General features: G+C 41.7%; 1 protein-coding gene across 4 annotated transcripts; it reads right to left on the bottom strand.

The window, feature by feature from the left end:
- Positions 1–41,138: 41,138 nt before the first annotated feature.
- On the bottom strand, positions 41,139–115,343 carry ETV1 (ETS variant transcription factor 1). Of its 4 annotated transcripts, none has more exons than XM_039526372.1 (13): positions 115,217–115,343; positions 114,648–114,782; positions 113,732–113,819; positions 111,555–111,602; positions 101,900–101,953; positions 76,998–77,127; positions 75,205–75,393; positions 70,384–70,631; positions 54,996–55,064; positions 53,931–53,999; positions 49,845–50,014; positions 47,287–47,388; positions 41,139–43,350 (listed from the first exon to the last, which is right to left on the bottom strand). In XM_039526372.1, exons 2-13 carry the CDS (start codon positions 114,690–114,692, stop codon positions 43,129–43,131), a joined length of 1,434 nt encoding a protein of 477 aa, XP_039382306.1. In that variant the 5' UTR covers positions 114,693–114,782; positions 115,217–115,343; the 3' UTR covers positions 41,139–43,128. The 4 variants fall into 4 exon arrangements, with proteins under 4 accessions (XP_039382306.1, XP_039382307.1, XP_039382308.1 ...); XM_039526373.1 differs by lacking the exon at positions 115,217–115,343 and adding an exon at positions 114,999–115,096; XM_039526374.1 differs by lacking the exon at positions 115,217–115,343 and adding an exon at positions 114,907–114,973.
- Positions 115,344–144,179: the final 28,836 nt, after the last annotated feature.

Genomic DNA, 144,179 nt, shown 5'->3' on the forward strand with positions numbered 1-144,179 from the left:
CATTTATTACTTACTTCTGGTGTCTTGGCAATGACTTAGTTTGACTCCAGTAACTGAAGATGATATCTCATGAGAGAGGTCACTCTAGGTCCAGGGTTGAGCATTCCAGTTGTTGCGCAGAGAAAATGTTACAAAATCTCTTAAGGTTAAAAAAATAAGAAGACTAACAAACCAAGGAAGGTTGTGGGCCAAGAGCCCAAAGGGATGCAAAGAACTAAGTAAGAGCCTGATTGTCACCTTTATTCATGTTGTTCCTACCTTACTGTACAAGTAGCCCCATGGTAATAAAGGGGAGTACTCATATAGTAAGGTACTACTCTATATGGCCACAGGTGCTTAAAACATGCTTAACTTAGACCACATGGGACTATCCATGTGCTTAAGGTTAAGCACCCGTTTAAGTACCTCACTGACTCAGCACCAATATGGGCAAGGAGTGCAGAATCAGGCCTTAAATGAAGAAGCATCCCTGCCTCCATCCAGCCCCCAAAGGAATAATAATGGAGGGACTCTATCAAAAAGACTTTGCAGAAATTGCCCCTCTACTTACCCCTCCAGAAAATCAGGCCCTGCTTTACCACTATCCTACTTCTCCTATCAATTCTAATTACTCCAAAGCTGTTGGGTCCAGCCGATGCGGAGGGCCTGTCTCTATTGTTTGCCACTATACTGATTGTAGGGAGAAGGAATTGGGTCTTGATTTTCACATATCAAAATGAGAATAATATTTACTGTATCTTCCATTTAAGTGTTCCTATTCTCATCCATCTTTCCCTAGTAGATGGCACTCAGCATTCATAATGCATGTATTTTCATGCCAAAGGTGCCAGTTCTCAGTGCGTCCTTGCTCAGGTAAGTGTGGACCTCTGTCACATTGGTATGGATAATAGAAAATAGGGGGAACACCTTGACCAACTCAAATTTCAAAATGATGCTTTTTCAGCACATATTGGTCATAGCACCTTGTTCAGTTCTGGCCATATATCTGTTCAGAGCTCTGGGAAGGACTTATGAATCAGTACGTACTCTTTTACCAATCTATATTTAAAACCTAAGGATATTAAAGGACACTGATAATTTACAGGTTGATTCACAGCTCCTGAACTGTGTTCCTGGAAACAACAGATTTTACAAAACTACCACGTAAGCCTGGACTGCTCAATCACTAACCTCAACTTTCAAGTAGAAATTCATTTACATTCTCCAGTTCTGACCAGGAATATATTTATTACCACTGCAAAGCAATTTGCACATATCAGCTTTAAAGTGAGTACAGAGAGGACTGGACTTGCCAGAAAGCAGTTGGGCAATTGTCACTGGCAGGGATAGTTATTCAATCCTAGGGGGGGTCTGTGTGGTTTGTTTTTTTGTTTTTTGGGGGTTTTTTTAAATCCCTATTGTGGTCTATAAAGATGAAGCTTAAGTGGTAATAGGACCTTGATTTCCTCTAAACTAAGCTGTGTATGCAAAGGATAAGAGGATTATAAAACAATAGGCTATCATGTAGCCTACTTGACCCAGGTATATATCAGGCGCATCCTCTAACTGTGGTACCAGGGGATTGACTTCGTATTAGTTTACACAATTATTTCTGAAGGGACTGCTGTGTAGAGTGGCTAAAGTGGGAGCCTGTTAGGCTGATGCTGGATTGACAGTGACAGTTCTTGAAGAATGGAGTTGGAACTAAAGAATTTTTGGCTATGGAGCTATCTCTGTTTCCTTCTTCCTGAAGTGTGTTACAGGTATGTGCTATAGAGAAAGGCCTTCAGGAAGAGCAGGGATGCCACACTTCCTGTGCATTCTTGATGTAGTCTTTGGTTTCCTGGGATAGTGCCTGCTGGGGCAGATGCAAAGCATCCCACGACAGGGCACCATAGACTGCAGCTACATAAAGTATTAGTAGGTTAATTACCTCACTTCTGTACCTAGTTCCAGTTCCTAATAAAGGGTTTAACTTGACACCGCTCTGCTTGTCAATAAAACATTAGCGTGTGTGTATAGTGCTGCACCAAAAAACCCTCTACAATGATACTGAAGAATAAAGAGAGCAAACACAGACACTGCATATTCCACAGAGTTTTGCAAGCAACTGTAGTCTCTTTTGTCATTGGGCAATCAGCAGATTGACTCCACATTGTTTTGCACTAGGAGAGGAGCACTGTGGAAGAGACCTCCATCTCTTTTCTCACATTATTGGCAGACACTTTGTTTACCTGACCATCCCATCAGCCCTAATGCCATCCTCCTACCCACACCCTATCTCATCCAGGATCCCTTTGACCCTAACACCACTCTTCATCTTCCTCTCCCCATGATAGCTTCCCCCTGGCAGCCTGTCTATCCTCTCTAGAACTTTGCATTATCTGACTCCTCTGTGCCCTACCGCAGACCCACTCCTGGCTTGGACATAGCTGGCTCCAAAGATTTATCACCCATCCTCTGCCCTCTCTTCAGACCCTGCACCTCAGGTCTAGTTTTCTCCTCCAACTATTTGCCATTCTCCCCATCTTGTAGTGCAGAACCAGTTTCCTTCTCTAGGATCTGAGCACCTGTCCTCTGTTGCTCCCTGGTCCCCTGCCCTGATCCAGACCCTCACACCTGCTACATACCACTACCCACACCCACCGCCCAGATTGACTCACCAACTCAGGGTCCCAACCTTTTTTCCGCTACACACCCCACCCTTGTAATAGACCCAGTCCGCTCTTCCCAGGCATTAGCATTTGCCTGTACCATTTCACACTCAACCCCACAGCTCAAGCCAAGCCATATCTCAGGGCTGGTCTAAGTATGTCTCAGCTGGTCTCCGCCCCAAAGGGTAGTTACATCAGCTGGATGTTTCCAGGGCAAAGAGGCACTCCAGTTGTATCTCTGAAAATTCCTCTACAATGAGGGCTATACCAGCTCTGTGTCAATCCAGGAGTTTCTCATGTGGTTGGAATATTCAGCTACCTAGTTAGGGCAGCTTTATGTCCTCTTTGCACTGTTGGAGAAGTGCAAAGGCAGGATCTGGCTCAATTTCTCGTACTCGTGTTACTATTGATGCAACAGCTATTGTTTTAAAGCCAAACTAAAGCCTCCTTTTTCATATATGCTGACCTTGGAAAAGAGATGTCCAGTGGGGTGCAATTGTAATGCCAAATTCTAGGATCACTGACATCCACATAGGTCACAGCCCACAGGTTTTTTAGGACTAGGTCCATGTGAGAAGCATTCTAAGGTGAGGCATGGAGCACTGGGAGAATGGGCTGTGCATTTTGGTTTGAATTCTTGTTGACCTTCCTGCCCTGTTTCTCATGCAGCTTACTTTTCCCCTGTCAGGAAGAAACTGCATTGATTGAAGATGGAGGAGGGAAGACTCATGCCAGCAACAAACAGGCCGGGAGCCATTGGAGTAAAGCTAATGTAGCCACACTTGTGTGGATCCAGAAATCATAAGCTTCACATAGGGAGTGTGTGGTTGTGAGGTTGGGAGCGTGGTGGTGAATTTTATCCATAGAGAATTCATTCCTGGGTATGTAATGACAGCAGTCAACCGGATGTCTAAAGCATGGCTTCACACAGTGTTGTATAAGCTAAGGGTATAAATATCCTGATCCTTTTTAGGAGTAAGGGCTTTTCAGACTATACCGCCAGAAACTAAGATATATGTTCTACTTTTCTCTCCTTTTGTTATATCAGTGCTCTTTGCAAGGTTGCGGTATTCAAGAATAAAATTGTTCCAGGAGAAGCTTCTGCTTCCATGATCTCCAAGACATGACACTACTGTCAGCAGGCCTTGTATTCAGACTTCAGTCACTTTGTCTGAGCTACAGAGAATAGCTACTGTAACCAAAGTTTATCAGTTATGACAACGTTTTTCTTGGGGATTTTCCCCCCAATTTCTTTCATCCTTTCCTTGCAAAGATTTGAAATGAAAATACCTACCATCTCTTATTCTGAAAGCCCCTGTCCTCTTGAGATTGCAGTTTAAACCTTGACTTTGCTAGTTATGTTGTCACTGTATTCTCAGAGTTGAGTGGAGACTTGCCAATTTTGTTTCTTGAGGCGTAATGAAGGAAAGCAGCTGAACATCAAAAACAGAGCTCATGATGAGATGGCCATTTTAGCTTACCAGCAGGGCCCCTGAACTTGTTAATCATTACCACTGTTGAATCTACTGCATGTGCTTCAGAAGGCTGTTGGGAATATAGCTAAAAAGGCATAATAAAAATGATGATGATGTTGGGGTTTTATTTTTTTTTTCAAAAGGTCAGTGTGTTTCTTTGATAAATGGTGTTGGCCTACTAAAAGCACTATGTGCCACTATGCTGGAATCCAACCTTTTCCCACAGAAAAATATAGTTTTTTGAGCCTACTACAAGTTTAGAAACTCATTGAGAACACTTGGCCCTTTAACCACCCAGGAAGAGTTCCAGTTATGTGCTTGGGATTTGGCTGCATGACTGTTAATGAGAGCTGGTCTCGCCTCTGAAAATATAGGCCTACCTTTGTATTGAAGTAATTTCCTCTGCCATTGGTTTGAATGCTTCGTGCAAATTTCTGTCCTCAGTTAAGTACATAAAAACAATGGCTATTTGGCTTTGGATCAATTTTTTTAATGAGCCCATGTCTGCAGACAAACAAAGTTCAAAGATAAACCAGCAGAACTGGGACTAGTACCTTGATCTTTTTTTTTTTTTTTTTTTGCTCCTAACACACACGTCTGTACCACTAGAAATCTCTATATTCTCTAAGTGAACCACTAGAGGAGGACATCACACACACACACACGCAGCATGTTAGGAATCTGAGAAATAATTTTGCTGACAAAAAGGAAGTGACAAATATGGGGACTGCCAGATGACAGCACAGCAGCAGTCTGTAAGATCCAATATTCTGGCTCTGGTCCTCAGGTGTGGCTGAGCATCAACATTTCCACCCCATGGGAAATTCTGATGTTTCCACTTGTTTTCATTTAAATTCAGGATGAAAATTTGAAATAATTTTTCACAGTTCAAAATATTCTGAAAAATTTAATTCAGAAATGTCAAAAGGAAACATTTTGACATTCCTGAAATCAAAATATTTCACTTCCATTTGTTTAGCTGACCCAAAATGTTCAATTTCAAGTCCGTTCAGCATTAAACTGCATTTCCGTATGGTGCTGAATTACATCATGGGAATTCCAGTTCAGGAGACTTTTGTCCCATTTTCCATTATTGGATAGGGCCCCTGCCTGAACTACATCTTCCATGATGTACCACACAGCTTAGTCAGGGAGAATCTGCATTCCAAAAAAGGAGATGGGATCCTCAGCCCGCAGAAGAGAATGGGGACATGAGATGCCCAAACTACAATTCCCATGAGGCAATGCATTTCAATAAAGAAATGTAGTTTAATGTTGAACTGACTTGAAATTGAACCTTTTGGGTCAGTTAGGCAAAATGAAATATTCTGATTTGGGATGAACTGACTGGAAATGAAATATTTAATTTTGGTTTTCCTGCAGAAAATGTTGACTCGGCCAAAACTGCATTTGCCTTCAGAAAATTATTCCAGTGGAAAATTTCCATTCAACTCTAGTTGAGGTGCACTAAGGGCTTGAATATACCTGGTGCTGAGCTGGCTCCAATCCAGCAAGCACTTGACCTTATGTTTAACTTTAAGCATACGAGTAGTCTATTGACGTCAAATGAGTTGATCCATCATGGAATTAATAAAAAAAAGTGCTGGGTTTTGAGTTTGACAAGTATCTGCACAATAGCTCAAACTTTGTGGAAAATTTCATAGATATGTGTCCGTTTTTTACCAGAGGAAGTAGTCAGGAAGATGATTTTGGCAATAGTGTTGGGAATGGATATAGAGGCGGGTTGGGGGTTTCAAGATGGCATTTGCAAAGGCCAGAAAGAAGAAGGTTGCAACAGTCAACATCTATCATGATGTGGGCCTGGGAAAGAGTTATAGTTTATAAATGGAAAAGGAAGGCTAGATCTGAGCGATGCTGTACAGGAAGATACAGCAAGAGTTAGCCAGGGCCTGGATATGTGGGTCTAGAGGTAGGCAACAGTTAAAGATGATGCCCAGGGCCTGAGTGACCCAATCTTTATTTATTTGTATTTTATCATATAGGAGCCCCAGTCATGGACCAGGAGCCTGTTGTACTAGGTGTTGTACAAACATAGCCCCAAAAGACACTTCCTGCTCCAAAGAACTTGCCATCTAGTAGTGGGGTCCACTGTGAACGAAGGGGGAATCCTACCATTTAATGTTGCTCAGTGAATTTTTTAGGTGGGAGAACAGTGATACTAAACTTGTCAAATGGGGAAGCTGCATTCTGCCACTTTCTTAGCTAAAACGTGAAAATCCAAGCCAAACAGGGTGTATGCCTGGCAGCAGAGGGACCATAATGTCCAGAGGAGGATGGTGCCTTGTACCTACTGATAAAAGATGAGATCTTTGGTCTCTAGTCTTTTTAAAGTATGTTATTTATTATTTTCTTTCATGTCAGTCCTCTTATCTCATCAGGTTTCACATGAATTATTCACAGAAGCTCTGGCTATATGATCTGATTGCTTTTCTGGAATGTATGTTGAATATAGTTGCTCTGCACTTCTCTTAGTAAAGCCTTTATTACTGAAACTCCCTGGCTAGAGAGATACAGCCCTCTGCCCTTCTTTTACACAATGCCACTATGTCGGTGCCAGAGAGACCTTTCACTTTATAATGAAACTGCTTTTTTTTTTAATCCAGACTTCTGCATCCCTGACTGATTTTATTTCTTGAAATGTGCTCCATTAAAGGGTATTTCTTGCAGGATGATAGCTGCTTTCCTGGCATTAGGCGTGGATGTTGAGGCTAAATTATGCACTAACACTATTGCTAGCATCTTTAATGCCATCCTCATAACCCTGACCTCCAGGTTGAATTGAAAAGCATGTTGTAGATTATTCTTCTGGCCTTTTTGAATACATGCTCCTTTGTCGCTGTTGATTGTATTGTGTTAGATAACTGAGCTGAATGCTGTTACTCAGAAATGTCACAACTTTGCATGCAGTGGCTTGCTGTCTTCCTATTATTTTAAGATGTTCTTTCTAAAGGTGAAACACAAAGACTATGCGGAAGGGCCTAGTCTACTGATTGAGCATCCTACACTGCCAAAGTAACAAGTTAGAAAGACAAGGTGTGTGAGGTAATATCTTTTATTGGACCAACTTCTGCTGGAGAGAGAGACAAGCTTTCAAGCTACACACAGTTCTTCCTCAGGACTGGGAAAGATACTCAGAGGCCTGGGCTACACTAGTGGGGGAGTTGGAACTAAGATACGCAACTTCAGCTACGCTATTCGCGTAGCTGAAGTTGAAGTATCTTAGTTCGACTTATCTGGCCATCCTCACGGCAGCAAGTTGACTGCCGTGGCGCCCCCGTTGACTGCACTTACTCCTCCTGCCAAGGATTAGTAGATCAATTTATCACATCCAGACGAGATGCGATAAATCAATCCCCGATACATCGATCACTACCCGCCAATCCTGCGGGTACTATAGACGTACCCAAAGTGTCCCAGCTGAATACAAGATCAAACAAATAGTTTAGCATCAATAGTTAGCACATATTCCAAGGGACCAATCAAGGTGAAGTGGCCCATTAACACCCCTGTACCTATAAGACAAAAGGGGGGGGTAGTGGGTTACAAGATTGTGATAAAAGCCATAAATTCAGTGTCTTTAACACCATGATTTTGTGTCAAGCAAAGTTATGAATTTAAGCTCCCAGGCTCATCTTTTGAAAGTGTTGTGCAGGTTTCCTTTGAGGATGGGAAATGACAGGTCAAGTATAGAGTGATCACTTTGTGAAAAGTGTTCACCCACAGGTGATGTGGTGTTTTGTCTTTTATCATTTTCCTGTGTGAGTTCTTTTGAGAGCATCATGATTGACTGGTTTTACCCACAAAGTTTTTTATTGGGGCTTTTCTTTCCTGAACCCCCTCTTCTGGCCCTAAAACAACCCCCCCCACACACACACACCTCTCCAAGCTCATCATCAGAAGGAAGCTCCCCACAGACCAGGACACACCAATTCAAAGCAGCACCAGACCCTGCCAGAACACCAAGTGCAAAACCTGCAGACATGTCTCCACTACAATGATCAACATCCCCACCCCACAGCACACCTCTCATGATCCATGGGTCCTAACACATGCTTATCATAACTGTGGTGTGCCTCATCCAGTGCACTAAATGTCCCAATAAAAATGATGTGGGTGAAACCAGACAATCACTGTGCTCTAGTCTGCAATGAACTCGCACAGGAAAATGACAAAAGACAAAAACACCACATCACCTGTAGCATCTTCATTAAGCGCTACAGTGGTGCAGCTGCATCCGTACAGCTGTGCCACTGCAGCACTGTTTATGGAGATAAGCCCTTTGACAGGAGCAATACTACACACAAGTTTAGGCCAGGAAGTGGTGATGAATGACATATCCAAATGAAATTGCAGAGGGAATTCAGGTAGGCAGAATGTAATCCACCACTGGAATTTGAATGGCTGATCAAATGATTAGTCATCAACCTAGCACTATCTATTGGGGTTAGGTCGGTATAATTGCATTGAATGGATTTTCCACACCTCTGAGTGATGTAGTTATACCAACATAAGCCTGTAGTGTAGATCAAGCCACAGAGAGAGAATCCTCTCAGAGACTTGGCGGGGGGGAGGGGGAGCAGCTGTGTGTGTTGGATTTATTTTCTTAAATAAAAGAAAAATTATTATGTACTGAAAGAACATTTTGCTCTTTGATAAAAGGTAACAATTTACTGTGAAAGCCACAAGTAGCATATCACTTGTAATTAATTACATAAGCCTGTAACTTTATGAGCAGTGCTTGGAATACTGTATGTTGCAAGGCTGTTTGCAAGACCTCCAGATATCACTACCTATGTAGCATAATTAAAATGAATTATTACAGATTATAACAAAACTGTTTAGCATACTGACACATTTGGGTTTTGAATGCTCACCCTGACAAAGTATAGCATTATGAAGAAGTAGATAATGCCCATCAAAAATGCCACCTGCAACTTTCTTTAGTTTAAATTATTTAATACAACTTTCTTTTGTTTATAATTCCAGTTAGAAATCATGAACATCTACAACCCCAAGCATCAATGCTCTTCAATATCTAATTTCACAGTTTTCTTAACACATATCTCATGTTATTTATTATAGTCAGTGTCATCCCAACACCTTTGTCTATTCCTGCTACATTTTAAATGGTTTAGCTGGCAAACCATCAATCATAAATCATGAAACATATTTTAACTTCAAGTAAGATCAGTTTAGAAAGAAAACAAGTCCTGTATGGTCTAATTGGATACATTACTCACATCTATAAGTGATAAATGCCTGTTCTGAGAGAGAATTTTTTTTCCAGATTCTTAGTGTAATATGGACAGAATTAAAAATCTCCAGTTCCCTTGTAACCTGGAGCTACCAAGATATTGATAAAGCCAATGCTTTTAAGGGGAGAAAGGATCTTCAGAATTGAGTCTCAAAGTTCAGCAGTATATTCAGTGTTTCACCAATAAAATAAAAATATTTTTGTCCCACTACATTTTAGTCACTAAGTAAACTGAGAAAGAACTTGTGCACATTTTTCCAGAAATCTGTAATATTAGTGGGTATATAATATAATTATCTATAGTGGATCTATATAGTTTTCTTCTCTCTTGGTGTAAAAGGGCAAGAATGAGTTTTGTGGGGGTGGGCGGTTATGCTTATTTAGCATATGTTAAATCTCCTCCCGAAAGTTTTCATATCTAGAATATTTCTTCAGTTGGATTTGGACTACATTTATTTCTCATACTTGACAAAGTCTATTGAATACTATTATTTAAATAAGAACCCATAGGTGCATTAATCATGTGGTTTTTTTCTGCATGCTATTAAATAACAACAACAATATTACATTAATAATAAAGTCACAGCAGAAACTTGTTTTAAAAAAGCAACCAATTAAATCACACACAAAAGAAGGAACCAGAAAGTCTGCACTTAGCAAAGATGTAAATCATTTCTTTAATGTCATTTTAATTCAAAAGAAAATAGATAATTTCACATATTCCATGAGGTCAATTGCACTAACCACATTAACCAGGTGATGTTCATTTCACTTTACAGGTAATTTATTGTAGCTGCAACACTGACTCTGAGATGGTTCACACAAATAATTTACCTTAAGTAAACACCATTTGCCACTAATGATAGGGCAAAACAAACGTAAGGAGCATTTATGAAGAGTAACGTCTCTCTCTTTCAGTTCCCATTTGCAAACTGATCTCTGTTGTTTGCAGATGAATTAACCATGGCTTGAAAAATCATTAAAGCCATCTGCTATGATGAGAAAAAGAACTGCTGTGATCATTTTATTGTACTCACAGAGGCTAGGGACCATTTTACAATATTTTTAGCATCATTTACCCTAAATTTGACATGCTGTATAAAAAATGAACAGTATTATCAGTTCTCATTGTGCTTATTTAGAAATACATTTACAGAGAAACCAGCTTATGCAGGTATCTTGAGGTAATTGTTTTATTGGTCTCTAACAGATGGATGATTCTGTTTTTCAGCCATTAAAATCTGTAGTTTATGGTTTTCAAGGAAAGCTTACTCTCCCACTGAAATATGGTCTAATAAACATAAAAATATCATCAGTGTTTCACTTTCAAATTAGTTTCTATGGTCCACTTAAATAAAAACTCAGTCCTTTTTCAGAAAGTCTTACAGTAAATAAAATGTAACAAACCATTTGGTTAATACTATTATTTGTTACTTTTAAAAGGCTACATACTGGACTCCTTTGACCAGAGACATCTCACTTCAGAAGCTGTAAGTCTTATTAACTTTCTGAATCATATATGTTCCCTTTGGCCCACGGTTTTCTCTTGCTTTTAAATCTCATTTGATCTTTGTTTCTTTTCTGTAATTTTTATTCAAATATACAATTGAGCCTTTTAGCAATATTTCAGGTACTGATCTCATCTTGAATGGCTCAAATGCACAATTGCACCATAGATATAATACAGCATTTCTCCCCCATAAATAATATATCATTATACCAAGTACTGAGCTTCATCTTAAAACTTCTCCACATACTGTACATAAAAGCAGCTACAGGATCTTGTCCATGCTTCTGTTAAGTGGGACAGAGATTTAAAATATAGCTACTGTGTTTCTGATAATACACAAAAATTGATCAAAAGCATTGCTTAGAAATTATCTATCATTTAATGTGTGCCACAGGCAAGCATTGCGGGCTACTTCTTTGGCACAGTGGGTTGTAAAATTGCTCTAACTGGGCCATTGAGGAACCCCCTTGTCATAGGGAATCCCCTATTATTTGCTGTATATGTGTATGGAACATGTCATGGATAAACCAGAGCCAGGAAGGAGAATAGCAACTGTAATAGCCTTTAGGACTGTAACCACTGGTACAAATTAGAGCAGCCCTAGGCCTACTGTGACTTGCGTAGAGGGAACCATTCCAGGCATAGGGGGAGCATGAAGGTGACATATAACCAACATTTCTACCCCTTGGGTTCTTCCTAGAGTGTGGCTCAGCTAGACTCCAAGTCTGGGGTCTGTTTATTGTCATGACTTTGTCATAGCAGGAGCCACCTATTGGTAACAGTATCAAGATGGCTAGTCTTGCCATTGACTAGAGTCACTATTCAATGAAGAGCGACAAGTATCACAGTAGTGCACTCTTCCAGTTGGAAGTTTTGGAAGAGCTGTTTAATCACAAAGTATTTCCTTGGGAAGATAAATTAGAAGACTTTAGAGGACAATACTGAATTTACAACAAAGCCAGATAATCCTTTGATTGGTTTAACACATACCTTGTAGTTTGTATTTTAAAATATAGGAATGGAAACTGAATAGTCAACAACAAAAAAGTTGATCTTTAGAAAGAGCACATTATTTAATAAAAAAAATCTTGTCATCCCCCCATTAAAAAATTCAGGCCTGTTGACTCTTATTGGATACTGAGATTGAGAAATCCCATATTTTACACTACTCTGAAGTTTAATAATTCCATGTTGCAGATAACCACTCCCAACACAGACAAATGTAGAAAGTGTCCATTTGCCATAAAGAAATATCTCCTTCATTTTGTGGGTGAGGAAACTGAGGCCCAGAGAGATTAATGACTAGCCCCCCTCAAGTCACAAACTAGGAAATCAAATCTACATACCTGACTTTCAGTCCTGTGGGTTATTCACTGGACCATGCTGTTATTTTTCCAAAAATCTCTTACATCCTTATGGGAAGTATTTTATAGTACTTTTAAAATTTATTTTCTCCTTATAAACATAAAATAAGTTACCCATGCACATCAACACACATGCAGGTGAAAATATATCTTTCAGAGCTCACCTCCAGTCTCCGGTATAAAAACACATACTGCATCTCAGAACCATGAGCGTTAAATTGACAAGGAACCCAATAAATCATCCAGACCCATTTATGTTTCTGCAATAAGAACTGACCCCTCAGTCTCATTCGCTCTAATCCTTTATCAGGTGTTTGACCTATAATTGGCATCATTCTGTCTTCCAGTCAGGAGAAAAACATCTGCTGACGCACTCACACACAATGTTTCTTGCAAGGTTTTATAACCTTTTAGCCATATCTTTATGTTTACAGAAGACAAGAAAGAGATCACTAGGGATGTTTTTGGTTCTGTAACAGATCACATGAAATGGCTGATGACTACGTGGCAGAGGATTTGACATTTATCCAAAAAATGATTGTAAATAGTTGTTGAATTCTAGGCAGCACCAACTATATTACCACAATGATTTCGCCACAATATTTACTACATACTCTGTACTACTTCTAAGCACTAGATACCATCCTCTGTATAATATTCTCACTTGATCACTCACCATAATTTTAAAAAGGCCAGATGTTAAAGGATTGCCTTTTACATTGATGTATTTTTTGCACTGATTCTCTTCTTACATGCATATACTTTACGCTTGTCTAGCACAGACATCTGTGACTAAAATAGTCTTCTCTGAATATCCTTTGACTGAGGAACAGTCTCACAAGAGAAATGATGGGAACACCATTCTTGGGACACTCAGAACAATACCTTGCAAAGCAGTAGAAATTGTACTGAAGGGAACACCCCAGCAGTGGGAGATGGTTAAATGACCATCTCTGGTTTTCCATCTCTGATTATATATGTTTCTATGACCATGCTTTCATCCAGGCTGGCTTGCGTAAAAAATGTGTTTGTTCCCCAAAGATCTTAACCTAGCTGTAAAGCTCTAACAACTATAATAATTAGGTGAACTACTTTGGACCTAATTGCCCCTATCCCACAGCAAGCACTGAGAGGGAGATAGTCTCACTCTTCTCTAACCTCTCAGCCTGTCTGCACTATTGTCCCATAGAGGAGGTAGTCCTTGCAAAACCTGGGTCTCAAAATCTTTGCAGACATCAGGAGCTCTACAAAAAGCCAGGGCTGTGTATACATAAGTCCTGTATGTCTGCACTACCCTGAAACATTGTTCCACGAGCAGTGGCTTGTGGGGGAGATGCAAAAGTTAATCTGTTTCTCTCAATATTAACTGTGCTTCAGAACCCCTTAGGAGTTTATAAGGGGAAAATGTACCTACCACCACCACCCCCTTTTGCTCCTCAACCAGTCTCTTCCTCATGAACAGATCCCACCATCCTAAGGAAGACCTGCTTCTGGGAATGGGGAAACTATGCTGCAGAGGCAACAGTCCCATCTTCTTCAGTCCCAGGCGAGGATCCATAGGCTTTTGCCCCATTGGTCCAGGAGGCTTTTGGCCTTTATTATGATTTATTTTTTCTTCATTAACTAAGCAGTTAATATGGCTGTTTCCTCATTCATCCATCCAGCATTATATACAGCTTCTCTCTCAAAGTTTATGTTCAAAGCCAAATTTTCTGGTCAGTAAAGCGTTTAAGACGTACTGCCAACACTTGCTGATTCACAAAGTGATTTTAGCCTCTGCTTCTTATTTTTGTCCTTTTCATTTCCATCAGCATTCTGTCCAGAAGCAATGGCCTTTCGCTATCCTTGCATACTTGATCTGAGAAAATGTTGCTGATGCTTTTGATAGCGAATGGAGGTTGATTTGTCTTGAAATATTTATTTAATCTTTGTTTCAGTTACAATAATTGTATTCTGTTTACTTCTTTTTCCGCATCCTGATTCTCTCCTAGGTACCCCTCAGCAACATGCAACCACATGAATGCAAGTTGGGCTGACTTTTGGGAAGGATATGCCTTAAATTTCCAAGAAGTGATGTAGCTTTTTCCATCTCCTACTCAATTACTTCAGTCATTGTTTTCATGAGAGGGATTTATGACTATTGTGAATGGAGAGCAAATGTTTATGCTACTGCTGTCATGGGCTTTGGAACCCATGAACATTTAGTGGGGCTAGCATAAAAGAGAGCAATATAACTTTTATGAGTTCATGCAATTGTGTGAGAAACGACAATGAATAGAGCTCTGTGAACAGTAGGGAAAAAACTGTCCATAAATATTTAATCCTAGTGGAAAGTGAGCTCTGTGAACAGCAGGGAAATACTGTCCACAAATATTAATTCCTCTTGGAAAGTGAATGTTCCTTCACTTGTATTTGTGAACCTTTCCTATTCGCTTTTCACAAACATTTGTGCAATCAAGTTTTAGTGGTGTAAATACTTGTGAAAAGTTTCAAAGCCTGACTATTCTGTCATCACCAAAAGCTCATTTTGAATTGTAGATTCAATTTTAAAATGAGCAGTTTGCAATTCACGGCATGGTGGTGGTTGTGTTAATTTTATTACAGTAGCACCACCAAGATTAGGGCACCCCTGTGCTAAGTGCTGTGTGCTGCAATGTAACAGGCAGTCCCTGCATCAGAAGTTTTACAGTTTGAACAGAACAGGGCAGTTCCAGCTCTTATGAAAGTCAATGGAAAGATTCCCATTGATTTCCATGGGTGTTGGATTGGGTACTATACACTGGAATTACAATGGCCACTGCTAAACTGCAGCCATATCTTGAGTGAAACAATGGTTCTGTTAGCAACACTAAGGCCTGGTCTACACTAGGACTTTAATTCGAATTTAGCAGCGTTAATTCAAATTAACCGCACACCCGTCCACACCATGAAGCCATTTAATTCGACATAGAGGGCTCTTTAGTTCGAATTCTGTACTTCTCCCCGACAAGGGGAGTAGCGCTAAATTCGACATGGCTATGTCGAATTAGGCTAGGTGTGGATGCAAATCGAACTTAGTAGCTCCGGGAGCTATCCCACAGTGCACCACTCTGTTGACGCTCTGGACAGCAGTCCAAGCTTGGATGCTCTGACCAGCCACAAAGGAAACGACCCGGGAAAATTTGAATTCCTTTTCCTGTCTGGGCACTTTGAATCTCATGTCCTGGTTGGACATCAGGGCGAGCTCAGCAGCACCGGCAACGATGCAGAGCTCTCCGGCAGAGGAGTCCAGGCAATCCCAGAATAGAAAGAGGTCCCCAGCATGGACTGACCGGGAAGTCTTGGATGTGATCGGTGTGTGGGGCGATGAGTCTGTGCTTTCGGAGCTGCGCTCCAAAAAACGGAATGCGAAGACCTACGAGAAGGTCTCCAAAGCCATGACAGACAGAGGATACAGCCAGGATGCAATGCAGTGCCGCGTGAAAGTCAAGGAGCTGAGACAAGGCTACCATAAAATCAAAGCGGCAAACGGATGCTCCGGAGCCCAGCCCCAGACATGCCGCTTATACGAGGCACTGCATGCCGTTCTCGGTGGGTCTGCCACCACTGCCCCACCAGTGTGCGTGGACTCTGACGAAGGGATAGTGTCAATGGCCAGTTCCTCGTCGATGTTCACAGATGGGGAAGATGAGGAAGGAGATGAGGAGGGGGAGGCAGTCAACAGCGCTTCCAACGCTGATTTCCCCGACAGCCAGGATCTCTTCATCACCCTCACTGAGATCCCCTACCAACCCTCCGCAGCCGTTACCATGGACCCTGAATCAAGAGAAGGATCAGTGGGTAAGTGCTTTAAACATGTTAACATTTATTTCTTAAAAGAACAGGAAAATAGACTAGGCGAACAGAAGGTCTATATACAGGGGAATGGAACAGGCATCTTCCACGGAGATCTCCAGGAAGCTCTCCTGGAGGTAGTCGAAAAGCCTATGGAGGAGGTTCCTGGGGAGAGCTGGCTTATTGGGTGCTCCGAGGTAGCACACTTTTCCGCGCCACGCTCTCAGCTGGTACTCCGGGACCAGTGCCTTGACGAGCATCACAGCATAGGGCCCTGGCTTGTGCTGGCTTTCATTCAGCATGCGCAGCGGGGAGTGCGGGGACTGTGGGATAGCTTCCCACAGTGCACCGCTTCCAAAGTCGATGCTTGCCCCGTTAATGTGGGCTCACAAAGTCGAATTAGTGTCCTTAGTGTGGATACACAAATTTGACTTTGTAAGGTCGATTCCACAAATTCGACTTAAGTTGATTCGAAATAGTCTTGTAGTGTAGACATACCCTAAGACAACGAGACAGATATTGAACAATATTAATCCAACTGAATTCCCAGTGGGAATTTAGGAGGGAAGAATGAAATTTCCTGTGCTGGAATCTGTCAGAGGTACTGGAGTTTAAACTTCCTTGTTTATGAACTGTACCATGGACTAGTTAATGGCTACAAGTGGTCCGAACCTTGGTTTCATGTGTCATCTGACATATGGAAGCTGCAGCATTACAGCACCCTTTGCGCTTTGGTGCTGACTCTGAGACAAGAACACCTCCTATTGAATCACCAAACACCACTTAATGCAGCACCTGCAGTGTGTGAGATCCGATGAGCTCCAAGATTGCGTCTCTATTAAGATTGATGGATTCTAAGTCTATTACTGCCTTCATGATGATCAGTGAGTCTTGGGATTAGGAACAAAGGAATATCCCATTCTTGACTCTTATGGAAAAGAACTTCATAGAAGTTTGAGAACCGTCCTATGGAATTCAATACAGAATTATATTCCTATTATAGGACTGTAAATTGTTTAAAAAAGCTAGAGCCAGGATTTCTTTCTTTATTACATTCTAACATTTGTATATTATATTAAGATCTCTAGAACTCTAATGGTTTCATCCTGGTTAAATTCTATAAGGCTTTTGAATAAAGAAAAATGTTATCAAATTTGTCTTTGAGAAACATTTAAGATTATTACAGTAGTTTGCATGTGGCCACATAACTAATGCATGAAGATGTGGAATGTGGTTAGTGCTTTTTCTACCTAAATTTCAAAAGGTAACTCTCTAGTCAGTAATTTCCCTGATTTCCCTTCCCCCTGCCTCTCCCACCCCCAGTTAAATGGTAGAGGTGTGAAATTTCTGAACTAAAAGCTATAACTAATTCTAGTCAAGTAATTATTTTATTACAATTAAGAAAATATGTAATTTCAAGTTCTCAAGTGACTATGGGTTAAATATTTTGTGCATCTTGGTTTGAACTAAATGTTGCACCTAAATACACCTCTGCAGTTGAGCTGATTTAATCAGCAGGTGACTTCACTGGGGCTTGCATGACTAAAGGAGAGCAGAATTTGGCCTTGCAACTTACAGAAACCACCTTCTGAGTAACTGTATTGGATGTGTTTAGATATAGTATGAATGGATGTGTATTGAAGACTGAGGGCCTGATCATGTAAAGTTTTGTATCAGACATGTCTGGCTTGTGGGGTTTTGCAACATGACAGCAACCACAAAGATTGTCCCTTCGTAACACACACATTCACATACACACAACTCAAACCTTCTGCACAAAGAGGTGCCCTCAAGAACAATCAATACACACTTGTACAGCAGCACATATGATGTGTGAGCTACTTTAAACCTTGTTCTGTAAAATTCACAAAGTGCTGTTGCCTTTCATTTTTGCTGGATTGTGCCAAATGAAGATGTATTTTTGAACAAATTGCCAGGACAAACAATGCCATCAGTTACTCCTGTGCAAATTTTACATTCAGTGAGGTTATATAGGAGAGAATTTGACTCAGACATTGTTGAAGAAGGTGGATTTTGTTTCGTGTGTTGAGACTTTTGTGGTAGTTTTATTATAGATCTCTGGATATTCTTGTGTTGTATTTTGATTCTAGTACCCAATCCAGAGAGAGCCTGGTGTACTACAATAATCAGCACAATGAATTCTAGTAGGACCTTTCATCTGTCTCTGTATTATTAATTACCAGCATTAACTCTAGCTACCTTTTGACTAGTAAATCCAAACTTTTCCCACTATTAGGGCTGTTTGGATCAGGCTCACCTTCTATCTTAGGTTTTCTATAGTGCCCATCACCATACTTTCAATACACATGTATTGTGCAAGAAGTTCTGCAATAATTTTCTGTTGGGTCATCAATAAATCGGTAATTGTCCCCAGTTCACTGACACTCTAGGAATTTGAGAAGTGGACCAGTCCAGCTCCTAGTTTCATCCAGCTACTCTTCATCTGCTTTATGGCAGTTCTTTCTTCTGTTTAGTATCCCTTGAAAACAGTCCACATGAAATCTATAAGGATACAAAGCACTGTATATACCTAAGTGGGCATCTGTGGCAGTCACTAGTAATAAGAAACAGAGACTAAGCCAAATGCTCCACTAGACCAAAAGGACATAACATACCTGCGCATATGTTTAATACAAAATGCCATTTGATAGGATGTTTTAGTGAAAATTTAAATAGTGTTCTCTCATTCTTGTGCTACCTTTCTTTATGCAATAGACATCAAACACTGTGACTGAAACAGAATCCAACAAATCCTCATCCAAACAAGCCCAGGCAAATCAAAATCCCTTTCATGGAAATCAACCTTCCAACCAAATAGGCAGCTGCATGACACTGTAAGTGAGTGCATTAGCCTATCAACCTGAGGAGTGGAGGTTTAATTCCTGGCATTACATAGAAAGGCAAACAAATGTTGAGGTCTTCTCCAAGTCCATATTTGTGCACACAACCAAAACACACCATACATTTGATCATTAATGTTCAAGGGAGGGCCAGGTCTGGAACAGCAGGCTTGATGCAAGTAAGGACCGAAGTGCATTGACAGAGCTCTGTGGGGCAGTTTGCACAATGCCTACAGGCATGCCTGTCTCACATCAATGTTCGTTAGTCCCTGATTTTGGTGAACACTAAATTCATTCACTCATTGATTTAAAATAAGTTAAAATCAAAGGACCAGATTATGCTCTTCATTTGTGAAGGAGGAGGAGTCAGCAGATCCTGGTCTAGGAGTCACTGAAGGTGTGCATACCACCTTGTGCAGTACCATTCTGCCCTTCCTTTGCCTCTACAGAAGATCTACAGAGGGCTTTAAATGGGGGTTACAGGCCACTGGCATTGGTGCTGGAATTAGGGGGGCTGCCGCACCCCCGGGCTTGAAGTGATTTCCATTAAATACAGGGTTTACAGTTTGCTTCAATGGCTCTCAGCACTCCCACTATACAAATTGTTCCAGCACCCCTGTCCACTGGTGGAGAAGGAGTGCAGAAATGACATGCAGGCAGTATTGTCTCCCACATGAAATCCACGGGACTTCTCTAAATAAGTTTACGTTGATCCTGACAGCATTAACTTGACCACGCTTCTCTGGGACCACAATTTAGGAATAAATTTTGAGGACTGTGACCGACAGCCTCAGGGGACAACCTGTCAACACAGCCCTTGCAGAAACCATGCTGGCAGATCACCATAGAGGGGTTAGGATCCAGTGACAGGCCCTAGCTCTCTGCATGAATGATCTGTACTTCAACAGATTCCCTGAGATATGCATGGGTTTTGCCTGAAAAATGCACTGGAGACTTTCTGAGGAGAAGTTAGGAAGGATGGCCTACTGAATAATGCACTAAACTGGACTCGAAACCTGGATTCAACTCTTGGCTCAACCACAGACTTCCTGAGTGATCAGGATTAAGTTATTTAAACTTCCCAGTGCCTTAGTTCCCTCACTATAAAATAGGGGAAATTATTTCCAATCCCATGGGTGAGGTGCACACATACTACAGTGATCAGGGCCATATATTCTGTGATAGGTAGAGAACCTCATAGAGTTTCTTCTCTTGAATGAGAGTAGCTTTCACAGTACCTTTACATTTACCACTGCAAATCTAAGATTCCTGCTACTGTTCACAGCTATTATAGTTAGCCTACACTTACTAATTCCTCTTTTCCCATAACTCTTCGGAAAATATCATTTTCTTTGCTTTTAAAGACACACAGATAGTTGGAAAAAATGTCCTATTACTCTTCAAAATCTTGGAGCAAATAAGTGGATTGTCTCACTGCGGTAACAGGAAACTTTTAAATTATCTTCACTTTAAATGTGTTTCTCTATCCTTTTCTAATTTCCAATACCATTTTTTACCATTGGACAAAGGATGAAGGAAAACGTTGGATATTACTGTGAATACATTATACATTTTACTTGTGCAGTAGTTGATCTATTCTGTTCCTGGAAAATTGATTTTTATTAGCTTATTTGAAGTTTACCTTGATCCAGTTCCAGATCTTACATACCTACCTCACCACCAGATTAGCTTCTGATACTTTTTGACACTGAGGTTTTATTCTTCTTTTAACTGCTCCTGAAATATGAATTATGAACAGGATTGATTTCATTTTGTCTTTTTGTCTCTTTTTGTCTGACCTTAATAAATGTCTTATTTTGAACAGATGAAGTTGTACCTTACCACCCTGTGAAATTACATGACTGAAATTATTAGTTACATACATTAATAGAAGCACTTTTATGTATGTGTAGCAATGTATAATATATAATGCACGTGTTTATATAAATTTGCTATTACATCTGGGAGTGTGTATCACACAGTTCTGTGATTTATCACATGGACATCACCTCCCTATAGGTAGTGTGTGTGTGTGTGTGTGTGTGTGTGTGTGTGTGTGTGTGTGTGTGTCAGGGCCAGCTTCAGGGTTTTTGCCACCCCAAGCAGCAAAAAAAAAAAAAGTCATGATCAGCTCTACTGCCGCTGCTCCAGTCTTGGGCGGCAATTTGGCAGCTGGTCCTTCCATCCGACAGGGAGTGAGGGATCCGCCGCTGAATTGCTGCTAAAGAGCCGGACGTGCCGCCCCTCTCTGTTGACCGCCCCAAGCAGCTGCTTGCTGGGCTGGTGCCTGGAGCTGGCCCTGGTGTGTGTGTGTGTGTGTGTGTATATATACACATTTTACCTATAAGAAGGTGATGTCCATGTGATAAATCATAGAGCTATGTGATAAAAATATTTATCATACATCTTTGACCTTCTCTCTCCCACTCCACTGGAACATCTCACATTCCAAAACACTGGACAGTGACAACCTGCACAGACAACCAAGTCACTGCTCTGCAGATCTCCTGAATAAGGAGCTGGGCCAAGAACACTGCTGAAGAAGTTTGTGCCCTTGTGGAATAGGCAGTCAGGATAGCTGGTGGGGGAATATCTGCCTGTTCGTAACATGTGCAAATGCACAATGTGATCCAGGAGGAAATCCTCTGAGCTGAGCTGGGAAGGAATTTAATCCCATGCTGTACTATGTACGTGCATGCGGTCATATAACCTAAAAGTCTGAGGCAGAAACAGGCTGTCGTAGCGGGGTGGTTCCTGACATGCGCTATTAGCGACACCATTGTCTGAAATTGGCCCTCTGGGAAGAAGGCCCTGGCCTGTGTGGAGTCAAGCACCACTCCAATTATTTCTATTCTTTGCACTAGAGTGAAAATAAACTTCTGATTGTTTATTAACAGGCCCAGAGCTTGGAAGGTAGACTGTATGAGGTGAATTTTGGATTCTACCTGGGCCATGGACTGGCCTTTGACCAACCAGTTGTTCAGATCCCATCTTCTCAGGAAGGCTGCCACTACCGCCAGGTACTTTGTAAAGACCTGCGGGGCCACCAATAGGCTGAACAGAAGAACCACGAACTGGCAGTGGACTCTGTTCATGACAAACCTGAGAAACTTCCTGTAGCCTTTGAAAATTGAGATATGGAAATAAACATCTTTTAAGTCGAGGGCAGCATACCAGTCCACAGGATCCAGGAAGGGGATGGAAGCCAGGGGGACCAGGCAGAACTTTAGGCTCCTGAAGTAGCTGTTGAGAAAGCACAGGTCTAGAATAGGTTGGAGACCACCCTTGGCTTTTGGGATTAGGAAATAGCGGGAGTAAAAACCTTTCCCTCTTAGGTCCTGTAGAACCTTTTCCACGGCCCCCACTCACAGGAGGGCTTGCACCTCCTGGACTAGAAGTTGCTTATGCAAAAGGTCCTTGAAGAGGGCATAGAAATGAACTGGAGCATGTAACCCGCCTGCACCATATTCAGCACCCAGCAGTCCATGGTGATGAGAGACCACATCAAGCTGAAATGGGACAGGCAGTCTGAAAATAAAGGGGACACCGGATCCGGTAATGCAGGAACTGGTATAATGTTCTCGGGTGTACCATCAAAAGGGGTGTTTCGGGCCCCCTGAGTGCCTGGGAGGGCCTGATGAGAACACTGAGGTGGGCAGGGATGGCTGCCTATGTCTAAAACCCCAGTTGCATTTCTTATGCAGGTGTTGGTGGGACAGCAGGGCCAAAAAATGGCCAGGCTGCTGAGAACTATAATACTTCCTCAAAGTTGACAGAGTATAAGCCCCAGGGACTCAGAGGTGCTCACTTTCTAATGTCACCCCTGACTCCGCCCCAGGCCTCAGCCCCATTCCACCCCTTCCCCCAAGACCCCACCCCCTGCCCCTGCCTCTTCCTGCCCTGTTCCGCCCCCACCCCTGAGCATGCCCTGCTCTTGCTCTTCCCCCCCCCCTCCCAGCACCTCCTGCATGCCGTGGTACAGCTGATCACTGGCATGTGGGAGGCTCGGGGGGGCGGGGGGGGGAGGCTGATCGGGGGGATGCCAGTGGGTGCTGAGCACCCACCATTTTTTTCCGTCAGCGCCTATACAGGGACTTCAGGGTAGCTCTGGAGTCCTTCAGCCCATGGAGCTTTGTGTCCATCTGCTCCAAAAAGAATGATGTCCCTTCAAAGGAGAGGTCCTGAAGAGATTGCTGGACCTCAGTTGGGAGACCAGACTGTAGCCACAAACTCCTACCAGTGCTTCACATCCCTCCTAGTGAAATAGTGTTTCCTAATATCCAACCTAGACCTCCCCCATTGCAACTTGAGAGCACTGCTCCTTGTTCTGTTATCTGCCACCACTGAGAACAACCAAGCTCCATCCTCTTTGGAACCTCCCCCTTCAGGTAGTTGAAGGCTGCTATCAAATTCCCCCCTCACTCTTCTCTTCTGCAGACTAAACAAGCCCCGTTCCCTCAGCCTTTCCTCATAAGTCATGTGACCCAGCCCCCGATCATTTTCATTGCCCTCCGCTGGACTTGCTCCAATTTGTCCACATCCTTTCTGTAGTGGGGGGCCCAAAACTGGATGCAATACTTCAGATGTGGCCTCCCCAGTGCTGAATAGAGGGGAATAATCACTTCCCTTGATCTGCAGGCAGGGCCGGCTCCAGACCCCAGCGCACCAAGTGCGCGCTTGGGGCGGCATTTTGCCGGGAGGGCGGCAGGCGGCTCGGGCAGACCTCCCGCAGGCATGACTGCGGAGGGTCCGCTGGTCCCGTGGCTCCGGAGGAGCATCCGCAGGCGTGCCTGCGGGAGGTCCACCAGAGCCGCGGGACCAGCGGACCCTCCACAAGCACGTCTGCAGGAGGTCCCCTGGAGCCGCGGGACCGGCGACCGCCAGAGTGCCCCCCCGCAGCGCGCCACTCTGCTTGGGGCAGCGGAATTCCTAGAGCGGCCCCTGTCTGCAGGCACCACTCCTACTAATGTAGTCCAATATTCCGTTAGCCTTCTTCACAACAAGGGCACACTGTTGATTCATATCCAGCTTTTTGTATACTGTCATCCCCAGGTCCTTTTCTGCAGAACTGCTGCTTAGCCAGTCGGTCCCCAGCCTGTAGCAGTGCATGGGATTCTTCCGTTTTAAGTGCAGGACTCTGCATTTGTCCTTGATGAACCTCATCAGATTTCTTTTGGCCCAATCTTCCAATTTTTCTAGATCACTACAAACCCTAAACCTACGCTTCAGCCTATCTACTTCTCCCCCCAGCTTAGTGTCTTCTGCAAACTTGCTGAGGGCGCAATCCATCCCATCATTCAGATCACTAATGAAGATGTTGAACAAAACCAGCCACAGGACCAACCCCTTTGGCACTCCGCATGATACCGGCTGCCAACTAGACATCGAGCTGCTAATCACTACCCATTGACCCGATGATCTAGCCAGCTTTCTATCCACCTTATAGTCCATCATCCAATCCATACTTCTTTAACTTGCTGGCAAGATACTGTGGGAGACCACATCAAAAGCTTTGTTAAAGTCAAGATATATCACAACAACCACTTTCCCCATATCCACGGAGCCAGTTATCTCATCATAGGAGGCAATCAGGTTGGTCAGGCATCACTTGCCCTTGGTGAATCCATGTTGACTGTTCCTGATCATCTTCCTCTCCTCCAAGTGCTTCAAAATGGATTCCTTGAGGACCTGCTCCATGATTTTTCCAGGGACTGAGGTGAGGCTGACCAGCCTGTAGTTCCTGGATTCTCCTTCTTCCCTTTTTTAAATATGGGCACTATATTTGCCTTTTTCCAATCATCTGGGACCTCCCCCTTCCCCCCCCCCCCCCCGATTGTCATGAGTTTTCAAAGATAATGGCCAATGGCTCTGCAATCACATCAACCAACTCCCTCAGCACCCTCGGATGCATTAGATCCGGACCACCTTCCCCTACTCCACCAGTGAGGAGCATTCCTGTCTGGACTCCCGAGGAAGCAAGTTTTTTAACTTTGACACGGAGTTCTGCATGTTAAAATCATATCTACCCAGCAATGCCTGCTGATTGGTGATACAAAGCTGTAACCCTCCCTTAGAATAAATCTTTCTGCCGTAAAGGTTTAGTTTCTTGGAGTCTTTTGATTTAGGCATTGCTCCTCACAGGCCCTTCCTTTCCATTTCATTGGCTACTGAGACCACCAGGGACCCCAGGCGAGGGTGAGTGTAAAGGAACTCACACCATTGGGTGAGCACAAAGTAGTTCTTCTCAGTCCTTTTTGAGATGGGGGGAAGGGCAGCTGGGGATTGCTACAAGGCTTTTACTGGTCCCATAATGGCCTCATTGAGAGGGAGGGCTACTTTAGATGGGCTCACAGCAGCCAGAATGTCAACTAAGCTATGGGAGGATTCTTTCACTACTTCCGCTTGCAAGTCTACATTTGAGGCCACCATCTTTAGTAATTCCTGGTGGGCTTGAAGTTATCCTGCGGCGGCGACAAGCCCACAGCTGGCACTGCCTCATCCAGGGAGGAGGAGGTGAAGGCCAACACCAGTAGGGAGTCCCCATCATCTTCCTCTGCACTGACTGGATCCTGGAAGTCCAGATCTAGAAGGTTGGTACCAGAGTCCGGGTCAGGTGCCACCCAGTGGTATGGTGGCATCCTTCTATCCAAGGACACCGAGAAGGAGCACCTCGAATGGGTCCCTGGCTATGGGGAAAATCCTCACAGGTTCCAAAAAGGCCACTGCACCAGCATCGTCCAGTGACCACTGGGTCAGGCACTCTGAGGTATCTGGATGAGTAAGATTACAGGAGTGGCTTCTTGGGCATGAGGCATAAGATCCAGCATCTGACTCAGATGACAAGCCTTCCTTTGGGGATCATGGAGTACGGTGCCCATCAGTGATGGAGACCAGTGCCAGAGCAGGGAAACTTGCCCCAGGGCCAGCAAAGATGGCTTCCCTCTAGAGAGCACCATTGGGCCCCTAACTGGACAGCAGCTAGGAGCCACACCTCTTTCTTTTTGCCCACTGGTACCACCACCTCTTGTACTGCTGGCAACAGCAGAACCAGGAGCACCAGTATGTCTCTGGCTGCACCAAATGCCTCCGACGTGGACGGCACAGCTACAGCATTGGCACCATGTTGACCTTCTGGTACTTATGGATCATCAGGGACCAGACTAAATGGAGCCTGTAAAAAGCTCATAGTCGACGGTGCTGCTTGCGGAGCTGAGGCAGAGACGTGGCCTGACCTAGGTCGCACTGCACTCTGCTCTCCACGCCCAATCTTCTCCTGACTTAGGGAACAGCCCCTCTCAGCCTGCTGTTTCTTGTGTTTCTTTCTCAGCACCGGGGTTGGTGAACGGTGCTGAGATTCCTGCATGGCAGGAGGAGCACTCTGAACCAATATACTCAGTGCTGAGTCCAACTGGCTCGGCTCGGAGAAGGGTCTTAATGTCACGTCCATTAATAGGAACTTTAGCCATTTCTGACATGAACCTTGCCCAAGCTCTTTAGGCAGCTAGAGTGCGGCTCACTCAAGGGCATAGCCTTGTTGCAGGAGGCACAAGGCTTGAAGCCCAGTGGCCAGGGCATGCCTTGGCAGTAAACGAAACACCACTACTTGACAAGAGGTGTCAACTATACTAACTAACTAACTACACTAAAAGTATATGAAAGTTCAGAAAAAATAAAGTCCACTGGGAACAGCTTTCCACCACAAGTTCCAGCGACTGTCATAGGCAGTAAGAATGAACTGAGGGGGCACAGGGTTGGCTGGGGGCCTATATGCCAGCACTAATGTGCACATGGCACCAGAGAGCACCAGAGCCACCTCGATGGATACCATGGAGGGAAAAATTTCCAGCAACTGTGCTCCAGGCGCACACACACCTACAATGGAACGGACATATGCAAGCACTCGAAGAAGAAATGTCATATCTTTGGGGCTAATATTTCACAGCCCTGTAGACCTAGAAGCAAAAGCTTGATATCATTAGGAAGGGGAGGTAGCTTTTAGTCCTGGAATGTTCCCAGATTACAGACTTCAGAGTGCTTACACTTTTAAGGTATAGAAAAGCAAGTCAGGAGAAGACTGGGTTTGGAGAGCAGAGGCCTCTCTTGCTCTGATGACAGAGGGACTCTGATGGCACCTAGACTTCAAATTTTGTGCATTGCCCTTTTAGAGGCATAACTTAGACTCTCACCCTTGCTTACTAAGGGTATGGCTACACAGGAGCTTGGAAGTGTAAATTCCAGCTCAAGCAGACATACTTGCACAAGCTCTGATGAAGCTAGTACACTAAAAATAAAAGTGTGGTTGCAGTGTTATGTATGCAGGATGAGTTAGCAACCCCAAGTACATCCCTAGGATTTCAGAGGGGGGTGTACTTGGGTTGGCTAACCAGTCCTTACCACCCCAATTGCACTGCTATTTTTAGCACAGTAGCTCGCTCAGAGCTAGCACATGTATGTCTACCCAAGCTGCAAATTACACATCTAGCTCCAGTGTAGACATAGAATTATAGGACTGGAAGGGACCTCAAGAGGTCATCTAGTGCAGTCCCCTGTGCTCTTGGCATACCCTCAGGCACTTGTCATTACAGGCAGAGACATACCAGAAATTTCTCTAATGCCCTTATTTTAAACTCTCAAACAGTCTGAAAATAGTTTTTCCTGGGACACACAAAATGTATGCTGGCATGGGATTGTGTGTGATCTAAAAGTTCAGTTGATTAGGAGGAGCTGTATAACTCACTCATGACATTGCAAACAAACAACATGGAAAGAACAGTGAATACGTGTCTGGGACTACTAGGTCACTTGTTAGCACGCTGCTTGCCAGACTTCATGTATGGCCCTTCCCCATAATTATGGCAGTGGTAAGTGTACACCTGTTATAGGTTTTCTCCCCTACTTGGAGCTTTTGGGTTCCAAGATGGGGACCTGCATGGACTCCTCTAAACTAATTTTAGTCTAGATCCGGTTCTGCTGCCACCAGTTAAGTTTAAAGCGGGTAACACACTGCCTGTCCCCCAAACTTCCCCTGGGGAACCCAGATTCAATCTCCCTGAATCTCTACACAAAGGGAAGCAGCCCAATTCCCCCCTCCCTCTCTGCTAGCCTACTCCGGAGAGATACACACCGATTCAACTCCCTGAATCAAACCCAGGAGGAACTTACTCTTCCCTCCTCCCCTTCCCCTGAATTCCCACAAGAGAAGGAATTAACCAAGTCCAAAAAAAGAAAAGAATTTATTAAAAGGAACAAAAAGAAAGTACACTATCTCTGTAATACCAGGATGGAACAATACACAGAGTCTAACCTATAAACCTGGAGAGAATTCCCCCTCCCTCTTTCTTTCTCAGTAAAAGCAAAGTAACAGCAATAGAAATAAAGAGATTCCTTCAGCAAAACACACAATTGCAAATGTAGAAATAAACTTATAATACTAGTACGCCTTTCTAATACTCACTAGACTGAATAGATGAAAAATACTGCAGAAACCTGGGAGGACTTGATTAAGATGTCTGGACTCCCTTAGCTCCCAAGAGAGACTCCACTCAAAACAAAGAACACAGAAAAAAAAATTCCCTCCACAGAGATTTGAAATTATCTTGTCCCTGATTGGTCCTCTGGTCAGGTGTTCATCAGGTTACTGAACTTGTTAACCCTTTCCAGGTAAAAGAGACCTTAACCCTGATCTGTTTATTTATGACAACACCCCATCCAACCATGACATGAACAAGAGAGGCCCAGTCCTGCTGAAGGTCCTATGAGACCCCATTTGTTGGTTGGCCCTAAGGAATGTATGAAAGGGAGTTCCTGTCTTTGCCCACATCCTGATGGTGACACTCATCACAGTTGCCTTAGGAACAGGTTGGGGTGCCCACTTAAACCATCTGCCAATACAGGAGACCTGGGCCAAGGACAATTTGAACTGCATACGAGGGAATGTCTACGCTGCAAATAAAATCCTGCAGCACCAAACCCTAGAGCCTGGGTCAACTGACTTGGGCTCATGGGGCTCTAGCTGCAGATCTAAAAATATCATTGTAGATGTTCCCACTTGAACTGGAGCCTGGGCTCTAAGACCCTATCCCCTTGCCACAGTTCAGAGCCTGGTCTCCAGCCTGAGCCCGAGCCTCTATACTGCTGTTTTTAGCCCCCCCAGCCCAAGCCCGAGTCAACTGATCTGAGCTCTGATCAGGAGTGCAAGTAGGGTGGTACACCACAGTACCAGCAAGAGATTTTTAGTGGGTACAGGGTACCGGAAAGACTTGGGAATGCTAGCCCCCGCACCTGGAGGGGGAGGGTGGGGGAGCTGCACTCTGCTCCTTAAAGGAGCAGACCATGGCTAGGGAGCGCATTCATTCTTTATATGGATTTAACAGCACAATACATATGCTAACAAACTTAAACAAAGGCTTTGTTGGATGGAATATGCTGCTTTTGGACACTGGTGCCCAGAAAGAATTTCTGTTACTATTTTTTCTGATGGATGTACCTGACTGACTTTCCTTTACCAAGCAGAAATTAGGGACCAGCTGCTGGCTGTCTTTGCAAATGGAGTCAGTCACGTTGGTAGTGAAGACATACCCTTAGATAAAAGTAAGCTGGCAGAAGCTTAGTTTGGGCATAAGGGAGGCACTGATAGTGTGTTAAGGGAAACTGGGATGATTGTCCTTCCTATCCTTCTTTAATTTAAGAAGTTTTCAATTTGGGGTGCTGCTGGATCCTCAATGACACCTGGAAGTACAGGTGGCACCAGGGGCCCAAAGCATCATTTTACAACTGCATCTGTGCAACATTTTAGACAGGTAATGGGGGTGTTGGAGGGGGTGGGGAAAGCGTGGGGGGCCCTGGGCTGGGAGTAGGATGGGGAGGAGTCACATGGAGGGTCACATGGGGTGGTCATGTGTTCCCCCCCCCCTTGTGTCCCTCCCATGCATACGGTACCGACAAGAAATGATTTCTACTTGCACCACTGGCTCTCATACTCAGGGCTGCAGGGTTTGCTTTGCAGTGTAGATATACCCTGAATGTCCTGGAGGTCAGGGCCATCTCCCTGTTCTGTGGAGTGCCCAAGTGCAGATACCGATGGACAACACTGCCACAATGCATCATATAAACAAATGAGGCCAAACTGGGTCATTACCCTGTCTGCCAGGAAGGCATCAGGCTGCGGAACCTTCCAGATGTGAACAGCAACCTCATACACTTCTTAAGCATCCTTGCAATAACCAGCCACAGGTGGTCACTACTGAAAGTCATCGCTGAACCAAAATTTTGCCTCTATTTGCCACAGAGGATAGCACCAACTGCATGAGTTACTGCCCCATAGGTGGCATGAGCCAAGTCCTTATCAAAAGCCTTACTTGCTGCAGTTGTTGCCAGGCTTTCTATATGCCTCTTCCCTCATTCCTAGAGTAATATCCAAGGTCTGATAGGATGGGATGGGGGCACACAGATCCCGATAGTTCTCTATTAATTGAAATATTTCTGGCTGACAGACCTCTTATAATAATAAATAATATAATATATGGAGATATACCTATCTCATAAACCTGGAAGGGACCTTGAAAGGTCATCAAGTCCAGTCCCCTGCCTTCACTAGCAGAACAAAGTACTGTCCCTGATAGTTTTTCCCCCCCTCCAGATCCCTAAATGGTCCCCTCAAGAATTGAACTCACAACCCTGGGTTTAGGAGGCCAATGCTCAAACCACTGAGGGGATGGGTGCAGTACTTTGCGTGTCCACCAGCACCAGAGGATCCACCACTTGATCGGTCTCCGGGCACGGCGCCAAGGATGTACGTCCCATCGACGCCTTCCTTGGAGGCCAGGAGAGGGAGGCTGACACTCATTATGAGGCCCTGGCCACCAAGCGAGCCCCCACCAGGAGCTGTGGCACCGATGGAGTAGGCTGTTTGACCTGGCTGGCCTGACCCATCGATGGACGGCTATGAAGGGAGGCCAGGCTGACGTATGACCTGCCACTGTCCCTGGACCAGGAGGAGTGGCGGTGCTGGGAGCGGTGCCGATCTCGAGACTGCGACCCCGATGTGGAGAACTGGTACTGTCGGTAACAGCTGCTCGGCGATTGGCTCTGGCGAGCAGATCTTCAATGGCAAATCAACAGCCATTGATGCTGGGGACTGTGGGAGCGGTGCCGGGGTGGGGTCCTGGAGCAAGATGACGAATGGGAACGGTGTTGACAGTCGTGTTGTGACCAGCTATGATAGCCCTTCCAAGACGAGGACCTATGGCATCATCTGCCTTGGTCCTGTTGGTGTTCACTCCTCGAGGTGGAGTGGTGCCTGGAGTCTCTGTCAGATAGAACCCTGCCAGACAACCTGGTGGGAGTCGACGGCGACCCACGTGGACTACGCATCAGGAATGTTCCCTCTACCGAGCCTGGTACCGAGTCGGGGGCGACTGCGGAGATCCCAACGGTGGCTTGCCTCTGGACCGCAGGGCCAACATTGGCAGTGCTCTTGGTACCGGCGTGGACCTAAAGTCCCAGGCTGCCTGCAGGGCCTCTCGCGTGGAGGGCATCCGGAGAAGCCTGATCTGAATGGGCTGGGCTACTCCGCTCGATTTGAGTAGGAGGCCTAGAGGCCGATGGGGATTGAGGAGTGCCCAACATGGGGCTAGCCTCTGCCCCAGTTTTACTCCAGTGCCACGGCAGAGAAGGCCTCCTCTTAGCGTGCCCCATGGACGGGGAATGGTGCTGACTAGTAGATGGTGCTGAGGGGTCGCCGTGGACCAACACCGCCGTGCCCGGTGCCGACTTGGAGCGGCGCACTGGAGTCGGGGTCAGCGCCGATTCCATCAGAATAGCCCAGCACCTAACAACTCTCTCTCTCTCGGTCCGAGGCTTAAACGACTTGTAAATCTTGCAGCAATCGCTGAGATGGGTTCCCCCCAAACAGCATAAACAGTCCATGTGCGGGTCACTCACTGGCATAGGTTGCCTATAAGTGTCGCACAACCTAAAACCCAGGACGCGGGGCATGCCCCTGCCCGGGGGCATTAGCTAAACTAAACTAATCAAACTAACTAACTACAGGTACCATACAATGAACAAACAAGAGTTCTGGGGATGAGCTACAGCAAAGCTGGCGCAGAAGGAACTGATGGTGTGGGGAGCGTGCAGCTCCCCTTATACCGCATCATGGAGGTGCCACCCCAGAGGTCTCTAGGGGCACTCCCCTATGGGTACTTCTAAGGGAAAAACTTCTGAGACCGGTGCACGCGGCGAGCACGCACACCTATTGTGGAATACACATGAGCAATTACTTGAAGAAGAAATTAACCTGCCGGGCTTCTTTCTGAAACCTCACCCTACTCCGGGAGAAAGTGACATAAGCCAGATGTTTCAACAGCTTTGCTCTATTTGGCCTGGTCTACACTGGGGGGGGGGGTATGTGTGTGGGAGGGTGTTGATGTAAGATACGCAACTTCAGCTACACAACTACAGGAATATCGTAGCTGAAGCTGTCGTATTTTATTTCGACTTAGCTCCCATCCTCACGGTGCGGGATAGATGGCCGCAGCTCCCCTGTCGACTCCGCTACCACCGCTTGCTCTGGTGGAGTTCCAGGATTGATATATCGCGTCTAGACGAGACATGCTATATCGATCCCTGATAAATCGATCACTACCCGCCGATCTGGCAGGTAGTCTGGATGTACCCTTAGCCTAAAAGACTTGGTCTTGTTAAAGTAGTTCCCTGCCTCTTTGTGGGAATCTTGTCACAGAGAATCTCTTAAATGGCTTATGTACTCTACTTCCATCTCTCCCCAGATAGCAAGGCATGCTCCATGTGGGTGCAGGGTTCCAGTATGTGAGATCCATATGGCAGCAACGCAGAACAAACCATTGATCTATGTTAAACACTGTGCCCTTGATAGGGCGGGTAGGTGTGATATCAAGTTCAGGAGCTAAATGCTTCAATTATTATTTGACCACAATCTACAGGTGAAACTCCTCATTCTCACCAACAGTGGGATTCACATTGGCACATACTTGAAGAAGAAAGGTGACCCTACAATGATTGTGGTTCTTTGAGATGTTGTTCTCAGTGATTTGCCTGCCATCTCTGCTTTCACAGTCCTCAGCAAACACAGGCTTTGAATGGCAAAGGAACTGAGGGAGGGGTGCGGCATCCTTGCTGCTTGTGCCCTCATTTGAGAGCATGAGGAGGCTCAGGGCGCATGTGTTACCCCCAAAGGACACTGCTAGGCAAACACACATGAGGCTCAAGTGGGATCCACACCGACTACTGCATCTTGAAGACCCACAGTTAATGTAGGATAAGTAACTGTTCTTTCTTAAGCACGGGTCCCATATGAGGAGAGCTTAAAAAGGCTAGGACTTTTCAGCTTGGAAAAGAAGAGGGAGGGGGTATATGATAGAGGTATATAAAATCATGAGTGGTGTGGAGACAGTGAATAAGGAAAAGTTATTTACTTGTTCCCATAATATAAGAAGTAGGGGCCACCAAATGAAATGAAATTAATGGGCAGCAGGTTTAAAACAAATAAAAGGAAGTTCTTCACACAGCGCACAGTCAACCTGTGGAACTCCTTGCCTGAGGAGGTTGCGAAGGCTTGGACTATAACAGAGTTTAAAAGAGAACTAGATAAGTTCATGTAGGTTAAGTCCATTAATGGCTATTAGCCAGGATGGGCAAGGAATGGTGTCCCTAGCCTCTGTTTGGAGATGGATGGCAGGAGCGAGATCACTTGATCATTAGGTTCATTCCCTCTGGGGCACCTGGCATTGACCACTGTCAGTAGACAGGATACTGGGCTAGATGGAGCTTTGGTCTGAGCCAGCATGGCCGTTCTTATGTACCAATATGCTACTGCTCCCTGTGAATGTGTGTCATGCTCTCCTCCAGTGGCTAGCCAGCAAAGGGACTAGCACTCACTCCTGTAGCTAAAATAGTAAGAGCCTTAGCTAGGGATCTGAATCTGAAAGTATTCAAACCCTGCTGCTGAGCTTCGTGAGGGGACTGCTAGAGCTGAGTGTGATTCACTGAGTGATAGGGTGTGACTCACCAAAATTCACATTTCAGCCATTTGGCTTGTATAACACACTGGTCAGCATGCGTTAGACAGCCCTCTGTACCCCATCCACAGATCAGGTGTCAGCTTTCAGCGCAAGCTGTAATTGCTCATGCCTTTTAGCTCTGGATGTCATTGGTTCAATCCTTGATGTTAGCCAAGATGTTTGAAGGCTGAGCGATATGCTGCCTCCTGCCTGGGAGGGCCAAGGAACAGAAAGTCCAATAGGCCGGTATGCACACCCTTACATTCTAAAGCAAAATCTTAAGAGTGAGCTCAAGAGTATTAGGGCAGAACTTCCCAAATCCATGGACTTGTGCCAGTCAGATCTCCTGATGTGTAGAGATAATTGATATAAAAGGGTTTGCCATAGAGCACAAGTTTGAAGCTGGGATATGTGTTGTATTGTATACTATATGAACGTGGAAAGCCATGCAAAAGTTTTTCCCCGTAACTTTTTATTTTTCTGCTTCTGCATTTTTGGATGGATGGAGCATGTCCTGCTGCAACTGCAGCTGCCACTAAATGTATGTGTGTTGTTATAAGGTGTTAGTTCAGGATGGCTGTATTACTCACACGTGGCTCTCGATTTTTTTGTGCAAAAGTCATGTATTTCCCCCAGTACACAAACGTGTCAGTTTCATTTCCCCTTAAAAATAAATTTAAAAAAACCCAATGTCAGCATTTTAGCAATCACGCGCAAGCTTACAATAGCCCTTTGTAAGGACAGTGTTTGATATAAGGGGGATTCAGTAACTAACAGATTTTAGTTTAAAGTTTGCAAGTCTTTACTGTGGAAACTTTCACTGTTAAAAAAACAAACAAAAACGTAAAGCTGAAATCCCGTCGTGCTCCCCCCTCTGACTTGTGCCACCTGATCCTTTTTTTCCTGCACTTCACTCATGTACTCTCTTCTTCAGTCTTTTATAGTCCCAGCTCCCCCTCGCGCTCCCTGCCCCCACAACCTATAATCAGAGGGCCAGGAGAAGATCCTATGGTCCAAGAAACCATCTTCCCCATCATTTATGTTAACTGCCTGAGCTAAAGAAATAATGGGCCAGTGCTGAAGTGGTGGGTTTGTGACTGTGTCACTTATTGAAGGCTGAATTATAATCTTAGGGCTTGTCTACACAAACACTTTGTGTGTGGCAAGCCTGCCGCCAACTGTCTGTGTGGACCTTGCTGCCATGCACTAAAAGTTCCATAAGGAGATTTGCTCTACCCTGCTTTGAAATGGAAGTAGGGAACGTTTAGTACACGGCAGAAGGGCCCACATGAACACAGTGTGCAATAAACTAATGGGGGAGGAGGGCTTTATATTCCAGCTTGCTGCACGCTACATGTTTGTGTAGCCAAGCCCTTAGAATCCATCCTTTTAAAGGACTTGTGCAGCTGAAAAACAACCTATCCTGTTGCCTGCAGGATGGCAGTAAGTTTCCCTTATCCTGGAGAAGCTTACTTCCTCCTGGGTGTATAGGTAGCTACTCTGGCCCGTGAGTGAAAAGTGGAGGGGGCAGGACTCCTCCCTCTCTCTAACCCCTCCCTGCCTACTAGCTCCTGGTGGGCAGCCTGGGGCGAGCAGCCCTGCACTCCCCCCGCTTGCAGCCAGCATGGGGATCTGAGCAGGAGATGGGGGGATTAGTTCCTGTGCAACTAAGCCGGCTACTCTAGCCTGGCATGATGGAGGAAGGGTGACAATCTAGCCCTGAGTAAGTAAGTTTGTCTGAATAAGCACTGTACAAAAATAGTGTGAACAGGACTCAGTCCACAGGTAGCAAATGAGATTCTTAACGCCATTCTTTGCTGTAATGCAGCATCTGGTTCTATGGCTTCATTTCAGCTGTTGGAGTTGTTCTGCACTACCTCTGGCATTTGGACCCCAATGCTGACTACTATACTCAGCTATCTGTAACCCTCCCACTGACTGCAATGAGAGGTTTGTTTGAGCAAGGACTTCATGCCTGAGCCCATTAGTCTGTTATTGTTACTGGCAATTTCATAGAATCATAGAATCTCAGGGTTGGAAGGGACCTCAGGAGGTCATCTAGTCCAACCCCCTGCTCAAGCAGGACCAAACCCAACTAAATCAACCCAGCCAGGGCTTTGTCAAGCCCGACCTTAAAAACCTCTAAGGAAGGAGATTCCATCACCTCCCTAGGTAACCCATTCCAGTTCTTCACCACCCTACTAGTGAAAAAGTTTTTCCTAATGTCCAACCTAAACCTCCCCCCTCTGCAACTTGAGACCATTACTCCTTGTTCTGTCATCTTCTACCACTGAGAACAGTCTAGATCCATCCTTTCTGGCACCCCCTTTCAGGTAATTGAAAGCAGCTATCAAATCCCCCCTCATTCTTCTCTTCTGCAGGCTAAACAATCTCAGTTCCCTCAGCCTCTCCTCATAAGTCATGTGCTCCAGCCCCCTAATCATTTTTGTTGTCCTCCGCTGGACTCTCTCCAATTTATCCACATCCTTGTAGTGTGGGGCCCAAAACTGGACACAGTACTCCAGATGAGGCCTCGCCAGTGCTGAATAGAGGGGAATGATCACGTCCCTCGATCTGCTGGAAATGCCCCTACTTATACAACCCAAAATGCCATTAGCCTTCTTGGCAACAAGGGCACACTGTTGACTCATATTCCATACCCCAGCACTCGCTCAAGAGAAAGCAACAAACTTTTTATTTTAGCATCGGCTTAAAACGTTTGGGCTAGATCCTTAATACTCTATGCAGCGAGAGAAAGGAATGCTGCTGGGCCATTGGTTAGGGAGCTGGGGGTGCGTGTGGGTTCAAGTACCTGCTCTACCCCAGGGTGCCTATAGGATTCTTGGGCAGCTCACTTAGGGCCAGATCTACAAAGGGACTCGGGCAGCTTTGTACATATTCATCTGCGAACCCTTAGGCGCCTACAGGGTTGGGTTGCAGCTGAGTGGGGGTTATGAGGATGTCAGTTACACCCAAAGTGTCAGTGAGGCTGTGGGACTTAGGTGCCTATCTGAGCACCCTAACCACTGGGCCACTGTCCATCATGGAGTGGAGGTCTCTCTGGGTATGCCTACACAGCAGGAGAAAAAGACCTGCAGCAGAAAGTGTCTCAGAACCCAGGTCAATTGACCTAGGCTAGTGCTGCAAGGCTAAAAATAGCAGTGTAACTGTTCTGGCACAGGCTAGAGACCTCCCCATCCCTCACCCCCCCATACGAGGTTTCAAAGCCCAGGCTGAATACACTGACCAGAACTGCATATCACAGGCCAAAAATAGGGCCAGAACCTCAGCCAGTGGCTCTGTTGACTTCAGTAGTACTAAGCTGATTTACAGCATCTGGCCCATTGTCTTTGCTGACTTTTTTTATACTGTGTGACAATAATTTCTCGGCATTTACATCCTGTAAGTCTAGGCATATTGCAAACTCTCATTTGCTCTTTTAACAGCTACCAACCACTGTGCAGGGAGGTAACTACATTATCAACAGTCACGCCAAAGTCAGTTCTGATCTTTCTGGCCTCAGGGATAAAGTTACTGGGCCAGACTCATCATCCATAGTGTAACTCGATACATCACAAGAAGTTTGGCCCACCAACCACCAAGCACACTGCTTTGAATTATCTCCTGGGGGGGAGGAGGGGAGCGCTCTTATCTTGGTTTACTGCTTCAGCACTTATTTAAGTCCTTTAAGTCCTTATCTAAAATACCACCATCTTCCAGGTCCCCTAATGTGTCTCATGGTTTTACTGCTACTGTCACTGTCCCGTTCTGCATTTTGCTGCCTTTTGTGATTCTCTCTCATTCCCGAAGCCCTGTGGCTATTGGTGCCAGAAGTCCATTGCAGGTTCCAGGAGCCTATTGCTTGAAAGTCCTTCCACTGATTCTCTCCATTTAGGAAGGAACAATCAATTGCACACATAGAAATGGGAAATGACTGCCTAGGAAGGAGTACTGTGGAAAGGGATCTGGAGATCATAGTGGACCACAAGCTAAACATGAGTTAACAGTGTAACACTATTGCAAAAAAAGTGAACATCATTTTAGGATGTATTAGCAGGAGTGTTGTAAGCAAGACACGACACGTAATTCTTCCGATCTATTCCACGTTGATTAGGCCTCAACGGGAGTATTGTGTTCAGTTCTGGGAGCCACATTTCAGGAAAGATGTGGACAAATTGGAAAGAGTCCAGAGAAGAGCAACAAAATTCATTAAAGGTCTCAAAAACATGACCTATGAGGGAAGACTGAAAAAATTGGGTTTGTTTAGTCTGGAAAAGAGAAGGCTGAGAGGGGACATGATAATACATGAAAGGTTGTTACATGGAAGAGGGAGAAAAAATGTCCTTCTTAACCTCTGAGGATAGGACAAGAAGCAATGGGCTTAAACTGGACATTAGGAAAAATTCCTAGCTGTCAGGGTTGTGGACTCTCCATCACTGGCGATTTTTAAGAGCTTAGACAAACACCTGTCAGGAATGGTCTATAGTCCTGCCAGTCCTATGATTCTATCCATGTTCCCCCTCACCCTCTGGCTGCATCATCCTTGACTAGATCAGGAAAGCACATGTACGCATCTATTCTCCCATCTATATTTTCTTCTATTTTCCAGCACCTTCTACTCTGGATTTCCAGCTGGGAAGGGCCAAAGTATAGCTGCCCCCCAGCTAGAGAAGGCAGGGAAACAACATAGTTTCCCCTTTTGTCCCTCCACTCCAGGACAGGGCTGAGCTTAGGCCCTCTGGTTCTTCTGTGTGCAGGGACTGCTCTCTGCTAGCTCTCCTGGGTCACAATTCACCCCCACGGGAGCAGGCGCGAGTGATGGCCCTCACCTCACCGCCCCGCCAGCCTTGGGTCTTGGTTGGCCCTACAGTGGAGCGAATGTTGCAATTTATGAAGTGGGTGTGCTCCCGCCGGGATAGAGGGGAGCTTTGGGAGCGCAGTGACTTCTGGTGATCCCACTGCGGAGGTGTGGCAATTTACGTACATGCCACTGCCAGTGGAAGGCTTTGGTTGAAAGTCACAGCGCAGTTCTTTGTAGTATGTTCAACATGCCACTGAGGTGCCAACTGCTTGGAGTACCATAAATGCCACAGCACTGGCACCGGACCACACTACTCAGTGAGGAATCATAGGAGAATGAAGAACTACCTTAACAAGACTTGAACAGACACATGGAGCATCATTGGTCAGAAAAATTAATGACAGAAATCCCTCAACTCTCTGCTTCTAGCATTCTTTCCCCAAGTAACACTTTCAGTGGCATAGCATATACTGAAGATTGCACAGAAATCATATTCATTAGGTCCAGAGGGGAGGACTTTGAAATACCTGTGGCCCCAGGTGTCATGCTGTTTTGCCACCTTCTCCTCAGTGTAAGGCAAGTCTGACTGTGGTCTCAAAGGGCACGGCCTATGGAACTAGCAAGTAAAGCAAAGAAGCAGTGTCTGAGAATCACCAGAAGCAAATGCAAGCCCAGATGCTCTCAAGCACCATCATTATATCTCTCAGTTAGCTTCTCCTAGCACTATGGCAGGCTCCATTCCTCTGCTATCAATGGTGTTGACTGCATGTTTCCGATCCCCCCGAACAGGGCTGAGTAATAGAAGATAATACTGCCTGTAACAGCATTAGTATAAACTGGGTTCTCACAGTAAGAGATGAGCTAGTGTTTTTTGAGAGTAGACGTACAGCATTGGTCTGAGGTGGACACCTGCCCCTTGCAGCCTACGCATGCCCTCTTTGGCAACTCCACTGTGGTCATCTGAACGCAGGGGATGGCTCCATGGGAGCGTACCTTGAAGGCTTACTACAGGAATTTCCTGTAACAAGTTGTTACCAAATTCTTCTTTCCACAGCAAGGAATGGGGCATCCCATTTACTAGGGAAGTGAAATGGCCCCAGCTCATGCAGTAAGACAGGAGAATAACAATTCTTTTTAGCTACCCAACTCAGAGGCACTGGCAAGGACTGGTGGGTATGTGCAGCACTTTGAAGATAAAAATAATAAATATTTGGTGCATCTAATACCGTACATTTTTAAGGTGCTGCAGTAACGAATACTCATCATCCCCTTTCGGATAAGCATGTTTGGAAACATGCACAGTACTCCCTGAAAGCGTTAAATAGGACTAGGGAGCAATAGTTGCACTTACATGAAGAACCTGGCCTAACATCCTTCATGAGAAGCAAGAGTGCACACATAGAGCCATTAACTAGTCAAAGACTTGCCTGTGTCTTCCCTATAGTAGTTTATCTTTTGCACATGCCGCCGAGGTGTTGTCTGCTATTAAAAAACACAAAGCAAAAAAAATGCACTTTACTCGCTGCAACTGTTCTTTAAGGACGGACTTGACCCCAGGGCAGTCAGGCATTTCCCCACCCCTCTGCCAAATATACTTGCTTTGGCATCAGAAATATTGGTTAAATTTCATGATATAATCACATACACACTGCCCGATCGCCTTTTTTTGCTTTAACGTTTGGTGAGAAGCAATGCTAACCACTGAAACAGACCCATCAGTTCCTTTCTTCCAAAAGGAGAACTTTATACTACATTGCAACAAGCTCCTCTCCAATTAAAATACACAAGAATCTTGCAGAAATCAGCTGCCAGATTTATTAATCTACCTGAAAACAAAACAAAAAAATGGAATAAAACCAGAACTTTAAACAAGCCTTTTAGGTACAATTTCAAAAGGGTTAATCAGTTCAATGAAAGCCTTTCTTCTTTTGCTGGGAGATCATGTAATGTTGGGCTGCTTGCTTGTTTTGTTCAGTGAGTCACTACCATACACCGTGTGTGTGTATATATATATATACACACACACACACACATACATATATATTCTCTTTAAATATTACACATTTGACGCAATGTTCTCTCTCTCTCTCTTTTTTTTTTTGAGACCCACCCCCCTCCCACCAATGCCCTGCTCCAGACAGGAAGTGCTCCACAAATGACATTAATGGAATCAAAACAGATCAAAGGACTTTTAATCAAAACGTGTTTCCTTCTAATCTTATTTCAATGGAAGCCACAATGTTCAAAGTTCTGACTTTTCCCCTTCTTGGTGAAACTGCTACAGCTTCAGTGGTCTTGCTTTGATTTTGGGTTGATCATTGAAATTTTAAGTGCCATTGAGACCTATAAATTATTGACAGAACAAGATGGCATATTAAGGCATATATACACCCATAACATATGTTGCCCTATGGGATTTAGGTGAATTAGATGCATGCCCAGAGAGTTCTTCTGCACCTTGGTCTCTAGAAGTCACTGCTTTTTAATTTTGAATGAATTGCATACGAAATCATTTATAGCTTACTGGTTTTCTTGATTGACATTGAGTGGAAAATTAAGCCACCAAGGGGTGTCTTTGAAATCACATCTATTACAATTACAATTATTGTTGTTTTATGTTTATAAGTTCATCTTTGCTTCCTCCCATAGATTTGTTATAGAATTGGAAAGTGAGGCACTCCTGTGAAGTAATAGCTTTCTAAATTTCACTGGGCTCTTCAAATCCCATTTTTTTACCCTCTTCAAACTCGGAAATGTTACATTTCAGAAAAGGTGCTCATAAATATTTAAAACGTGTTTTTTTCTTTTTGTTTTACACGAATAATGTGTCTTGCTTTTTCAAGATTACCCCCTCTCAAAAATAAAATGATTTAAACAAAACAAAAAAACAAACCTCAAAACTTTAAATTGTCTTCCAAACATCTCTGATCACATTTACATTTCGTGTCCAAAACAAGTTGGTTGATAACATCAGTGCCAGCACTACAACGTCATACAGCGACTTCATTGTGTTCTTTGACAGTTCGCATAAGTCTCCGTTCCACCGAAAGTTACAAAAGGTTCCGCAGAGCTTTCCTTAGCAAGCTGAAGCTTACTATTCATTTGTCGATGCGCATAAAAGCTGCTTATAGCACAGCTATGGCGTAAGCTATTTTCTAAGCAATAAATGGTTCAAGTCATCTATTTTGTCCTGAAATGCTATCTGTAGTTACAGCATTGCTTATAAATGGTCATAGTAAATTCAGCATCAAAGAGAATATTACAGAAAAAGACAGCAGCAGAAGCATTAGCGTTATCTAGTATTTATATATGTTATCAACATAACACAGCAGTAAAAGGTTTAAATGCATATTAATGGGTACCGTGTCTAAAAATTACTAAAGTACCTATTTAGTGTATTGGATATTTTTCTCAAGGAGTGCTAGCTGTGTCTAAACAGCATAATTAGATATGTGACTTAGTACAGTTAATTCCTATTGATTAAATAACTTATTTATGTTGCAAAGGAAATGGAAGGAAAGAAAATGTTTTTCCCCTGATCATGATCCTGCATTTAACGCTGACACGATAATGAGAAAAGCCCACCATATGTAATTACTACTCTCAACTGGACTCTGAAAGGTCAAAAATAATAGGATGGACTGTATTTGCATAGCAAGGTGGCACTAGATCAACATGCTATGCTACAAGTTTTCAACTTGCAGTTTGAAGTCAGGAATTGTGCTCCTTGGACACCAGTAATGGTGCGTGCTCTGCCTAACATCCAAGTAAATGGGCATCTTCTGTAAGGCAGGGAAAACAAAAATATAAAATGCAAACAGAATGACAAAAAGATGTTCAAATATGTACATGAAAGGTGAACAGTCTGTCATGTCTCGCTTCTACATTAAATCCTGCAATCTATGCTTTGATCCTCTTTATAACTGCAGAAAGACAATTAGGAATGACCAGAGACAAATGCCCAAGGTATGGTACTCTGATAATTATATCCAAACAGTTAATTTATACAATAAGAATTAACTGTACTATGGATACCCAGAGAAAATGTACAATATCTTATGCCGATATGAAACAAAACAGACGATATAGCTTCATTGTACTTAAAACCTGTATGTTCCCTTCCCAAACATAAGTAAAAAGTAAACCCACCCTTTTCCTCCTGTTGCACAGAATAAATGTTTAGATTCCAACCCTCAAATAAAGTGCGCTGTCCATGGCAGAACATAGGAGTAATGCAACAGGAAAAGCCCCCTTTAGTGTACTATTTAAAAAACAAACTGAAGTGGATTCTGCTCTCCTCTGGATCTTGTGATAGAGGAGAAGCACAGGGGAGGATGCCCCCTTTTCTGTCACTGCTATTAATACACATAGCCTTCATTATAGGGATGGGTGTTACAGCAGCCGCCCTCCTGCATGTAGACCATGCTCTCGTCAAAGTGGGACAATGGCACGGTATCCTCCTCGTTGATGTGCCGCTCCATGTCTGTCTTCAGCAAGGGGCGCTGGTTGTCTGGAAAGGCCATGGAGAAAAGCGCTTCGGGATCACAAACAAACTTGTAGACATATCTCTCTCCGGCAACCTTAACACAAGGTTAAAAAGGAGAAGAAAAGAAAAAAGAATAGTGTAAGTTTTAGCACTTTAACAACTTGTAGTTACAGATTCCTGAGGAATCTGCTTTCACTAGACAATGAAATAATGTGCCATGGGAGTTCTCGGGCACCAACATTAGGAGTGAAATCCTGGTCCCATTGTGGCTAGTGGGAGTTGTGCAAAAGCAGACTACATAAAACAGTTTGGGCATTAGGGCACAGCACAACCCTGATTGCCTTTGGGGGTGAGGGTGGGGAATGAATTAAAAGATTCTATTTCTAAAGCCTATCACTTGTGATCACTTTCTGTACTCAAACAATGGCCAACTATGTTGTTTTTTCTGGGGAAAGTAAACAGCTTTTTACCACAGTGGTATGATAAAACCACAAAGTTACACACCGTGTTGTGTCAACTAAAATATAGATAATCCATGATAGAACAGAACTGAATTTAGTTTGATATAAATCAAGTCATACTCAAGTTATCTCAAATATATACAGAACATGTTGGTAGTGCATGTACTGCATGCAAACAAGGATGCCTTCATGTATTAAGCAGCAGTTCCTGCAAAGGCTAAGACATTTGGATTTGTTTACTGAGTGAAAGCCTATTGGCCTAGAACACTTGGGTTATCCCTTACTCTTTTCCAAAAGGCGTTGGGGGTCCTCTGACTTCTATCTGCATAGCAACCAAATATGGGCAAAAATGTGCTAGATTTAACATTTTACCTGAAAAGTGGGCTTACCTCAATCCCTATCAAGTTTACAGAGCACTATTTAAAAATTCCTTTAGAATTTAAAATATATATTTCCCTTTAAAAATGTAATGTTGTTTTTTAAAGTGAACGGGAACATAATCCTCATTACATCCGTCTTTGCTTGGTTTGGAACAAACGGTTTTAATTTAACAGAGATGCATATTGAGCATGGAAAACAGAACACTGTCTTAAGTCTGCAAGTACCCACTACAATTTAGGGCTTATCTTCCCTGGTTTTACCTCAAGTTAGTTGATTATCTGGGGTGATCCCCTTGTTCTAGGGTAAAAATAACAAACATTTTTACCCTAGAACAAACAAGCATCCATCCTTTACAAACATTGTTAAGTACTGTCCAAAAAACTCTAGTGGAGGCATACCTGCGACACTGTATGGAATTTGGGACACATGAGGCTATTATGAATAACAATATTGTAAAATTGCAAGGAGTTATGCCAGATATGCCATGTAAGATATCTGCAAAAATGTTATAATTTGCCAGATATGATAATCTCATTTATATGTTTGTATCACCGTTGTATTTTGGGTTATAGATATGTATGTATGTCTGTATTTCAAAACTTGTGCTATGCTTCTGGGTGACACCCCCAGACAGTTTGGCAGCAGCACTGCCTAGCCTGCTTGATGGCCCATTAAGGACCATCAGCTATACAACTGACCCACTGAGAGAAGGCAAGGGATACACCCTATGACTCAGCAAGGCATGCAGGGACATGCCTATGGACAGAACTCTAAGGATTTCAAGCCATGTGCTCTGCAGCTTGTGTTTGAAACAAAGGAAGCACAGGCCACATGGCAAAAGACTATAAAAGGCAGCTGCATCTTCTACATTTTGTCTTCAATCCTGCTTCTTACCTCTGGAGGAACTTTGCTACAAACTGAAGCTCTGAACAAAGGACCGAATGCCCCATCCAAGCTGTGTGGATGTGTTCCAGAGGGATTTTCAAGCCAGCAAACTCACCAATACTGCTTGGAACCTGATATATGGACTTTGCATGTATGTGACTGTTTTACCATTTAACATCTCACTTCTTTTTCTTTCTTGTTTCTTTATAATAAACCTTTAGTTTTAGACACTGAAGGATTGGCTGGCAGTGTGGTATTTTGGGTAAGATCCAGACTTATACTGACCGGGTAATGTGGCTGACCCTTTGGGGTCAGAAGAACATTTTGTACAGTGAACAGAGTTTTTAAATAACTTCTCACTGTATGGGACTTAGGTGCTGACTGGGAGCCAGGGAACTGGAATGCAATAAGGGGGCTGTGTGATTTGCTTCTTGATAACCAGTGTAGGGGATCAGAAGCACAGTTTGTGACTGGCTGGGGAATTTACCTTCAGTGTTACCCACCAGACTTGGGAGCATCTGCTCTCCCTTTTGCAGCCTGCCCTGACCTTGGCATTTCCAGCGAGGGCTGCCCCAGGCACCACCTTAAAAGCACAATGCACATATGTGCAGTTAGGTAAGTGGCTAGCTAGCTACTTGCCAGAAGGGCTTGTAAACTGTGCTAAGCGGACCAATAGCAGACGAGGAAGAAACTAATATGCTCCATTGGCCGAGCCATTAAAGTGCACAGTCTAAGCTAGGACTATACAAGCTTTCCTGGGAAAGCAAGTTTATAAATTGTTTGGGCCGACTGCCTTTTCTTCTCTTCCCCTGGAAAAAAACCGGAAACACCTAGAAAAGTAAACGCTAAAAGCTAGCACAAATTAATGGAGTGAGCTCAAAGGGTCAGAAGTCTGGAAATTCCAAAAGTGCCGTTTGTTCAATTATGTTATCTTCTGCACAACATGGCTAAGTAAAGTGTCCTATCCATCTCTGCTTGTAAAATATGAAAGTTAGTCGTGATTATTAATGGATACTGTAAAACAGACAGGATGTGCAATGCAGGCGACTTAACACTGCTGCAGCAGCTTATGGGTCCACTCTAGGGAAGCAGGTGCTGAGCACCTCCTGTGAGATGCTGAATTGAATTAACTGGAAGCTGAGGGCTCTCGACACTTCACAAGAGGCACTTATGGTCAGATATTTTAAGGTATTTAGGCACCTAAATATATGGAGAGTCACCTACTGGGATTTTTAAAGATGCCTATGCACAATCCTCAGTTACTTAGGCACCAAACTGCCATTGGAATCAATGGAAGTTAGATGTCTAAACACACCTGAGGATCTAGGCCAAAGTGCCTACCCTTATATTTAGGCACCTAAACACCTTTAAAAACCTGGCTCTTAGTACTTCACAGAATCAGTTTCTGACTTTGAAACTTCACAACTTTGGAAAGCTTGATCTCATAAGCTGAATGCTGCAATAACACAAGTGTTGTACTTTATAGTTGTAAAAGCACGCTCAGATCACTGGATTGCACAGTGCCGATTCCAGGTTTAAACTTGTTAGCTGTGTGGATTCACAAAGTTAATGTGAATAATAGATAAGGAAGCAAGTAATGCAAGGAGATAATTAGGATCTCTGGTAACATCAAGGAACACAAGAGCCTGATTCGGCAGCTGCTGCAAGCAGGGAACTCCTATTGACTTCTGAGTTGAATGCACGCAACAACTTCAAATACAATCAAGTTCACAGGAATATGGGAGTGGTTTGTCACTGGGACCACGCTATTGCATATCAGTTATTTTAAATATTAAGTGTTTGTCAGTATGGTTTTTCAGAATCCATTAAAAATCACTATCACTGTGATACCGAACCAATAATATTGTAACTATCGATGGTTCTTCTATTTTGCAGTTACTAAAGTATCTATTTGCTGGACAGGTAATTTAGATCTGAAAAGCACTATCCAGAATGGATTCTGTACTTTGCCTCTCTCGGGTCCCACAGGCATCCTTTCACCTCTTTTTTGCATGCTAGTTTTTGTCCTTGCATCATGATCAGCTCAATGTGAATGATCAGAAAACATACATACACACAATGACACATTAACACAGTGTAATAATTATATGTGTACCCTCCCCCCCCCCACACACACACACTAGACACAGACCGTAGCATGTAAAATACAAAACCTCAGCATATGTCCAAAAGAGTGAAAAACCTGCTTGAGCAATGTAATTACCAGTGTTCCTTCTTATAGCATGACTTATGGATTAATGTGCAACATCCCAGTGAAATTTAATGCTGCATTAGCTGCTCACCTTTTGCATGATTCCCTTCTCATAATAATAGCGAAGCGAACGGCTAAGTTTATCATAGTTCATAGCTGGTCTATTTTTCTGAATCCCCCAGCGACGGGCCACCTGCCACAGAAATGGATTAGCAGTGATCTGTTAAATGCATTTAACAAGCAGACCTTAGCATCAGATTATTTTTTTATACAAAAACAACCACTGCTGGTGGGAGGCATAAAAAAAAGGAGAAAAGGTTGGTGTGATATCTGAATTTCCTGTGTCCCAGTATGATTTTTAAACCACGCATGAAATTTTTTTACTATAACATGACAACAGGCCTTTTTATTTGTCAATATGGTGGCTTAATTTTAAAAAAATGAAAAGAAATAAAGATAAACACATTTAAAGAGTGGGTAGACTGAGCCTCCCAAAGCCAAGAAGAAAACTCTTCTTCATGCTACTTTGTAGATAAGCTTCCCGCTTTTCCTGTATCATTTTGTTACTGGAACACTGTATATCACACAAAACCTTTCCACTTCAGTTCAGGAAGTCATACAGATTGCAGCTGTAATAGTCACGGTAGTGAAGCTATTAGAAGATATAGGATAAAATAAAACCACCTTTCCCCATGCACATGCTACTAATAGGTGAAGGAGGCAGAGAAACTAAAAAACCCTATTCTGATACTAGAGCTTGCTGGATAACCAGCTTGGCAAAAAAGACTAGATATCAAACACAGGCAGCACAAACCACACCTTAGAACCTGCCTGTTTATTTATTTTTAGATGAAATGCAGACAACTCATGGAAAACTATGAAAGCTACTCAATGGAGAGTGATATGCCTGCTGCTGTCATCTTTATTTTGTGTCTGTCTTTATGCCTCTTGTTTTATTACCAGATATACTTCCATGAAAGCAGGCTTTTTCTTACTCATTCTCCACCTGACGTCATAATCCACTGTTTGTGAAATCACAATTACTTGCTGGAATGTTACTCCACATGAGGCATAAGCAGCAGGAGCTTGTGAACTTTAAAGGAAGTTGATAAAAATACATTTCATGGGCCTGTTATGTCATCCAGTGAAATGAAAGAGAGTCCTTCCATTGACTTCAGTGGGTTTTGGATCAGGCCACAAAAGAAATAGAAATTAATGGTCATCTAACTTTCTTAACACCAATGAACACACGTAGTGTGCTGTAGGGCTTGAAAACTTTCACCATCAAATCAACTGACACAGTTAAAAGAGCCAATTTCCATGATGCAACACAGCCACTTTCAATGACCAGCTAAACTGGAGCTAGAATCTGTTGGCAGTTGAGTGTGAAGATCATCCCAGTGTAGAGGGACACTTGAATGGAGCAGAACCAGCATAGAAGCTCCTATGAAAACCCCTCCGTACTGCTACCGAAGGGGCCATATCTGGAGGATGGAGGACATAGCTACAACCTGCCGATCCTTGACTGCTCTAACCGCCTGCTGGAGCTGTGGGAAGCTGATATAATTGAGGGCCAAATGAAAACCATCTTAAATTATGCCTGGCAACAGCAGGCCTAGTTGAGGGCGTGTGTGTGTGTGCGCGCACGCAAAACCAACCTTGCACCCTCTCCTAAGCTGCACTGTGTGCTTCTTAGCTGCAGTTGAGAGTGAGTCCTAAAACAGAAAGTTCATTCTAATCCCCACCCACCTCCACATACCTCATCCCCATGCGTAGTATTAAACCAACCACATCACTTTCTGATTGCACAGATCAAAATATCAGCACAAGTATTTTACTGAACTCACACAACCAGATTTTCAATTTTGAGGGCAGGGAAGATGTAGGATGGTTCATACTCTAGCTAGTGAAAGGAAAATTTATTTATAAAAACAGCCTGTTAATTATTCCTGTTCCTTCTGTTCCACACGATTTAAGGCCCCATTCAGCAAATATTTATGCATGTGAGTAATGTCACATCCCTGACCAATCCTGATTTCAATGGATCTATGCATGTGTAGAAGTGTTTGCAGGACTGGAGCCTGAGCTGTTGGCACATGGGTGAGGATTTTCAAAGGTGTCTAACTCCTACTGAAATTGAATGTAAGCTTGATGCCCATCTCCCTTAAGCTTCTTTGAAAATTCTAGCCAGAGCCTTTGGATCTCTCATGCTAAGGCCTGAGCCCTTTAAATTTACCTTAGCATCCTTCAATTCGAAGAGGGGATTAATAACCTTGCATTTCATAGACACACGGGGGCGGGGGAGCACATTTTCAAGAGCGTTCAGCACCCAGTAGCTCCCATTATTTTCCATGTAACTCATCTGAAAATCTGGCCTCCAACTGTGAGTGCTGAGTATTTTTAAATATGGCACTTAAGCTTCCATTTGCTTTCGTGATTGTCTGTGCATGATTAGCTGAATCAAGCCACTTAAAATAATGTGCACCTATTCTAAACCTACCAGCATGTACAGTACCTGTCCTCCCTATATTCCCTAAGTAAAGTTTCAGAAGGAGAGGAATGCATCTCTCCAGAAAAGGAATAATTTGTAGGATGCATAAATCTATTTTGAGATGTGTTGTCCTTCAAACAGTAAACTTCCACACCCACCTCTTCTGGCTCAATCAGTTTGAATTCCATGCCTCGGCCAGTCCAAGCAATGAAGTGAGAGTTTGATGGGTCATCAAGAAGGGCTACCAAAAACTGCCAGAGCTGAAGTGAGCCCCGCCGCTGATATGTGGGTCCCTCACGGTACATCCCTGGCTCTTGTTTGATGTCACCTACACACACACAAAATAATGTCAAATATTCATCAGTGATCAATTAGTTAGATGAAATGCCAAACCAACCAGTACAGTTTGTAAAACTGTACCAAAAAAAATCCTTATCACCTTACAAGCCTGCATATACTACCTTCCCTTCTTCTTGCTGATTATACATAATACACTCATACAGGTAATTTACTAGCAAATTAAGACAAAAAAGTAGAGAACCTAAACTTAGTCACGCATCATGTCAGTCTTTGTTGTTTTTCATCTAACTCTGATATATGCAAATCTCACTTGCAAACATTTTGCAATACCCTTCATCTGAAAGAGCATGAACTGTTTTTGTAAACAACTCCAATGCCTGAAGAATTTCATTTGTATACAATACTTTGCACAGCCCCCATTTTGAAAATGTAATGTATGCTTCATATAGCTGCAAAACCCTATTGACTGAAACTTCTTTTGCATGCAAATACTTCTAAGGGAAATTTGACAAAAGCATTTGACTTGGACTTAAGCAGCATTGGCTTTATGTATAGGCATGCAAATCCTGCAGATATGTGAGTTCCTCTGTGGCATATTGGACTTGCATACAAGATGGTTCATTTTTAGCATGCTTTATAATTTACTCATACCTACATAAGAGATTAGCATTTCTCCTTAAAGAGCAGTAAGTTATTTTTGCTTAAATTTCAGACTCAGGGAAATCTATCAAATAAACAACATTTTGCTAACTGCGCTGCACAAATTGCTAATGAAACACTGTTACTCTCATACTGTGTGTTTGCTTGTTTTTAAATTGTATTTCTACTGAACAGCTCAGGGAAATAACATTAGCTAAAAGGTTTGAGGCTAGAACAGAGATTTTTTTTCTGCTAATGATGACAGCAATCCTCGGTCTACTAGTAAAACTCTATACCCCACTTCACCACCAGAACAGCAACTTTTGCCAAGCAGCCTGACCTGTATGCAGCGTTGTTGTAGCCGTGTCTGTCCCAGGCAATTGGGAGAGACAAGGTGGGTGAAGTAATACCTTTCATTGGACCAACTTCTGTTTGTGACAGAGACAAGCTCTCGAGTTACACAGAGTTCTTCTTCAGGGCTGGGAAAGGTAATAAAGGTGTCACAGCTAAATACAAGATGGAACAGTTTAGCATAATTAGTTAGTTATGGTTTACTACAACTATCTGTGACCCACTAATCCCCCTTTTTGTTCTATGACTACAGTGGCATTAATGGGCCACTCCCTGTTGCATGGTCCCTTCGAATATGGGCTAACTACTTATGCCAAACTATCTGTTTGATCTTGTATTTAGCTGTGACACTCTTAGTACCTTTCTCAGCCCTGAAGAAGAGCTCTGTGTAATTCAAAAGCTTTTCTTCCTCAGCAACAGAGGTTGGTCCAATAAAAGCTATTACCTCACCCACCGTGTCTGGCTAGCAATGGAAGTCCGGATTTTATATTAACCAAAAGCATAAGGAGAGCCTCACTGCCATTATAGAAGGGCTCGATGTAGTCAAAAGAATAAGAGCATTACAAATAGAATACAGCCTTTTATAAAAAGGAAAGAACACTAAGGCAATAGTTGGCAAAAAAACGAATAAAGCAACACCTGGCTCTTTGATTTATGTTAAATCCTGATCCTGCAACCACTTATTTTTCAAGGACAAGATTTTTCTTCTAACTATAGTCGAGTAACATGTAAACAGCAAGTGCAGTATTACTGAGGACCCGATTCTTAGTTAGTGTAAGCTCGCAGAGAGAGATCTACTGATTTCAACAGAAACAGCAGAGAATCTAGCCCCAAAACTTTAGGCACATTGCTGGATATATCCCACTTTTACCCTATGAGCCACATGCAATGAAGAGTCAATACCATTTTTAGAAGAATGGGTGATTGTGCTCGCTTCTCTGCTCCCACCACATTAGAAATATGTACAAACACACAGATTCTAAAAATTTTATTAAAGTTAATGTTTAAAATTAAATAGACACAAGTTAAGAGGGAAGGTACTGCACATCTGGGTTCAGGCTTGAGTTATAAGGGATTACAAGTATCGGTTGCAAGGGTGAAGAGATACATACATATCACATAACTGGCATAGACCCTGAGCCTGATCTTGTGAAGAGCACTGCACTGTCCACTTACAGTGGCTTCAAGTCAGCTGTTTCTCTTGGAAGAGCATACGTATTTCAAAGATTTATTTTTTGAAGCAATCTGCTTCCACCTTTCGATTCTTATTTTTTTAAAATAAAACGTGCAGCTGTTCAGGAATGAAATAAATGGATATTGCTCCTACAGATAATTTTAACTTCATGAAGTAAAGAAACAGAGGGCCCAACCCTGCTCCAGTGATGTAAACAGGAATATTTCACCATTGCCCATGGAAGTAGGACCAGACACATAACGTTTCTTGTTTAGAAATAAAGATCTGAGTTGATGTGCTATATAAAAACACAATTAGCTTATATTCCATCACCCAGAGTACAAGGGTGACTGAGTAAAACCACTCCTTCCGTGAAAGAGTCAACCCCATGACAATACAGTGCTGGATTTGGCAATCATCAGAGCTTAGGTCTAATAGCATTCAGAATCCTCCATTTGCTTCTTGATATTCCACATCAGTGCTAATATGCGGGTGGCACCTCAGTTTCAAAGATATGTAATTCTCCAGGTTGATCTAAATTTGAGGGCCTCCAAGCAGATGCAACCAGTGTGTTAGACATGCAAAGGTTTGATAACACGTACAAATGTCCTAGGGACAAACTGGAGCTCTCCAAACTGCATTAAGCAATGTTCACAGTCAACTTATCAGAAGGACATCCACTCAAGCCTGTTAAACAAGCACAGGTGGATGTACAGAGACTAAGCCAAAGCAGCAACTACACTAGAACCTCAGAGTTACGAACATCTCGGGAATGGAGGGTGTTCGTAACTCTGAACAAAACATTATGGTTTGTCTGTCAAACGTTTGCAACTGAACATTGACTTAACTTTGAAACTTTACTATGAAGAAGAAAAATGCTGCTTCCCCTTTATTTTTGTAGTACTTTACATTTAACACAGTACCCTACTGTATTTTGGGGGGGGGGGGGAAGGGGTCCCTGATGGCGTACTTCTGGTTCCACATGTGTGGTTGACTGGTCAGTTCATAACTTTGAGGTTCTCCTGTAAATCAATTAGCTGTTCAGTCTGCAAATCACTTACCCAAAGTTGCAGACTATCACATACTTGGCCTAATTATGCCTTTGGTTACAATGGTACAGAACTATAGTAAATCAGAGTTGCACCAGGAAATCCATATACTGAGATGGCTTTGGGCTATTTTATCTGACGTGACCACATTACTCATCTTTGGAAAATGTTTGTTATAATGGCCAGTGCTATGAAAAGGAAATTCTTTTGGTACGAACCCTTTTCAACAATTACCAAGTAGCACAAGGTTTAATACAGACATCTCTCTAGACAAAAAAAGAGAAAAAAATACATCAAACCCTGAATTGCTCTGTTGCACTTATGTTCAATAATTCAATTCTTCATGGACAATGAGACACAACAGGCTGCATTAGTCATCAGTAAATCCAGAGGAGCTGCTTTCTGTTCTGCTTTGTTAATTACAGGATCAGCTTTCAATAAATCTCTAATAACAAGCTGTATGTGATCATCAGTGCAATGGAAATCCTCCTATTACTTCTCAGCACAGCCAGAACTGTGCTCCTCTAACATATCTCTGGATACAGAATCTCTCACTAGCAAAAATGGACTGACATCCTATTGAAAAGGAGACTTTGGTTTCAAGAGGCAGAGGTCAGCTTTGGTTGGGTGCACTGCAAATGGTGTGTTAAGGAATCTTAAATTGGAATGTTACTGACCTTTTTGATCAACTCCCCACACCAGGAAAAAAACCAGAAATATTGAATACATACCATCAAACTTCTCTGGAACAACACAAGTGTCATCATAAAACTGTCTAGGTCCCTTTTCATACATACAACCTGTAAATCGAAGAGGAGAGTTTATTTGCTAGATGTATGAGTAATGAAGGGAGAAAACACATTGCATAATGTATTAAAATATGTGTTAAAGCAGAAGACTGGGAAGCAAAATATCTGTCTTTTACTGGTAATTTCTTCTAGTTCTGAACCACGTTCATCAAATATATAAAATGCCTTTACTGTGCACTTAACAAACTTCATTTTGACAAAGGCCCCAAACCTTTACCTACTGAAGTCAGAGGTCTGCCACTTTTAAATGGGTGCAGGATCAGGCCCAAAGAGAATCCAAAGAGATTTTTAAAAGAGCACTCCAAACTTTAACGCGTTAGCTAGGTTCCTTAACAGGTGACTGAGACTGTCAAACCAACAGACTGGGGAGCAGCATTTTACCTGGATGGGCTCAGGGAGGCAAATTTATGAGAAGTGCCCATTCAATAGCGAGTCCCACTGGAAAGAATATTGAGCAAGTCCACATTTCAGCTGCTTGTATCCTATCTAACCTTTGGTACTAGTATAGGTTGCAATGATTTGGCACATCAAAAACACAGGGATAGAGCAGGGGGCAGCAGAGGTTGGAGTTTTCCAAGCAGCACAATAATTCATCATGTGATTTCCAAATTTCTCCACTAAAAAAATCCCCAAAGCAGGGGCGCCTCCAGGCACCAGCGCACCAAGTGCGTGCCTGGGGCAGCAAGCCACGGGAGGCAGCCTGGCGGTTGCTGTGAGGGCAGCAGTCAGGCTGCCTTAGGCAGCATGCCTGCAGGATGTCCAACGGTCCCGCGGCTTCAGCGGCAATTCAACAGTGGGTACGCCAAAGGCGCGGGACCGGCGGAACTCCTGCAGGCATGCCGCTGAATCCGTGTTACCAGCGGACCTCCCGCAGGAATGCCGCCGAAAGCCACCTGACTGCCGTGCTTGGGGCAACAAAATGCATAGAGCGACCCCTGCCCAAAAGTTTCTCTTGTACAAAAGTGACATAAAACATAGAAAACTTAACTTCTGTTCTGTTTGGGTGAGCCAGGAAGCCTTCTTGCCTCATGTAAATGGAATGGCAGCTAGGCACTTCTGAAAGGAGAAGACGACAACACTAGTCAAAAGACTGTCTGGAATTGAAAGTGTGCAGGTTATCAATGAGACAGGTGACAGATAGAAGAGTAACAGAAAGGGACATAAGTCACAGCGAGGGGGAACCTGTCAACACATAGTTAGCATTTCAGAGCAGCATGCACAAAGCATGGCAAAAAAGAAAACTATAGTGTGTGGAACATTGATCTTGTCTAACACAGGCACTTGAACTCAAATTTTTATCATAATTAACCTTGTTAAAGGTCAACTCCCATGACAATCACACTTCAGTGTGATTACAGACCAAAATACACAAGTCAGAATTAATTTTCTAAACCCCACACTTATGCATCTAGGTCTTTCGGTAACCAAACTGACATAGCAATGATTTTGAAATCAATAGCTCGCCAATCATAGCAGAGACTAATAAACCACAAAATATGGCATAATTACCACAGGGAATGCCAGGCTTCTGGGCCTGGGTTCCAAGTTCTGAAAGTTTAAAGGCATTTTCTCTAACTGTTAAGACACTTTAGTAGAACACATTTAAGGAATTCAGTGGTATAGATTACCATTTTTTACAGCATTGTGCACTTTTAAGGCAATACAAATGCATATATCTATCTATGTTTCCAATGTTTCTTTAAGCATGGAAGAAGAATGAGAAAGCCAAACAATACCAATTAAAATGGTATGCTCTGTGCAGACACCCATCTTTGTATTTTCCCCTCACCTGACTCTATCCCTAGTTATACCCCATGCAAACAAACTGGACCACAAATGGCTACCCTTCTAGTCCATTTTTTTAACCTGCCTATTGGATCCCAAAAGTCTTGATTAAGAAAGTCTACTTGATCTTGTGATAAACTCCTACCCTAAGCCATGCAATCTTGTAACACGTGACTCTGGAAGAGATACAAAGAGAGGTCAGGAGAGACGGACATTATTCTTCTAACATGGTCTACAACCTCTTTTCAGAATGCAATTCTAAATTTCACTGTTCACTGACTGGTGATGAGTATCAAGGGCTTGGCAGGATAAGAAAATGAGGTTTTACACTGAATTCCCACAGCAAGCACAGCACAGGATAGTAATAAGTTTCCTCTAACTGTCTGAAAGCCTCGTCCCTCTTTTATTTCTTGTTTTCCCTATCAAGCATTCAGTACTTGTCTCCTTGGGCTCTAGTATTTCAAGCATCTTTTACAACTATTCTGAGTAATCACAGGAATCAGTGATTCAATGTTCAGACAGGTCAAGTGTAATTTTGTACACCAGAAGTCAAAGCTGCAAGCAGTGGTTCACAAGCAAAGAATCACTCAGGTTACCAAACAGATTAGATTGTAAGCGAACAGAAAAAGAATCTATGTAAAAGGAGGAAGCTTGAGAACTGAAACAGATGTTATTTTCTATTTTAGGTAAAAATTCACTAATATTGGCAACAAAACCTATTTGCAACTCATGATGCTGGCTCTTGCAAAAATGATCTAACTGACTGCACAAGGGAGCTGTGCATGTATCTATCAATACAGTTGTATTTTTAGCCAACCTTGGTAATATCTCTTGTGCACCAAAATCAATTATAATTAACATCTGGTGACTTTTTTTTTTTAAGACAAGTCTTGTTTGTACCAACATTGTTTAAATGCAACCATACTCTATGATTAAATATTCCACAGAGGACTGAAAAATATAGCAGAGAAGAGTCTATTCCTCATAAAGTAACTAAAGTCTTGTTATTCTAAAGTGCTATCAGTTAATTTATGACTATCAGAGTGGGTCAGACTCTAATCAAATTGTAGAAACATTTCCAAAGTGATTATTCAATCAAATGACTAACATGGTTAATTAGGAGCCATAAACATTGCTCTGAAGTTCATCAAAGTAATGACTTGCCCAGAAAAATTACTCCTAATTAAATTGCCTGCTGCTTTCATTTCAACCTTATCTAATAAAAACTCCAACCAATGAAATTTAACATTGCAGTTTTAAATTGTACTAAATGCTTAACTAAGACCCAGAAGTATTTTAACTAGCTAAGCAGAGTTACTTCAAAAGCAAACATTTTAGAGCAGAAATTGCAGAGCAATTGTGTATTTTCTTGTTAAATTATGGTCTCAAGAAGATAAATGCAACAGCGCAAAGGCATGGAGCTACTTTCAGGGCATACTGCAAGTAGCTGAGGTGAACTGGTTGTATCACCTTCAGATCTTTTAGCAGCTTACAGATATTAAATAAATATGCCTGGCTTCTGGATATGCAACCCACATATGGCACATTCTTAGCTCATATTATAAAGTTATGTCACCTTATGAAGGGCAGAGTCCAGTGAAAAAGTAAGGATGCATAAAGAGTGCTATTAATCTGGAACACTCTGAGGTCATGCTGGTCTCCCTTAACCCTAAGAGCAATAGAGCAGTCGTCTTAAAATAGTGAAACTAGCCTTATTTTGTATTCTCCTGACACCATTTCCCCCCTAGTAAGTGTTACTTTAAAATATATAATCCAGAGACTGAAGCAAAACCTGCTCTTCGGGGAATGCCAAGGAGGAACTTGATGAACTATGCTGTGCCTTCATCAGGAAGTACAAAGAACCCAATCTTCCTCCTACTGAAAACAGGGAAATCAACTACTAACTCCAGTGTGAGCAAGGTCAGGTCCTATCTGAACAGCTCAGACTGGATTCTATACTCAAACAGGGAATAGGATTAGACCCTTCTTGTTTAGCACAACTCTCGTATTAATATACGGCAATCTGAGGGGCTGTCACAGACACAAGGGGAATGACTCAGTGCTCGAAGTCCACTGCTCAAACCTCGACTCTGATTGAGATGAGGAGAGCAAGGGCTACTTGCTCCCAATACTCCCTGTTGTGAAGAAGTAGGCAGAGTGGGAAGCATTCTAGCTCCACCCTCTCCCACAGAGTAGTTGACCTGCTGCACAGGGGAAAGTAAGGTTTGCCACGAGAAAGGGTGAAGTAACTTCTTCCTCCCTCAGAGCAAGGGAGAAGAAGAGGAGGAACTGAGAATTCGAATCATGATTCATTCTCAGGTCTCCTCCTGGCACAGTGCAGCTCTCCACAGCACCCCTTACTCAGGGCAGGCTGCAAAATTGCAATCTAGCCCTGAATGATTTAGTACCTATCCCAGAATAAATGGATTTCTGGGACAAAATGAGAGTTCTATCAGAAACCTGAAGTTCTAGCTTTCCTGGATGAAATACTCTGCCACTGAGCTCCATTGTTCTAAAAGGAGCAGATCTTCTGGTTCACACTTCTTTACAACTCTAGCAGATAAGAACCTGGTGAAAATGATAACACAGCAGGGATTAAATTCTGTACAAAAAACACAAAGCAAGGAAGCATAGATGTGATTCTGCCCCCAGTGGCAGTCACTTATATTGAGCCTGCAAACAAGTCTCTCGCTTTGATCAACAGACCCCATCCACAGACAAAACCTGTTTTCTTCCTTAAAGACAGCAAATAAAATGATAGTATTGACACTGGGACCATGCTCTTGTCTTCCTGTTTACTTTTCTAATTCTTCTCTCGCTTACCCTCTGGGACTGGATAGGATACTATTATAAGAATGGAAGCTAATCACTAAAACTTCAAGGGGTTTGGCTAGAGAAACAGCCAATCGTTTAAGTTGACCTGACAGCATTTCCTTCTGAACTGTTCTTTTGGTCTTTAAAATAAATATAAATCCATCAGCCCCTCAAAAGAAGGGCTACGATGTAGGTCAAATCCCAGGCTTCCATGACTGTGGCTCAATACACCAAATCTGTAGCTGTATTTGGTTTCACAAGTAGACATACACATGTGTCCCTCTGCTCTGCCTGCTGCTGTTATAAGTGGGCAAGACAGAAAAAAAATCAATAGAATCCTGTTCACCTTTTCTTTTCTTGGCTCAAGAGCCAATTTTAGTTGTTAAAGAAAATGTTAAAGTTAGGACAGGTTATATTTTAGGACTCCCAACCTCAACGGTGTCTCATTTTAATAAAATAATAATGTATATGCACACAGTATTTATCATCTCTACTGAAGCAGGAACACTTAAAATTTAAATTAATATACTGCCTATGCACCAGGGTCATTACATCCACCATTAAAATGCAGCCAGCTCCAGGATGGAAAGTAACATCTGTTTAATACAGCAACTTAGCCCAACATCAGAGGGGTAGCTGTGTTAGTCTGGATCTGTAAAAGCAACAAAGAATCCTGTGGCACCTTATAGACTAACAGACGTTTTGCAGCATGAGCTTTCGTGGGTGAATACCCACTTCTTCGGATGCATCCGAAGCTCATGCTGCAGCTCATGCTGCAAAACGTCTGTTAGTCTATAAGGTGCCACAGGATTCTTTGTTGCTTTTAGCCCAACAGTTTAGAGTGTGAAGCGAAGAAGAATACAGTAATCAGCTGAAACCACAAGGGGAATTTTTAGGTAGGCAGCAGGATGGATTTGATTTAAATCATGATTTAAATTACGATTTAAATCACTAGTTGGGAAGACTCGATTTAATCATGGATTTCTACATAAAAGTGCATTCTTGTTGGTTGTTATAATCTTAATACATATTCTTCACAACTCAGAGATAGACATAGGCTTCATTTTCAGAAGGTACACACTATACATTTTAAAACAGTGATTTATTCTGGAAAAAAAACTTTTCAGATTTGTTTTACAGCTATATCAGAAAATGAATGAGTGTTTGGTTATTTCATTTACCAAAGGTAATTGAAGCAGATATTTATGAAGTCATTGGGAGGTGAACTATCTCCGATTCAGCAGGTTAATTATTAATATTTGGAGGACATATATGCTGTATCAAGAGAAGGACATCACCAGACAGACAGACATTTAAATTGTTTTATTTAACTAAAACAACAACATTAAGTATTCTGGATTTTTTTTCTGCAACAGCAAACATATAATATTTTAACAAAACAAGCATATGTCCCTCGCTTCTCACATTTATCTCCAGACTTCTCCTTGTCCAGCTCTATTACACCCCCAACAAACTTCTATTCATTGAACTTTTTGAAACTTTGTACTTTTAGAGAGAGGTAAGGGACTAACTCTGTGTACACAAATTTGCAGAGGGACAATAGAGCTGAAGTCTGTTATTTCTCACCTCTCTATCTTATTTATTTATTTTAAAACATTTTTGCTATTAACAAGCATGTTACCTCTGGAGACTTAGCTCCACCCTAAAACTAAGCATCTCTGATAGTATCTTCTAGACTGAGCACCATTGGGGAGATATAGATTATTTAGGTTAATCTTTCTAAGAACATAAGAATGGCCATACTGGGTCAGACCAAAGGTCCATCCAGCCCAGTATCCTGTCTGCCGACAGTGGCCAATGCCAGGTGCCCCAGAGGGAGTGAACATAACAGGTAATGATGAAGTTACCGTTCTCCTGCCATCCATCTCCACCCTCTGACAAACAGAGGCTAGGGACACCATTCCTTACCCATCCTGGCTAATAGCCATTAATGGACTTAACCTCCATTAATTTATCCAGTTCTCTTTTAAACACAGTTATAGTCCTAGCCTTCACAACCTCCTCAGGTAAGGAGTTCCACAAGTTGACTGTGCGCTGTGTGAAGAACTTACTATTATTTTTTTTAAACCTGCTGCATATTAATTTCATTTGGTGGCCCCTAGTTCTTATATTATGGGAACAAGTAAATAACTTTTCCTTATTCACTTTCTCCACACCACTCATGATTTTATATACCTCTATCATGTCCCCCCTTAGTCTCCTCTTTTCCAAGCTGAAAAGTCCTAGCCTCTTTAATCTATACAGAAGCCTGTGGGACCCCATAAGATTGGGTCCCTAATCCATGAGCTATTGGAACTCATTTACAAAACTTTTCATAAACATTACATGAATATATTGTCTCATACTATAGAATTAAAATTTATAATCCCTATGCCATGATGAGATATCTTTGAGCTATAATGTATCTTTAATTAAAACTATCTTTAGATAGGCTTTTTCCTCAAAAAACATTTTATCCAAAAAATCCAATTTTTTATATATTTTTTAAAAAAATCATTGATTTTTATTCACCTTGGTAGGCAGCATGCAACGATTCCAGCTGCAATACAGCTAGATCACCCTTTGCTTTTTGGGACCTTCACATACCACAAATGTGTAGGGCTTTGGTGTTGCATCTCATCAGATGGACAGCACTTCCACAGTGCTGTTTAAGGGACAGATTCTGCAAACAGATATACACCTGTGGATCCCTACTCTTGCTGCCCAGCTGTAAAGATCCTTGCACACAGATCTGTTTGAGGATCAGTCGCTAACATCATAATGTGGGATTTGGTACCGTCTTGAATGGGGCCAGGATTCAACCCAAACTGTAGACAAGTTGCAGTTCAGACAAATTCCTAATGTTCTCTCTAAAATCTTCATTTAAAACGACATAGATTGCTTTCATCTGACAATTCTACTACAGCGCTTCAACCCAAAGTTGTTTGGCTTGGGCAAAAATATTGCACAAGAGAACAAAGTAATTTTGTTAAATGAGAGCCTCTGTATTTTAGTAGCATTGTTATATATCAAATAAGTAGTGTATTTGCTCCACCAAAACAAAAATACCTAATTTCAGAATTTATGGTGACTCACTGTTAAAATATTGTTTATGATGCAATTTAGTTTTCTGGAAAATGAAGACACACCAAGTGGAAAACATAATGAATAATTTTTTCATTCTTCATTAGACAGGTGGTAACGGCAGAGTAAGCTCTTCCTCCCTGCCCCAGTCTGTAGCTTGACTGTCCAGGGATCTCACTTATATCCTGATCCTGCAAACACCTGTGCAGAACCCCACAACATTCAATGGGACTACTCTCATGCATAAAGCTAAGCACACAGGCAAGTGTTTGCAGGGTGCCACCGTGGTGCTATGAATAGGAGCAGTGGTAGCAAGACTTAAATGCATGGAGAGCTCACAGGATCCTGTTTGAGGAAGGCTCAAAAAAAGGCTCATTTCCCCTTCATTTTCCCAGGCTCTACATTTGAATTATTAATTATTTTCCACCTGCATCCCAGTATTACAGAAACACTCTTATGACACACACAAAAATCTTCCTAAAAGGTAACCACGGCAAGATTAATTCTTACCTATAACTCCTGACATAAACCTATTAGCTAGCATCAGATTTAGTCCAAGCAGTTTACACCTAATCGAAAATAGTTAAAAAACAAATTCTAAATAAACCTCTTCCTTTCCCCTCTGAAATGCACCAACTTTAGTTTCTATAGTGAAATGGGGCTTCACTATGACAACATCTTGACATCTGGTCTCTGAAAATATATTTTTAAGACAACAGTCTGGGCAACATGTAACTTTATACATCAGAACAGAAAACAAAGGCTCTGATATTAAAATCAGAAATTAAATTCCACACAGATCTGGTCTTTGAAGGATATTTTAAAAGCAGATATTCATTTCCATCACTTTCATTAACTTTAAAATTTGTTTTGAATTTAAGCACAACTTTCCCTTTAAATTCAACAAAAAAGCAAAACGGACTTTTTCTCTCCTTGCTTTTTTCTTTTTTTTTTTGTGAGCTTACTGCAAAAAATGTCCGTGTTGTTTTTTCTCCCCCGCCTGGTTCCCTGCCTGTAAAATCTAAGTTGGACAAACACTGCATGGCTGAAGTGACATATTTGAATGGAATTCAGACCAACCAGTTCCTGTTTATGTTTCTGATTTGAGAATGTAGCCTTCTCATTCACTATACATTAGAAAAACACACCAAGGCCATAAATGGTGTCAAGTTACATGCAGGCAGGGCCAAAGAGCATTAATCATTACCTCAAGTCAACTGGCAAAAGCAGCAGCTGATGGAACACTACACTCTTTAGTTCTATATAAATGGACATTCCAGGGTTTGTTTTTTTCCCCCCTTCAGCATCCATTTTATGAATGAAACTTCAGGCTGTACAGAGTCCATTCATATAAAAGCTGCACTCACAGGGTTCAGCCCCTAGGGATCAATCGGTCTTGGGTAAGGCTGATGTGATTGGTTTAAGACAGGCTTCAGCCTTCCATTACTGATTTAAAATGCAGCCTGTGTCCATCTGACCTGCATTAATGCACAAAGAGTAAATCCAGACTGTACTCTCAATTCTCAAATCAAATCATTAGCCAGTGCCACTTACTGTAACTGTAGATTTAGAGGATATTTATCCATTTCTTTGAAAAACAGCAGCCAGAGGACAACTTTTTAGATTTTTGTTGTCTGCTTTGAACTGAAAAAATACACAATTGACATTTTGCTGTACACAGGAGAGAAATATGTTGCTGCGATTTACCTTATTTTATAAAGAAAGAGTGGGAATAGCTTAGTAAGATTAGGTACTAGCTTTTTAAGGACAGAAATAGCAAATATTTAGAGGAAAATAGCTACCCAGAAAGCAAATGAGACAGTAAATCTGCTGCTTTAACAACGACTTCCCAACAAGTCCAAGTATTTCCTGCACCTCACTTAGGTCATCACATTGTTTTCCACTGTTGTACACATCCGACTGAGGGTATGTGCACCCGTTGTTTTAGGGGCAAGTTCTACACAGAGCATTTAAGCAGGAGAATGAAATCCAAGCTCATTTCCTTAAGCAACACAGCAAAGACAAGCTCCTGAAGCAAGAGTGTCAGGTATTTTAACCATGCTCATCTCCCCAGGAAGACACTGGGGAAAAAAGGGTGAAATACTGGGTGGCAAAACTCCCATGGGGCCAGCATTTCACCCGTAGCCATGATACTGACCTGAAAATGATATATGTTGCACAACAATATGGTGATAAAAAGGACATAATTTTGAGCTGCACTTTCAGAAGCACTAGGAAAGTGTTAGTTCCACTTTATGGAACACTGGTGAGACTATGCAGAAAATACGGCACAGAGTTGCGAGCAACATAACAACAGAAAGAGGGAAATCACAACAAATTTGAGAAAAAGCAGGATTAACAGCTAGCAGATTTATAAAGAAAGATTTCAACAACTAGACACACAGACAGACAAGGAGAATACATGCAGACTTCCTACAAAGATTTAGAGGTGGTATGTTAATACCAAGGAATTATTTAGTATGACTCAAGGAGGTATAACTCGGAGCAATGGAATGACATTGATCAAAGGAAATTTTAAGCCCATTATTAAGAAATATTTATTAACTGTGAAGTCTGTTAGACTATGGAATAAAAACAACAACTGGAATAGTAATACTATTTAACACTTATATAGTTAGGCTTGGCAGAATTCAATTTTTATTTTTTTTATAATTTTGATGGATAGTATCAATATTTATTTTTAAACATTTCCCCAAATTTTTATCAATTTAATTTTTCACAGTGTTGGGAAAATATGAAGCTGGGGTGTGGCAATGGAGATGGGGAGTGGCGTGTCAGACAATTATTATTTACCCCAAATAAGTAAAAAAAATCTAGGCAAATAAAATAAGTCCCCAACAAATACATTTTAAAATAGTTTTGCTTCAAAATGTAATTCAGCCTCTCTACCAGTGTTGCACAGCAGGCCTCCAAATTTAAACAATGTCACCAGCCCCCCCACTCCCCCCGTGATGGCCACACATGCTGAGCAAAGCATGGGAAGGAATCTTTTTAGTTTCACTCACATTGACCTAAGTCTTTTAAAAATGACAATGACACTTAAACACTATTTGTGTGGGGGGGGGGAGTCTAAAACGTTTTATTTTGTTCCCATTCTATCTTTAAACACACACATGTAACATTGTAGCCTGGCACAAAAAGCTACGTGAAAAGAACATTAAGGCTGTAAAGTCAAGCACTCAATAAGTTAGGACATGTCAGAATTAAGGTTGCCCCTTCTGCCCTGCTACCTCCACCCTGTCCCTAGCCCACTCCTCTCTCTGACCAACCACTGGTTCTTTGTCTCAATCCCATTATCCTCACCTAGCCAGACCCAGCCTCCAATCCTCAAATTTCTAATCCCAGTCCTATTCCGTCCCTTCCCCGGACACTCATCCAATCCGTCTCTCTCCCCTACAATGGCTTCCAGTCCCTCGCAACCCACAACCCCACTTCCTGTCCCCATTGGCTCCCAGTCCCAATCTCCCTCTCTGGGATACTCATCAAATCTCTGCCTCTCTATGGCTCCTTGTCCCAGTTCTTTGCCCAGCCAGTCCCAGTTCTCCCCCTACTGTCTCATCAGATCCGTCTCCCCATCTCCTCTCACCTCTTTGCCTCAACCCATTGGTTCTCAGTCCCCATCTCTTTGCTCAGCCAGTCCCAGTCTCCCTCAGGGTTCCAGACCCAGTCACTGCCCCTGACTTGGACATCTAGTCCCAGTCCCCTTGCCCACCCAATCCATCCCCACTCCACATCCCAGTCCCCGTCTCTTACTGCTTCCCTATCCCAATCATCTCCCTGTCCTATCCTCCTCCCACCAACGTCACACACGCTTTGCAGGTCCAGCTCTTATCCCCTCTGTGTATGAATCAGACAGCTTCATTCTGGGCCCAAAGGAGTCATTAAGAGCACATGAGAGATAGGTTCCCTGCTCTCAGTTCTAGTACTTGGACCCAACCTGGCCAACAGCAGCCAAGAGCTGCAAGTGCAGGGAAAGTCTCCCAGCTGCTGCATGCCCAGTGCTAACAAAATCTTTGGGGAATTTAGGTGCTAAAATCTAAGACGTCTCCATTGAGATATAAACTGTGGTTTTTCAAAAGCTTATAACTTGGCCAACTTTGGGCATATTTTCACATGGATGGCAAAGGCACATCTGTGACTCAAAGGCCACCCCTGTCAAACTGAAACTCTCTGCTCCACAGCATGGAAGCGCTGGAGCTTTTCAAATAAAAGATCACCAGATTTTTTTAACGTGGCCAAAACAATGTATTTTTCTCTCTCAGAAATGGCGGAACTGTTTTAGCTGAAAAATTTCAGCTGTTTTAGCTGAAACATTCAGCCTGAGGAAAACACCCGGTATTGAAAATTGCAACCCAAACAGTTAATGTTTGGCAAAGCTATGGAGAAATAAAAACATTGTCTTATAAGGGTAAGTGACTGGCAACCTTAATAATAATACATTTTGTATGGCATCAGCATAGCAAGCAGCATGACAAAATGAACAGTGCTCATACTTATTTGTTTTAATTGAATAATTCACTGGTCGTAGAAGGTGAAACTTATACTATTCTGGAATTGTAAAAGGAGTCATTTTAAAAGCAGATGTTTAATATTGCAAACATACATAGGCACAACTGCGGTCATATTCAGTGTACCTCCTGGTATACCACTTAGGCTGTGCTGTTGTCATATTTCATAAGATAGGAATAGGGTCAGGCCCTGCTGGAAACTACCTAGAAAATATTAGGCCAAAATTTTCAAAAACGGACATCGGCTGCTAGACTCCTTCATCTATACTTACCTACATGCTTGGTTTTAAAAAGTTACATGCACACAGCAGAACCATTGGGGTGCCCATATACATATATACAGCTTCTAAAGCACATTGGGGCAGAGTCTCAGCAGATGTAAATTGTTATAAGAAAATTGTCACAGCTCCTTTGACTTCAACGGAGCTGTGACAATTTATACCAGATAAGGGTCTTACCCTCTGAGTTAAAAGGTGCTGTATAAAATGTACAATATTATATACATCTATTAAGTGACAGCCAGAAGATTTAGACTAATTTTCTGTTGCAATTCAACATATGAGAGAAACTGTATTTTCCAGGAGGAGGAGGAGCGGGGGGCAGGGAGGGAGGAAAGAGCTTCTGCTCTGTTGACATTTTTCTTTTTTTTTTTCCTCTTTCCATTATCTCAAACATTCTGCAATAGAAATTGCATACCTGCAATTATAATTACAACTAATTGATCTGCCATTTCCCATGTCATAATTAATGTCATGTTTTAATAGAGTTATAATCATTCCATAATAATGCTTTTCATTCACCAGATTTCCACATCGTATAAAAGTATAGTGCACAAAGCAATGAACTTTTATGAGGCTCCTTTAAAAACATCCCAAAAGGAACATCTTCAGTGAATTGCAATGAACTTTTTAAATATGTTTCAGTATTCTTATTTGAGCTTCAAGGAAATATCATGCAAAAAAGATTTTCCACTCTGGCATTTGTCCCCCCTCAACATCCATAGGTGAAAAATGAAATCAATGATTCAGTGACAAATACATTATGTTTCCTAAGGGGTTATTTAATGTACTCTTAGCAAAGATGGAAAAATGATGGTTTCTAGAGAACAGATGGCAGCAAGACAAAATATCAACAGACCACAGTTGTTGACTGCAATTTATGGAGTGTACAGATGTGTCAACTTAAATGCAGTGATTCTAAGGCCAATAAAAATACTTTCTGATACCAAGAGATTAATTTTTCATGACCACTGGTTACACAGCTATTACATTTTTAAAAACTCTAATTATTCATCTACAAATGAAACAACAACTTTGCTTGAATTTCATTACTCTAAAATGGAACATTTCTGTCACTGGCAGTGAAAAAAAGAGAGAGGTAAGAGATTGCACATCTTTCTTTCAGATTAAATTTCCCTTTTCAGCTCTAAAAAGAAAATTTGGAACAGAAATGAAAATTAACACTGCCTCAGATTTAAAGTAACAGTATGCAATAAGGAGACCCCTTTCCCTTGCCAAGTATGAAGCATGCATACAAAAGAGCCTTTCTTTAACCCTTTAATTTAGTAGGATGAATAACAGTGCTTTTGAAGATTGTAAGGGACTTGTGAAGTCCTCTATTATCCATGGCTATGTTAACTGTGCTGATAGTCTCTCTCATGCTGCTCTGTGAAGAACAGAGGTACATGAAAACCAAAACCAGGAATCTCAGCAACTCCCCAATTATAGAAAAGTTCAGCTCTTGATCTGATCCTTTGCAGTTCTACATTTCTACATTGTACTTCAGCTTCAAGAGGAACCTCCATCAGCTCCCCAAAAATAAATTAACCAAAAAAAAAAGATTAAATGGCTTTCAGCTTCTCTTTCCACTTAATCTGCTACCTGTCACACAACAAAGGAGAAGACAGCCCTACATTGTAAATTCTTGTGTTCTAACATCAGCTAATTAAAAACAAGCATACTATAATGATTTGCCTACGAAAACACGCTCACAAAGGTCAGTCAGCTGAGTGGATCCACGGAGAAGACATTAAAATGAGTTCTCATTTGCACTGGAAATACAAGATAATTTATTATGGGCTGAACTTTCAAAGGGTCTTCAGCTCAGCCTCCATGTGGCCTTTGGGACAGAAACTGAAGCTGGCAGGAGAAGCTGTAGAAACTGCTTAAGCAAGTACGGATGCACTGGGGGAGGAAGGAAGTAATATGAGCCCCAGCCAGGGCCATCCTTCACCCCACTCCCCAGAGTGTCCCAATGAAGAACTGTGTAGGAGACACACCCCTCCCCGCACTACCACTTCAGGATGCACTGGGACCCACATGGTGCCTCCCCTCACAGCATTGTGGTCTTTGGGAAAAAATGAAAAGAGGAACCGGTCAGAGACCAGAGCCAGCAGAAGCACCTTAAATGGGAAGGAGGGACACTGAGAATATTTTCTAGTTTTGAATGGAGTGTCTCTACCTTGTGGTAGTTGACTCTTTGCTCTAGCCCCCAGCTGCCTCATCTCACAGTTTCTCCACACCTATCCCTCACCAAGCAGGGCGGCGCGCTTCGCCGCCCTTCCCTGGTCCCGCGGGAGCTCCGTCCGAGCCGCGGGACCAGCGCGCCCACCGCAGTCATGCCTGCGGGAGCTCAAGCGGAGCCGCGGGAAGAGGGGACCCTCCGCAGTCATGCCTGCAGCAGGTCCGCCCGTCCCGGGGCTCCGGTGGACCTCCCACAGGCATGACTGCGTAAGGTCCGCCGGAGCCAAATGCCGCCCTACCCCGACAATGCCGCCCCACGCGCCTGCTTGGTGCGCTGGGGTCTGGAGCCGGCCCTGCCCTCACACCTTCCTCCCCATCTCCACTTTGTACCTGCTCTGTCCTCCTCACCGGTCCCTTCTCTTGTCTTTCAGTTCAGCTAATCTCTTCCTAAATAAACTCCATCCCCACCCACCCCTCAAAAACCAAAATAATCCTGGCACCAACATGATGTCTGCACATTATTCACTGCTTTTGTTTTCTACCCCTTCCCCCACCCAGTGTCAGTCTTGTCTATTTAGACCAGTGGTTCCCAAACTGTGGGGTGAACTCCTTTGGGGGAGGGTGGAGGAATGTTTGGGGGGGAGGGGGCGCAGCAGGGCCCATGCCAGCCTACAGAGGGGTGGGAAGGGAGCACCACCCAGCCCTGCTCTGCCCCCAGTTTCATTCCATTCTGGCCCCGCCTGCGACTCCGCTCCCAACTGCAGCCCTGCTTCCGACAGCAGCCTCAGCTCCACTCCTGGCCACGGCTCCGCTCCTGATCCCAACACCCAACCCTGGCCTGGGCTGTGGTTTAGCTCCAGGCCACAGCTCCTGACCACAGCTCTCAGGGTGGGCACGGACAGGTTCCATTACAGGTCAGGGGGAGGCGTGACAGAAAAAATTTGGGAACCACTGATTTCAACCGGGCAGGGACTGTTTGCTACTCTATCCCATGCTTGGCACAATGGGGCCCCATTTGTGGTTGATCCCTAGGCACTACTGAAATACACATGATTAATAACAATTTATCTTCTACATCAGCAAATTGGCATCCACAGGTCATTTGCTTTCACAAAACACAACAGTTTACACACAAATTGAGAAGTCAGCACTGATTTGCCTAATTTGTATCCCTCACTGGTTTTACAGCAGTGTAAACACCATTGGACTTCAATGGAGTTACTCCTGATATAAAGGAAATGAAGCAGCAGGAGAATCAGAACCCTATTTTTGACAGACATAAATGAATGTGCTCATAAAATTGTGAGCACAAATTTAGAGGCCATTTTTGAAAGTGTCATTACGTATAGCATATCACAAACAAAACCCGTCAGAGGTAGCCAACCTAAGTTTAAACACATCAGTTTCTCCTCTCTGTCTTTCATATTTGATTTCTAGATAGCTCTATAAACTGAAGTCCTCTACAGACTAAACATGAGAAGACAATTGCAGTGCAAGGTTCCCCACAGTGCTTTACCAGCATTATTGTCTAAAGAGGCTACATTGCCAAGCCTAAATGAAAGAAAGAGGTTTAAAAGCCTTCAAAAAAAAGCCTGAATTCAGATGCATCTAAACATCACTGAGAATAAAGACCAGTTGGCCTAATCCTGGTTAGGTTTTATTATTTTATCCCACAGAACTAAAGAAAAAAGTCTTACCTACCTGAATCATATGCAAAATCTCTAGGTTCCTGTTTAATCATCAGAGGAGGGGGGAAATTTTGATTGGCTGCATTGCCAACCATGGCGTTGTGTTCATAGACTGGATCATGGTACTCCTGCTTAAAACCTTGAGGCGGGAAAGGGATGTTTGGCTCAGACATCTGGCGTTGGTATATTGGGCGTCCTTCCCTTGACATTGCAGGCAAAGGCGGGAAAGAATTGCAAGGTTCGGAGAGTTGGCGGCGAAATCTATGACACAAGTGAGAAACGTCACTCAAAAGTACAATGGCAGAGTGACGTGGTAACTCAAGAACCAAGATGGTATATAAAAAACAAACCAAAACTAGGTATAATTTTTAAATTGCTCTCTTTTGTCCTTAATCAGTAAAAGATGGAATTAAGAAAAAATAAATAAATAAAAAGCTCAAATTTTCTGGGCCCAATTCTCAGTTACTCTGTTCCTAAAAATGGGACAGGAATTCGGAGGGAGAAAGATGGCTTTCAACTGCCTTTACCCTATGGGACATGGGAAACAGAGAATAGCCCTATTATTTTATTAGTAGTAAATATTTACATTATGGTACTTCCCAAATGTCCCAGTCAGGATCTGAGCTCCATTGTGCTGGGCACTGTAGAAAAAGACTACATACAATCCCTGTCCCAGAAGGTTTACTGTCTAAAAAGACACACACTTCCTCTGCTATTTCAACAGGGGCAGTGAGCAGGATTGTGCCTTACACCAGCTCTCCACATGGGGCAGGCCTGCACAGATGACATTCTCATGGGGGTGGCCCCTGTATGCTGCAAGCATGGCATAAAGGCACCTTAGCGAATCAGGTCTTTGGAAGAACAGAGGGCTGTATCTGTTTGCTTACAGATGCCATCGCCAAACAAATAAAGATGTCAGTGGTAAGATCTGGGCACCATTCCACAAAGTTAAAAAGCCTCAATTGTCTCCTCATGGTGAAAAAACCATGGGAGTTTCGCCTTGCAGACTTGGTGTCACATTCCTGTCTCAGTGGGGAGGACTTTTCACCCCTCTGGAAAAAGGAGGGGTGCACCTTGAAAATCCCACAGACCCAACAGATCTACAGGGAGACCAAAAAAAAAAATTAACAGCCCCAAGGATGGCCTTCCTACTCATTCTGCTGTCATGGAAACAAGGGTCTCATAAGAGTTCATTGCTCCCCCAACCATTTGTATACAATCTTCCTCTCCAAGGGAAGTGGAAGCTGTGGAGCGGAGTTAGTGCTCCATGTCATGCACCAGAATGGAAAGGAGCATGTTCCATGCTACTCCCTCCCCCGGCTCTGGCATGTTTCCCCCTACAAAACCTCAGAGCCCCAACTATGGGTGCTGAATTTGAGCAGTTGGGCTTCTGCAGGTTTAGAGATATGAGGGAAGAGATTCAGTGGCATGCTTCCTTGGTGAATTATACATTTTCATGCGGTTTCCCCATCCTCCCATAAAGGGAAGAGATCAGCCAGCCCTAGGTGGCTTGGTTTTGAACAACCGTGATAGAGATGGGACCTATTGCCTCTGTGTTGATCCACAGAACAGCAATTGGGATATTTTTGAAGAAAACTGTTTGTCCTGCCATCTCTCAATCAAAGGTATGTCTACCCTTGGAAATGGGGGTGCGATTTCCAGCTCGAGGAGACATATTCACCACTGCTCTGACTGAGTTAGAGCACTAAAAATAAAATGCAGCCACAGCAGCACAAGCTGGGGAGGGGCTAGATGCCCCAAGTCCCTGCCCATCAAACACTCTGGGTATGTACATGGTGTGGCTAGCCCCTACTGCTGCTCACACTGTTGTGGCCACACTATTGTTAGCACACTAGCTTGATCACAGTGAACACACAGTGTCTTCCTGAGCTGAGAATCACACACTCAGCTCTAACTGGACACGCACTAAAAGAGTAAGACAAGAAGTTATATAACACAACCGTCTTCAAGAGAGAGAAGGAAGTTTCCCTCTGTCAAAATATATATGACCAGGAACCAATGATTTTTCAGTTTCTTTTACTTTGGGACTGAACTAACTCGGTTCATGCAAGTAAAATCAGATGCTCACGTTGAGAAAATTGGCTGGAGAAGGAGAGTAGGATTTGATTGTTAGGTCAATAAATTCTTTAATATAAATCTTACGCAGTATACATTTCAAATGCAAATTTTAAAATCTATTAAACTTTCATCAAAACACTGCCATGAACCCAAATATTTACTGTCATGTGTAGAAACAACTGAAGAATAAGGTAGCAATGGAGACTGAACTTTAATTAGTCTAAAAACATTAAGAATATTCCACTCTGCAGTGGTACACTGTAACATTAGGTTTTGCAATTCCACCTACACCTGCACATAATAAACTTAGAAACTCAAACGTATTATGAAATAGTTAGGCTGGCTGGCACTGCATTCATTTCCCCTCTCTTCCTTTTTTCATTAGCCAAAAAAAGAAACAGAAATTATCATTAAGAACTGTCAAGGAGTGAATCAGAAAATTGCAACTTGAAGTTAAAATAAGAAACAGGCTCACTTGCAAAGCCTCAAAGGAAGTTAATAATACTTGTTGTACTGGAAGCTTTGTATGGAATCAAGCCATTTGTTTATACAAGTGAATTTGATTCCTTTTGGTACTTGTTAGGACCACTTGTCCCCCATACATTCACGCCTTGTATGAAGCTGCATGTTCTTGAGGCTGCTGTTATCCTCAGCCACAGAATCTATGGTCCAGAGAAATGTACACCCATTTTATATAGATACATATAATCATATTCAACCACAGACCTGATTTTTTTTTAAATGACAGTATTTTTTGAATACACTAACAAAGGAAGCCTGCCGCTCTCCTACCAGACCTGTGCAGAATGCAACAGATCATCCTGCAATCCAGACCTTTCCATATGCTTCTCACAAAACTATTTACAAGATCTGCATAGATACCACTGAGTTCAGTAAGGGAAGTGAGGAATGGTGGAAGAAGAACATGAAACAAATTCAGGAAAGGAAAAAATACCTTCCACAGCAAAATGTACCATTCTTTGGAAATAAAGAAGAGTGAAATTTTTAACCACAAAACATTAGCCTTACTCTTTGAGTTTATTACTTGGGGCTTTGCTAAAAGGTTGTGCACTAGTTATTCTTTCACTGAAGGGAAGCATAATGCAAAATGTCCTTAGGAGGGCATGCATCAAACCATATGGTAATACAATTAAGACATCATGTGACAAACCTATTATAAAGCTGAGTGTCATGAGAAACTATACACACTGCAGAAAAGGTATATGTGAGCCTCTCCAAATGTATATGTTAAGGCTGAAATGCAGCTTCCACTATAACCTTCCTTTTCAGTTGCTCCCAAACAAAAACCTGTTAATCTGAAATAGTCCATCTTGCTCTCTGAATAGAGAGCAATTTAATGTTTAGAGAATTTCAGCCAAACTTGCTCAGACCTCTGAGTTTGGTGTACTTACAGAAATACACTTGTACAATGTCCTGCAATCAAAACCACATTCTGACATCTGTTGAGGGCCTGCACAGTTCCAAGATAGCCCAAGAAGGATGGGGCAGGACCCTGGTTAAGGCAACTGAATGTGTGGATTCATTGCCTCCTCACTCCATCTCCTGCCCGTGGGGCTCATATAGTCTCAGACAGAACTTAAAGTTGCCCCAGCAGAACCCAAACTAGGCAGCAAGAATGGAAACACCACCAGCCCTCCCTGGAAATGAGGCGAGGGACCCCTGCAAATAGTAGTGCTTGCTGCTGCAGGACCTTACAAACTGCACCTGCTGGCATAGCATGGGTGAATCTGACCCATATCCTCTATAGAGTAAGATCTTAATTTTATTTGAACATGGATGAGGTTTTTTTATATATTTTTGAAGCGCTGGTGTGTCACTCTGAACACGTGTGTATTTATGGATATTCACACTATTTAACAAACAAAACCATGTTATCTTACTTATACTCGCATACAAGCAGGTAAACTGACAGTTGCAAAAATAAGAAACTCCATCCTGAGCATATGTGCTGCAAAACTTAGGCACAGGGGAGTGAGCTAAGAAAGACCATCCATTGTTGGGAGACCTCTAAAATAGCAAAACAGAACAGGGTGACTTAAGGGCACAGTTTCAGCTTTAATTCTGGATTCTTTAGCTTTTGTGGGTTTTACTCGGTCTAATATTGTTCGAACATGGTTTATTTTGGCAGCTTAATTTCCTTTTTATAAGCTGTTGTATTTCAAAAAGCTTTCAAAAAATAATACTCACCCTTTCAGGGAAGAGTATGCAAAGTGACACTACACTCTGTAACAGCAACTCCAGAAGATACCCACACATCTGAATAGATGTATACTAGACAATCTTATATACTTATTTGTAAGCAAGGGGCCAGATTCTGATACCCTGGTTCATGCCAGGTAGGATCTCACTCCTCAGGTAGTTCTATTGGATTCGATGGAATTACTTGAGGAGTACGGTACCACTCATGGTCAGTAAAGGTGGCAGAAACAGGCCCCTGATACACTGTAGTTTCTACTCTGAGCTTCCACTGCTGAAATCTCAGGCTGACAGTCCCCTGTAAGGGAGTTATAGAAATGCAATTACTGAGGATGCTTCTGTCACCTTTAGCCATTACTGACTAGTATCTTAGTCCCACTGAGTTCAATGGGAATAGCTATCGAGTGAAGTACTACTCAGGCTCAGCCCGAGGAAGGGTAGCAGAATCAGCCCACAGCCTTAACTATCAATGCCAAGGGACCAATCCAATGCCTTTTATTGTGGTCATTAGGATATTGGTTTTATGTTTTTTTTTTACCTGTGATCCATAGGGAAGCTGTTGTCTTGAATGGACTGGGATGGAGGGAGGTGAGTAGGGAAAGCCCGGTCGGGTTTAGGAGTCTGAGCTGAGTTTGGGGATGCATGGTGCAGTGGTGACACTGGAGTGCTGGATGGCGTTGGTGGGTTAGAGGGCCTCATTCCAACTTGCGGCTTCTGGTCATAGGCACTAACAACAGAGTGGGGAGGAAAGGTGAGAAGTTAATTTCTCTGCAAATAAAATGTAGTACCACAAAAACATTATCCTATTCGTCTTCCTTTTATTCAGAGGGCACCTGGTGGAGTTCTCTTTTCTGTACATGGAAAAGTACAGAGAAAAGTTAGTCAGCAGTTACACATAGTGGTCATGTTCTTTGCCTCTATGGGGCAGAGATATATTTTTAAAAGGATTTGGTGTTACAGTGCGATACTAACAGGAGACAAGCATAAAGAAAGTTTCAAAGCACAGGCAGCTGGACCAGAGTAAAAAGAGCCTGCCCTGCTTTCCAGTGGTCTGCACAGACCTCAGAGTGCGACAATAAAGAATGCAACCGGAGAAAAGGAATCTGACCCAGAAAAATACAGCTCTGTTAGTTTATCTACCCACACGCAGATGTCAGCAGCCTCCACTGATGGACTTTTTCCTCTCTCAAAACTGAAACACTGATCCTGCAAACACTTATGCGTGTGCTTAACATTATTCACGTTTCCTGATTCTGGAAAACACTAAAGCACATACGTAAGTCCACTCCTATTCAAGAACGGACTAACGGAGGTGCTTAGAGTTAAGCACATGCTTAAGTGTTTTCCTGAATCAAGACCACAGGTAGTCCTGCTGAAGTCAGTGGAATTACTTGTGTGCTCAAAGTTTCAGCATCTATGGGGGCTAAAACAATAAGAGGTCTAAAAGGGTACCTAATAGGTGACAAGGGTCACCTTGGTAAGTAAAGCAGAAATCCTCAAGATCATTCCTCTGTGACTGAGTTTCATCAAGTTTGCAACAGGGGTGACCTGTCTGTCACATGAAGAGGCAGATCTATGAAGAGGCTGATACCTATAACGGTAGCGTACTTATGTGAACAAAAATTCTGTGCTGACTGGGTTGAAGATTCCCAAATAGACTAAAACATCAATAAGACCCCCAGCAACTGTTAACATTTGAGGAGAAAAGGAAGACAGAAATGTGAACCAAAATAACATCCATAAAGAATGTAATGATATTAAACTACATTTTTTATCTCCTAAAATAATTAAAACATTTACTATCTATCCTGATTATCAGAGGGAGACCACTTCCTTCTGAAAAAATAAAAGTATCCGCAACGCCTAATAAAATACTATTTTTATACTGTAATTGTCCAAGAATGCACACGTATATCATCTGCAAAACTCGTCAAATTCCTAATGTGTTGCTCAGACCTGCCAATCTCTCGCCTGTTACCAGGAGCTCTCTCTCAGCCTAAAGTGCATAATGCATTTTAAAAGTACTTTCAACACAGCTCGCAGTAAATAAGACTCCCTCCCCCATTTTTTAAACTGTGGCTATATCCAGCGGAGGAGTGTAGCCATGAGTATTTCAATGAAAATTATTGCTTTAAAATGATTAAGTGCTTGATAGGGCTGTAAACAGTTCCATCAGAGTTCAGCAAAATGCATTATCTCATGAGTCTGTTATCTGCTGAAGAGGTAACTTTTATAAGATCTCTATTTTGGTTTTATTTCTCTTTAATCGGTCCTCATTTAAATCTGCAGTCCTCGCTGAAGCTACTATAAAAGTAATCCTGGCTGTTTTACCTGACATTGTACAGGCACTTTTCCCCATAACTGAACTTGAATGGCTGTTCTTGACTACAAGCAGAGCCAAGTTCCGAACATGGACTATGGGGTTCTTTCTTGATTTTCACTGGGAGACCATGAAAAGCCACTAGAAAGAAGAAAAAAACAACAATAAAAGCATGGAGTTAGAAACGAAGCATGGTATTAAACAGTGTGCATTATCAAGCAAGTTAGATGCTGCTAATGAAACACAATTAATTAAACCACTGTAATAATAGACACAGTTTAAGAAATGAACATTTCAGGCATTTCTTTGGGTGTCAAATTGAGAAATAGACACCAGAGATCTTTTGCATTGGCTATTAGCACTTTTATTGTTTAATAGAATGATGGCCAGGCTCCCATCTCACTAGCAGGAAAATAACAGCCCACTTATATTTGGCTTAGCTACTGTAAATGTTGTCAGAGGCAAAATACTTCCCAGGCACAAAATGCTTCTAAGTAATATTAGCGTGGTAGCTTTCAGCTGTAAAGGCGCAGTAGTTCACTTGAAAGAGTAACACACCTATTACGGCATAATTAATTTCTCATATATGAGCCTCAAATACAGCATCACTAATTTTTTTGGTCTCACAAAATATGTGAAAGCTTGTAAAAAATTTTAGAAATTAGCAGATTATAGTCTTAACAGTTGATGTTATAATAACAAAGTAATGTCAGAAAAGTACACAATAAAAGCCTTATATATTTCACTAAAAGATTTATTAGCTGAAATCCTTGCCCGGCTGAAGACAATGGGAATTTTGCCATTGACTTGAATGGCGCCAGGATTTTACCCAGTTTATTCAAAGGCAGCAAGAGGAAGGGATGGGACAGAAATGGGCTATGAATGAGAAGCATCGGGTTTATCTAGATTGGGCAAAGAGGTTAAACTCGGGTTAGGGCTAGCTAGCTAACCTCAACCTTTTCTGTAGTTCAAGGTCCACCTTAGCCAAAACAAAGGTAAAAAATGCTAATTGGCATCTACAGTAACAGCTCGGGATTACCTCAACCCCTTTTGCTAATCCACCAAGGGGAAACAGAATAGGGGCATGGGAGCACAAAAATGTTAGAGAAGAGCAGTCCTAAAAGACAATTTAAAAAAATATATATTTTAAAAATACAGTCCAATACACAATGAGGCTAAAATTCCATCTCTAGACTCTGTTAGCAGGCCTAAAACCTTCCATCTTAACTCTTGTGGTCGATGATATCACCAGAACATCCTGTTGAAATTTCAGCTTTCGACACCTGTATCACATTGGGATCCTCCTACAAACCTGTACCTTTGGGGAGTTTCAGTGACTTCTGTGGGACTCCACGTTAGCGAATCTCAGTGCCGCATCAGAGCATTATTATGTACCCTTAGGCTTCACATCATTCCTTCGCTTGCATGTAATCTTAAAAGTGACATTTTGACAACATGTGCTAGCTTCAAGATATGGGGTGGTGGGAGTTGAGCATGTGCACACACATATACATTTTCCTAAAGTAAAATATATTGCAACAGATCATGCAGTCTTCTTAAAAGTGAATGTGCACTAGAGGAAAACCAAGGGAAAGTCTGAATTAAGGGCACCAAAACTTCGATCAGAGGTCAAAATGTGGTCCATGGGCAGGCTTTTCCTGTCATTGAAGGGTAAAACAATGCTGATATGCTACAGAATTTTATTGCTGGTGTACTTTAGCCACAATTTCTATGATGCAAGTACAACAGTTGTGTACATTTACCTTCAATCAAAGGACTTGGGGCCAAATCTAGCTCTCATTAATCAGGTGATGAGTTGGAGGAAATGCGACTCCATGTATGATTATGATGAGCAAGATCTAGCCCTTTATGTAAATGTATATGCAAATCAGTTGTGGCCCTAAAGCTCCTGATTAGTTGCCAATTCTCCCCACTCTATCACAGAGTTTGGGCAAATCTGTCTAAAATGAAAAAAATAAGAAGAAGAAACTCAATATTTCTTTAAATAAAATTTTCTCCCCTCTTAAGGCTTGACTGTTCTCTCAGTTACTTAAACAGGAAGAAATTGGTGTAATTCCATTCACTTCAACAGAGTTACATCTGAATTCACACTCATGTGACAGCAGGATCAGGTCTTCATCTGTGTGCTAACTCCTATACCCACCTAGTCACCCAACAGGAGTCATCATGTAGGTTCAGACTCCATGTATGTCTCCACCACAAAAAAAGATGTTCGCAGTCGGGTTAGCTAGCCCATGTTAGCTAATTCAGGTTAAAATAGCAGGGAAGACACAGCAACTTGGCTTTTAACTCAAGTTAGTAGTTTGAGTTCAACCCAAGGCTTCCCTATATAACTCTAGCTGCTAACCCAAGTTAAAAGCTGAGTTGCTATGTCTTTACCACTATTTTAACCTGTGTTAGCTAACCCAAGTTAAGGACAGGGTGCAAATTATACTGCAATTAAAACCCATGGCTAACCCATGCCAGCTGACTCTGGCTCACGGGACTTGGGCTGTGGGGCAGTGTAACTGTGGTATAGATGTTCAGGCTTTTGCTGGAGCCCAGGCACCAGGACCCTACAAGCTGGGAAGGGTCTGGAGCTCAGGCAGTAGCCCAGTTTGCCCAAACATCTATTCTGCAAGCCTGAGTCAGCTGTCACTAGAGTGAACAGACATCTCGATAAAATCAGGACTGTCCCAATTTTGAGGAGTTTGTCCCGCGTCCCAGCCAGAGTACGGTCAGGACGCCATTTGTCCCGATATTTTGTTTCGTGGTCTTTGGCGGCAATTTGACGGAGAGTCCTTCAGTCGCAGACTGTCTTCAGCAATATTTCAGCGGCGGGTGTTTCTGTCTTTGGTGGCAAGGTTTATTACCCGCTGCTGAAATACCGCCGAAGACCGTCCACGACTGAAGGGCTCTCTGCCAAATTGCCGCCGAACTCCCAGATGGGTGAGTCTAAAAAAAAAAACACCAAGAAAAAACGCCTCCCCCGCAGCGGTCCCGATATTTTCCCCTTAACATCTGGTCACCCTAGCTGGCACGGACCAGCCACAGGTGTCTAATTACAATGTAGACATATCCTGTGTGTCCTGGCAACGGAAACTGTGTTCCACCTCTGACATGCCCAGTATCTCTGACTATGACCTTAAGTCTGTGAATTGTTCTGATTTGAACCTATTGCGAGTTAACCTATGAATGCAACAGGTTTTTTATTTTAAAAGCCAACAATTGCACATTCACATAAAGGCCACATGCTGCTCTATTTTCTCTTTTTGACTTTACTGCTTCCTCAGAGTTAATCTGTTATGAAAAATGACTTCCCTTATTTATTTTTAAATAACGGGAGTAGAGAGACTCCCACACCACAGCCCTGCATGCAGAACTGGTTGGGTATTTCATCACAGTGCTGAGAGCCTGAACGTCTGCTAACAGGCAGTTTTCCAGCTCACTGGCACAGGCACAAGTGAAAGCAGCACATTCATTTTGTGCAATTTGCTTTACCTTCCCACATGGAGTTGGTGCATGTAAAAGGCTGTTAAGTACTAAATTATTCCTTATCAAATCACCATCATCTGGAGTCATGATCAACACTAATTAAATTACTTTCACTGAACACGGCTCCAGCCTGCTGCCTCGGCTGAGAGGTACATTTTATTTTGCTTACTGTACAGTCCTAGCTAGGTCCAGGGCAGAGAGCTAGAAGACATCTGTGCTATAGTTTTAATTAAAGTTTTCCCCACCTTCTTCCAAGTTATGAGCTAGGGTGAAGTGTATCAAATGAAACAGGTTAACTCCTTCATTTCATTTACAGAAAGCAGTTCAGTCCAAAGTGAATTTTTATATTAGATCCATATCTTAACTATGGCCAGGACAGATAACATAGCCATAAAATTTAAAGTCCTCCTCAGGCACACCCCTTGTCATGCAAAACTCTATCCACCACTCCTTAAATGGGCACTTTTAGGGGAAGGAGAGGACAAGAGAGCCTGAGAATATACTTGTTACATTTTTTCTTTGATGGCTACTTGACCTTTCAAATCACACCTTGAGGCTGGCTGATGAGGACTGAGTTACCCCAACAGACAAATTTTAAGCATTCAAAATGCCAATACCTATTTATCTTCACTGCCATCCTCCCCCTCCCACACACACACATACACACACATTCATTACAGTTCATTGTAGGTTGCAAAATTTTCTTCTATTTTTTAATATTATTTGTTGTTTTGCTAAACTGAATTTAAGTTTTTTTAAACCATTAAATACTTTGGGGAAAGTGCGATTGCTTGTTTTTATATCTGTTTTCTTACTGGAAAAGAGCAAGCTACCCATACATCCAAGTTAAAAAAGAATGGTATTTAAAACAACCAAGGCCTTTCCTCCCCCAAACACACCAGGTGAAATCCAGAAATCCTGACCCTATTGAAATAATGGGAAATTTTGCCAGTGACTTCAATAGGGCCAGGATTTCACCCCCAATACTTAATTACTCGTAGATGGCCACTTCCAAACCAAACAAATAAAAATGCCCCTTTAAAAAACAAGGGCCCAATCCTACAAACTTTACTTGGATGAGTTGCTGGGATTCTTTGTGATCAATTGGTCTACCTGTGAGAATAAGATTAATCCTGCTCAATGCACTGCTCATGTTAGTAGTGGTGGTCCCTTTGAAGTTACCATGACTGCTTACATAAGACAAGCATGATCTGGCTCACTGCCTTTAGCAGTAAATGGATCACTGTGTAAGTCTGGTGTGCCTTATAAAATGATACACATTTTTTATATGTAATGTGCTAATTTGTATTCTCTTTATATTTGCATTCTATAATGTATCATTGGGGTGGAGTGTGTGTATGTTAAAAAGTGGTGTGTGTGTGTGTGTGTGTGTGTGTGTGTGTGTGTGTGTGTGTGTGTGTGTGTGTGTGTGTAAAAGGTAATAAAGCAAACAACTCCACTGTGCTATAAACTCATAAATGGCATGCATATATAAATACGCACACATATACACTACAGGCCGTTGCCACTAGGTCTGAAGTGCTGTCTTCCTTTGACTACTGTTACCACTCAACACCTTGATCCCGACTACCTTACTCATGCAGACTTGCGGTTCAAGTCAATGGGGCTTGTCCTGGGTGAAGTCTTCGTGTTAGAACCGAGTGGAGAGCAATTTAATTAAAACGTCTGTACGTGATTAGAAATCACCTTGCCTTGACTAAGACTTATATGTTAGTATCTTTAGTACCCTGCTGCCTGAGATAAATAAGGCAGTAAGTTTCTCTGCACATGGTCAAACTGTAACTCTTTTGGGCCAATAGGTTATCTTTTCCTGGGAAAGCCCTAGGAAGGAGCTGTGTCAGATAGCAAGCGCTGGCTACGCAGATAGTGCACATTAAGCTGGAGTGTGGACCCTGCTACCATACACGAAAGGTTCTGGACTGTGCAGTAGCAAGGTCCATGTGGCCAGTAGTGCATGGCAGGCTAGTGCGCTGTAGATTTATAATCCAGTTTACTGTCCACTAACTGTCCATATAGACAAGCCCTTAATTACTTCTATACTACGTGAAACCACTGATTCAAGTCAATCGCGAGTTGAATACTTAAGATGAGGAAGAACTGGGAAAATGCCTCATGAAACTGGCTGCAAGTCTTTCACTTTTGAATGCAAAGCTAATTTTTAGTTTGCAGAGCTGAGACTCCTGCTGCGATCCCAAGGACAAAATAAGTACGCTTTTCAGAAAAGTTGTGTGTTGAAAAAAAAACACATAAAGCAGGTAAGTGTAGTGGTCTTCGCTTTCAGCTTAATTTCTAAGTGTTCACTTTCACTCTATAGACCAAAGGTTATCTCTTTATTATCAGCATATGTATGGAGACATGCATGTACTAGCTGGTGTAAAATGGTGTCAGGATCAAATCACTGACACCTGCAAACTCGCATGCTTGAGAGAACTTCCAGTCATTTAGTAATGCTATACCCGTATGTATAGGTTAGAGGATTTTGTGCACCACCAGAAAGAGATAGTAATGGAGAAGTCACAATGAGTCATGTTCCGGACATATCTACTGAAAACATTTTGGGGTTGCTTCTCACCTTTATGTCATACAATCATCTCTAAGTGTATGTCTACACTTGGAGCTGGACGGTGTAATTTCCAGCTCCAGGAAACACATCCATACTACCTCTGATTGAGCTCACGCACTAAATGTAGAAGTGTAGCCGCGGCAGTGCGAGCAGCAGGAGAAGCTAACTGTTCCAAGTATGATCCTGTCTGAGGCCCCAGATATGTTCTTGGGGCAATCCACCTGTTCCGCTGCTAGCATCACTGCAGCTACACTTCTATTTTTCACATTAGCTCTATCAGGGCTAGCATGGGTATGTCTCTTTGAGCTAGAAATTATGCTTTCCAGCTCCAGTGTAAATATACCTTCAATAAGATTTTGTTATGTGATCTCATTCACTTATAGGACCAATGAAATACATGTATAAATACGTGACACGGGGTTTTTCACACCAGCGAGAAGATGAAAACCCATTCACTTTAAGTTAAGGTCACTTCAATTCCAGGTGATAAACTGATTGAGATGACCTCAGTTAGTCGTCAGTCAAATGCCAGAAGCAAAAGGGAAGGCCTGTGTACTGATAAAGCCAACAGTGTCACAGACTATTTAAATTCATCTTCCCATACACACACAGAAAAGCAGCAAGCACTTCAGATATATCAGAGCCTCTCAAAGATTCTTTTCCAGTACATTTACCTCTGCCAAGCCCTTCCCCTCCCCCAACACACAAGAATCCATTACTAAAGGGTCTAATCTCAGCTATCAGCACAGAGTGGCTTTTATGGAGCCATTAAACCATTTCTCTTGTTTACAGTGCCTGAAGAAAGATGTGAATTATGCCTGTGACAAAACAGGCGATAACATTTCTAAATTGGTATCAAAATGCAAACTGAAATACATTTAAGGGCAGGGACCCTACTTGTGTTTTTTGTGATTTTCCTCACCTCTGATATGGGGGGCAAGAGGGGGTAGCACTCACCTGATGATTCTAAGAAGGGACTTATTCTGTCACAACAGGTAGACTTTTTTGAGCCCAAAAGATTTAAGTATACTAGTTACATAATGGTCCATTCAAAAAAAGGCAAAACGTTGGTTACTTCTCAGCTGATAAGATGTTCTACAATGGCTCTTACTGGCAGACTTTAAAAACAAACAAAACGCTGGGTTCTCATGAGGACTCTAACACCTGATGCTCCAACAGCTGTTTTACCTCTGCCAGAGGTACTGTCTAAATGCACAGCCGGTAAATTCAGTATTCATAGTCCTGTATCAAGTACAACAGAACACAAAACTGAAAACTCTTTGGACAGCATTCTAGGTAGGAATGTCAATCTTTATAAATGTTCCTTTAGTATCTGTGAAGATATGAGCTTCAACCTCAGAACAGTAAGTGGGGGAAGGTAACATGGCAAGTCAGAGATAGAGATCTTTTGGGACAACTTTGGTCTAGGCCAGGGGTCTCAAACTCAAATGACCACAAGGGCCACATGAGGACTAGTCCATTGCCCGGAGGGCCGCATTACTGACACCTCCCCCTGCCACCCTTGGCCCCGCCCCCACTCCATCCCTTCCATGAGGCGCCTCCCCTGCCCCACCTCTTCCCACCCCTTCTCTGCCCCCATTCCAACCCCTTCCCCGAAATTCCCACCCAATTCTTCCCCCTCCCTGCTCCCAAGGGGTGCAGGAGGGATGTGGGGTGTGGCAGGGGCTCAGGGCAGGGAGTTGGGGTTTGGGGTGCAGGAGGGGTGAGGGGTGTGGCAGGGTGTCAGTGCAGGGGATTGGGGTGCAGGAGGGGTGCGGCAGGGGCTCAGGGCAGTGGCTTGGGGTGTGGGGTGCCGGAGGGGTGAGGGGTGTGGCAGGGGGGTCAGGGCAGGGGGTCGGTGCAGGGTGCGGTAGATGGCTCAGGGAAGGGGTTGGGGTGCAGGAGGGGTGCGGGGTGCGGCAGGGGGCTCAGGGCAGAGGGTCAGGGTGCAGGGTACGGCAGGGGGTCGGGGTGTTGCAGGGGGCTCAGGGCAGTGGGTTGGGGTGCAGGAGGGGTGTGGCTGGGGGGGTCGGGGTGCAGGGTGCGGCAAGGGGCTCAGGGCAGGGGGTTCGACTGCAGCAGGGGTTTAGGGGGTGGGCTCTGGCCCGGCACACACCAGGGGCAGGGCAGGCTCCCTGCCTGCCTGCCCTGCCCCCATGCCACTCCAGGAAGCTGCTGGAACGTGGGAGAGAAGACGCGCAGGGGGGGTATGTTGCTGTTGCTTCAGGCACCGCCCCCAGCAGCTCCCATTGGCTGGGAACGGGGAACCGCGGCCAATGGGAGCTGCTGGGAGCGGTGCCTGAAGCAACAGCAACACACACCCCTGCGCCTCTCCTCTCCCAGATTCTTTCCGCTGCCCGGAGCGGCGCAGGGGCAGGCAGGGAGCTTGCCCTGCCCCTGGTGTGTGTCAGGCTGGAGCCGCTCTAGGTAAACACAGAGGGAGGGCGGGGAGGCCGTGAGGAGCTCACGGGCTGCATGTTTGAGACCCCTGGTCTAGGCCACCTAGATCTTTTGTAGATAGTGGCACAGTAGCTGACGGGGATACAGTGCAGACAGCAGCTCCTACTTGTGGTATGCTCTTATCCCACTCTGCACTAGCTGAAAGGGTTTACAGTCAGTCTAGTCTAAAAGGTGTAGATGACAGAGGCAAGATCTTCATCTGAGAGGAGTAGGTGTAATCTCTTGGAAAGACAGAGATGAAAAAAGGTGTTTCTGACAACTGATACAACTGGGGAAAGCAGAGGAAGAGACAGAGATGAGCCAGGTCCCAAGATTGTGGATTGCTCTGAAAATGGTTAAGCAGATAAGCTAAATATATATTTCACCAGGTTCTCAAAGTGCCTGCCCACCAGAATCATCTCTATCTGATCTCGTCTGCACTCCAGTCAACTGGACTTCATTTAGGTCCCAATCTCTACCAGATAACAGAAGAACATAGTCACTGACTGGCTATCTAACATACTGATGAGTTACATCGGCATAATCTCATGAGCTATCCCAGCAGCTTCATATAAAAACTGAACAGAAGAGATGAAGGACTGAGCCGTGTGGAACTCCACAGTTTAGGAAAGGAGTTTTCTAAAGCTGCTTTGTTGATGGTTCTTAAATAAATTTGTAGAACTCCATAAGGTAATTCTTTCTACCCTGTGGCTGTATCTGCAAAGCCTCATAAACAGCAGCATCAAAACCCACTATAAAAAGTAAAGCAACAGTACTCAGGACATATGGCCTCTGTCCATTCCCCTAGGGTGATTACTGGCCACCATGATTAGCTCTATTTCTATGCAGTGATCCAGTTTTAAGATTAACTGGAAGGAAATTGAGGATATCCAATGTAATTGGAGTTGAGCTACTACCCCCTTCTCAATGATCTGTCCCAGAAATGGGACCTTCAAGAACTGGGAATTGCTAGGCATACATATTAGATATTATCCCATCTGATTCAGTTTTGCTTTGGCTTCAAATCCAATCCCTCCTTCCCTCACCAGTCCAGTGGATAGAAACAGCATGGAACGTCATTTTTGGAAGCTAATTCTGTATGATGAGCCCAAGCACCAGATTTCAGAGCCAACTGGCAATAAGGGAATATGTGGGCAAGATGGAGCTATTAGAGAACCTCCTCAAACAAAAGGAAAATAACCAGCTTTGAAGTGAGTTGCCACCTTTATGCAAATCACAAATGCACTTTAGTAACAATTAAAAATTCAGACTATATGACAAAGCACATGACTATTCTGTCTCCCTGCCTATAACACGTAGTGTAATGCACATTGATTCATGGTCCAGCGGAATATGCAAAAACGTTTTAAACACTGCATTGCATAAATGCTACATAACACAGCATGAAACAGACTAAAGCAGTCATTAAAGTCCTCTTTGGACAAAAAAAAATGTCAGAATACATGGGCGTCTCTCTTCCATCTCTACCCTAATTGCTCTCACCATGACAAGGTATGACAGGAGAAAAAATGTTGACTATAAATCTGACCTAGATTTATAACAGAGTAGCAGATCAAGATAAAATTGCATTGTAAGTGAAAGTTTATTTCTGTTCCACTGAAAGACTTGGGATAGGAGAAAAAATAGAAAGGTAATTTCCTCCAGTTCTGATACCTATGAAAATACTGAATGCTTATGGCCCTCACTAAAATATGTATTACTGGAGGAGTTTACATTAGCAAACATTGCCACATTAGAATCATTTTCTCTAGCTGCAAGGGTGACATTTAAAAAAAAGAATTGTGAAGAAACAGACGATTAATGACTAAGAAAGGTATCAGTAAGCACTTATTTAAATTACTTAATTAATTACATTGACCTTTCACCTCTAGGACATTATAGTTCTATATTTCCACCACAGTTATTCCACGTTCCAGCATTTGAACAAATAGCCTTTGAGTAACACAGTCCAGGACTAAAACGAGGTTTGCTGTGCATTGGCTAAAGAACGGAGTGGGGTTCAGTGGAGCTGTGCACCACAGTTGTGCTGGATCCTTTGTTGAACGCTATGGCTCATCACTACTTTACATACTGAAAAGAAATGTCACATTACCTTCCATAGCGCTGGTATATACTATGGCTTGTCTACATGACCGGCTCAGCTATAACGGCGGTATAATTATATTGCTATAGCAATGCTGGTGGAATTCCCCATATGAACACTCTATTCCGGAATAAAACTGACTTTATTCCAGTACAATTAAAGCAGACCTGTTATACTGGAATAAAGTCAATTTTATTCCAGAATAGAGAGAGTCGCTACATGGGGAGTTATATTGACATTGCTATAATCCTATAATTATGCTGCTGCTATAGTTGTGCTGGTCCCCGTGAAGACAAGTTCTTATTCACCAATTTCCCTGCCTATCAGGCTGCTGAAAGCAGCCATCCTGAATCCTTTTAGCAAATAGGATCTTCTCTGCATTTATCTGTTCATGGGAATAATAAAACTGGTTCATTAGTTAATGTGTTGCTTCTAAAGCATGGATGTGAAGGGGACACCTGGAAAGTTTTGCTGGCTTACCTATACTGATATCATTAAAGCAGCAAAACCCTCCTCCTGTGGATGCAGTTATATCAGTTTCTGGCATAAGCTATACTGGTATAAAGCACAGTTACACCAGAATAATTTTGTCCACACTAGAGCTTACATTAGCATCGCTTAATATATTATTTTAAAAACTGAAACATTAATAGACTAATTGTAATCTTTCAAGCATAGACAAGCCCTTATTTGCATGACAATGCAGTCACTATAGTACAAAATGCTACATTCAGAATTAGAAGAGTACACCTTCAATGTTCTGATGATGTAATTCTACTGAAGGCACATCTGAGATCAATCCAGATATTATTAGCCACATAGCTTCTTGTTCAAAAAAAAAAAACCACCCCGCCAGTAGACAATCAAAGTTGCAAATATTTTCTGAATATCAAAACTAGGTAAGCTTGCCCAGAGGGGAAGCCAGCTGGCTGGGGTTGGGTGGGGGTGGGGGGAGCTTTCAGTAAATGCCAATGAAAGTTAACCTGTTTCTAAAACAACAAAGACTAAGCAATTACAAAGCAAACTTTCCAATGGCCTGCCAGTAAACACCTTGTTATGACACTATTAGTCTTTTGGTCTAAATTGTTTTAGCTACGAATAGACTAAAAATCCACATTATTTAGGGAAGATTCTGTCAACACTTTAAAAATTGGAAATTATTAATTTGGCACGTCGTTTCAGTTCTTTCACATACCCCGATCTTCCCACCCCCATAAGGTTTCAACATCTAGTCCACAAATGCATTGAGATATTTTATTCGGTATGCTTTACAGCTGTTGACACAGTTTGCTAGTCTCTGAACGCAGCAATCTTGCAGAAATGCTGTCACAGGCAGTATTTTACACTGATTTATGTTCCCTCTTCATGTTTCATTCGAGACATTTACCTGTCTTGAGTTTATGAGACTCGCAATTACAAGAGATGGAGGGGAGAGCGCTGGTACTAGTGGCAGATGCCCTGAATTCAGTACAATAATTACTCAAAAGCAAACATCTTTGGAGCAAGTTAACTTGTTGCTAAATGCCAGAGCGCTAGATAACTATGGGGCTAATGCAGCAAATTTTTCAGACTGCTGATGGGAAGGAAGGGATAGAGTATGAAGCAATTAGCACCAAATTCAGGCCTTTGGATAAATAGAAGCTCCACTGATGGATCCCCTTATGGAAAAGTCCTAACTTAACTGGGATGAAATCCATTGGGTTCTACATAAATTACTCTGAAGACCTATGGAATTTAACAGATAATGGAATTATTCTTTACAATGATAATTGTAATAATTGTAATAATTAATTCAATGGTACTAGGATGGCAGCCCCCAAGACTGTATAGAAATGCAAAAGACTCTTCTTCTGCATCACACTAGACCCAGGTGCAAAAATCATACATTAAAATTTAGCGTAATTACCCCTGACAGTCATGCTAGTAAGTGGGTTAAATGAGCCCAGACAGGGAATGGGAGTGTCTCTTTGGGACTTAGGAAACAAAAAGAATGTCCTGAAGGAAAACCTTCAAAACAGCCAAGCTTGAGGAGAAAGTTTAAGCTCTTGTGTTCCTGTTTGTGACTTATCAATAAAGCCAAATCCCAGGGAGGAGAGGCCTTTGGGCACTAAATCAGGGCCTGTGTACTCTGCTGAGGACAAGATAGGTACCCAGCCATTCACACTAAGCTAGAGAATGTAGTAAGCACTCAAATATTATGATGATGGGAGCCATAAGTACATCTATACAATAAAGAGTCCGGAATTATCACCTGGAAGCCTAGAATGTCTGTTGAGTCAGTGTGAAACAATGGAAACAGATACAAGCATGGTTGGGAGCTCTCTGGCCCGACTCCAAAATAGCACTTGGCCAGGTTTGCTCCATTCAGGTCTACAAAACTCCTGCCTAAACCCACCTGATGCCTAAGTTTTCAGGGTAAGAGTTACCTAGGCACCTATGTTTCTGTCTCTGAGAATGCCTAGTACTGCCTCACTGTAGGCATCTAGATGCCTATCTCCAGCCTAAACCCATTCATAAAGTGGGAGAAGATAGGCCTTTGCTTGCCTGTCTCACATGAGTAGATAGATAATATCCCTGCTGCAGTTTTCAGTAAGCAGGTTTATCATTTCTGTATTTGGTGCTATAGAATTCCTCCAGAAGAGCTTTAGGGGCAAACTTGGCAACTTGTTATTTTTTTCTAGGACAACTGGTATCTGAAGGAAATTTTGGGAAACTTGGTTGAGACTTTCACCTGAACCCCTGAACTAACCAGAACTTTGCCTATCTTTTTCTTTTTAGTACCTCATTTAATGAATAGATCATTTAAATGCAAAACCTATAAAAATATTATTTTAAAGAGAAACTGTCAACTTAAAATTTTGTCAATTTCCCTCCCTCACCACCCTCAAAAGAAAAAGAACAAACAGTAGTTAGCAGGATATACAGCAAGACCTACACAGGCCTGCCAATTCTGGGGAGTTTCCACTCACATTTTTCTAGGGTGGTTTTTTTTTTTTTTTAAATGTTTTCTCCCTTCCCAGAAGCTTAGTGACAAATCCATATAATGACCTTGTGTGTAAGAAAGTGGACTGGGAGTCAGGAAACTAGATTCAGTTCCTCGTTTTTGTGTGAACCTGAGCATATCACTTGGGCCTACATTTTCAAAAGATGGCCTATGATTTTGGGTACCTCTGTTTTGGTAGCCCTACTTGAGAAACCTTAATCATTGTATGTTAGTTCCCTCACCTGTAAAATCGAAATAACGATATTTCCATACCTCACAATGATGCTGTGAGGATAAATACATTCATATCTGTCAGGTGCTTAGATACTATGAAGGGAAATGCCATAGAGAAATCTATAACATTGACTACACAAAGTGCTGTCCCATGCACAAAGTAAACGAACTGGAAAGTCTTATTTTAGCCTCTCTCGGTTGTAGAGAAGTATTAAAAATAACAAGAGTAAGTACATTTTCAAAGTATTATTTTTAAATTGACCGTGTCTTTATAATAGTGAGAGAAAATAAAATATGCGTCAACAAAACACGCTATAGCTTAACACACACAGGGTTGCCAGGTGTCCAGTTTTCAACTGGAAAGTTTGATGGAAAGGGGACCTGTACAGTGTCCAGTCATATGTACTGATCAGACACCAAAAGGCCAGTTACCACAGGTGGGGGGGGGCCCAAGGGAGGAGGAGCTGGGTCATCAACCCACGCCAGCCCCTACTCAGCTGGGGCTGCCTCCTACCTGCATCTCGTGGCCAGGCAGGCTCCTGGAGCAAAGGGAGCCCAGCTGGTAGGGGGGAGGGAGGTAGACAGTATTGAGCAAGGAGGATGGGGGAGGGAGAAGAGCAGTGAGTGACAGGGGCGGGACCTTAGAGAGAAGAGGCAGAGCATGGACGGGGCCTCAGGGGAAAAGGGGGAGGTTCCAGCGCTCCTGCTGTAGTGTCGAGTTTTCAGAAATTAAAAAGCTGGCAACCCTACACACACAATTCACGTCAAGTTTCATAAGCAAACATAAAAGTAATTAATCAGATTCTAACCCTGTTAACCTTGCTCAATCATATACTGTAGTTCCAAGAAAGAGAACAAGAATCTCTGAACTTGGTATGCATCTTTTTTTCAAAATTTGCCAAATCACTGAGGCCTGAATGCAACACAGCACTGTAAATTTTGTTTGCTGACTTCGAGTGTTTAACTATTACTCTCTAAGGATCAGGTACACCCAGGGAAAGCCCAGACAGAAAGTGGCTGCTCTCTTTGTACTCCAACAACACACAGTGCCCCTCCCTTTTGCACTGGCTAGCAGAGCTGACCAGATAAGTAAGATACAGTCCACAAAAGGATGTAAGTAGCAGGTGTGCTGCCTTTGCATACCTAGGAACTCAGGGGTATGTCTTCCCTGCAGTTAACCCAGAAACTGGCACCAAGGTTAGCCTAGCCCAGATATGAGCATTCCCTCCTGCACAGCTATATTCACATAACTGTGTCTCCACTCACCCATAGGTAACTGGGACATATCCCTTGTTTTTTTGTGATGAGTAACAGTCATTTGGATCAACTGCAGGGGAACTGTGGGAAGGGTTATTCGGACGAATGATTTTGCCTACATCTTCACTGCAATGTGTGTGAGTTCCAGCCCAAGATAAAGTTGAGCTCAGGCTCTAACTCCCACCTCCAACCCCCAGACAGGTAAGCTAACCTGGGCTTAAAGAACCTCTGTTTTTCTATGTGAATGGAGGGGAGAGTTGAGCTAATTAAGCAATGAAGACATATCAGAGTGACTAACCTTCTGTGAGCTGTGCATACAAGGTGGTGTCGGGCTTTTGGTGGTTAGATTAGCCTACCATTTTATTGACATCCTGGAGGGTTGCTGATCCCACCTACAAGAAATTGGGGGCCCTAGTGGAAAGTTTATATACAGTATTAGGATTGATTATATGACAGTTTACTTCCTCCAAAAAAAGCAAAAAAACAGCACTATGGTACAGAACCATAACATATGTATCAAGTCATCATTAATCCATGCACTGCTCCATAATAGCATTGTTGCACATCTGAAGCCTGTGGACTCTTCCAGGAGACTAGGAAGTTGTCAAGTAGATTTTCCCCTGAAATCAGTCTCAGCCTTAAATCAATGGGAGATCTATTTAGAGGCCTTACTTGGGAAAATGTGCAAACATTGTAGACCCATTATAAATAACACATTAGTAAAAATACCATTTAGGCAATAACTCAGCTTAAACAACACCAGATAGTAAAAAGGAAGACTGAAACTCAAATCTAAGTCTGTAGTCCATTCTATATTCAAGTCTGTTCTGATGGACTGTAAAAGTCTAGCCATTGCAAAAACAATCTATTGAGTCTCCACTGGACAAGACGTAGGTCACTGCAGTGACTCAGGAGAACTTATCGCCAGCTGATTATTACTGTAATTCTATAAGCAGTTAAAGAAAGAAGCCATTATGAAAATGTTCAGAGATACCTAAAATTAGAAATTTTAATAAGTGCCCTGATGTTCAGAGGTGCTGAGCAATGAGATCCCATTGAAGTCAATAGTCTTGCAGCTACGTACAATAATAGAGGCCTAATTCTTATTTAACGGAGGTCACTTAAGACTCCTTTACAAGGCCAGAATAGTGTAAAGTGACCTTAGTGTAAATGAGATTCAGGTCTGAATTTACACTTATATTTCAACATATGCCTGAATGCAGTTGCTCCTTAAGCTGCATGTTAAACCTTTGAATGCAAACTCACAATGCACACAAACACATCAGGTATGTACTGCATACATCCAACAGTCCCAAATAGTTTCAGCTGTGAAACTTACTGAGGTAGTTAACACCTTAGCTTCTGCTAGTGGTTTGGCTGGATGAAATGTTCTTCAAGGCTGGATTAATAAGAAAACATCACATCAATTTCCATTCTGAAGATTTTCTTTACAGTGGGATAAAAGTCAGAAACATTTTCTTTTTAAGCCAAAAGTTAGTCTGTAGAAAAGCAGCAACATTTGCATGAAGACCCTAAAATTTGCAAAATTGGCAAGTTTCTTGCACATGCACATTTCCAGCATCCTTGATCATGACACATAATGCTTAAAGTTAAAATCAAAGAAGACAAACCCAGCCAGTAAGCAACCTGCCTGTTCAGTGACTCCATGACTTGGCAGTAAATGCTATTACTCTCAAAATATTTCACCACATTAACTTACCGGTAACTACATTTCCTGAATAAGTTCAAAACCAGCAAAAAGGAGTAAGATGACCAGAAATAAAGTTGCTAATGGTTCACTCATTTCTAACGTGGATAGCCCTAAGCATAGATAACTGGTTGATACACAAGAATGAAAATGTTCTACCCTGCTCTAATTTACTCGTCTTCTCCTTCATGCAAGGTCAATCTAACAGCAGATAATGGTAAGAGGTGATGTGCGAAAGTCACAAAGCATGAGATGGGCTATGAAAAATTGACCTAATGCTTTCTCAGGCAAACTTCCATTCACCAAATATAAACTACGAGTTCAGAGTCTATACTTTTAAATAGACTCCAGTATTCTGTCCACAAGTTTTAAGAAAAATTTTATTTCTACAGCTTTAGACTGTTAGTAAACAAGTATTCAGGACTGATGAGATTGACCACCACTTAATTTTACTTCCTTCATAATGTATGTTCATTTGTTATATACGAGTGCCATTTGATTTATCAGTCCAGTAAGACTACTTCCCAATAATGTGAAGCAAAGAAATCCTAAATGAAGGGACACAGAACCTTGAAATCAGGGACATTGTGTGTATTTCAGCGGCTTTAAGGGTTGTCCTCAGAGGACGTGGATGCATTGTGCATCACAGCCTCTCCAAGCTGTCAATTCTTAATGTATCTAGGACAGTCATTCTTTCCTTTTCCCTTTCCCTCCTCCACTTCCCTATGAAAAACTCACATTTGACTGCTGGAGACTGTGACATTTGCCTTAAGTTGACGATGCAGCAAACAGAAGGAAGAATAAATGAAATACATTTTAAATATACACCTCTACCCTGATATAACGCGACCCGATATAACATGAATTCAGATATAACGCGGTAACGCAGTGCTCCGGGGGGGGTGGGGCTGCGCACTCCGGTGGATCAACGCAAGTTCGATAGAATGCGGTTTCACCTATAACGCGGTAAGATTTTTTGGCTCCCGAGGACAGCGTTATATCGAGGTAGAGGTGTGTATCTATTTTATCCATGGAAACAAACACAGTAGTAGAAGTGGGCCCCAGTTCCAAAATTGGATCTGGGTTTCAAACACCCCAAAAGGTTAATGACGTTCACATTTAGGGGTTTAGTTTGGGCCCTTTCTGCAGTACAAAATATGTTCTCCAATGAGACTGTATGGGAAGGAGTTAACTTTAAGGAGCATAAATGTTTGTGTCAAAATAGGTTGACAGAGTCCCTTTAATTTGCCTTTTTGCTTTGTTTGTGAAAAAGACAGGAAAACAAATCAGCCACTTTTCTATTTACATTCATTAACACAAACAAGATCATAGCAGATACTTCATACGTTTGATCCTATACACAAATGACTGTCCTTTTAGACATCAAAATAATTGTAACTGTCAGAAAGACTCTGGCAGGGGCCTAGACGTTGCACTGAGGGGATAGCTTGTGTATTTCCTGGACTGGAAGATCCATAGAATTCTAGATGGAACTTCCTCAGAGAGAGGGAATGGGAGTTTTTTGCAAAACTGAAAATTCCCCATTTTGAATAAAGTACGTTTAAATTTTGTTTTTATGTAAACGGCCTTCAGGAAGTTAATTGACGGCCTTGAGAAATTGCCATTTGAGAAGGGGAAAGGTTATATGCTTCATCTTTGACCTAAGAGACAGCTTTATCACAGGATGGGATGACTGAAGTTTATTCATTAGCTGATAACCTCCTCCTGCAACTCAAGCCATTAATCTGCACTAAAACCATGAATGAGAATGGGGCTTTGAGGAAGAAAAACTGGGTTGGACTGGCCTGGAAGGGACAGACAAGTGTCTGGAGGGCTCTAGAGGGAGCCAAGACAACATAGCAATGCTGTCCATTTACTTGGATTGTGCTACAGTCTCTAGCTTGCTGGACTATCAGGTCACTTCACATCTGGGCCCCACTGCCAAGTACTACACAGTCAAAGCACATCAACATAATAGGACTGCAGTCTCCACTGGGATGGTGAAAGGCAACCTTACTCAGCAGTAAATGTTCACTTCACCGCACGAAGGCCATTTCAAAAGCAACAGCTCAGACTTAAGGGATTTGACTGCAGTAAAGTCCATCTCTGGATAAGAGCTAGCTACTTCCTTCACATGACTGTTGCCTCAATTGTACTAACCTAATTTATTATCAGTATCACTGCAAGAAAACATAACAAGGTTTCAGAACTAGAAATATAGTGTAAAAATACAATGAGGAGAGAAAACAAAATCTCCTTACTAAAATCAAAACAAATCCATAAGCTTTCAAGATATTATTAGGACCACAGATGAAAAGCATTATGGACTCAGAAAGGACTTTTGGTAAAACTTTTCCAAGAATTAAAAAGTTAGCAAAAGCGAGAGCAGGCTGAGCTGGGGTAGGTTTGAATAGTCCCAAAAATCCCCTAGAGGAAGGAGAAAACCCTGCTTAGCACAGGCTAATGCCCAGGGCTGAACCACAAATGAGCCCACAGAGTTCTCTAAAAGGCATCATTCACAACTACATTTATTTTAAATAATAATTTTAAAAAAACACACACAAACACAGCAGCTAAAATGTAATGTTAGTGAGTTCTGGAAGAAAGTCATCCTGAGGGAGAGACTGAAAGAGGTGAGGACATGTGGGGAGGCAGGAGGTAAGGGCCAGCCAATAACTGTTAACTTGACCCTGTAATAAAGTAAATAAATAATAATAATAGTAACAAATGCTTTGTACTACGTAAAGCCTTTTATCCACGGATCTCAAACCATTTTACAAGAGATGATTAAGGGAGCCGTCCCACCTCGTTGTGAAGGACTCATGCATTTTTGTATCCACTTCAAACTGAGGTAACAGCAGTTAAGCAACTTGTCTGAGGCAGGAATAGAACCATGGAGTCCTGTTTCCCTGACCCTTGTTCTGATCACCTAAAAATATCCCCCAGAGTTATGTTCAAGTTAAACAAATAAATTCCATCAGTGTTTTGACAAAAACAATCTGACCTAATAGAGGAAGTAGTTTATAGCAAAGCACCAAAAAACAAAGCAAAATTGCTGCAGAAAGCACTATTAGTAAGAGTTATCTGAGAAATCTGGGCCAAGACTGAAAATCTCTTTAAGCCCCACCATCTAGGGTATTTGTCAAAGTGTTCCAGTACTGTGCCTGCAGAACTATATTAAAAGAAAAGGCATTTCTAGCAAGACTGATTTATCACAGGAAAATTGTGCACTGGTGTTAGCCATCTAGTCACTGTACCTTGACAAACCAAAACACTAGCAACTGCACTTTCTAGGACATCTTGTTCTAGTAATACACAGTTACCAGCTGCCTAGGCAATGAATCACCACTTAAAATCAGGGGACATAATGTTGAACTTAAAAAATTGGATTTTTTTTTCAGGCTACTAATGACTTTCTTGAGGATGCAAACTTACACGCCAATAAACTACACAGCGTCATAAATACAGACAAAAATGAACACAGTATATAATTGCTCCGTACAAAGCTCTTAGTGACTTTGATGGGAGCTGGATCGGACCTAACATTGGAACTTGCACTATAATGATATTTCCAATTCTGATTTAAAAATATCTTTCGCATCAAATAGCCTAGAATGAAATGATAATTAAACATCCAGGAACTGCGCTCACAAGATATGCGAGGGTAGATATGAAAGTGTTACAGTTGTATAAATTGTAGTTTGTGTAATTTGCTTTTAATATTTAATTCATCAAAAGAACAAGAAGAAAAAATAGTTCTCATTTCATGGTGCAGAAAAAAACCTAATCATGATTTTGTGTATTACAAACATGGATGCAAATATTTTAATACTCTTCCTACTTACATAGGAGATAGAATACACTGTGCCTTTACTTAAAATGATAGAAGAACACAGGTACCTGAAGCCTATGTAAAAGATCTCTCTTTAACAGGCTTTTAAAGACTGCAAGCTGGAGAATCTAAAAAGCACAGCCCCTGAATAATTTAAGGATCCTGGCATCTGCAATGAAAGAACTTCTTTGCTAAACCTGAGGAAAAAAAGGTCTTGAAAGATCACATGCAAAATCATTACTAAAGAGTATTTTTCTTATCTTAAAGTTTAATTGGACACTGAGTAGTAGAGAGAATTTTATAGCCAGCCTTACCGATTTACTGTCAACAGCTGAGGTCTAATATTTAACATTTACCCCTTGGCAGTATTAAGTGAAAGCACTGAACAGTCAGGGAAAAAATACATAATCAAAAACAAAATAAAGAGAAAGCTTGGTCCACCTGGTAAAGCACAGCACAAATTCTCATTAGAAGAAAATTCAGTAACAGACAAAAGAAAAGTTTATCATGAATCTACATTTTAAGGGATGGAGAAACACCAAAAAGCAACAATGTAAATAAAAATTCTGAAACAAAACACCAAACACACGATTATGCCATTAAGGGACCAGACTTCCTAGTTTGGTGCAGGGGCAATCTCTGTTTATAAACAAATGTACCAGGTTACTTTACAAATCACTATGTTGCTGACAGTATGAGTTTTCACTGCCAGCTACATCCTTTAGCCATCTGACAATTTTATCAAAGCCTGCCTACCTCCTCTTGTGTCTTTCATAGGAGGCAGGTTTAAGTTTTAAAATCTCCACTCAAACTAAACAAGCTTTCAGCCAAACTCATCATTAAATACAATTTTAGCTCCTACAATGGCAAGTCTTGGGCCCACTCTCCCTCAGCCTCACATCTCTGAGACCTTTACCATTAATTAAAAGGGTTGCAGGATCTGGCCCCCATCATCAGTACGTGTCAATGGACTTTAAACAACAGGAAATCTTATCCCAGAGAGATTACACAGACCGATTTTTCCTGGCATGTAATTACACATTGGAGGTCAACACCAAAATAAGTTATTGAACTTTGAGGAGAGCACTAGTCAAAAATATAGGCAACATTTACAGAACACTGGGGGGAATTTCTCTCATTTTTGGAGTATTTTTTTATACTTTTGATATATGCTCCTTCTCATACACTTACCTTAAATCAAGCCGCTGTTCCTCAAATATAGAATAAGCAGAAGAGCCTGCAAAATACCAGCTAGGAATTTCTCTGCTGCTGCATGAAGCAACAAAGCAGGACACTCAAGCTTAGCTGTAAACATAGATGCAAAGCAAATAATTTTGAACTAACTTTTTTAACGACATTTGACTGTTTCACCCTGTTTTTAGTGAACAGATAGCAACATTCTAATGTGCTTTGTCGAGGCATGTAGACATGCACTTATTCAGGCAAGGTGGGTTGTGTATCTACAGTAGGATATTTCTGATAAAGTTTCCCACTGTCATAAATACCAGTGCAGTTTCAGCAGTGGTAGCCCTAACGAATAGAGGCACCCAGTGTATTTTAAGTGCCATGTCATCCAACCCTGCTTAGTACTGGTCAAAAGCACCAGTAACTGGCAACATCTCTTTTACATTAGCGCTTCCATCATTGCCAATACTGGTGTTTTCGGCACTAGAAAAGTTTTGCCATCATTGCAACAATCTTGGTGTGTGGCTGGCAATAGTTTCCCCATCTTGCTTACGGCTGCTATTTGATTAACAAGGGTTTCCATCATGATTGGGTTAACACCACAAATTTACACCATATCTGAGGGCTATCTTTGAGTGGAAAAAGCTAGAAAGAAAATGTCACTACTTCTTGCACCTGATTTGTTCTCCCTTCTACTATTTGTAGATTATAATTCTGCAGGGCAGAACCTTGGTCTTTTTTTTTTTTTTAATATGTTTTGTAAGCAAATTGAATGAAATTCTGTCTCTCTCACACGCCCTTTGGTGCAAAGCCCAACTAAAGAGGTTTTGTTCAAGGAACCTCACTGAAGGTAGGCCTATAAAATCCAGACAAGCATGGGGCAGCTGCCTCTGGGATGGCACAGTGACCAAGACTTCCATTCCACTGGCCACATCTCTGTCCTTCACCTCCCCTCTTAGCTCAACTATATACCTGGCACAGAACCTACAGCTGACACTACCTCTCGTACATAGTGAAACTTGTGTGCTCCTGCCATGCTGGAGGGTTCATTATAGAGCTATAAACAACAGAATGAAGGCAAGTTCTGAACCGAGCTATAAACAACATTGTAAAGGCAAGTTCTGAACCGAGAGGAAGTAGTCAAAATTGTGGGGGAGTGATGTTTCACATTGGTACTTTTCTTCTGACTTTGCTTATGCTGCTCCCCATTTCTGTTCTGAAGAGCTTATAGCTATGTACATTATATCCAAGTCTATGTTTGAAACTCTGTAACCTTTGCTAGAGTACTCTCCAGGAAGCTTGCCTGACCTTTACTTAAGATAAAGAAAACAACTGAAATGAGGAAATAAATGCTCCTTTGATAATACTGTGTAAGCTGTAGCTAAAGAACTCTGAAATACAACAGCATTAATGAAGTATCCATGTCAGGTGAATTTCTTTATCACCAGAAGCAGTGACAAACTTTGATGGGGTTTTTCATTCACAGTTCACAAATTATTCTCCAGGAATCATTGACTTATTTTGGAACAATAATTGTGGGTTAATAGAAGCCCTGGCAGAACTTTGCACTCTTATACAAGAGATCTGTGCCATGCACATTTTATTTGGACACAACAGTGTATGTAGGATGAAATTTATAGACAAATTTTGCATGGGTATTATACTAGACAAATCTGCTATACAAAGAGAGAGGAAAAACTTCATACAATAGTAATTTCAAAGTGACTATTATTCATATTTATTTGTGTGTCTTTAGGAATTAGTGCAAGGAATTATTTGAGGCAACTTATTTCAAAAATAAAAGCAATTTCAGTGTTGGAATAAAATCGGCCTAGGAAAAGAAATCTTGTTTTGTCAAATATGTATGTTATGTGCACGCAATGGAAACTGTGATAAGGAAACGTATCTAAGTATCTTGATCAATCTCATGATGTGCAGGGAAGTTAAGCAACTTTGAAATTACGTTAGCTTTATTGTTTTTTAAATTCTAATTTGTTTGAGATCTCTATTATAAAATTGTTCATGCCTTCATTTTTTACTATTTTTATGATACATGAACGCTAGTTTTAACAGGTATTCGGTTTAGCTGACTGCAGCCATTTTCTCTAGTAGGATCAATAATAGAAGTTATTTAGCTTAGTGGAAAAGCAGCCATTTACTCTACTGCCATAAGCAGACAAGTGTCTAGAAGTGACCTTTGACGGAGACCAGACTTGCTATAGGGGAGTGGCATGTGTATGTTGGGAGCGGAGAGAGGATGCAAGACAGTATTGGCCTCACCAGGCAATGTCTCTCATGCCACTGCCTTCATGTATCCTCTGCCAGTCAAACCTCAGAGCAGCACTAGTGGAAAGGACTTCAAAAAGGGAAGTAAGACACTGGGAACTGCAGCAAGGGAAGAGTTGGGGGTGCATGTGTTAAAACATAAATAAAAAGTTTCTGGCATGAATAAGATAAGTGGCAAACCAGACAGAATGTCCATCTGATTCACATACAAAAAGGCTCAAAAAAAGCAGGTGGATTAACACAACATAGGGTTAAGTCCTGGTGTTCTAACTCAGCTAAAACTCCTACTAACCCCAACGGAAATGTCGCTTGCGATAGGAATGCAACATACGGTTCATGGAGCCATGCTGCATATAGTAATATAACTTAATAGACTATGTTCACAGAGACTGGCTGTATTTGGTAAATACAAAACAAGAGGGCTGTTTAGAAAACCCACAGAGAGACTCAAGTCATTTTTATGTGAGGGACTAGTTGCATATGTTTTACACGCCTTGGATCCATACAGCGCTTACCATCCTACTCCCTCTATTCAAGAGGCACAGAAAGCTCCGCTATCTTCCTGAGCTCAACGAGAGAGAATTTCTCTGCTTCAGTGACAAACGGACCACCTGCTAAACGTTACACCTTCAGCAAAAACAGCCTTTACTGGCTGCAGTTCAGAGCCCTACTGGCTTCATCTATTCTTAGTGCTGATGTCACTGACAGGCAAATAGAACGACCACATGACTGTCACGTGACCATGAATACTAGAAACTGAGACAAAATATATATTTTAAGAAAGCGATGAATCATACTATACTTACAACTTTCAGCCTGATAGTCTGGCACAAACTGCTCATCATTGTCAGGTACTTGAGCTGAAGAAAGGGGGAAAAAAAGGGGGGACAAATTAAGAGAAGCAACTAAAGCATAGTGCAGATTATTGTCCTAACCCTGAAGCACAGCCAAGGTCAAAACTAGGATTTTGTTGGCTCCACCATTATTAGGACTGAAATCAGGCATGAGAACAACCTCACCCATGACTAAAGCCTGTTCGCATGCATTTTCAAAGGGGACTTCTGCACAAAAATAAATCCCAGTGTTTAAACCATCTCTGTACATTTAAACCTCTCATCTTCCTTTGCCAGGAGAAACTGGACTCATTGAGGGATAACACAGCCCAAATGGCAGAAAACGGTTTTTATTTTGTTTTTTAAAGGGTCAAAAGAGTCTTTGGCCAGACTATAGAATTTTCATTTCAATCTTTGTCTTCAGATGGGCCCAAAATACGTACCTAGCATGAGAACCATAACCAGAGTCCCTCTGCCTTCTGTAATATCTTTACTTTTAGGAAACTTTACGACACAACTAAAACTATAACTCCAACTGCATCTGAAACAACATGGTTGTCCCCCGGTGATAATATAATGCCATTTTGTTGCATAGTCAAGACATTAACAGACTCCCCAAATTGTCTTAAAGCCTTGTAAACATCCAAGGCTTTAGCACAGTTTAGACATATAGCTGAAACGTTGTTTAGTTTAATTGTGTAAGGTGGAAACTAGCAGAGACCAGGTCATGGGACAGCCATGGTGTAACCTTTCTAGATAATTCCGTAGTTAGCAAAAACTCAGCTTGCCATAATTTAAAAATACTGCTCTTTTGTCAAACTATCTCATCTAGAACTTCCATGGCAAAGTGACATGAAATGAACTGTTTGAAAGTATGTGACAATTCTCGTCCAAAGAGAAGTAAATCGAGAGTAATCTTCCATGACCTGGTAACCCAACATGCTTCATGAAAAAGTAAACAGTGGTATATACCCATTTATTGGAACACTGAATATCAAACTATTAAAAGCAATAAAGAAAAATATGTTGTTTGATCATTTCGGAAAGCTTTCCAAGTTAGGAAATATTAAGGGCTTGGTTCACTTTTATACATATACCTACCACCCGCTGACATCAGTGGGAATTATGCATGCGAGTCAAGAGGTAAGAATATCTCTTTAGACTTAGCCACTCTTGATCCTTTTAGTGCAAAGGTGCAAGATATTCTGTGGACATGATCCTAAGCTCCTTAATTCAGGAAAAATTTCCACTGACTTCACTGGAAGTTTTTCTTGAGTAAAGTATTTCAGGATCAGGCCCACAATGCAGTAAAATAGCACTCTCATGATTCCAAAGAATATGTTTATAATCCTACCTAATGTATTGAAGGAAATACACCTTAAAAACAAAATAATTTTGGGTAAACTATAAACAAGGGTGTAGCTCAAGTGTTAAGACAAATATGTGAATGGCAATTAATGTTAATCTGAGGAAAACACAGATGTAGAAGCTTTTTCTAGCATTTATATTACACTAAAACTAGCCCTTTAAGAAGAAAACTGTATACCTGAAGACATTTTTAATTAAATAATAAACAAGAATTAAAGTTCTACAGAATGCACATCAAATTTACTAAATCAAATACTCCAAGTAATTTTTTGATGCATTAAACTTCTCTTCCCTCCAAAGAAACCTCAGCATTCTTACCAGTGATGAACTCGAGGGCAATGCAAAGCCCAGGAGAGGTAAAGTCAACCAAAAATTAACACTCTGTAAATTTCAGTTGGTGCATTCAGATCAGTGCATGTAAGAAGTTTAAAATTTTCCCTTCAATATGCCAAATATTTGACTGCTACAGGAAACTCCAATCTTGAAGTCAAGCTCTCCCAGTTAACAAACTTTACCATAGGGATCGTTTACATTTTTTTTTTAAATTTTGGGGCACATATAAATGTGTAGCATTTCTATTCATTAACTTTATTGTTTATATATAGAATATATCCATACAATACCCCTTGTCCATGAACCGGAAATATAAAATATATATATGTATATAATTGTATGTCATTTTTAAATGCAGCTAGCAGGTGGTTAAATATCCGTCTAGTTATGAAAATAAATGGGCTCTCCACATGTGAATATCTCCACCTAAGATTGATTTGTGGTAGTTGCAGAAATGGGTCCACCATATTTTACATTCTTCGCAGCAAATTACCAACTCCAGCCTCTGGGTCTGATTCACCACTGTTTTATGCCGGTTTGATTGATTTCAGTGGAGTCACCAGCATAAAACTGGAGTAATACAGTGGTGAATCAGACTCTTTGTTTTCCTATCCAGAGATGAGAAGTGTAGGGCTGAAAACCTCTTTTAAAGGTCCAGTTCCAGTCTCTACCTGTAAACCAGCATAATTCACTGACATCAACGGTTTTATCCCCCTTAATTTGCACTGGGGTGAATGAGAGAAGGATTGGGTCTGACTACTGAAAGGTACTACTGAACACCTAATAGTCAAAAAAACCTAGTTAAGAAACCCAAACACACCACTTTATAAAAGAACAGGATGACTAATGTATTTAAAACTATTATAATGTTGACTACATTTGCCGGTATGAGCTTCTCTAAAAGCTACTACGGGGGGGGGGGGGGGGGTGAGAAAATAGCAAAGCTGGCAATTCCTTTTTACATTAAAAAAATGCACAAAATGTCAGGCACATAGTTGCATACATTTTCTCTTGGGATGCTTAAAAAAAACCACATAGCACCAACATAAAACAAATGCTGTAGGAAGTAAATCTGTGAGCCCATCCTGAAAACTACACAAATAAGAGTCGCCGATCCGCTAGCCATAAGAGACATGGCAATCAGAACTGTCAATTTATTCCCCCTTTTCAACTCTGTTTTTAAAAAAAAAACTGAACAGAACTGAAATTCATGCATTATCATATTACAGAAATTCAAGCAACTGTCCACCCAATACATAGACTTTTTACAACAGTAGCTAGCTGTGAAAAGGGAAATGGATTGAGTGTACCATCACATTACTCAAACAGAAGAGGGCTTTTGTACCCCAAGCTTTGATCATTAAAGGGAGTCTTTGAAACAAGTTAAACCAGCAAGTACACAGTTAACTTCAGCTTAACTTGGATCTCTGAAAGGAAAACGTGACTTGGGAGTGTTGCAACTTCATGCACATTTATATATGGATATATCATTTGTTTCCTCTTTTCTTTAGTCACAGAGACTGCAATTCGGCAAGGCTATCATAACAGCTACAGCGGTCTTCTATCACCACATTCAGGACAAGACACAAGTCAACAAAACTTTTTCCCTCTCCATTTAGCAGACTATTAGAAAACATGTCTGAAATGACCACCCAGAGAATGAGACTATTTCCCCACACTACTTAATTAAGGGATCTAGAGGAAAGGAGGAGGGGAAAAGCCCAATAAAAGGCTTTCAAGGAGATTAAGCATGTAGATTTTATTGGTAATAGCAGAAGTAGCTCTATCAGGTCATTCCATATTAATAGACAAGCTGCCATCAAGTCTCAGACTCTCATACTTGAAGTGGGCAACATCTGTACTATCAGCCTTAGCTGAGATTATTACCAAACGTTTTTTTTTTTCTTTCTAACTACAGCACTATCCCGGGGGTGTGTGGGAAATGCACAATAATGTTAATTATAATCCTAGTTTTACAGGGGATGTATCAGTTTGGATTTTATAGTCTCATCACCTACTCAATTAAAATCAACTTGCCAATAGCAACTGTTCAAAGCACTGAAATACTTCATACCTGTTTTTGATTTTCAGAGACAATATTAACACATTATTTTACAAAGCTAAACTTAGAATACATCTTGCAAATGGAAAGCAACTTGGAAAAGCAATTTAACTTGACACTGGGGGGGGCAATTTCCTTTCTTTCATTGCAAACAAAAAAATGTTTAAAAGTCACCATCAACAAATATCCAGTAGAAAAGGAGTTAATATTTAATTAAAACCAGCTCTAGCCACTGTAACAATGACCTGGAGCCAAACAAGGAAGAAGATGTATGAGTCATTCTTTCTGCCAGTGAATGAGACAGCTGATCTCCTAAGCAATTCCTCAAGACAAGCAGTCAGAACTGGAGTTCTGCCTCCATTCACAAAAACACAGTCCAGCATGAACCATGTGGCCTCAACCACAATCTTTTCATGTCACACCCTTCCAGAACGCAACAGCAAAGTAAACTTGAAATTGCTGCATAAACACATCAATTTCATTGCTTTGTCTCAGAGGTAGCACAGACCCACTAAGGAACATATTTAATAAACGAAAAGGCAATAAAATTTAACCCTTCCTTTCCCAACCACAAACTTCTGCCAGAAATTCAGCACCACGTGCATGTAAGGTTGCAGGACAAGCAGAGAGCTTGCCATTTCTTCTTGCTTCACTTAAGAACTTTATTTTAGACATTCGAACATTTCCTATACTACTCTCCTCTCAGAACTTGAGGCTCACTCTTTGACCTAGACATAATTTGTTTCAAAACAACAAAGATTTACTCTGTGTGGCAAAAGAATCTGAAACTGACAGAAAGAAATCTGAGTAGCACTATTTCCAGCTTACCCTAAAATAAAGTTTATAGCCACAAAACAAAGTAATGAGGCCCCTAATCTTTGTTTCATTCAATATCTGTTTTGAACATTTTAAAGGTTATACAAAGTACAGACATGAATAGAAAAAACATATTTTTAATAAAAAAGATGAAAAAAGGATCAACCAAGCTTTTTGTTTTTTCTCAAGTGACCTGGTCTGACATATAAACTTATGTGTAACTTAAAAACTAGGGGCCAGATCCTGCAAACTATTCTTCGTGTGAATGATCTATACTAAGATGAAGATGGTTTGCGAGATCTGGCCTTTGTTTTTTACTTTAACTTTTATGCAGAATAATATAGAAGTTGGTTTAAAATGCACACTCACATTTTACATCTGCTACGTCCCTCATAGCCAGTAAGTAACTATGCAATGGGACAAAATTACTAATCAGTTTTTTTCATCAAAGAAGAAATCTCCAGATTAGTACTGTGTACACTTCCAGGACCAACAATTTTAGAAAAGGTTAGCACCATTTTGCCAAATCCAATTTTTCTCCATTTTTTGTGCAGAGATATTTAAAATCAGGCGTTCATTTCAAGTATTTAAAAGTCAAATCCACTAACTCCAGAACTCCAAAAAAGGGAAGTGATTCACTGTGCTACAAATCTCATCTTTAACATGTTTTTATTCCCTTTTAGAACACTCCCTACTAGGCAAACTTCAACCAAGATGAGAAGCGGTCTTTGTTTGACCATGTTTGTTCACTAAATACATATATATTCAGATACAATACTTAATGGTTGTATACCCGACATTCAGATTAGTGTTCTTACCAAATGTGGGGTTCATTATAGGGCAGCAGAAAGCTAAGAAGCCAGATCCACAGCTGGTGCAAATCAGCATAGCTCCACTGAAGTCAATGGAGCGACTATGATTTATACAAGCTGAGAAGTTTTATATTCTGTTAAAAATGGGAATTTGAGCATTACTGAACAATGCAAATTAAGTGATCACTTTCATATATACGCATTTAGGGATAATCCATTGGGCAACACCGAATCATGTGTATACAAACTTGACAATGGTAGCAGAGATCACGGAAACCATTTCTTGGAGTTCATCCCAAACTTAACCATTAATTGGTAGCAGAAATATAAATGTTTTACAGAAATCAGTATGGGTGCCTTCTTCAGTCTGGAAAACTTGGGAGAGCCACCCCTGCTGTGCCTGTCTAGCTAGAAACTGTGGGGGGAGAACAAACCCGTTACTTGTGCCTTTTATTGTAAAGTGATTACCTTGCACTAGAACAGAGCAAAAAATACGATAAATATTAATGAGTTTTATGTGACAAATTCTCATTGTTACTACCAAAGAAGAAACTCCATCATACAAATCAAGAGATTAACTTTTTTAAACAACAGAATAGCTTAGTTACCTATATTCATTTTGGAAGCCTTTTACTCATCTCTATGAAGTTTCGGCCAGGAATTAGTGACAGAAATACTAGAATATTATTTATTAAAAATGGCTGTGTTTTTCTGTTGTCTATTATTTGGCCACCCCAAATGCTTCCATAATGCATAGTAGGCTTTCCGTGGCAGAGAGTTTGTTTTCTCTCCTCTGTTTGTTCCAGAATATGTAGACGCAACCATGATGAGATAGCATTAGATTAATATTTGTACCAATTTATCTCAAGTCACTGAATAATTGCTATCTGCCAACTGCAATATAATTCCAAATATACAGAATCAATAAAGGCATTATACAATATTATCATGACAAAATGTAGCTGCCACAATACTTAAATAAAAAAACAAAGACACTATCTGAACAATATTTGTCTTGGTTGGCGATAAGCAATTTTAACTCTTCGTTTCCAAGTTTAATAGTGGAGACAATTATTAAAATCCTTCCACTTTCAAATTATGGCATCAGGAAATAGTTCAAAATCATTTTCCATCTCCCATCTACTGATTTTAGGAAACCACATTCAGTTTAAATTTTACCTCAAAATAATGTGGGTGTTCTTCCTGATACATTTAATAGAACATGAAGAAAAAGCTACTTATTTCATATAATTCAAGTACTGCAGAAGCAAGTATAACACATCATAACTTTTCTACAAGTGGCATTCAGTTTCTGGGGTTGGAGGTGGTAATAAATATATTAGATAAACAAACTAATACAATAATCTGTTTATATTTTGTACTTTGGATTACTTTTGTCCTTTAATATACATGTGCAAATCCTATTATTTACAATGGAAGTTGTGTACAAGTACTGAGAAGAGAATAAATCCCTTTGTGTTTAGTTGTTTATTACTAAGATTCTTCACGGAAAACAACAAATTACCCTGTTCCATAGAAACATGCTGGCTAAAATGTCCCAAGTATGAAAGGCGCCTTGATAATTTTTTGCAACATTCTTCACATGTGATACATTGTAACTCCCTTGACTCTCTTGTTTAATAAGCAGATTTTCTGACCTGGTTACTCCCCAGTGGGGTTTTGAACTTGTGGGAGAAACCTGGTCAGTTGCCATTGCTCTTAAAATTTCATGGTCACTTTCCTGGCTACACAGCATCATGAAAATAAATATGTAAACATTACTGATGCTGCCAAATTGGCAGATTTCTAGATTATGAAGGTCCAGGAGGACATAAATGGACAGATCTAGCAATGGGTAAACAAGTCATCCATGCAGTCATTTCAGCAGAGCTAAAATATAGCATTCTTAACACCAGCATATTGTAAATACTAGTGCAAGTTTACAAACTTTTATTTTCAAAGATTTTTTAAAAACATAATAATTACAAGAGGTGTCAGAGGTAAAGGACAAAAACAGGATCTTGATTTTTTTTTCTTTAGTTCTGATAGAGTCTCTGCAAAGCCTGTAAAAGCTGGGGGGAGTCAGATTGTCTGTTTTAAATGAGAACTAAAATGGTAGTGGTCTGAAATGTATAGTTTGCTAAAATATTTTCAGAATAGTGGGATACATATAATATTTAAGTTTAATACTCTGCAGAAATATATAATTAAATATAAATGTAAAACTCAGTAGTTTGGGTATTTCTTTCCAGATAAAAAGTAACTTTTTATACTTACCATATGATATTAACAATATTTACAAGCTTTCCTCAGCCTAACTTACAAAGGGCTAGACACATAGCTTTGATCTGTCAAAGTAGTCTCTGCTTAAAAACATAAGGAAAAACTTAGAGCACTGAAAAAAATTCATTTACTCTTAAGAAACAAAAGTAGTTCAAAAGTAAAAATCGCCACTACAATCCTTTGTATACCTATAGAAATGACATAAGTCAATCTTGATTTCCATATTTTTTTCTATTTACTAAACTGCTCTGCACACACATTACCAACCTGACAAGAATATTTTTTATTTAGAATAAAAAAAATTTCATCATTTCCAGGAACAAAAAGAAGATCCATGCCACTAAAAATAAAACTAAAAGTTGTTTTATCATCAAAAAAAATAATAATCATACCTTCTAATTAGTGTTTTGACAACCTTCTAGTTTGTTAACATGAATGAGATTAGACACAATAACAGATCCTTGCTAAAATTACCAATAAGACAGCCAGTCACTGTTTTATCTGATGATTATAGTATAAGACTATCTTGTTGCAATACACTCTATTTTCAGTGATTTAAAAAATATACTAATACTTATATTCCAATTCCATTCCATAACTTCATTAAAGATTTTTTTATTATATCTTGACAAAGACATATACTAAAGGCAAAAATTCATGCTAAGAGAATTAAAACATCAGTAAAACAAACAAACTTACAGGCTAACAGCTTGACCTACTACATGCATTGTTCTAAAAAAATCAGCCTTAAGCCAAGTAGCCACCAGCAATATTTCTCTCTTTCCATGGTAAGCAGTCGCATGCAATTCTCCCCACTCCCAGAGAAACAAAACATCTATTCAGTAAACAACAATAGTGTATAATCCAGTATATTATGCTAAAAATAAAACACATCAATACCCACAGTGCCTAAATCAGGGTAAATTCACAGAAATTATGTTAGTTTAAATCAAAATCATGTTCAAATTGACTATAAAAGTTTTCCATTTAAAGTTCAACCAAAAAAAATCTTTCCTCTGATGTAATATGAGACAGACAATGCATAAGAATCTTCATGCTCAAAATAAACATTATTAAATAATAAACATAAATTACTGAAGTGAACAAATACACCTTGAGCAGCAGAAAGCTCCTCTAAATTTTGTTAAAGTTCTCTTGTAGCAGTATCTTCTCCTTTTTATTACCCATATCTCAATAGCTAATCTAAATTCAGATTTGATATTATTGTTTTAAAAACCATCAACCTCAGTATCATGAGCCTTGAAGGGTTACTTGAAATATCAAAAATGTAAAATGACAAATGTCAGATTTCCAATTAGCTCCCAAGATACAGTCCTATAAAAAGTAAGATATGAAGAAAAAAAATTAACTTATACACAATATCAAAAGGCTTATGAAAAAAGAAATCTCCTTCCTTATTAAGTATTTGATACACACCTAATGTTCTGTGTTGTGGACAAGGTGGAAAGAAGACACTTGCACTTAAATCTTGAAGCATCCCGTCCCGATGAACCCAGAGAAACTAATTTCTGCCATCAGAAAAGTACTCCACCAGAACACCAAATAATTATGTGTGCTGCTGTAAAGGAAACAGCAAGCCCAGTTCTGGCTGTATGCAGTCTCTCGAGGTACAATAATATAAACCTGATCAATTGCAATTAAAATCTGAACAGAGGCTTAGAACTTGAAGTCTTGGTGCATTAGTTCTTGCCAAAAGCAGATGTGATTGTGAGCTGGAAGCAATTTCTCCTGGTAATTTGTGATGACACTGGGTAGAGCAGCCCCAGAGTCCCCAAAGACAAACTCATCAGAGGCTCTAATGTATGCATGACACATGAGGTGGCTCTTTTAGAGCTCAATTAATTGGGCTGAACATTAAGACAGCAAGTTCAGGACTTATTTTTTTTCCTCCAGAGTTGTTTTTCCTCTTTTTACAAGCAGTTTTTCCCCTTACCTTCTGCAAGCCATGTCTCCTGTAATTGGCTCAGATCTTGAAAGAGTTCTGAAGAAAGAGAAAGACACATATAAAAGACACACACCTTTAATCTTCCCATAAGATGAAACTACACTAGAAGAAATATTTTCCTGAAGAACAAGGCATGTGAATTTTACTTTGGCAACCTTACATACTGATAAAATACAACAGCTAGACCCTGGTTGCAATTAATGATTATTCTACTCTTTTTTCCAATCAGAGGTATACACACTACAGTAATATTTAATTGACTCCTGAAATAATAATCACCATTTTTTAAGTTTGCTTTTATAGCAAATAATGCCTATTCAGTAACTCAGAGAGAAGTGAAGATGATAACCTCTCATTCAAATGATCTATTTCTCCTTACACAATACAGGCCTCTTCCTGCAATCTTTGCTCCAGCAAAACTCTAATTGACTTCTATGGGAATTTTGCCTAAGTAGGGGTTTGATTTTTTTAAAACACTATATCCAACATAAGTAAAGGGCAGAACGTAGCAAACGAAATGTAAAAGGAAAGACATTCAGCGGCTCTATTAGACATAGAAGTTTTATGTTTTATGTTTTAGTAACAATTCTGCTTTGATACACATTTATTCCACTTTATCAGCCTCATACATAGATTTGAAATTAAAGTGGCACCGCCACGGCCATGGACAAAATTTTACGCTGCTTTACATCCCATGCAACTGCACTGACATGCATGGGCTCATACTGGGTGTAAGTCAGGGCAGCATTTGATCCCATTTGTGGTCCCTATTTTCAGAGATTGAGCAACTGAGCATGAAAATTTGCTCTGAGCTAAAACTTGGCATGTCTGAACTGATGAACAATTGTTTTTGAAGGTTATTAACTTTTAGAAAGATACTTCCTTTTTCTATGATATTGGCAGATATATGTAATATGTGTTTAAATGTTACAGGCTATTAGTCCTTATGAGGGGATGATGCCCTGTGTTTATTTTGGCACTAAGTAAAAACAGCAAATGGTTTTGCTTTAGATGTGTGCTGTGAATAGACATATTTGCAGGGATTTTAAGCACACATTAGTCCAGGAGTAGGCAACCTATGGCATTCGTGCCAAAGGCGGCATGCGAGCTGATTTTCAGTGGCACTCACAGTGCCCGGGTTCTGGAGGTCTCTGCATTTAAATTTAATTTTAAACGAAGCTTCTTAAACATTTTAAAACTTTATTTACTTTACATACAACAATAGTTTAGTTATATATTATAGAAAGAGACCTTCTAAAAACGTTAAAATGTTCTACTGGCACGTGAAACCTTAAATTACAGTGAATAAATGAAGACTCGGCACACCACTTCTGAAAGGTTGCCGACCCCTGCGTTAGTCTCTAAGGTGCCACAAGGACTCCTCATTGATTTTTACAGATTGAGGGGTCTCTGCTCATCTTACCGTTAGAAGGGTTCCATGGGTGTACACAGTGTTTGGCAAGTATGTGTAGAAGCTACACTGACCCTTGTCAAGTAGGAATAAATCTTGCTCACCTTCCTCATGCAAGTATTACCACTGACTTTAACATGGCTATTATTTGAGTGTGGTCTACAGTGGTTGGGCCCTCCCAAGTCTAGTCCAAACTAGACTTTCTTGCTTACATTTCCCATGGATGGAAGGAACTACCAGCACAACTCCACTGGAGGTAACAATAGTGCAAATGCTAGTGTAGATGATAGGCCAGAAGAAGCTGCTCGTGTTCTGTCTTGCCCTTCAGCCCTGCACTAGCACAGTGGTTAGAATACCAGCCACTGGTCTATACTAGCACTGGCACTCTTGCTATCACTAATGGAGTTGCACCAGTGGTAGCAAGAGTGGAAAATGTTAAAAAGAAAGAAGTCGAGTGTAGGCAAGGCCTGAAAGTGAAGATGATGGTTGTAGTGTATCCTTAACTTGTGGCGCTGTGCCAGATACTGCAAAATTCTCACCTCGGTGAGTGACATTTATGAGCCATATGTGCAGCAATATCTAAAACGGAACAGGGTGAGTCAGGAAGGAATAGCAACTTTAACAGTTAATTGCCTTTGCCAGTTTGTGTCACAAACTTAAATGCAATTTTCTTGTCTTATTTAGCTCTTATGAAGCTTCTCTACATTATTAAAAAAAACATGGGTGGGGGGGGGAGAGGGGAGTGAGCCCTCACCTTCTGAATCATGAGCCAGGTCTCTGTTAATGAATTTTCTTTTCCTGACATTTGTTGGTCTCTCACTGCAGTTTCTCCCACGCGGATTCTATAAACAGGAAAGATCAGATACTTTAAACACACACACACACACACACACACACACACACACACACACACACACACACACACACACACACACACACACACACACCCCTCAGATTTCCACATTTAAACAAAGCCTACATGGATTCTTTACATATTCCACAGAGAAAATGACTATCCTACAGTTTCTATTCTTAATTTCTACATACAAATTTACAGCAGAGGATTATGCTGCGTACCTAACATCCTTCATACTTGTGCCTAGATGCAACACATTCCTATTTATCCATGTATATCTCTATCTGTATAGAAACATATGCAATATGCTCCAGCTGCAGCGCAGTACTAACACATATATTTAGCAATCTGGCACACAATAGCATAAAAATCCCCTTTGCTTAAACTCTTCAGGATAATTCGAATAAGGACATTCTAGCAGGCTGCTTTGTTTCCAGATGTTATTTGTAAAACTGCTTGCAAAAATCCTGAAAACAAGAAGTGTTAACGTTTGCCTCAACTTCATTCTTCTCGGTGTTGCAGGCAAACACTGCCAGAAACTTTGCATGCAGCTGCTGGTGGTGCCCTCCTCTTCCACTAATCGTGTGCATGGTTTTACTTTTTTGAAGAAAAAAAAGGATCCAAAAATTGCCCTTAAAGAAAATTATGCGTTATTCAAATAACTAGAAGATAAGCTCATCTTTGCAGGCACGACTCCTAGATGAAGAGTCGTCCCTACAGCGGTAACAAAGCAGATACTATGGACGCAAAACTCCCCCAGAGAAATAAGTCGGAGTCAAGTTAATAAACACCAACTTTTGAACTGATCACTCACGTTGGTGACCATGTAAGGCACTTGCTGGTCATAAAATCCATCCATTCTGCAGCTCTTCCGCAAGTCTTAGCTCAGTGTTTTTATTTTCTGGGCATTTGACCTGGAGATTTCCTCAGGATCTGGTCTCCAATCAGCCTAGAGGGGAATACAAGATGGCTTTTAGATTTAAAAAAAAATGAATGAACTGCTTGAATTTGCATAGCTAATTAACCTCAAAGAGTCCCATTCATAAAAACAACCCTCCCTTCCCTGCTTTCACCTGGTTCTAAGCAAGTGCCAGGTTAAAACACAGAGCAAACCCCACTTTTTACAGCAGCGGAAAGCAAAACAAGAGGCGAGGTATTTATTTACACTCCTGCTGTATCCCCAGAGCGATCTGTGTAACTGGCAGCTCTGATTCGCAAACGTGTGCAGAACTCGTAATGGCGAACAACATGACTCGCTTTGCACCTAACGGGAGTAGCGAGCGAGCGAGCGAGACGCAGCTATCTTGTTTTAAAGGATCGTTTTTGCAACCCACAACCATGCAATTATCTGGAGCTACGTAAAAAGTTGCTGGAAAGACCCACCTGAAGGTAACGCAAGGCGATCGGCTGCAAAAAATTCCCTCCAAATTTAATAAAAACATTAATTATTTCCCAGCACTTCCCCCTTGGAAGCAGTAAGCGCCACTGACAGAGCTCAATTCGGTGGTTTTTCCTCTGGTTCTCCTCCAGGGGCCTCCAGTCCAAACTGATGGATCTCTGCCTCCCATTGGCTCTCTGTGTCTTTCACAGGATCAGATTTCTGCCTGTCAGTCAGGCTGCCTCTCTCCCTCAGGGAAAAAGGTAAAAGCTGGATCCTGCCGGATTCTGGTGGGTGCAGCCAATTTTTGGTCCTTGCTCCCTTCAGGCTACTGCATACGTAAAGAACAAGTGTAGCTGCTTGTTTTATACTCAGAAAGAATACAGACCCTGAAGCATCCCAGTGCAATAGTGCCACAAATACCCATATCTAGCACCTGGTTCCAGACTGTTTTTTGGACCCCAACCTGCAAATGCCACTGCTTCAATAGAGAACCAAGTTGGCTCTCTCCTATTCCAGGAACAACAAAGCACATTAGATGCAAATATATCTCTGCACAGCGGTGCCACAAAAACCCATGACCAGCATCTGGATCCTGCCAAATCCTGCCAAGACTTGACCTCAAACCTCTGAATTCTACAGCCTAAATACAGAGCATGTTTGTCCATTTCTATAGCACACAAATATCCAAACACCAATGCCTTCCAGTACAACAGCAGCACAAAAAGCATCAGATATAGCATTTGGATCCTGCCAAATTTTGGCCACAAACCCAGAAACAGTACCATCAGATTCATACATAGGGATCTGGATTTTTGGATGGGTTAGGAGAAACTGCATATGTACTAAATTTAGACTATAATCAGGGTGTGCAGCCAAAAATTAGCTGGCTACAGCAAGATAGCTGTGCCAAATTCGAGTTTTTGCATCTTTCCTGTATCAGGATTTATCCAGGTCCAGATTTTTCTGTTGATTAGTAGAAGCAACACTTGCTTTTTATTTTGATGACACCATTTCTGGGATTTGTAGCCAAAATTTAGCAGGATCCAGGTGCCAGAACTGGGTTTTTGTGGTGCTGTTGTGCTGGCATTTCTGAAGTGTTGTAATAAAGACTAAGCTCTCTTTAGGCAATGGAATTTGGAGGATTGGAGTAAAAGCTGGCCAGATCTGTATTTTTGCTGTACCAAGATGCATTGGCATTCTGAGAGCGTCAACACTTGTTCTCTCTTGAGGCAGTTAAATTTGCAGAGTAGGGGGCTCAACATTTTCTGTGTATGCAGGAACCAGGTGCTGAATCTGGTTATCTGTGGCACTGCTGTGGGGGGATGCATCATAATTCAGACTTTTAAGGTTCAGTCAGAGCAGCTAAATGTATTTGCTATTTAATTAATGGAGCCAAAATCTGGAAGGATCCAATATTTACCCTGACTCCTTTCTCAGGTTATTTTAGTCAGAGATGCTCTGGTCTTCCTGCAATTGGTGTAAATGCAACCGGTGAAAATGGGTTTGCACAGATAGTCTGCAGTTATTAACGATTTGTATGTTACTTCTTCCATCTTAGTATAGTTTGTTTTGAAAGTTACTGTAGTTTTATTACACTACTTTGGGATCAAGAACATTTGTCTCACTTTTCTCCCTCTTTCTTCCTTTTTGCCTTTCTTTGGGATTCTCTTTGGCCTTCTCTCTCCCTCTCTGCTAGTGCCATTTCCTCTCTCTAGTAGTCAGTTGGGAGGAAAGCACCAAATTCCTGCTAAACTTGTCACTCTTCTACTTGCTTCTGAGAGAAAATAGTCTATCACCAGCAGATTCTGCTTCCAGACTTTTGCTACTTTGGAGTTTTTGTTTATTTTTTGTTGTTGTTTTTTTAAACAGGCCTGGGTTATAGGAAAGTACTTTATGATACTGTAAACAGCTTATTAGTGTATTATAAGAGGACAATCTCGTGCAAGTGCTCAACTTGTTGCTGCCAGTTTAAACCGCTCCAGTGACATAGTTGTGGAACTGATCACTGGAGAATAATCTGGTATAAGTGGGATTCCCTGGTGGGTGTAAAATCAGAAAAATGGTTCCACCATCCTCCTCTGCAGCCACCATGCAACAGCCAATAGATTAGGGGATCATAATGGAGGTGTGGCTAGGGTGGGGATGTGGCTAAGGCCTTGGCTACACTTGCAAATTTGCAGCGCTGCAGCAGGGTGTGAAAACACACCCTCTCCAGTGCTGCAAATTGCGGCACTGCAAAGCGCCAGTGTGGTCAAAGCCCCAGCGCTGGGAGCGCGGCTCCCAGCGCTGTATGTTATTCCCCACAGGGAGGTGGAGTACGGACAGCGCTGGGAGAGCTCTCTCCCAGCGCTGGCGCTTTGACTACACTTAGCGCTTCAAAGCGCTGCCGCGGCAGCACTTTGAAGTGCAAGTGTAGCCATAGCCTTAGATACTCCAGGTGTTGGACTTTGTCTGTAGAACAGCCCCTTGGAAGCCATTTCAGCTAAGCATAAATTAGAGCAGCTCTAGGCAGGGCCTTAGGATGACTGAGAAGATGGGGAAATGCAGATTTGAAGTCACATTCCACCCACCCACACATACCATGTCCTAATTCCTTATCAAGTGGGGCTCACTGCAATTTCATTAACTATTAAGAGATAAATGCATCCGATGAAGTGGGTATTCACCCACAAAAGCTCATGCTCCAATATGTCTGTTAGGTGTGTGGCTATTTTTGCATTTTCAGCGCTGCCAGCGGCAGCGCTTAAGCTAAGAAAGTCAAAAAGCGCCAGCTGGAGAAAACTCTCCCAGTGCTGTCCATAATCCACTCTGTCCTGGGGGGGAATAGCGGAGGGCGCGGCCAGCGCTGGGGGGGCTGACACTGCTGGCACTACACTAGCGCCCGCACTTGCAGCACTGCAGAGGGGGTGTTTTCACACCCTGCTGCAGCGCTGCAAATTTGTAAGTGTAGCCAAGCCCTTAGTCTATAAGGTGCCACAGGACTCTTTGCTGCTCTTACAGATCCAGACTAACATGGCTACCCCTCTGATACTATTAAGAGATAGATACTTGCAGGCAAGAAACCAACTTTCCTTCGGTAACACACACAAACATCCATCAGGTTTCAGAGTAGCAGCCCTGTTAGTCTGTATCAGCAAAAACAACGAGGAGTCCTTGTGGCACCTTAGAGACTAACAAATTTATTTGGGCATAAGTTTTCGTGGGCTAGAGCCCACTTCATCAGATGCATGAAGTGAAAAATACAGGAGCAGGTATAAATACATGAAAGGATGGGGGTGCTTTACCAAGTGTTAGGTCAGTCTAGCGAGATAAATCAATTAACAAGAGGATACCAAGGGAAGAAAAAAAATAACTTTTGAAGTGGTAAGAGAGTGGCCCATTACAGAAAGTTGACAAGAAGGTGTGAGTAGTAGTAGGGAGAAATTAGTATTGAGGAAATTAAGTTTAGGTTTTGTAATGACCCAACCACTCCCAGTCTTTATTCAGGCCTAATCTGATGGTATCCAGTTTGCAAATTAATTCCAGTTCTGCAGCTTCACGTTGGAGTATGCTTTTGAAGTTTTTTTGTTGAAGAATTGCCAATTTTAGGTCTGTTACTGAATGACCAGAGAGATTGAAGTGTTCTCCTACTCGTTTTTGAATGGTATGATTCCTGATGTCAGATTTGTGTCCATTTATTCTTTTGCATAGAGACTGTCCGGTTTGGCCAATGTACATGGCAGAGGGGCATTGCTGGCACATGATGGCATATATCACATTGGTAGACGTGCAGGTGAATGAGCTCCGGAGGGTATGGCTGATTTGCTTAGGTCCTATGATGGTGTCCCTTGAATAGATATGTGGCACCGGGGTTTGTAGCAGGGTTTGGTTCCTGGGTTGGTGTTTTTGTTGTGTGGTGTGTAGTTGCTGGTGAGTATTTGTTTCAGGTTGGGGGGCTGTGTCTGTAGGTGAGGACTGGCCTGTCTCCCAAGGTCTATGAGAGTGAGGGATCGTCCTTCAGGATAGATTGTAGATCCTTGATGATGCACTAGAGTTGGGGGCTGTAGGTGACGGCTAGTGGAGTTCTGTTACTTTCTTTGTTGGGCCTGTCTTGTAATAGGTGACTTCTCAGTACCCTTCTGGCTCTGTCAATTTGTTTCTTCACTTCACCAGGTGAGTATTGCAGTTTTAAGAACGCCTGATAGAGATCTGTAGGTGTTTGTCTCTGTCTGAGGGATCAGAGCAAATGCGGTTGTATCTTAGAGCTTGGCTGTTGACAATGGATCATGTGATGTGGTCTGGATGAAAGCTGGAGGCATTTAGGTAAGTATAGCGGTCAGTAAGTTTCCGGTATAGGGTGGTGGTTATGTGACCATTACTTATTAGCACTGTAGTGTCTAGGAAGTGGCCCTCTTGTGTAGACTGGTCCAGTCTGACGTTGATGGTAGGGTGGAGATAATTGAAATCTTCATCATTTGGACCCATGGGAAGGAGGCCCTTGAGGAGTTCCACCAAGATTTCAAGGATTTCCACCTTACCATCAACGTCAGCCTGGACCAGGATGCACAGGACTGTGTGCTACTTGTTTTTTATAACACACCGTGAAAGCACAAATCAGTACTCTCACATAAAAAGTCCCAATACAGTTAAAGCAAGGAATTTGATAAACACCAGTTTCTCCTGTCTATTTTGAAAAGAATGTAAACACATTTTGAAAGAAGAAACAAACCCTAGCAATCCTGAATGACAAAATCTGTATAAAACATGCAAAAATAATCCAAATAGCCTTGAAAACAAAATCAGACAATTATATTTGAGGACACCATTAAAACGACCACTCTCCCGGACACCCTTATTACAATACTGAAACTAAAGAAAATCATTCAGAAACAAACACAGAAAACTATGGCTTAGATAGGATATCAAAAAAGATTTTGAAACAACACTGAATACAGTACATCCAGTTGCCCTTCTGAAGTTATTTAACCTAACCCTCCAATCCAGACACTTATCTAATATATGGGCAGAGAGACTAATTAACCCAGCACATGAAAGCATAGATACCCAGAACCCAAACAATGATAGAACTATCTGTGTTAGCAGCAACATCAGAAAACTATTCTGTAGCAGCCTCAATAAACTAGTAATACGTCTAACTGACTGTAGTATAATCCATGAAAACCAAATTCAATTTCTCCCTGAGAAATGAACTGCCCACCACATTTTTAACCTACCAATGCTTGTGTCTTCTTGTGTGGACAGTGCATAGCACATTGTGATGCTATCAGAATACAACAGACAGACAGACAGACAGATAGATAGATAGAAAGAAAAACTCAGGGAAGATATTAGTCTGCTTTGTAAATTTTTATAAAGCTTCTGATTCAACGTGACACCCAGGATTGAACCTTAAATTGCTACATAGTAGTATTGGTGAGAAAAATATATGACAATTATATCCACATGCTAAATATCAAATGTAGGTTTAAAAATAAACAACATGCAAACAGGGGTCTTCAAGAAAATAAGGAGAGAAAATGGGGATATAATTGGACTATTTTCATACATCAGTGATCTAATAACCCTCCTGGAGCAATCCCCAAACATGAGACTCCCACTAAATGATTGCTATGTACTGATTACACTAACACCCATGCAACATAGCCTTCAGGGAAACTTAGATGTACTGGAAACGTATAGTAATATATGCTAACCAGGAAAAAAAATATTTCAGAAAGAATCTAGAAAACAACCATCACAATCTAATATTTTACTACAGAGAGGTGGAAATTGAAATTATATATATCCAGTCCTTATAATAAAGATTAGAAAACCTAGAATGACTCTAAAAGTATAAAAAGAAAAAAGGTGCGGCAACCCTGGAATAGTGTGGTTTAGTGAGAAAAATCACTGGACTGGAGCTCAGGCGACATACCACTGGCCTCTTGGGAGACCTTGGGCAAGTCATGTCATGTCTCTGTGCCTCAGTTTCCCCAACAGTAAAATAATACTGAGCGCCTTTGTAAAGCACTTTGAGATCTATCGATGGAATCACCCATATAAGATAGCTGGGTGTAGTTATTATTAGTTGTTCAGGGTGAACAGGCTTGGACCACAGTCATTCTTCAGACAGCCCAGAAAAACAGGAGCCTGACCTTTGGGACTTCCGACAAGCCTCTGATTCCCTCCTATCTATTTATCTATCTATCTATCTGGCTCTCATCCTCATGATATCTGAGCTAGGGCTGGTCAGAAAATGTGGGGAGGGGTGGCTGGGATGGGTTGTTTGTTTGTTCTGTTTTGTTTTCCCCCTTGTGGAAACTTTAGACAATAAACAAACAAAAATATAACGTTTGTCAAAAATTTCCACAGAAAAATGGAAAGCCGAAATATGAAATATATTGATTCTGAACTGAGGCTACAATATGGGAGTTATAATTCAGATGTCTCATGCTCCCATTCTTGTCTACAGGATGGGATCTCTGAGAGACTACAGCTCCCATGATGCACCACGGTCTTCCCTCTTGGTCCTCCCTCTCAACCAGAGAAGCAAACATTTCTTCCACGGCAAAATACTAGAGAATAATTCCAATGACAGCATGTTCCACTCCTACATGTAATTACTTCCCAGGCGCAACAACACAAACTTCCTGACCCAAGAGCAAAATGCAACCAAAAGTAAGAAACTGCTCAAGACACTAGACTAACATCTAAAACAATAATACATGAGTCACTGGGAAGAACAAAGGGGGAAAAAAAGTCCACATACATGTACCTTGAGACAAGCCCTTGCCCAAGCAACAGAGGGGAAGGAGGTTCCTTGCTTTCAGTGAGACCATGTGCCTTACTCTGGACAATGGTTAAATGTCAGAGACAAGGTGGATGAGGTAATATCTTTATTCGACCAACTTCTGTTGGTAAGAGAGACAAGCTTTCAAGCTACACCTTGTCTCTCTAATATCCTGGGACCAATCCGGCTACAACACCACTGCCTACAACAATGGTTAAATGTTACAATTTGGCCCATATTGTTTAATTAAGGTTTTGTCTACACTGGCAAGTGAAAGACAAAACTTTTGTCATTCAGAGGTGTTAAAAAACACCTCCCTGAAAGACAAAAGTTTTGCTGACGACAAGCGCCGGTGTGAACAACGCTAATGCCACTCGTTGGGGATGGTAGTTTGCAGTCCCCAGAAGAGCTCTCTCCTGCCGACAAACAGCAGCTCTGGCGGTGTTGCTAAAACCTACGTCATGTAGACATAGCCTAGCACTAGAAGATTTATGGAGAGACGTGCATGAGCATTTGGATGGAATTTCTTATGGTTCTATAAACTTCTCAGTTGAGATTGTCAAGCCTGCTACACCTTACAGGGGATGTAGAAGCCCCACATACAGGTTAGGGAGAAGTCTTCTATCATAGGCACTCTGTAAAACAGCCATAAGATGCCTTGTGCAGCCCCTACTCAAGCCCTGGTGTAGAAAGTGTGATGTGGGGGACAGGGGGCTTTTCTGTAGCTCTAGGTTCCACTGGGATTCTGGGTCACACTGCTACCCATAAGCATCCAAGCATACATTGTATAAATGATGCCCTCTGAGCAGCCTGTAATCCAGAGAGCATAAAAATGATTCATACAGCTTTCCCTCGGAGGCGCAATGCAGAATCTCACCCCTTGTCCACGCTAGGCATACTCAGAGGTTTAACAAAACCATTAATAAATACCTCCCACACTAATAACATGCAAACTATCCTTATAGTCTCACCCCCATATCCATCCCACTTAGCCACTCACCCCTTCACACATGACCCTAGCCTCCCAAACACAACCAGCCATCCCTTCCCCCACATACCCACCACCCTTTATGCATACAGGAACACAAATGTCACGCTACTCCAAGAAAAATATAGTACTGTAGCTCAGAACAGGGCACAGAAGTTCTAGTCCTCAGAACGTAAAACATCAGTACAGAGACAAGTAATTATTATAGTTTTGTTTTAAAAAAAAACAGAATCACTTAATATCTTTCCAATTAGCTATTAAATTAGTTTTAAATATGTTTGATGTAAATGCCACAGCAGATGAAAAAAATACTGTGGATGAATGTGCGGAGACGTTGCTCTTGTGGCAGATGTGGACCTGAACAGAGAGGAAGGGGTGGCTGGATATAATTAAACGGGAAACTCATTATATGTCTGCATATGGCAGAGATGGTGACGGTTGCCTGGGTTGCTACTGTGGGAGAGGGAGTAGTTGAGTCTTTATAGGGAAGGTGAGATCTCACAAGTTGTATTCCGAGTTCTGCCACACACTATGTAGTCTTAATGCATTGCATTTAATATTATTGCTTATTTGTATTGCAGTAATGCCTAGGAATCCTGATGGTGGATCAGGGCCCCCTTGTGTGAGGTACTGTGCAGACATGGAACAAAGAAGACAGTCTGTGTCCCAGAGAGCTTACATTCTGTTTGTCAGACAGGATGCATGCAACATGTCAACAAAACAGAAAACAGACAGTTGGGGTGGGAGGATGAACTAACAAAATAGAAGTCTCAGCTTGCCACTTGTCTAACCAATTCCAGACAGAAAAGAATGTGTAGGCATCACAACAGAGATGGGTTTAAGGAGGTATTTACAAAGAGGACAATGAGTCTGCTTTCCGAATATTTACAGGGTGTTGATACCTATACATAAGAGGCAGCATGAAGGAAAGTGAAATGGTGATTGAGTAAGAAGCATTCTAATGGGCAATTAAGGCTGCAATCATTGGCAATATGATGGCAGGGTTTACAATCAGATAAACTAGAAGATCTAACAGATTGGGAGGAACACAATCATGAAGCAGCTTGTGATTGCTGTGGTGGAGGTGGAGAGCCAGCAGAAGGAATGCAAAGAGAGAAGTGACCTGGTCGGAATGATGAGCCAGCAGTATTTGTGGGCTAGGGATATGGTGATTGGTGTCAAGTCTAGAGAAACTGAAGAGATTTCACAAACGTGTGAGATGAGGGTGGAACAAGAGGCTGGACAGACAGAAAAGGCCAAGTCTTTGATATGCTATGTAAGTAGATGTGGCAAGACTTGGATATAGGTCTGAAAGGTGGCTGCATTGAAGATGACACAAAGATTATGGGCCTGTAACGGGGTGCGTCCGGGGTACCCTCCGAGGGGAGGAGGGGAGCCACACCGGCCCGCTGGTCTCACGTGGGCTCTGTCCTATCCCTTTAAGGCTAGACAACAGAGTCAGAGTCCACTGGGGCTCCGGCCTTTGGCTGCAAGGCAGAGCAGGAAACAGTACAGGGGGAGCTCAGGCCTCTTGCAGCAGGGCTGAGCAATAAACAGTACAAGGGGAGCTCAGGCCTCTTGGAGCAGGGCTGAGCAATAAACAGTACTAGGGAGCTCAGGCCTCTTGGAGCAGGGCTGAGCAATAAGGTGAGGGGGAGACTGCCACCCGTAAGTGGAGGTGGCAGGGGGGACACAGGCCCTCCCACTCCACTGTGTCCCGGCCCGGGGCCCTAGGCAGCCGTCGTTAACGCTGATGGTCAGTGGGGATCCTGACCGCTACACACTGACATGGGTATTGTCTGGTCAGCAGCCTGACTGAGGTCGGTTGCCCCCGGGCCACTTCCAATATCCCCCTCGGGTCCTACCTGGTCCACGGCGTCCGGTCCCGGGAAGTCCCACTGCATGGGTTCCTCACAACCCGGGCTGGGGGGTAGATCTGGTAGTTCCTCGGGGAAGTCCGGCCAATTCTGCTCCGGGGGTTCCTCGGGGTAACAGCAAGGTAGCGGGGAGGTTCCTGGTGGCTCCTCCTCATAGGTGGCGCGGGGAAGCTCCGGCAGGTCTTCCCAGTAGCGAGCGAGGGGGGTCTCCGGCCAGTCCGGGCAGCTGCCCTGGACTCCAGCGGTTTCCCCTTCAGGAGCTCCCTCAGGCAGGTCTGCTCCCCGCGGTGGCTGGGCACAGACTGAGCTAGAATGGCCAGTTTTTAACCTTCCGGGTCGCCGCCTGACCCTCTGCGGGGCGGGCTCACCACTCTGTAGCCCCGCCCCTTTCTGCGTCCGGGGCTTAACCCTCCCCGGGGAGGAGGGGAGCCACACCGGCCCGCTACAGGGCCCAAGTGACTGTCCAGAGTGACAAAGAAGTGGGAGCTAGAGAAAGGCTTGCTAGAAAAGCTTAACAGCTGTTTTTGTCACGTTAAACGTAAATTGCTTACTGGACTGCTATGAGGAGATATGAAAGACAGGAATAACTGGGTTTAGATGGAGGGAGAAAGTTCTTTAACAAAGATAGATTGGTGAGTCATCTACATCAAGATGGTGCTTGAAGCCAGGCTTATGGATAAGAGCACATAGAGCCAGGATGTAAAGAAAGATGAACAGGAGGCCAAAAACCTTAGGGGACTCCTACTGGAAAAAGAGGACCCACCAAACCAATAATCAGAGAAGTAAAAGGAGAACTGTGAGAGTCATAAGACAGTATAGGCTTTTAAAAGCAGAGGTGATCTTTTTCATCCAAGAATCTTAATGTGCTTAAAATCATGAATTATGCCTCACAAAATTCCACTGCAAAGTAGGTAAGTATCAATAACCCCATTTCACAGAAGGGAAAAATGAAGCTCCTGCCTTGAGCCAGGGTTTCTCCAACTTCATTGCACCATGACCACTTTCTGACAACAAAAATTACTACATGACCCCAGGAGCAGGGACTGAAGGCTGAGCCAACCCGAGCCCCGTTGCCCCAATGGGGTGGCCCAAAGCCGAAACCCAAGGGCTTCAGCCACAGGCGGTGGGCCTGTAACCCGAGCCCCGCTCCCCAGGGCTGAAGACTTCAGGCTTCGGTTTCAGTCCCAGGCTGTGGTGCTCGGGCTTCAACCCAAAGTGATGGGGCTTGGGCTTTGGCCCCGGCCCCCGTGCCCCAGAAAGTCTAAGACAGCCCTGGCGACTCCATTAAAACGGGGTCGCAACCCACTTTGGGGTACCAACACATAGTTTGAGAACCGCTGCGTGAGGCCGTGGAGCAGGCTAGTGACAAATCCAGTTGATGTGGCAAAATTGAAATAAAATAGCCAAAATGGGTCACCATCCAGAAATGAATATCAACTCAAGGTACACCTGAGTGTATGCTGTAGCCACAAACACTGATGGGGACTCCCCAACCCAGTACATCACCACCTTGCTCATCTCCAAATCGATGTAACAAACTTCAGGCTGGAGAGAATGCGCTCTACAGTTAACGTCAAAGGCTTCTTTTACATAAGGAGTTTCCCATAAGCAATTCTGCTCCAACACTTTCTGTGTGCATATTATTCTAGCTATTCATTTTAATAATAAAAAAGTGAAAATGGTGATCTCATATATTAGTAAAAGCAGAGAGATGAAGCCAAAGTCTGCAGAGTCTTTTGTTTTTCTTTCAAAGGAAACGGGGACCGGGGTGGAGGGTAAGATTTTAACAAACTTGCCACTGATCTTACTGACTCTGTTGATTATAAGTTTCTCTTTTCTCAGCTTGGCATGGGGGTAAATTGGCTGGTACTGGCTTTTTATGCATGTTTGGCACCTTTAGAACCAAGACTAACAAGTGGTTCCAAAGTTTTTTTGTGGGGGTTTTCAGAGTATCCATAGGAGCAAATGTACCATTGTGAAAAAGATCCACAGAGGCAGCTGCTCTTAAAGTTCCATGCATAAAAACAGCAAGAGTTGCACAAAGTTTCCACTATTTTTTAAAATGAGTATTAAAGAAAAAAATCAGTTCAGCAAATGCCAGTCAGTCTGAATGGAATTTTCAGTTTGGCAGAATTTCAGACATGGAATGGCAGAACAGAGGCAGAAAGGATTTGACATTTATTTGCTTGTGTTTCAAAATCACATCTTGGTTGGGAAAGAGGAAGCGAGGAAAGAAATAAACATCTCTAACAAAAATACAATATAAAGTTGCCGTTCCTATTTGGAAACATTTAGATTATGTACTTGCATTATGCCATTCCTGTCACGGTCCCTTTCATTTTATTATTTTAGAGATGGGCCCAGGTAACAAGAGAATCAAATGCAGGTTTTCATCACCTCAATGTTTAGGAGTGTTGATATTTTGGATTTTGGGTCCATTTCTAATTATTTTTAGTTTCTTCTTTTAGTTTATCTTGCTGTATTTATTTAACTTTTTTCATTTTAGAAGTTTGTGGTATAAAATGCAAAATTTTTAATGCAAAACTCCATTCAATTTGGGCCAAAGAATTCTGTTTAAATTGAGTTCCTAGTAAATCTGATTCTAACATGGTATGTCTGGCCCTCGTGAATGGGACCAAATTGCATTTAGAAACCATATTTCAGCTGAGCTGGAATGTGAGCTTTCTGCTTCAGCAGCAACAGATGTTCAGCCAACATGGAAATACCTGGTTTATCATGGATTATAGACTTGCTTAGGGTAAATCATAAACATTATTTTAGCCAACGAGGATTCTAAAGGTAAAAAATCTTCCAATGTCCCTTGTCATCTCTTAAAGAGCTACTCTCCTCAGAAGGTACCTGATCCAAAGCCCACTGAAGTCACTGAGAATCTTTCTTTGTCTTCAATGAGTATTGAATGAGGCTCTGCTGAAGGAAGGTGACTTCTCCTTGCCTCATCTGTCTCCTATGTTGGTGTAGGGATATTAAAGAAGGTTTATATTAAACATGGTTTATATGAGAAATGATTTATTGATTTATTGTTGATACTTTATAACTTAAGGTTTATGTTAGAAGTAAATTTGTGATTCCCAACATTTAGCCTCTAACCTGCAAGCCACCAGCTGTGTCTGTGTGAAGCCTGCTCAAAGAGATACTTGGTATAAAACTTGCTAAACATTAATTAACTCTAAGTAAGCCAAAACAGTAGCTGTTATAGTGTATAGATAGAGACCCCCACCCTCTGTAAGTTTTCATCTCACTTTATCTTTGCTTGTTAAAAGACAGGGAGTCTCACATAAATTGGTAACACCCCAAAAGGTAAAGAGACAGCGAACTAAATGTGATTAAGATAGAGAATGTATGTGAATGAATAGTTAGGGAGTTACCAGCCTGAAGAATTCAGTGTCGGCTGAAGAAGGTGTCAAGTGGGATCAACCAGATGACCCCCCGGAGGGCAAACTGGAATCCACCCACCACACCTGAAAGGAAGGAAAAACAAAACATCTAATAACATGGAGCCAGCCATCTGCTGATTGATTTAGCAACAGCAGAATGAAGCAACTCTCATGGACTGACATAGGAATAAATTCTTATAAAACTGGACTCTAAAGACTGAGAACTTTGAGTCTATGGTTCTGCTGCCAGCCTCCAGGAGCATCAGATGCATCTGACACAGACTCGGCTCCATCCTCATGACCAAGATACCTGGCCAGTAACTTGGCATGAGCAACATCTAGGCTGGTAACTATAACATCTATACAGAACCTAAATGAATGATTGTGTGAATGAATATATGTGTGTGTGTGTGTGTGTGTGTATAAGGAATAAGTAGTAAAACAACGTTGTTTACTGTTGTCTTTTGTTTTATTATGGTATTTACAATAAATGTGGCATCTTTGCCTTATCCCTCTTAATAAGATCCTGCTGGTTTTTATTATATTGGTATAACATTGGGACGTCTGAATCTTCCAGGGATATACCCCAGAACCTCCACCGAGATATTCTTTCCACAAAAGAGGTACAAAAGTATTCCTACTTTTAAAAAAATTGTTTTAAAATATGGACTCTTTGAAGTATTACTTTTTTCTATGTATTTAAGAATTGCTTTTTTGATAACATGGAATCACAGAATTGTAGGACTGGAAGGGAACTCAGAAAGTCATCTAGTCCAGTCCCCTGAAATCATGGCATGACTAAGCAGGGGCGACTCCAGGCCCCAGCACTCCAAGCACGTGCTTGGGGCGGCATGCCACGGGGGGCGCTCTGCCGGTCGCCGGGAGGGCGGCAGGCAGGGTGCCTTCAGCAGCATGCCTGCGGAGGGTCTGATGGTCCCGCGGCTTTGGTGGAGCCGCAGCTCCAGCGGACCGTCCGCAGGCATGCCTGCGGGAGGTCCACCGGAGCCGCGGGACCGGCGACCGGCAGCGCGTCCCCCGCGGCATGCCACCGTGCTTGGGGCGGCAAAATGTCTAGAGCCGTCCCTGGGACTAAGTATTATCTAGATCATCCCTGACAGGTATTTGTCTAACCTGCTCTTAAAAATCTCCAATGATGGAGATTCCACAACCTCCCTAGGCAATTTATTCCAGTTCTTAACCACCCTAACGGGAGTTTTTCCTAATGTCCAACCTAAGCCGCCCTTATTGCAATTTAGGCCCATTGCTTCATGTCCTATCATCAGAGGTTAATGAGAACAATTTACCTCTCTCCTCCTTGTAACAACCTTTTATGTACTTGAAAACTGTTATTATGTCCCTTCTCAGTCTTCTTCAGTCTAAACAAACCCAATTTTTTAAATCTTACCTGAAAGGTCATGTTTTCTAGACATTTAATCATTTTTTGTTGCTCTTCTCTGGACTTTCTCCAATTTGTCCACATTGTTCCTGAAATGTGGCACCCGAAATGGAACACAATACTCAAGTTGAGGCCTACTCAGTGCATTGGCAAATTCATTCATGGATTTCACATATTGTATGTCACAGCCTGAGCTTTGTCCCCAAACTATGTAGCAATTACAATTCCCACTCTCTACACTGGCTTCATCGAATTTTGAATGGAGTTCAAGGCCTCTCTCATTGTCTTCTTGGTGTTCAGTGACCTGGGCCCAAGGTTAACTAAGGCTTCAGGATAAAGACCATTACTGACAAGTCCACTGCTCTGGTACAGTGGAACCCTCTATATTAAGAAAAAGGCTAATTTGTGCATGAGACAGAACTACCTTATGGGCCAGTCTGAGGCTGTGGAATTAAAAAAAAATCACAAACCTTCCACTGTAAGTGCAAGGCATATTTCTTTGATCTTGCCTTCTCTAACAGAAACACATGGCAACACACAAACACATATCTCTCTACCAGAAAAACCAAAACACTACACCCACGCACAACTCTCCCATTGTGGAGAGGGTAAGAGAACAAACTGCACATGACAGATGTGAGTCATATTGCTTAATGCACTACCAGAAGGCATGCAGATGCTACAGTGATGTGAGTGGTGTAAGAACCTATACAGACTAGAAAACAATGGGAGTTTTGCTATTGACTTCAATGAGGTCACGATTTCACTCACAGAAGCCAGATTATTTTGAGAAGACGTCAAAAACTGTATAGCAGAAAATACTGAAATATCTAAGAATTTCCTTTTAACACCATCTAAACCACAAAAGAAAATATCAGCCACCAAGCATATACTATTCAGAGGTAAATACTGGAGGCACAATTGTAGAAACAAAACCAGACAGAATACCAAGAGTTCTGGCATGCCTGCATCCTGGAACTAAAGGATGCATCTCTGGCATGGAAGTTGGACTATCTTCCACACCTGGAGAAAAATGAGTATAGAGAGAGGACAAAATGTTTTTTCCTGGAACTCACATCCTTCCCACATTTCTTCACACAGTCTCCCATATCAACACGTTTTTTCAAGCATCAAACAGAGCTGACATTCTCCCATACAATCCTCCTAGGAGCACTAGAATAAGTATGTCCACAATAAACATTTTCTGACTTATCCTGTATATTCTTAGTAGACCAAAAGAAGAGAGGGATAAGAGCAGTCTAAGAGCTTATCTACATGAACATTTAGTTCGTGGCAAGCTAGGGAGTGAGTCTATCCTTTGCTAGCCTGTTGCGGCCCAACTCTCCGCCGCTGTTGCACATTAACAGTTTGTTAAAACTAATATTAAAAAATTATATAGTACACAGGTTAAGAAAAGAGTGTCTGTACATCTAGGTATAGTGCTTAGGTTATCCACAAATACAAAGTTTGTTTTAAAACTCATAAAATACGTATAGTGCATAATCAGCAATAACCCAAATTTAGGTGAATAAATTTAAGAATACAGTTTAGATATTAGCATCCAAGTATTCGGGTACATCACTCATGAAAAGTTGTACAGAGAGTTGGTTGTGGAAATAAAAATACACCTCTACCCTGATATAACACTGTCCTCGGGAACCAAAAAATTTTACCGTGTTATAGGTGAAACTGCGTTATATCAAACTTGCTTTGATGCACCAGAGTGCGCAGTTCCGCCTCCCCGGAGCACTGCTTTACCGCATTATATCCAAATTCGTGTTATATCGGGTCGCGTTATATCAGGGTAGAGGTGTATATCAATGAGTGAAGCCTGTCCCTCAGTAACTGAGACATTAGGGTAAGTTGTCCATTTGGAAAATACAATCCATCAGGAATGTATTTCAGTTACTTTGATCTAGTCCCATTCCAAAGAGGACTAGATCAAAGTGCATTAACAAACCGCTAATGTATGTCAGCAGGGTGGGCACAAATACTTAGTGAGCAAAAGGCTAGTGCAGTGTAGATTCACACCCCAGTTTGCTGTAGTGTAAACCAATTGTTTGTGTAGGTAAGGCCTTAGTCAACAAACAGATGAAGATATGGACATTTAGGATAGAAGGTGGGATTTTTCAGCAGTGCTTAACTGAGTTAGCTTGTAGGATATTAGAGAGACAAGGTGGGTGAGGTCCAATAAAATATATTACCTCAACCACCTTGTGTCTCTAAGTGAGTCAGGAGCACGAGTACATTTTTCAAAGGCACAAGTAGGAATTTGGTGCCTTTGAAAAATTCTTCCACAAGTCCTATTGATTTGTGCCTCTAAATCATTTGGTTACCTTTGAAAATCTCACCAGGAATCTTAGCGTCCCTCTTAATGGATGTATTTCCAAGCCATTTACTAATATGATTAGATGTTGCAGAAGCATAGCTACAGGTACCAATTTTCCTATGCCACCATCACTTTCTAAGGTTTTTGTATGGACATCATCAATACAAGAACTTTCTATTTGAATTGTCACCAGTCCCAAGGATCTTAACCCGAATATTATAGCAGTCTTCATCAGGTTAAGGTAAAAGGAAATTCGTATTCATCCCTTTCTCTATAAGATTCTGATCTACGCATCCTCTCTTCCCAATTTGCAAGAGCACTCTGTCTTCTACAAATACCCTGGATTCATGCTAGATTTCCAGAGCACATCAAGTTTTCCGAATAATAACCCATCTCAGGGCAGAGATCACTCTCAAGGCATCACTTGCAAAGCAAATTCCTGTACTCATAAAAAAGAAATTTGAGCTACAGGCATACATTTCACAAATAAATAGAAATCAAGTATTGTTCATTCATCTTCACTCACAAATCTTACCTGCCAGAGACTCCTGCACCAGAATAACGTCTTGTGTTTTTCTTCATATGAGACAAACAGAAAGATTCCTTCTTAAAACTTGGAGCCATTTGTAACAGTGATGTACAACCTATTCAGAGTTCCCCAGGCAGTCAATGGTGGACCAGGAAGTGAGATAGTCTCTAAATATTCTGGATTACAAAACAATCACAACAGATTACTAGTTTCGTTCTCTTAGAATTCCTTGTGTGAACTCAATGTTAAGTTTGGTTTCTGCATAGTGACCCCAGATTTCCTGAATTGCAGCCTAGTGCCTTAACTGCAAACCCTTCATTCCTCACCAAGTAAAATTTAGGATTAAAAGTGAATTTAAATCTGAAAACGAACCCAGAATAAAATTAAGATTAAACACAGAAAGCCTCAAAAGCAGAGATGCTACAGCACAGCTCCTAATTCATCCTTTTGAGTTTAGCTGTGAGACACTGAACCCACTTTCCTCTAGAGCCAAACACCTACTGGTTTGTCAACTGATCATTTCTTTTGCCTTTCATTCTTTTACTAGAATTGTGTGAATACACACTGAGAATTAGAACATAATGTACCAACAAAGCAGGAACACAGTCTACATTTCAAACACTGCTATAGTCCCAGGATAGGAATTAAACATAAGGCTCCTGCAGCTGCCAATCCACTGGTTCGCATCCATGCTAAATCTCACCCCCTGCAAGCAGTACCTGTTGTCCACCACCATGAGTGACTGATGATGATTTAGCACAGCCTGGGTGTTTTAGTCCAGTGGCAGCAAGGTAGGAAGGTTTAAAATACGTATAGGAAAAAAGTCATAGTGCACTAAAGAGAAAGGGGAAACATAAGAGGAGAAAAAAAGTGACCTTAATATGCCTTTTCTCTCTCATTTGGCCTTTTCTGATTTTTCCTTCCTTTCATTTATTACAAAAAAAAACTTCAGTGGTGGTGAACTGACAGTGCTAGAGAGTAAACTCAGCTGTTAATCCACTTTGCAAGATTCCCCACATTATCCTCCAATGCTGGCCTGCTTTGACCCACAGGGGTCACAGCCTGGGACAAAGGTAACTCATTCTCCTAAATTCATCCAAGCCTTGCTTCTCCGCAGAAACTGTCAAATGATGCCCCTTTTTCTGGTGGGTTTCTTAATACAGAACCTGTCCTCTAGGAGCTAGATTGAGTGCCTCAGCTCATTTTCTTTAGAACCTGGCCCTGACGCTGAGCCTCAGAGAGCTGGTGTTGATTTCTCAGCCTCTAGCAGGTGGTTTAGAAAAGGAATGCCTCCATTGCTCAAATGTTTTAACAGTGGAACAATGAAAGCCCCTCCTGAGACATTTAGTGCATATTGTCTGGATTTATTTTCCTTGCACACTATTCATTGCATCAAATGAGAACTCTGTTCCACCATTTTCATATAGAATACATGGTCAGTATTACCAAAACCAGGTGAACGAGGTGGGCTGCTGCAATGCTTGGACATCAAAGGCTAGATTTAGAGCTGCTGAGTGTCTCTAACTCTGAATTCCCTTGTCCTGTCCATTTGTGACTGCTCTTAAACCAGACTTTAGAGCTTAGCCCATTCATAGTATTTATTCTATACATTCTCTCAAGCAATTATATTGTTTCTCTGTATTCTCCGCAATATTCTAGGGTCCTGTGCTCATTAAGGGGCAAATACTGCCTCTGCGTCCATGGTAGCAGAAGCTCTTAGCAAAGGAAACAGGACAGCTCTGCTACATAAGCAAAGGGGCAGAATGGTACAGAAGGTGGTAGGGGTCACCAGTGCATCATTGTATAGGGGTAGATGGGATTATTGCTGGGCAGGTCCTGAGAGTTGCTAAGTGATCCTCCTGTCCTCTCCCTTCTTTGTATTAAGGGATCCTAGCCATTCCACAGCCATTCACCAGCATGATTGGGATATAGATTCCTCTACCCGCCCTCCTGGAACTATAGTCTTGACTCTGTGTTGTTGCCCAGGATTTGTGCCTAGACGAGGATTGCATTGGAGAAGGATTCCATGGATTTACTTGGTGCATCTCTTTTAAATGCAACAGGTTAGAATGTTCACACCACAACACCAGGGTGGACAGGAACACTTCTGGTGTCTTCTACACTCAGCACATCTTATATCTGTTCTTTTGCCAGTGAATTCCAAGATGTCTGAAGCATCTACCCCTAGTAAGCAGTTGCTGGAATCAGGGATTTTAGGATAATTTCCAAATACAAGGAACAGTGAGGCAGGGTGGAATTAGGAGTATTGGTTGAACTGGTGCAACTGCAAGTGTTTTGGCTTCTGTATACACTGCAGAGAAACCATTGTAGACCATATTGTTTCATTAAGACCTGAATAAAAGACTTGTTTGCAGGTGTTGTAGAAAACCAGTATAGCCAATGCTTGTAAAATGCCTGGAACTACTGTTGCAATGGCACAGTACTGTACAAGTGATATGAACTCACCATATTCCAGCCAATGGTTTCTTCCAATGGTTTATTACAGAACAGCAATAATTTTTGTATATATCAGTTGAGCTTTTGGCCCTGCAATAGCCCGTCTCTCCCACCTTGTCTGCAGTAACATGGCAGGCCAATAACTTTACAGATAATTTGTTATAACTCCCAGATATTTGCTCCTTTACACTGTGCCATGATTTAGCTCCCCTGAGCATGAATGCAACACATCCATCTTCACTTTTAAGATCAATAAGTAAATATCAAAATACAGACTAAAAATTTTGAATAGATACTTATAGTGTTACTGCCTGAGGTCAGTGTTGCATGTAATATGATGTTTAATAATATAGTAATTGTATCAAATAGTGTAAATCAAATCAGTCATCTCAAGCAATTGTAAGGGAGTCAAGGCGTTTACTAGTTTCACTCCATATCCATGCAGATGGACATTGGTTGAGTGTGATCAGAACTAATTTTCTCCACTCTCCTCTATTTGGGAGGTGAGACTGGCTCAGACAAAGGCATTCATTTCCATTGTGGCAACACTGGCGACATCCAGGAGCTCACCTTGAAAACATGGTATGCTAGCAGATGGAAATCCTGCTCTTTAATTTATGTTTTGAAATACAAGGTCAGTGGCTAGTAAAGAAGTTATCATCCATGTTTTAATGGTAAGTTATTTAATTAGTGCTCATTAGCAATTTTTAAGCCACCAAGACTAATTGTCCTATTGTGGCTTTAATTTCCAGGTGGATGACAATTCCTGTGAATCAGCTATAGCTCTCTGGGCTAGCATGACAACCATGGGACTGTCACAGGTGATTTCTGGCCTAACTCCTATTTTGGGGGCACTCTGCTCCTGAGGCAGGATTAGAGGTAAGAGGAATGGAAAATGTGCCTTTTGCATGGATAAACCATTACCAAGTCTGTATGGAGGCCAACGGTCACCTTTCCTGTCGGAGTGACAGTCCCAGGCCAGATCTGAGTCTTTACTATAGCCCTTGTGTGCCACTGATGCATGGAAAAGGGACCATAAGCTGTCCTAAAAGAGACAACAGAAAATGGAACAACAGAACCTCTCTCCCGCCCCCACACAGTTCCTTTCCCTGAACAGAAGAATGAAGCAAGAGCTACCTGTGGCAGATGCTAATCAAATTGTCTCATGCATTGTCAGGAAGTGCTCAGACATAGTGCTGGATATGATATAAGACCCTGAATGGAGCAAGAACTGTTTGAAAAGTTTCAAATTTGAAAATGTCACTGAACATTTTCATGTCAACTTTAAAATTTCAATGAAAAAAATGAGGGAAATATTTCAATGAGAAATTATAGAGAAATATTTTCAGCCAACAGTAGAAAAGCACTTAGATAAATTTTCAAATTTCACAGAAAATAACCTTGAAAATTTTACATATTTCTATCTTTATAAAATGCAGTTCTGATTAGAGAAGAGGATAGAATGGTGGCAGTGTCTGGAATGGGGGGTGAAATTTGAGAGTTCTGTTTTTCTTTTTACATTCTGCTTGGTCTACTGGGATAAGTATGTACATTAACTTTCTTAATATTCCTAAAGATTGGGATAGGTAGATGTGTAATATCAAACTGAATACATTCGTAAAATAAATTTAAGGATTATATGTAATATGGTAGGTTATGCTCCTACCATATACTATTGCTGAAAGGAGTTTAGCAACTTTGAGAAATAAGCAGGCTTAAAGCAATAGTATTATTTGACTGCCTGTTGATCATTTCAAACTGAGCATATTCCCAGGATTTTATCACCATTCCTAGACGCATCCTAGAAGTGGTACCTGGGATAAGGCTTTGCTAGGGCCTAACATTTAAAGGCGGTGGTGGTGTTGTCATTAAGGTCCATTCAACAGTCAAGCCATTTTTAGGACACTGCATACGCTAAGGTAGTGTCTGACAAGAGATAACCCAGGCACGCATTCTTAGATGTAAATGTATTTACCTGCATCTATGGGGCTTAGTTATAAATTTGCAATTGTGAATGTGTCTGGCTGATGGGCAATTTTCAGGCCTAAGTCATATCAGTAACTTGAAAAACTGTAACCCACAAAATAGCCACTTTAAATGCTAATATGTCATATGGTGACTATATCTTAGTAACCTTGCTGAGTGTTTTAGATGAAAATTGGGTGCCAAGTTGCTGAGCTTCCACTGATAGTTTCAGATGCTCAGCACCTCTGAAAAGCCATCATTTGTGACTAAGTATGGATTTCAGTTGCCTAATTTTTAACATTTTTGCTTAAGCAACTATTTAGGGTCATTAAAGTCTATTAATCTGACAAAGCAGGAAGGTCTGAAGTGAAACTGCCATAAGATAGAGAAGTTGGATCCAGGGTAGTTGTAGCTGTGTTGGTCCAGGAAGAACAACTCTGTTGGTCCAATAAAAGATATTACCTCAACCACCTTGTTTCTTTCATAAGACAGAGAAAGCACTTGAATGACAATCCAGACATATGATATTGTTCCTATTTCTATCCCTGGAGAAATAAAAGGGAACACACTAGCAGAGAGGCACAACTGCAAGGTCTGGGGGAACACAATTCCCATTTTGGGGCAAAGAGAGAACAGAAGGAGTTGTAGGGCCAGAGACCGCATCTGCCATGGAAATGGATCAGAAGTGACCATATTCTCGGTCAAGTGCAATCCCTAAATAAGGCTAGTAAGGGGCAGATCTGTAAAGGTATTTAGACACCTAAAGATGCAGAGGGACACTGAGTGATATTTTCAAAAGCGTCTAGTCCCATTGGAAGTTAGACACCTAGACACTTTTGAAAAATCCCACTAGATGTCTATCTGCATCTGTAGATACCTAAATACTTTTAACTATTTGGCCCTAACTGCCTTTATGTAGGTTTCTTTTCCGTAACTTAAGGGCACACTTTCACAAACCATTATTGGAAGAATAAGTGGTATGTTAAAAAAATCTATGGTATTCTATTTGTTTCCTGTAATCTTTAAATAAATAATTCTTTGTTTTTATATACATTAAATTGAATCAGACTGTTATATCTGGGACACAGAGCCATATTCTCTAATGCTAGTCTATTCCCTTTGTGGCACCTGTACACAATGTACAAACCCATTCTCTGCTGAAAATAATCAGTGCAAAAATCAATTGTATGTTGTGATATTCGTCAAATATTACTACAACAAATTATTTTGACAAAAAATTATTACAGACCACAGAATAAAGAGAAATGGTTACAGCTTAGTATTAAAAAACCTGCACATTAATACACTTTAAAAGTAGCCCATGGCTTGGATTTTGGAATAATCTACAAGTGTGACATCAAAAATTGTGTCAACAACGCAGTTATCAAAGGTATTTAGTAACATATCGCACATTAAGTGGAGGTTTCTGCTAGAGGGATCATCCATAAAGTAGTTAATAGTATTTCTGTTTAAATGGTCATCTTTAAGTTTTTGAGCAAATTGCTACATTGAGATGAATGGGACAATTCAATGAGCTCAGAGCTCCCTTTCACCCTAACTGGAGATCCAGGAAGCAACACTGCAGAGGTTTACATGTAGTTCACTTTTGCAAGGTTTTCTTCACAATGATGAGAATTTTTTTTTAAAATTAAAGCTTATACTAATAATCTTATGTTTGATGGTTAATAGTTTTATATTAATAAAAAACATTATTGCACCTGAAGACATGTTTGAATGGTTTTTAGCTCAACTGTGACAAAATCTGGATTCCACATCTGGGCCTTAATTCTTATAAACCAATTAAATTTTATTTACAAATTGTCAGAAAAGTCATTCTCTACTTAGTGTATGGGCCAGATTTTTCAAGGTATTTAGGTGCCTAAAGATATACATAGGCACGTAGTGGGATCTTCAAACATAGTGCCGTGAATAAATCTTACAATACCTATTTGTATCTTTAGATGCCTAAATATCTTTGAAAATCTGGCCCTAAATTCTGCAAATTCAGGAGGATGCACAATGCATGACAAAGAAGTTTAATCTCTCCTTTAGAGGCTTGATCCAAATCCACTAAGTAAGTAGAAAGACCCCCATTGACTTCAATGGGGTTGGATCAGATCCCAAGTACAAACCTTAATTCATCTTAAACTGTAGCACTTTTACAGTGCCATCATCATTGTGTGACTGCTTGTAAACGCTTTTAATACTATCACAGCACTGTGAGGGCACTGCATTAGAGGAGAAACCTTTGACAAAAACCTTCAAAATCTGCAAAAAAAATTGCCAATTTGGGGGGAAATGAAGCTGCTAAAGGAGAGGAAATATTATTTGCGCTTCAAATTGTCACAGTGGTTGGGCTATAAAAACTGAAGAGCCGCTTTGAAAGTTATATTTCAGTATTAATTACTTTAGAATGTTTCTCCCTTTGCTTGAGACTGCTTTTCCTCTTTGAAAGGTCACTATATGTAACATACAACTGTATATACTTGGTAAACATTCCAGGGAATTTGCTGTGGTGCACCTCCTGAACTATGCAGGCATCTAAACTGCCTTGTGATGATTTTAGAGGTTCTTAAAATCAATACCTGAGTTTTTGTATGAGCATTATTATCTCACTTGTGGTGGATTATAAGGACTTTAAGAGAAGGACATCGTGTGATGCTTCAGAAGAGTAACTCCTGTTGCTTTCAACATTAATAAAGACCCATCCATTTAAAAAACAAATAGAGCTACATAATAACTCAAACACAAAGTATGGTAAGTGATTTATGTCCCAAAATAGAGAAAACTATCAAATAACGTCAATAGGGTGGACAAGGGTTCATTATGGCTGAATGATATAGATGTCATGCATGGGTGAATCATTTTTAGCTGTAACATTAGGGATGGTCTTCTGGGAATTGCATAATCTCTGCACGTTTAGAGCCTGATCCAAAGCCCAGGAAAGTCTATGAGAGTTTTTCCACTGACTTCACTGGATTTCAGACCAGTTCCTTAACATACTGTGATTCCAAGATATGCAGGAAAAATCCTTATTTCTCATTTTTTAAATTATTTCCAGTACCATGACATTTTTTTCTAATGGCACATTTATTCAAGGTCATATATAGTGAAGTGCATGCATGTTACCTGCTGTTTTCATGATAGCGCACTGTCTTGTTTATATGCAGACTCTAAGCAGGTGGGCCCAAACTGCGGTACATGTACCACTGGTCATACGTAAACTTGTGAAGTGAATTAATAGAACATCAATTTTTTTCAAGTAGTGATACATAGACCAATAAAGTTTGAAACCACTGATTTAGACTAGATCTTGTATTCATAGTTTTTTTGTTTTTTTTTTTTAATTTAAAATTATCCAGCACTGGCAGTGGGTGGGCGGGGTTGCTTGTTTTAAACTAAATTGGAACAGAAAAATATATTCTTTATGAAAATCTTAAACTTTAATGGTAGATTAATAATTAGGTATAAAGGACGTAACTGTGTTTTTTTTAAGTTTCACACTGTGCCTAATTTATGCTGCAATTTTTTATTTTCATAAAAACATGAGTTAAAGATGAGCGGCTCAGCCTTAGCTTTGCTAATTGTTGTTTAATTGTTATGGTCCATTAGCCATAATGATATGAAGTGTGTTGTATTATTATTCCAAAACTTTGCCCTTTTGGAACAGACATTATGATACACACAGATTCTCACATTCAGACAGCAGTTCAAGAATGTTCTGCTGCACTGGGGTTGAGGGGAAAGGGCTAAAATGGGCCCAGCGGACACTGATTCTTCTTCTTGTCATGGCCTCATACTGCTTGCCCGACCATTGCACGCCACCAAATCATAGAATCATAGAATATCTGGGTTGGAAGGGACCTCAGGAGGTCATCTAGTCCAACCCCCTGCTCAAAGCAGGACCAAACCCAACTAAGTCATCCCAGCCAGAGCTTTGTCAAGCCTGACCTTAAAAAACCTCTAAGGAAGGAGATTCCACCACCTCCCTAGGCAACACATTCCAGTGCTTCACCACTCTCCTTGTGAAAAAGTTTTTCCTAATATCCATCCTAAACCTTCCCCACTGCAACTTGAGACCATTACTCCTTATTCTGTCATCTGGTACCACTGACTATAAGAGCATTCCTGTTCAAGCAGCTGGCATCGAAGGAGATTCTTCATATTTTGAGGCTACAGTGATGTAGCCCCACTTGACATTGCATCACTAGACCAGCCATCTCCAGTGTAGAGTTGATTAAGGCAATGCTATGTAGTCCAGGGCTGCTCTGCACCTGTTGGTGGGAACTGGCATGCAGAGTCCTCAGGGTCATTCTCTACTTTTGTCTGCCATAACTTAACCCTTGTCTGCTGAGGTGACAATGTTTGGAGTTTAACGGTGTCAGGAAAACTGTGTTGTGATGTCAGTCAACTTAGCAACTGTGTTATATGATATAGCGGATGTCTTGGATCTGGGCATTGCCTTGTGCTTTCAACTCTACTAGCAACTTCCTGGTATATATCTGGAGCAGCATTACCTGGTGGGATGTATAGGCTGTTGATGTGGGTAGCCTTAAAGCATCCTCCAATATAGTGGTAAACGATGTTAATGTTAGTATAGGGCCTTGCTTCTCTGTATAAAGGGATTGTTTCCACACTGCACAGTATTCAGCGGAGGTATAGCAAAGTGCCAGTCTTGCTGATTGCAGAGTGGACAGGATGTAACCAGCTTGCAGAGACTGTGGTTTTTTAATGCTAACCCTGATTTTAGTTTATGCGATGTGGACTTGTAGCAGGGCGGTCACCCTGCTCCAACCCTAAAAGGATTAAAAGCCAGCCCTTGGAGAGGGCAGGGGCTGACAGCCAATAAGAGCGGGCTTGAGGCAGCCAATCAGGGCCCAGCTGGGTCAGTATAAGAAGGACTCTGGGAAGACACCAGGGAGTCTCTCTCTCCCTCTCTCTCTGGAGAGAGACTGACCTGGCTGCCTGGGAGCTCAGGGTACTGGCAGTAGAGCAGGGCTGGGGAAAGGCAAGAGTCGCTGGGGAGCTCCAGCCTGGCAAATCCCCAGGTTCAGGGCCTTGCTAAAGGCCAAAACAGCTTTAAAGCTGCTCTATTTTACAATGGCTGCTCCCAACTCCAAGGAGCCATTCTAGTAATTGAATAATATGAGGGCTTAAAAATGCTGAGACTGGTTCATTACCAACAAGTGATGTAGCAAACAAGCAGAGATATAGACAAACAATCTCTTTTTGAGCATGCATACAGGCCAGCGTTACATGCTGGGAGGGCTGTGTTCGTCTGGGAACAGCCTAGCCCAACTTGCATGCTTGAGGCCCTGATGTCACACCAAACTAGATCCCTCTTGGAATGGGATCCTCTTTCTAGTTTGACTCTTCATAGAACTGTACATGGACTTGAAACTCCCAGCTCCTTTCATGAGAAATAACACACACAAAAAAGAGAGTGAACTCTAGAGTGAATTTAAGTTTATTTCTTCAGTAATTCACAGGTATAACAGTTTCAGACTGGTACACGACCATGCAAACCAACAGATCCTGGCAGTTATATTATAGTCAGTATATTTTAATCCTCTTTTTTGTTCTATTATGCTTACATTTCTTTTCTGTATTGACTGATGCAGAACAATAGAAAATCTTTCCATAATATAAATGGCACACAGATAAAAACAGCACAATTGATTTTTCTACAGATTTAGTATACAGAAATGAATGGTTCTACACATACAGATTAACGCAACAGTTTTAAAGTAGCGCTTCCTGAGTAACCAACATATGAACCATAGCTAACCTGATTGCAGAATAACACGTTTACATAAGTATTATTTTTGGATTAGAACAATAGAATGCCTACAGAATAACTGGTCTGGTTTAAGTGGACTTGCTATGATTCATGCCAAATGTGCAGGAGTAGAGCTGGATAAATAATTGTTCCAAATTTTATTTTATTTTTTAAAAAAGACACCAGTTAGGGTTAATCTGAATTTGTTCATAATTTTTGAGGAATCAAAGAAATTTGCTTTAGGCCTGTTCCAGAACAGGGATTTGAACCTGGATCTCTCCTATGCCATGTGCATACTGTAACCATGGGGTTAACGGCTTGGGGAGGGCTGGTCAGGGAAAGATGTCAGTGGCACTACCACCATCTCCTTTTTCTTGTCCTCTGGCTATTCTGTGAATGATCAAAACTATTCAAGTCAAATTTGTGAATAGTTTCGGATTGACCAATACTACATTTTCCATCAAATAAACTATTTGTCCAAAAAATTGAATCCAGCTCTACTCAGGAAGCCAGGAGCCTGTTGTCAGGAAGCCAGAAGCCTGCCTAAAGTCCTTCTATTTGGAATAGGATGCATAAAAAGGAACCCTAGGTTTACAGCTGTGTGTTTAGCTGATGGTATCTTGAGAAAGCTACATCCAATAGCCCCATGTCCTGCAAGGAAACTACAATCTACCAACAGGGGTGTATATACCTGTGCAAAGTGGGTGTAAAACCCCACCCAATGAGAATGTAAGGTAAAGTGTGTCTAATGAGGTGAAAGGCAGATGAGAATCTGACCTTAACACTGTAATGGGCTATGAAGAAACTTAAGAAGCTGGGAATTGGAATAAAATAAGCCACATTGTGTTTTAATTTGGCTTCAGGGGTTTAAGAATGGGTCTTTTCCTGAAACTCAGAGACTGGCATTGACAGTATGTATGTATGAATGTATGTTTCAGCTAGAGAAGGATGAAGTTATCTACACAAGCCCTGGCACATACCAAACCAAAATAACTTGTAATTCAATTCTGATATTTTTTCTTTCAGTTATTTTTGTTAATGAATGTTCTTGTTTAAAGTTCAGGACTCCTTGTGGACACTTGCTTTTGTCCACAAAAGGTACACCACTCACCCAATAGCCGTAGTATAGGAGAAATAGATGCAAATTGGATCCTTAAAAGATGCTCTCCATATTCTGGTTCGCTAAACAAGAAGCAGATTTGAATTGGGGGACATTTCTCCTTTTACGTTTGTGTTAATATTTTTGCACATCCAGCCAAGACAATTTGTTCTTGGCGTTTTTTCCCCCCGTTAGCTTTGGGATGGCTGCCATGCAATGCAACACTTCCATTTCCTGGAGGACACCAACAAAGAAACTCACAGATAGCGCCCATTCGATTGTAGGACCAACTCCTACTCCCTTCTCTGCAATTACAGAGGGCCACAGATGCAGTCAAACTAGTGCATGCCATGGAGTGCGGCTCCATAGGGACTCAGCCTTC

Source organism: Mauremys reevesii, linkage group 2 (assembly GCF_016161935.1).
Source record: "Mauremys reevesii isolate NIE-2019 linkage group 2, ASM1616193v1, whole genome shotgun sequence".
Taxonomy (NCBI): Eukaryota; Metazoa; Chordata; order Testudines; family Geoemydidae; genus Mauremys; species Mauremys reevesii.

Bases quoted from the DNA above. Each gene is read 5' to 3' on its own strand.
- ETV1 (XM_039526372.1), bottom strand. From the start codon at position 114,692: ATGGATGGATTTTATGACCAGCAAGTGCCTTACATGGTCACCAAC. The intron at 70,632-75,204 runs GTAAAAAAAAAA...CTTGTGTCATAG, and splicing joins AGCTTCCCTATGGATCACAG to ATTTCGCCGCCAACTCTCCG. The intron at 43,351-47,286 runs GTGAGCAGCTAA...CCTTGTGTTAAG, and splicing joins AGAAGGGAATCATGCAAAAG to GTTGCCGGAGAGAGATATGT.